Here is a 144,179-nt window from a genome sequence, read left to right as displayed (position 1 = left end):
ACAGGTCATCTCGATTATACATTTTTCAGGGACCATCTGACTTGATGCCACCAGTAAGGCTTCTTTGACGATATATGTTTTATCATTATTTGTCAGTTTGACATGATATAAGATCCTGTTACAGATTTTACTTAACAATTGTGAAATTACTTGGTTCTGGAGTTTATTGTTTCATTTATTTTCAGTTACCTAATCTTGAGCATTTACAATTCTCCTCCTTGAATTAGAGTTCTGCATTTCCTCCTTTTCTTCTATGTATAAATGACTCAATTATATATGTGTGTGTGTGTTTTTAGTTATTTGGCAGTTGAATATGATATAATTTCCTGTTACAGATTTTACTTGTCAATTGTGAAATTACTTGGCTCTGGAGTTTATTTTTCATTTATTTTCAAGTACCCCATTTTGAGAATTTGCAAACTGCCCTCCTTATATTAGAGTTCTACATTCATTCCTTTTCTTCTAAGTATTAATCACTCGGTCGTGTGTGTGTGTGTGAGAGAGAGAGAGAGATCAATGGCACCATACTTTTTCCACAAATTGTGACACAGTTCTACTGTTTTAAGCTAGTTGACCAAGGCATATTTTGCAAATAAGATGGAATTTAACATACATAATTAATGCACCTGAAAAATTTTATATATTACACGCATTCTCAACCATTGGAAGTATCTTGATCTCATGGTCTACAACTTGTGTTATAATTTACATAAAGGATGTGATATCATTGATCCTAGACCATATACAGAGAAAGAATTTGATCATTAGATGTTTTGAGCTGTTCTATCAACATTGTATAGATCTTCTTGTGATCCTTTAGATGGATCTTAACTTTTGTGGATAGAATATGTTGGTGTTACTTTTGGCTGAGGTTACTGATAAATTTCTGTGTTTGTGATCTCATAATAATAATAAATTAAAAAAAAAATTCATGCTTAAACTTGCATGTATTTTGATTGCTATATTGTATTACCTGGTTTTCTGTTGTAGGAAAAGGACTTGAAAATAATTAGAGAATCTAAGATCCGACAAGAGTTGTTAGATCAAGAGAATTCACTTCAACGAGCAAGAGTGGATGCATCTCTTGCTGATGGTATTTCATGGGGCATGGGAGAAGATGCTGTTGAAGAAGCTGAGGTTTTTCTTTAATTTAATATAATTTTGGATGAGAATGCTTATCCATACATTCTAATAAATTTCAAATCTAAGTTTCCTGAAAAGTTTTAGACTGACTACAAATTCTAGTCTGAAGTTCAGAAACTTTTACATCGATTGCCCCTTATATTCTGTATATTACTGATTCACAGTTTGGATTCTTTTGATGTGAAATACAGAATGTGCTTTTATTGTCAGTCTTTCCTACTCATTTACCTTTGCATTTCCAGGATGATATTGATGAAGTAACTTGGCAAACTTATAAAGGACAGCTTACAGAGAAGCAGGAAAAAACCCGTGAGAAAGTAACAAAGAGGATTGGAAAGGCAAGTGATTATATCTTTATTATACTTCCTTTCTAGCAATAAAATGTCTAAAACAACTTCTGGCTGTAACTTTGGTGGCGTTGTTTCGATTTTTTTCCTTAAACATCAATGTTTTAGCCATTGTTCTTTTTTAAGTGAAGACTTGGATTGCCACACATTTAACTTTATCCTTTCCTCTAATATTTCTGTTATGCAAAGTGCTCAATTAGCAGCTGGTTACTTGAAATTAACCAGGACAATTGAGAGCTTCAATTGAAAAAGAAAAGAAAGTGGGGGAGTGGGGGGTTGCCAAGGTTGCATTTGATGAAGGTTTAAACCTCTAAATAAGGAGGGTATGGTACTCTTAATTTGAGTGATGGATAAGAGTTAAGAAACACTATAAAGATAAAAAAGCAAGTGAGAAGTAGGAAAGTTGTTCCTCATAGCCGGATCTTTCAAGAAACTACAATTCATAATACAATCTAAGTAGTGAGGAAGTAGTTGTTTGAACAATTTAAGACTTTTTAATTCCTAGGGGAATTTGGAGGTGTTTTTGCTTGCAATTTGGTTTTCTGCAAAATTAACTAGTGCTTGATATATTTCTTCTCATTCTTCTTTCTTTGCTTAACTTTCATTTCTGTCATGTTTTTCTCCTTGATAGTATTTATCATTATTGTGGTCCTATTATAAGGAAGAACATATATAGTTTTGAGCATTCCTCACATTTGTACAGAAATCCCACCCATGTTGTTGTGTTGCATGACTACCTTTTTGATAATAGTTGTATTCTACTGTTGAGTGATACAAACGATTATAGTTCAGTTTATTGTTGGGTTGCCAGTTGCCACTATCATTATAAGCTGGAAATGGCAGCATGGTTTTTCTCCTGTTATGCAATGCATACCAACCATGCCATATTTTATTGTGATTTGCAGTATCCGTTAGTTAGGATTTTATAATAGCTTTTGTTAATTAATCAAACTTATATCAGTACTTCATCAACAGCATAGTGAAATGCGGCTTAATAGCCATTAAACTTTGAACTTGTGGTTTTCTTGTGTTTTCTATTTCGGATTATTGCTCCTGCTTGTTTGCTTATGCACTGCATTTTTAACTACAGATAGCTCATATGAAGAGAGAAATAGATCAAATTCGTGCTAAAGATATTGCTCAAGGTGGGTTAACACAGGGCCAACAAACTCAGATTGCTAGGAATGAACAAAGAATAACACAGGTGGGGGTCTTTGTAAATGAATTGTTATCTGGCCCCAGTCATATTAAAAGTCTGGTTGTTTTTGGGGCCAGTTCTCTTTTTTTTTTTTTTTTTTCCTTTTTTCCTCTCTCCTATCTTCTTTCTTTTTTTCCTTTTGACATGAAAGTTTTTATAGCTCATGGAAGAACTTGAAAACTTGGAAGAGACATTAAACGATAGTATACGTGAAAGTATTGGTGCGCGATCTGGAAAGATATCTCGTGGCAAGAAAATGGGAGATGCAGAAGATGATGAAGAGTATTTGAGGTAATTTTTTATCAGAATTTTTTTCTCTTTGAGTGGCAAATTTCAATGATTTTAGCATGAATGAAAATGCGTACTGTGACTGCATCTCCTCACAAATTTCAATGAAAATGCATAGTGTGCTTAGTTATTAAATGAGAGGCTGAATTTTGGCTTTCTTAAAGTTGTGAAAGGATATAACTATGCTATTTCTTAGAGAGATCATGATTATTTGTGCTGAAGTAATACCACTCATTTTTTAATGCTTGTCATTGCCCAGTGATGATGATGATGAATTCTATGACCGGACAAAGAAGCGGGCGCCCATTCGGAAATCTGGTGAAAACCAATCAGTTGAAACTGCTGATACTCTTCTTGACAAGAGAGATGCAATCATGAAAGAAATGGAAGACAAGAAAGTGTTGCTTGAGAAAGAGAAGAACAAAATGGCATCAGAAACTTCAGTAGAAACTGAATCTGGAGATGCACTTGATGCCTTCATGTCTGGACTTTCATCTCAGCTAGGTGGGAATTTTACACCTGATAAAACCTCTAGACATATGGTTATGCTTGATTTTTAATAATTCATATATAAAATTTCATTCAGCATCTTGAATTTTTTGTCCCTTTATGGTTGCATAAGTTGTCTGTGCCTGTTATTATTTGAACACAATTGTTCTTGGGTAAGCGGATATGGCAGTAAGGGTATGTAGTATAATGAGATGTAATGTTATCATATAAGGTACCTTTCTTTTTGTAATTTGTTTATTCAAATATGCAGACTATAGTATTGGTAAGTTATCTATAATCATATAAAAGTGTGTCATGAGTTACCCACACTAATGATCCAAATTTCAAATTCTTTAATTTGCACCTGGTTGTCACCTCCTGTTCATAGACTAAATGCCAACTGTTGGTAATCCATTTTATGTTTTCATTTCAGTTTCTTTATGGATGGTGTATTTTTTTTCCCTTTTCAGTTTATGCTCAGCTAATTCTTTGTAAAAGAAACTTACTATATTGTTGCTGATTTTCCATATTTTGCCATCAGTGCTTGATGAAACAGTACAACTTCAGAAGGAAATATCAACTCTACAATCCGAACTGGATAGGATCTTCTACTTGTTGAAAATTGCTGATCCGGCTGGAGAAGCTGCTAAAAGAAGAGATTCAAAAGCACAGGAGCCAAAACCCCTCAAATCCGAACTGCCAGTTACTTCTGTCAAGAAGAAAGCTCCGGAGGAACCCAAGGAAAGTAGATCAGGAGAATCAGTAAATGTCTCCATGCAGAAAGAGACAACTCCAGTCACTCCTGTGGAATCAAACAAGAAGCTTGAAGTTGACAAGGTTGTCAGTGATACAAATGAGGAGAAAACTGGTGCTTATACTATTGCAAAGCCTCAATGGCTTGGGGCTATAGAGGACATGGAAACACAGGAAGCCCCAAAGGAAGAGGCTACTTTAAATATTGAAGAGCCTGATCAATTTGTAGGCTACAAGGACAGACAAAAAATGCTGAGCAAATCAGATGATGCTTTGCTGAAGGTGGACTCTAGGATTGAGTCCACTACCTCTGGTCTGATTCTAAGGAAAAAGCTCCCAGTTGAGCAGCCTGAAGGTATTGAAAATAAAGCTCTTGATCAGTCAACGACTTCTTCTGTTGGAACTGAACTGAAGGCTGAGGATGCTGTGGCACTTCTATTGAAACATAAAAGAGGGTATCATGGAGAAGATGATGAGGGAAATTACGAGAGTGGAGAAATGCCGGGTGAGAATCAACCGAGAAAAGATAAGAAAAAGCCTAAACGAGTGCTTGGGCCTGAGAAGCCTGCATTTCTCAATAGCAGTTCAGACTATGAATCATGGGTGCCTCCTGAAGGTAAATTCCTTCATTTCTGTATTTCATGTCTATATCAGCAAAATTGATTATTTGTTATTTTCTCATGATTTTATGATTTTCATGTTCATCATATAGGACAATCCGGAGATGGACGAACTGCACTTAATGAGCGATATGGGTACTGAATTGAGATGCTTGTAGTGCATGACTTCCGGTTTAATAAATTTCACTGAAGGGGCACCAAAAAACTTTACCGTGAGACAGTTGAGTCTAGGTCTATAAGATGCAACAACTGAAATTAAGTTGAAGAGGTATCATTAGTAATTTTTTGCTTCTAGGTGATACTCTGAAGATTATGCCATTAATGTCATTGATCAAGTTGAATTAGTAAAAATTTTGAGATCATGTATATTTTATTTTCTGTAACCCAAAATTGACTGATAGTTATGGGAAGTAATTGTAAAAAGCTTATGTACAAAACTTAGGTTCTACATTAAGGCAACTTGAGCCTAACAGTGTATGCTCAACCACGGATTGTAATTTTTTCTGTCGGTTTGGTAGGTTCTCTTCAATATTAAAGTGCACTAATGGTTCAGACAAGTTGTATATTTTATTTTTAGCTTCATTCTGTCTATGTATGCCAATGTTTTGTACTAGAAAACAACTTTTTAAGTAGTAGATGAAAATCTTTATGATGATCAGATGTTACTAAGTTTGGATTGGAGGTCAAGGATGAACAGTTAAATGGGTTGAGTCGTATATTATGTGATACCATGTTGATAACCATTTAGGGGCTCAGTTTCAGTCCAGTTAGGAGGTATCGTAATTGAACCCAAGCTGCAGCAATATCAGCTGAGTGCAAAAGAGAGAGTTGGGAATGGGAGAAGGCTAAAAATTTGTGCATCACACAATAGAATATGCATGTCTGATCTTAATATTTCTTTCTTATTCATTTGTATGGCATGATCATTGGGACTTGGATGAATTGAGTTACAATTGTAAATAACAATATCATTACAGATTGCAATCAAACTGCATTTTTTACGGCAGCAATTTTTTCCTAACAGCCTGCAGCAGCATTTAACAGAGCAATCATCATCCCACACTCGCAACCGTCTACGTCCCCCAAGTGAATCTGTAAAATCAACTGTGAAGACCCTTCAAGTAACATAAAATTTCAACTCTGAGCTTTTGATCAGAAGACTCATTCAATGTATCAGCTCTACACTTCTACCACAACTGAATGCATGAATGCGCTCTATAGGGGCATCACAAGATCTGAGTTTAGGACCAAGCGAAGCTATACATACCATATGGTGATCCTGTTGATGCTTTTCTCCATATATATACAGGCGTGTGCTGCAAGTCTCCAAGAATTGTCATGTTTTCTGACACAGACAAGTTTCCTTCACCATGCCGAATCACATGCTACATGTCAGTCATAAAATTGATCTTCTGAAGCATGGCCTTGCTTGCATATCAGGAAAAGGGAGGCTCTTATAAGAAGTCAATTGAAGAAATAAGGAGACTCTAAAACTTCACGTAGATCAAAATCTCCCCTCGCAGGTAAATGGGGAAAAGACAATGTTGGGAACGATTGTTGAAAGCTCTCCAATAACTGTGCACAAAACAAACAACAATTTACATCACCACTCTATTAGAAGATAGAATACAATATCCATATTCCTTCTGTTCCTTTTTTCTTTTATTTATTTATTTATTTTTTTTGGGGTTGTTTACAAGGTTATTGATATTACCATATCTTATATCACATCTACTTTGCTTTGAAACAATGATTAATCAAAGAAATGTAGGTAATGTTGGGTTATCAAAAGCCATAATGTAAATGCATAAGTATTCTATCTTTTACCATTTTAAAAAAAAAAAAAAAAGACCAGCTGGAAGTGCAGATGCATCACTTTAGAGTTGATTACATCGACAAACTAGAAGAAAAGTTTGGATATATCCCTATCTAAATTAAAACTGGTTTATGATAATATCTGATAATGGAAAAATTTTCTGTTTATATTATTCATGAACATTTAGACATGACAATACTTACATTCTCTAGTATCGGTTTTTCATAAAGTTCAACAAACTTTTCTCGAAGAATCCTGTTCATTTCATCAACATCACATGCATGTGTCCAATATGAGTCATGAACCCCTGTAATCATATACAAGTACACAATAATAAGAAATATTGAATTTAAGTAGCTAAACGGCAGAAAATACAATGAAAAGCACCTGCAAAATTTAAGCCTGCATTTCTGCAGGCATCGGCAGTCATCATCATATGAGAACCATCTAGGGAGTGGACAAAATTTGGAGGGAAAGCCGTCCTTTGTCGCTTGACCATGACCTATAGAAGAAAAAGAACCACATTGTTTGAGATTCGGCTAAAATATTAAATGAATCCTAGTAACTGATGAATCAAATTACACTATAGAATAGCATGCTTCTCATTGGTAATGCTAAGATCCAAGAATAGAACAGCTCGTTGCAGAAGCATGTTATCAGAGAATTTCCCAATTAGATGTGCTAGGCATGGAAGACGGACACCACTAAACAATATCTAGAAAGCAAAATAAACAATTCTAACAAAAAAAGAAAGCAAAACAAAATTTGTTTCATGGTTACTGAAAATAAAACAGACAACAAAGGCACATACCTGATCAGTTTCACGTTGTAGAGTTAAAATCTGAAGGGAAGTTTTGACCTGAATCAAATTTATAAATAAGGTAATTGACTGAACATGTTTTTAAAGTCTTCACAAAGCTGATTAGAATATTGCTGATAGTATCTAATACTTACTAGATGCCTTCCTAATTTCCGGTAAGGCTGCACAACAGGAAGGCCAAGTGGAGTTGTCCACCTTACTGGCTCATTTTCAGATGCAATAACCTGTAACAATTAAAGATGTGTAATCTGATAGACTTCTCAAGGTCTATACTAAAGGAAGGAAAGGAGCACACGAAGGTGAAAACTGTGTGACGAGTAAAACGGTTATAGAAGGCCACGTGGCAGCAAGAGAGGAGAGGAGAGAGTAGAATGATTTGGCAGCCATAATAGGAGCAGGGAAAAGTGCTGAAGAGGGAGGGAAAAAAGGAGAATTCTGGGTAGCTTAGGCTAGGGAGGTTACCAGAACCTCAGATGGTCAGTTTTATTTACCTGAGAAATGGAACTGTGGAGAGAGCTCTTATTGTAGTTGAGTGAGGTTTACTATTGTTTCCAGCTTGAAAAGATATTGAATTGTTAGTGTGTGACATTGGTTGTGAATTGGTTTTGTTTGCTGCTGTGTTTGGAGAATTTTGCAGGTTTATCAGTGGGATTCTATCAAAGTAGTATCAGAGCAAGGCTTAAAATAGGTTATAGTTGGAACAAGGATGGAATCACAAGTAAAGAAGGCTGGGAAGGATTTATCGGAAGAGACTCCGTTGAGCTGTTGATATTATTTGTTGAGGATGTTAAATCACACTAGGTGAAAGAGGCTCACACGAAAGCGATGGAAGTAGATGGTACAACTCAAGTGGCTGAAACTTATCTGCACAGGTAGTCGTTTAAGGCGATCAATCTCTAACTAAATTAGAAGTCTAGGCTAGGAGTCTGGTGAAGACAATGAAGGGAAGTGTATTGGGTAAGAGTTAACAACAATTTTAGTGTCATCAATCGAGAAACAAGGGACAATCAGCAGGGAGTTAGTGGTCATGTTGGATGAATTTAAGGGACAGTTTAAGGCACCAACCAAGCTTCCAACCAAGAAAGCGCAAGATAATACAATTAGATTAGTTGAGGGAGCTCAATCTCCAAACATACAACCCTACCAATACCTCCATTTTCAAAATACAGAGGTGGAGGGGATTGTTGGAGAAATTTTGTGGCAGGGATCATTAAGCCTAGCATAAGTCCCTTTCTTAACCCTATCTTATCAGTAAGGAAAAAGGATGGTTGATGAAGGTTTTGCGTAGATTATCAGGTATTGAATATGCTGAGCATACCAAATGAGTTTCCAATTTCACATTTCTTTTCAAACTAGACCCTCAAATTTGGTTATCACCAAATCCAGATGCAAGATAAAGATATAAAGAAAACAACATTTTGGATGCATGAAGACCATTTTGAGTTCTTAGTGATATGGTTTGACCTGTCAAATACACTAAACACTTTTCAATCCTTGATGAATGAAATTTTCTTTCACCAATTACAGAAATTCATTCTAGTGTTCTCCAATGATATATTTGTATACAACAAGGATTGGGATTCTGTTAGGATTGAGACTCATTTAGAGCAATTGAGAATGATGCAAAGCATATTAAGGGATAACCATCTATTCATCAACAGTATTATTTTGGTCAAAATCAATTAGAATATAGGGCATGTCATCTCAGTTGAGGGTGTGGCAGCCGATTCAACCAAAGCAAAGAGTACGGCCAAGTAGTTTTGTTTGAGAAATATTAAAAAAAATTGAGGGGATTCTTGGAGCTTACCAAATACTACCGAGGGTTTGTAAAAGGATATGGGAAGGTCTTTGAACCTTTAACTCATTTGCTGAAGAAAGATGCTTTTAGTGGTCAAAAGAAACACATAAAGCATTCATTGCCTTAAGTGAGCTTTATTATTATTGGCACCCATTTTGGCTTTACTTGATTTTACCAAGACTTTTATGCCAGAAATGGACGCTCTGGGGACTAGTTTAGGGGTTGTCCTCATGCAAGATGGCCGCCCTATCGCTTATTTCAACCATGCGCTTTTGGACAGAGCCCGTATTAAATCAGTTTATGAATATGAGTTAATGGCTATTGTCCTCATGGTTCAGAAGTGGCACCATTATTTGATTGGAAAACATTTCATTATCTGCATGAATCAAAAAAGCTTACATTTTTTAATGGAGCAAAGGGTTGGGGGCTAATCAACAAAACTAGGTTTATGAAACTTTTGGGATTCGATTTTGAGAAAATCAACTAGGGCGTTAAAATAAGGTAGCTGACACCTTGTCTTAGCAACCAATTGAGTCGAGTGAACTCTTGTCATTATCAAAGGTGAGGGTAAAAGGTATTGAGGCCATCAAAGGTGAAATTACTAAGGATAAGTGCTTGAAGAAAATTACCAATGACTTATCATTGGATCCCACCAATCATCCAGGGTATATGCTAAAACATGACACTTTATAAAAGAATTTAGTCTTAATTCCTCAATTTTTGTTTGAATTCCATAGTTCTCCCCCCATAAAAAGATTCTAACAATTTTATTTTGGGGAGGACCGAAGAGTTCTGTAAGGGATTTTGTGCTTGGGAGTGAAGTTTGTCAATGCACACAAAGGTGAAAATTGTGTGCAGGTTAAAACAGTTATAGAAGGCCATGTGGCAATAAGAGATGAGAAGTAGAGTGATTTCGCAACTATAATTTGAGCTGGGAAAAATTGTGAAAGGGGAGGAAAAAAAGAGAGTTTTAGGTATCTTAAGGCAAGATGGCTAGAGTTTTGTTTAAATGAGAAATGGAAGTGTGTGAAGAGAGGTGTAATTGTAATTGAGTGAGGTTTACTGTTATTTCCAGCTTGAAGAATGAGACTTAGTTTCTTCTTGAATCGTTTGTGTTTTGTGACATTGGTTGTGGATTGGTTCTGTTTGATGCTATGTTTGGAGAATTTTGTCAGTTTACCAGTGGGATTTTAACATAATCATAGTGACTACTTAGCATATTTTAGACAAGTGTGATATAAACATTAAAAAGAAAAAAGACAAACCTTAGCACATTCACCAAGCCAGTTCATGATACCACGTGCAGCCTCAAACATCTCTCCTAAAGCAGTTAAAGTTACCTGTTCAAGGAGAAAAATGCAATCTTGCCATTAAAGATAAAATCCTTACAAGAACAGACACTCATGGGATTTCCAAGAGCAAGCAATTGAAATTTGAGGAATGAAAGGAAAGTAGAACAGAATGAGTACTTGTCTTACCTTTGCAGCATAACAAGAAGCACCAAAAGCCTGTGTTTCATCTGCAATTGCACCTCGTTCTTTCAGCCTTTTCTTGATTTGATCACGAGCACCAATGTAAGTCACACCATATACTGATGTCATCACTGTTTGCTTTACTAGTTTCCTATCCACCTAGATGATTTCCAGCCATCAAAATCAATTATCATTGACAAGACAAAATCACAAACCAAAACAGGCAAATGCATTTGCTATGGCTTATCCATAGTTCAAAAGAGTGTTTTAATATAAATTTCCTTTTTTTTCTTTCTTCTTTTCAGTTCTTACTATGTTGTTTCATTATGAACAAAAGAAGTTTACAGGTGCCGACATAACTTGTTTAACATTCAAGGCAAACTTTTCCGATAAGCCTCTTTTGGATAACCGATACTATACAGAAATTTAACTTTATACTTTCTTTAAATAATAATTTACATATAATTAAAGAAACCACATCAAATGGACTGTAAATGGCAGTGTACACTCCCAAATAACCAATTCTCTCATGAATTAGTGCATATAGTCTACCATGTATCTACCAAATAATATACACGGTTATCAACTAGTTTAATTTCATCTAAATTCTATATCCATTTGATGATACCATTCTAATTTGAAAAAAAAAAAAAAAGATAGCTTAAAACCTGGCTAACTAAGATCTTTGCATGCAAAGCATCAGGAAATATTGCAGGATCCTTTTGGGCATCTCTCCGCACAATATCCAATACCCTGCAAAGCAAATATGACCTCTTATCATTATATAGCTCCTGACAGACTTAATCAATAATTTAACAGGTATTGCTGTACCATAAATATTAGATATAAGATGAAAATATCTTTACAGATATTAAGCAGAATCTACAATTAAACAAAAATAACAGTAATTAAGCGCAGATGTCAGTTTAAAATGTTAGACTTATCAGGCATATACAATTAATTGTCAGTTTTTCTGGTTTTCAAGAACTTGATATCAAATTGCAACACCTGCTATTATAATAAGATCTTGTGTAACAAAGATATATAATGTCAAACAAGTTCATGGCCAGACTTCTCCCTACTTTAACTCTACAGGTGTTCAGAATAAACTAATGAAGAGTTAGCATCACACTATGGTCATCAAAAACTAAGTATGGGAGCATGCTCATTGCAGCTACTAGTTCTACATTTTTCCCAATTTTTTTCCAGAATGAAAAGCTTCCTCTATTCTGTCAGGAAATGGTATGAAATTCCAGAGTTCAGGACCTCCTTTATCAAATTAAAAGTTAACTTCTGTCACTAAAACTATATTCTTTATATTTTCAAATTTCAGATAAACCTATACGTATAGATTGTTTCAACAAAAGCACAGTTATTTATGGTTACATATTTTCTTCCTTCTTGAAAGACAGTGGCACTGGGAGAAGCAATTTAAATACTCATTTGAATCTCACTATTTCAACAAAATAAAGAAAGCAGTGACCTGAAGGATTCCTTTTTCATAAAGAGAAAAACAGCCTACCTAGCGGCTATTCCTGAGTAAACATCCGCAGGCTTCTCTCCTGCAACCAGGTTGACAGCGGCTGCTCCCAACTGAAAAGAGAATTTCCAATCAGAAAATAGTATGTAGATAAAAACTTTAATTCTAACTTCCAAATGCAGAAAAACCACAACCTTGTCTCTTCCAAGTGCAGCATAATGCTGTAAACCATTGCAAGAACCATCCTAGAGAAAACAAGGAGGGAAAAAACATTTCAGCTCTACAACCATAATAATATACCAGATTCCAACCAGAGGGTGACCAAAAATACAGATAGAGATGAGGTACTGAATCACTGATATCATAAAGGAAAAAGCAACAGAACAGATGATTAATTTGATAGTCACCAATAAAAATCCATAACATTCACATGAAAAACCCTATATATAACACAATTCCAGGGACATAATGAAATGGATACCTGATGAACAGGAATATGTGATATAAATGTCTCTGTGGAAGAGCTTCTTAAAGCTTCAGCAAGATTCATGCAAACAGCCAAGCACTGAAAAGGATCTTCTGCCTTTAACCACCAACGTTTTCCTTCCAGTGGTCTGTCTGCAGAATCAAATATATCATCCAAGTGGTTCTCAGTAAAAGCCAATCGACCTTCATGAGATAATTTGTCCACACCATTAGCATAAAGATTAGCTAGGTGTATCTTCAACCAGCGTAAGCCAGACTTGCCAAGAGGACGTCCCTCTGCAAACTCCAAAATACCTCGACACAGATCTGAACCAAGATGATTTAAGTATGGATGCATGGGGTATGCACGCCCTCGAAAATCAAGATTGTGTGGGTAATAAAAACCTTCCTCATCTTTCATTCTCCGTGCTACCTGTTCCCCAGTTGTAAAAAGTTCCCATAAATCCTAGGAGGAAATGTTTTTGAATATTTTACCATAGATCAAGGGACATGATCTTACTGAAAGTTTAAGTTCCGTGTCACATCGCTGAGAATGTCTCTCCCTGTTCTCTTTCTTCACATTTCTGACCTTCCACTTCCATTTCCTAAGCAGTGCTTCATCTTCAGTATCTGGCTCCTCTGGTAAAGGAATCTGCCAAGCGGAAGTTAGCAGCTATGAATCAATCAAACTGGATCTCATAGAAGATACTGAACAGGAAAAATTGAAAAGTCAAGAAGACAAAGGATAAAACTAACAGAGTTAACTCACATCATTACGATCCACCAAATCAGCAAGACGGCCTCCACCACTCCATACTCTATCTACAATACTAAGGACCTTCTTATTTATCCTCCATTTGGTATTTCCGAGCGTATTTAAGGCCTGAACAGATTATTTAGACAAATGATTAAGATTAAGCATTCTTTTAAAGCAGAGGGACTCCCATAGCTAAGTATAGTAGATTTTTCAGATCAAAGAGAAAAAATATAAATTCAATCATACAGGAATTCTAAATATTTTTCAAACCTCAAAAACTGGTTCTAGTTGTTTCCTGGGGGCCCTTTTAACCGCCTCACGTTGTTGTCGAACTCCATGTACTCGCATGACATAGGATGGCAAAAACAAGTGTGCTCCTTTGTCATAACTGCAAAGAACATTAATATAGGGTAGCAAATAAAGGGTTGACCATGCAAGCTTTTAAAATTAGCCTGACAAGCTGTTTATAAATATATCTAAAAGGCATGGTGAACCTTTGAAAGCCATGGTTGACCCCAATTATGAAGATCAATACTGGATTTCCAAGTTATTCAGTTTCTGTCACTGTATTATTAATTTATGTCTGGCCATTAGAAGTAAGATTCAGTGTCAATTGAACAAGCCTTTAGGTTTATTTAAGGAGAATTAGTCTCAAAGCTTGGTAAAGTTTAATAAAGTCTACACGAAATGCAAAATGTTCCATGGTAAGATAAGAGAAAAGTTAGCAAAACTAGCAACGTGAATTTAAGCTTCCATACCCTGTCCATTTGACTGGAGGCACCAGCATTGGCATATAAGGTATCACCATATATCTTGCCTGTTGAAGAAACAACATTTATAGTTCCTCATGCATGAAAAACTGAATGCAAAGAGAAATATTTGAAGACAAGCAACTCCAATATCTCCAAAATAATGAACTACAATAATGCAAGGATTCACTCACAGTTTTCTCCAGCCCTTTGAAAACTAGAGGGTCACATTCAATAACACCATATCTTCTGCTAGTGGCCCTGTTCAAAGGAAAGCCAAAAACACTGGTTTGAGGTGATTAACAAGAAAAATATATCTGTCAAAGTGACAGTGAGGAATGACTACTCACTTGTTTTCTTTTACCACAGTTCTTACTGTATGCACAAATGCAGGTCGAATATCAGGTGGGATATCAGCTAACTGATTAACTGGAGGCTGTATATAAGCTGTTTGCATCAGCAATTCAATCAGGCGGCTTCCAACCTGGAAAATACAAGACCAAACACCACATATTTAAAAAAAAGAAATAATCATATAGAACACAAACTCATACTAGACATTGTAAGAGAGCATGGAGACCTTAGCCTTCACATCAAGAGCCCATGGTTTAAAATCATCTTGTTCCTTCACTATCTGCCTCACTGCAGGAAGCTTTTGTTTCTTAATCAAATCTGTGACCTTTTTTCTCAACTTCTCCTGTTCTGTAATAGCAGCGTCAGATTCTTCTCCTGCAGCTTTACTATTTTTATTACCTTTTTTCCTTTTTGTTTTATCCAAAAACTTATGAATTCTAACCTGAACCATCAAGGAAATAATGCTGCATCAGCACTCGGTTTAAAAGAAAAAGAGGAGGTGGATGGCATGACGTTGCACTGCGTAGGCTCACAATGGCATGCCCAAAATACAATGCATTACATTGACACCCGGCTAGGAAATATTAACTTTCACCAGGTAACATTCATGCCTATGTTTACATTGGCCTACTAAAAATCATATGCTTAATCATACTCAAAACAAATGTAACAAAGCATTCAAGTCTAGATTGTCAGTTATTGAATATAACACTGAATCTCACCCACCTCCTGCTCAATGGCATCACCAATCATGCAAGCAGCCTGCACAACCCGAGCTTGTCCACGTTCACCTCCAGTCATCAAAACCCCTATTAACTTATGCATTGTAATAACCGCCATCATATCAGCTGGCAACTGAACAAAATATGGTGCATATGCTGCCCTATTTTTCCCTATTCTAAAATGCTCTTGCTCCATAACAATAGCATCCCTCATAGGTTCAAACCATCCCAGAAAAAGTGACTTCATATATGGCAAATTTGGTGCAAGTTTTTGCTCACACATATCCCTCAAAAGCTCCTTATATTCTTTGGCTGCTTGTTCCCACGCCTCAGTTTCAATTTTCACTTGCCTTCGCTTAAGCTTTTGATACTTTGTAGACCCCATTCCTTTCTCAAATTTTTTACTTTGAGTGTTCACTCCCTCTTTATGCTCTTCCTTCTTCATTTCTTGCAACAACTCCTGAATTTCGTCAACAACTGACACATCTTCTTCAATGTCAGTTGAAGAAACAGCCTCAGCTACACTGGTATACCCTCTTAAACACAATACATTACCCCAATTATCATTTTTAAAAAATCCAAGACATGGCCTACCCGAATAATCCTCATTACTAAGAATCTCACCAATTGGACGAGAACCCAGTCCATGAGTTCCGCCAGAAACCAACTGCAAGCATCCAAATTTGCACTTTTCACGAAAATTTGAGTCTTGAGAAAACCCCAGAAAGCTGTAAGGACGTGAAAAGGGCTTTTTACAATTAAGGGGAGAAGATCTCAAAATTACTCGTCTAGCTACGTTTCTCAACATAACTGGGGAAATACTTTCCGGGCTTTGAAAAAGAAGCTCCGGTTTGTTGCTTTGACAAAGACTCAAGATATGGGCAGAGAATACGGAGGTTTTGGTATTGGACATCAATTGATAAGTAAAAATTGCTCAACGAAAATGAATGATGGAATGTAAGTTGAAAACGAATAATTTGGAGATGAAATGAAATGGCTTTGTAATGGAAATGAATTCATAGAGCAGAAGAGGAAGTAGCCGCCTTAAAGTTAGAACCCTGCTTAAACCTCGTGGTTTTTATGCGTATCCTTCTATCCATCATCCGTTGTTCGGAATTGTCCTTATGTGTTTAAAAAGAAATGAAAAATTATAGGGGCTCATAAATTTTCCATTCTTTCTGGGCTCAAATATTTTCATTGGCATGATAGGTTTCTCATTTCTCAAACCAATATTTTATTTATATATTTAAAAAATTAGGGAGAAGGACTATTTCCCACCCAACTTTTGATGCATTCTCAACTTGCCACCAACGGCAGATGAAAATCCAGTTTTCCCACCCGTGAGCTGTTAAAATGGATGATTTCTGTTTGCATAAGGGTAAAATGTCTATTTTACCCTTGTTAGATGAAATGACAAAAATACCCCTCAATTTAATTTCTCAAAATTAATGTGAGAGTTTTACCATTCACCCCCCTTAGGTTTTAGAAACTAACATTTTCATCCCACGGCAGATAACAAAATACCCCTCAACTTTAAAAACTAACATTTTCACCCCAAACCTAGGGTTTCCATATTTTTCAAAATACAGCCGCCCCCCCATAACTTTCAAAACTAGCATTTCACCCCCATTCTCCAACTTCAACTCCGGACGTCTTCTCCGGCGTCGTCACCGGCCTCCTCCTTCTCCTGGTGCGACGGCGGTGGTGTGACGAAGAGATCTTCCTCTCCTCATCGCACGGTGCGACGAAGAGACGGAGATCCCTTCGTCGCACGATGCGACGAAGAGACGGAGATGGGGGACGTCGATCTGGAAGAACAAACCAAGAGACGGAGACGGAGATCTGGAAGAACAGACGAAGCGTCGTCGTCGTCGAAGCGTCCCTCGTCGAAGCGTCGTCGTTTGTAGTCGTCGTCGAAGCGTCGTCCTTCGTCGTCCTTTGTAGTCGGAGATGGGAGATCGGTCAAATGCGTCGGCCGGAGAAGGAAGCAAACCCCAAGGGTGCAATCTAAACTTTTCAAACTTTGAGGATGGGTTAGTTATTAGTTTTTAAAACCTGGAGGGGGGAAACGGTAAAATTTAAAAATTTTAATGTTTTAAATAGCAAATGACGATTTTGCCCCTGTCCCTAACTGAAAAATTGGACGGCAGTTTGGTCATGGGTGGGAAAACTGGATTTTCATCTGCCGTTGGTGGCAAGTTGAGAACGCATCAAAAGTTGGGTGGGAAATAGTCCTTCTCCCTTTAAATTATATAAAAAATAATAATAGTATAGTTTTATTATTTCACAAAATGGTGTTAAAATCTAAATGTAAATAATAATAATAATAATAATAATGCACCATCTTTATACATTATTTTATGTTGAAAATAAAATTATCGATATTATCTTATGGGTAATTAATTTTCTTTAAAATAAATTATATGTATATATTTTGAGTACATAAAATAGATATATAGATGATGTATTATCATATGATTAAATAATTTTAAATTAAAAATAAAATAATATCTAATTATATGATAATATATCATCTGTATACATATTATATGTGTTTAAAATATATAAATGTGACATCGCTCTTACCTTAAAATAAAATTAATTATTTTAGTTTTATTTTTTTAAATTGTGTAATTTGAATCTCTTTTTTTTAATATACAATTTTAACCACAAAAAAATCACAAATTACAAAAATTGTGTTTCTATGTGTCGGCAGCTTATCCCTTTTTTTTCCTTTTTATCTATCTATCCATCATACATGTAATATTCTCGTCCGACTATTTTCAATGATTTTGGTTTCGAATCTTCGATTTCCTTCATATTTTTAGTCATAATTATCTCTAAAATAACTTTACAAGTTAGTGATCGTATTGTTTTATCCGCATTTTTGTTTATTGAATTTTACAATTTGATATTTATGTTTTCGGGCTTACAAATTATTCATAGTAGAAGGAAAATGTTTATTTGTTAGTTTAGTTCGTGATTTGAGCATCTCTATCGAATTTCATCATTGGCAACTACAAAAGTTGGAGTTAGGTTTGAATTCTCCATTGGCATAGGGTTTAAAATTTCATTTTTTGTCAAGTAAATTGGTGTATTTTCAATTTAAAATGGTTAATATGCGTTGAAAGATTATTACTGATGAATTTCTAATTAAGTATTTAAATGATATACTGTTATAAAATAAAATGATAAGTAATACTATATATACATATTTTAAATACATTAATCGGTACATACTTATATGTGTCATTTCGTAATTGATTATTATTTCATCTTTAATTCAAAATCATTCAATTATATGATAATATATATCAAATATATACTTATTTATGTATTCAAAATAAGTACACATAATTTTATTATAAAATAATTTTAAATTAAAGATAAAATAATATCTAATTATCTAATAAAATATTATTTAAATATTTAATTAAGTATTTAAAACTAAATGCTTGTAACAATGCTTATAATAAAACTAAAAATCAAGTAACATCTTGGAGGATTAATTTTGGTTTAGCGGGGTGGAGAATGACCGGGCAAGGAGGATCGCGGTGAGACGATGAGGATGAAGGGTTATTGATTGATAGGTTTTGTTAATTAGGAAGGGTAATATGGTAATTGTAGAAGCTAAACAATGTCATAACTCAATTTTCTGTTAACGAAGTTAGATTTTGGATGAAAAAATTGTGCCGGTTGGAAAATGGCCAAGCATATCAAGGAGTATTACCTGAAACCAATTACTTTTCTTCTGGTTTCTTTCCATATGGAATGCAAAGCGAAGTCTCAATCAAATGCATTGGAAAGATGTGATCCCTCTTCAACTTCAGAAAATGGTACCATTCCAAAAATATACTGCTTCCTCCATAGAACAATTTAATAGGCAATGACATTTTTGCAAACATTTGACATAATTTAACCACAGATTACTAAAATTAGTTGAGTATTAGAACTTTCAGATAGAAGATTTGGATTCAAGTCTCTTTCATGCTTGTAAAACCCTGAAAAAATTGCATACCAAAAAGAAAAAAACCCTAATTTGACGACGAGGGCAAAACTTTCTTCATAAATCAGCATGATGATCAAAAGTTTCTGAAGCAAGAAAGTAACAGTGAATAAATGTGACAATACTCCCTCAAGATGGTTGTCAGAGAACTCAAAGTCCTTTGAAATATGTTGATTTCAGTTATTTGAATCATACAAACAAGGCTTCTGCAACACTCAGATATTTACATACAGCTATAATCATTGCTGAAATTCTAACTTCAAGTCTATTACAGAGTGAGTACAAGCCAAAGTAATCAGAGACCTACTGCAAAATATTGCTTTCTGGTTCCCTATCCTATGCCGGCATTTGGGCAGGAATTTTTTCTTACTACGCTAAATTGTCACTTCTTTTGGAACTATTACTGGCAGAAAAACTCAACGTTAAGGATTTGGGCGTGGCCAAATAAAATTAAACAATGAGTGGGCAAGCGAGTCAGCAGGATTTATTAGCTTGGAAAGACAACAAAGAGAGATACATAATATGCTTGATCAAATTAATTTCCTATTTTCACTCTGAAAATGCACATAAGAACCAATAAGGCATTTTTCATTTCACTTTGACAACCACAAAGACCAACCAAATAAATAAAACGTGAAGCAAATTACAACTTCAGTTTGTGGACTGACCTTTCCTCTTTCTAGACACTTGTTGCTGTAGGCTTAAAACAATCAATATTGCATAGTCTTACCGATCTCATCATGTCTCCTAACCTGCCAAAATAATTCAGTTCCAACAGTCAAGAAACCATGTTGTTGTAAGAATCTGTACCAGTCCATGGTGGCACAAATGCTTAAAGGAGCAGGAAAAAAACTAAGCAAAACAGCCAGTTAGATTATCTGACCGGTCAATGCTGTTCCTGGCTTTCTCTGGCAGTTCTGTCCCATTAACAGTTTTCTCAGGGCGATCCACACTCTTTCTTGATTTCTCTCTCCGATCAATACTGGTTCTTGATTTCTCTCTATGGTCAATGCTTACTCGTGGTCTTTCTCCTTGGTCAATACATGGTCCGTATTTCTCTCTCTGATCTAGACTTGGTATGAATGTATCTCTAAAATCTGTGCTCTTCCTGGGATTTCCAGACTGATCCATAATAAGCCCAGATCCACTTCTGAAATGTGTTTTCTCAATCACTGATATGAACTTCTTGAGATGCTTGATATATTGGGGGTAAAGCTCCAAATCACAATGATTCCCTCCTTTAATCCATAATGGCTCATACTTCTCTTTACAGAGATCCCAAAGCTGCTTACCATGGGACCAATCAACAACATCATCAGCAGTTCCCTGCAAGGAGCATGCAAAGTCAGAGAGCAGCACACATTGGTGAATGAGGCTGTTTCTTAATCTACAAAAGTTATGATGCGAAATTTGTGTGAGACTAATTTCACTCCATAGAGAATAACAAGCCTACTATTTAACAATAGCCTAAATGATAAAGTTACGCAGAGTTATATTTAGAGGGCATGCCCATTTAAGCCCTGCCAAAAGCTTTAATGCAAATCAAACATGCGAGAGATTGATAACAAGTGTTCATATGCAAATACGAGTTCAAAACACCGAAGTGTGTCATACATCTCATTGTGCATGGGCTCAAATAAATCTAAGCATACCTCAAATTCAGATGAACAAAGCAAAATTCCTTAATAAGATATCAAAAGGATGATATACTGAAGGCACTATAGGTAAACAGGTCTTGGCAGGCCTGCAATCAAACCAGGCCAAGTATTATTGAGTTCGAGCTTGGCTCAATTGGGTTTAAGAAAGGCTTGAGCTTGAGATAGGAACTGTTGAATTGAGCTAGACTCAAGAAATTATAGTTAGACCCCATAACATACATATTTATCAAGTATCCTAGTATTTACAGTCTGGTGTTACGTTGTATATACGAACTTTACAAGCTGACGAGGCCAAATGAAAATTGTCATACTATGCTATAAAAGTTTAACAAGGAAGGGGTAAATGTAAGCTTCAAGGTGTAAGTACAAGATTTTAACACTTTTAAGGGTTTATTAATATTATATTATAGCCAAGCTGCAAGCTCGAATTGAGCCTCTTGCGAGCGATTTAGCTTGTTTGTAGCCCTAGGTCTAAGTACCCTCATGAAAAAGCAGGGAACCAAAACTAAAATTAGAACTGCAATCTATACAGACAAGTTCCTAATTGAAACCTATCTTGTAGGCTCCGGTTTCAGGCATTGTTCAATTTAACGACTCATCTTTGCTGAAAAATTGTCTTTGAAGTTGTCTTGTAATTTCTCATCACTCATCCCTGCTGAAAATTTTACAAATAAATTTCGTAAACACTTTTTCACAAACCTACAAAACTCTCCATCTAACAACACGGAAAAACCCACTGAAAATTTTTAATCTCTATTGAATTTTAACAACTAAAATTCATTTGCAAATTTTTTTCACAAACCCACTCGCCACAACATCCAGCAAACCCACTACAAATTTTGGATCTCTTCTAATCAACACATTCCACAATAATATGATCCTCTCCAGCATTAAATCAAAAACCTTCTTCGCTTCTGCTAAATCACCAACGTTCACATAGCAGACAACCATTGCAATCCATGAAACAACAATTCTGTTAGTCACTTCGTCAAACACCTTGTGTGCACACTCAATCTCCTTACAATTACCATACAAGTCAATCAAACTAGTACACACAAAAACATTATCACAAAACCTAATCACAGCCCCATGAATCCCAGTTCCACTTAAAATAAGTTAATTTGAATACGCCTTAATTACAATACAAATGGAAACGTATGTTCATCAGGTACTCAACTCCCTATTCATACAAATAAAAAACTTCAAAACGTTAAAAAATCAATTTGTTCTTAGATGAGATGAAGTGAAAGAAAGAAAAAGGTATAAGAAACGAAATTGATTTTATGCCACAGCGGAATTCAACCTCGACAATGGCATTTTTGTGGTCTTTTATATGTTGTAACAAAACAATGTTGTCTTGTTCTTCAACAAAACAACGTCGTTCTGTTGCAAAATTAAAAAAAAAAAAACTAGTTTAGGTACCCAACCTTTGGTTCAAGTCTTATTTTGAGTCAGATCCAATTTTGTAAGAGGTGGACCGTGGAAGCATAACAAGCCATTTCCACAAAAATTTGAATTGAAATCTACCCGAAGAAGGCCAACTTTGGGTAAGAACTGAAACTGAAAATCGAATACTCAATGGTTTTGGTTTTGATTCGGGTATTTTGCCCTAGAAGGCACCCCCTTAAAATTGATAGACGGTTGTTTAATAATAGAACATAACTACATAAGATGATTAAACTAGTTAGATTTGGTGATTAGCCTTAATTCTTCGTCAAGTTTATCTAGTCAAGCCTATTCAGATAAGTTAAACAGAATTTCAGAACAAGACTCAGTTGCCAGTAAAACATTTGACAATACGATAGTTGCAATTGAACCTAGTCAAGTATTGCTTGGCTCCAACTCAGTTCAATTAGGCTTATATAAAACTCAAGCTTGGCGAGATCAAGAGTTGCAGATTCAAACAATTGATAGAAATGGTAACTCTAGCTAAGCTTGAAAAATTACAAATAAGCCTATAACTTATATATTTATCAATTATTCCTCATATTCAAAGTTAATGAGTATAATTTTAGGGATGTAAGTATAAGATTTTAAATTTTTAGGTATTAATTGATATTATATTCAAGTCAAGCCATGAGCCAACAAGCTCACCAAGGTAGCAACAGCTAGCTCAAGCTCAACTCGACAATAATCGAGTCAAGCCTGACTCATTTGCAGCCCTCAACTGGTTTGCAGCCCTAGACTATACAAAAAGTGATCTACAGGATACACTAGCTTAAAAATGAATATGGTTCCCATCTAGAATATACCTCCAAATAACTTACCATGTGTGTGTGTATGCATATATATATATCCAGATAAAAATATGAAATCTTCCTCTCCATTTGCCCAAAAAATTGCCATCATATGAACAAGGTAAATCCTATTACTTTAAACCATCACTTAATAGTGAAGAAATACTCACATGAATGACTAGGACTGGACAATTCACAAAAGGTATTTTGTCAACATTCTGCAGCATAAACAATATGATAACTAAAATGAGTTATTTCCAGATAATCAAAAGACCTCAAAGTTCTGAAAGAGTGCATCATACAGAGGAAAAACACCTTATAAATATCAAACCAGTAGGTTCTCTTCACTGGATACATAACACGAAGACCAGACATGATTGGACTGTGTAGAATTACAGCCCTCAATCTCTGTAGTCGAGTTGCCAAATCTAGAGTCGGTCCACTCCCAACTGATTGCCCATATAAGATAACCTCTTCCTCCTTCACCCCATATTTCTCTTCAAGACATCTATACACTGCTTCTATGTCATGATAAGTATTTTGCTCACTTGGCTGTTCAGAGCATAGATTAACAACCCAATAGTCAAATCGAATCCAGTACTTCAGTTAGTTATTAAAAAGACTCTAGTAAACAAGAAAGAAGAAGTTAGTGAATACGTAAGATCGCGTGAACACTAAAGCAAGCTAAATGAAAAAATAAAAAGGCCCAAAATTTAAATCTCTCCGATTTTCTCATAGTTTATGAGCAACCAAACATAACAAAAATCCAAAAGCAATACCTTCCCACTTGATTGGCCATACCCAGAATAATCGTATCTGCAGAAACCACCACAAATTCAACGAATATAAACAAACGCAACCCCAAAAATTAACATAAAATACATTTAAGAAGAAGTATACTGACCCCATCAAGTTGACTCGTAGATGGACACTGAGTTCATAAAACAACTCGTACATTTGACCCAGATCAGCAGCGTTACCGTGCGAGTACAACAAAGTCAACTGCGCCGCAGGGTTCTTAATATAAACCGCCACCACCTGATTCCCTCTCTTCGTGTCCAGCTTCAAAACGTCGACGTTTTCCCTCAACACCACCCCCGACATCCCCAGCTTCCCCGTCACCCCGTCCCCCTCTCTCGTAACCACCTCGTACGACGGCGGACTTGGCGGAAAGAAAGCGAACTTCGCCGCCACCGAAGACGTCACGCCCCCCATTTAAAAACAAAAAACTACAAAGCTCAAACCTTAATTCTCACTCCGAAACTATTCGGTCAATAAATACTCAAATCCAGGACCAAAGAACAGCAAAATGTGAACAGAGTTGGAGTTCGGGAGAGTTTAGATGGCGAGAAAGTAAAGGAAAAGCGGAGGAAAAGCCGGAGAAGAAGAGGAAGAGAGCACGTGTAACATATAATTAAAGTGATTGATCAAGGCGATGGTGATGGTTCCGGTCAAGGGGCACGGGGTATGGGTATGGGTGACACGTGTCCTTGTAGGGCAAAGTATGTGTTTACTTAATTATTTTATTTGTTTGATTTTTTCTTCATTTGGAAAAAATTTAAAAACTGTTGATTCAGATTTGAAAATTGTTCTGTCGTGATGAACACTAATTTAAATATTTATCACCCACTTAAAATTTTACATTATAATTATAGATAAAATTTTACAATTTTTTTATTGAAAATTTAAAAAGTTTATTTTCTATTTTAAGATTTTTTTTTTTTCTAAGTAATCATTTTTTTTATAACAAATTCAAGAAGGTTATTGATCGGCCTTCCCCTTATCTCTCTCCTTAGTGGTTTTCACAAACCACCCAAAATTCAATGAAAATGTCGAATAATATCATACAAATCAATGTGATGATACATAGATTTGTGCATCATTCGATCGCCTATACATCAATCAAATAATGCACAAACAAGTGTATGACACACAAATGAGTGTATTATGTATAAATTAATATATAAACATGATTTAATATATAAAATGGTTGATAATTAATATCCCAATAAAAGAAAATAAATTATAATTGTATAAATAAGGTAATTTTTACTTTATGTAGTGTATTACAGTAAAGGGTAATATTAAATGTATTTATTTTATATACATAAATATGTATATATTGATATGTGTCATTATATAATTGACATTACTTTATCTTTAATTTAAAATTATCTAATCATATGATAATACATATAAGTATATATATATTTATATATGTAAAATAAGTATATATAATTTTGTTGTATTATGAATTTGTTATTACCCATTATTATATTTTGACTATGCAAATATTATTTTTATAGTAAAGTTTGATTGTAAGATTCCATATTATAATTAATGATTAAAATACAATAAGATAAGTTCTGGGAAAAATATAAAACATTCAGAGAGTCAATAATTGATTAAAAAATAGCAAAGATTTGCATCCATTTGCCTATTCATGCCTTGATGTAGTGTTTAATAATGTCAATTTGCTTGTCATTATAATATAATTATAATTCAAAATTTCAAACGAAAGCTAATTGATTTGAGCATTTTATATGACCACTTTCTAATTTATAATTGGCCAAATACTGCTTGCCACCCAAGGTTTAGTGGAAATTCAAATTCCCACAATTAACTTTAAAAAACTCAAATATTCACTCATGTATTAAAATATACTATTAGAGTTGAAGATAAAAATGTCATTTAACAAAAATATTTAAAAAAACTAAAAATTTATCATATTTCTTCGTAGGTTTAAAAATATAATAATTTTTTTCATCTAAGGTTTGAAAAGTGACTAAATCTCTTATAGGATTTTTTTTCTCTTCTCTACCCATCTCCATTTCAATTGACAAATGACCCTTATCACCCATCTCTCCTTCTCGACCATCTCTCCTGGTGTCAAAATTTTGTTGTCAGTCATCATGACAATTTGCCTGGAGATGAATTGTCGTCGTCTAGACGAAGATGAAGGGTTGATCAACAAATTGTCCAGATGAAGACGATTCGTTTGGATGAATCGTTCATTGTCATGACAACAAGTGATGAAATAGAGTTGGATCAAGTCAAACCAAGTTCAAGCTTGTCGAGCTTCCTTTAGGGGTTGTTTGGTTAAAAAGAATAAATTATTCTTTTGATAATATATCTTTTATTATTGATATTACGTTATTTGATTTGTAAGTAATAAAATATTATGGTAATCTTCTATTAATAGTGATGATGTAACAGATAATATATGAGGTAATCTTCTTATCAAATTTACCTTAGATAATAAAATATTACTAAGATGATATTGAATTTGTTATAATTCTTTGCTTGTTTACTAATTTTTTAAGATTAAAATGTCCTCATTTTAAATTAATATAATAAGTAACATGAATAATATTTTAGAATAATGTATTAAGGACATTTAAGTAAAATATATTTTGGTATTTTTTTATTATATCCAACCAAACACAGTAATAATTTATACTTGGTAATCTTCTAAATAATATATCTTTTTAATAATATTTCATTGTTAGTAATAAAATATTATTCGAACTAAACACTCTTTTAGAGCTTTTGAGTTTGATTTGCTTGAGATGGAGTTCGAGTTCAGTTATATTGTCGAACAAAAACAAACTTTAAGTCGATGCAATATTAGAACCAAGAAAAAAATGACTAAAGTAACACCATTTTTACATGTATCAATAAAATCGATGTCATTTTAGTTGATTCACATCTAGTTTTTTCAAACGCACGAGTTTAGTGAATTGAACACTCCTTAAACTAGAGTTTGACCTTAAAAATATTAAAATTTCAAACTCAAGCTCAAGCGTATTTTCAAGTTTAAATAAATTGATTCGAATCTAACCATACTCTAAAAGTTTCTAAAATAACAAAAATCCATTTATATTGTTAAAATTTTGTAAATATTAGCAAAATTTTCCTTCTGTGCCTATTTTCTTAGGTTTTATCTGAAAATATTTATTTCCCTGCATTTAATCATTTATTATTTATGTAATTTAACATTATATTATAAATTAATGGTATTTAATAGGCCAAAGGACTTATTCTCACCTAAGGTATAGTAAAATTTTAAAGTTTCACTACTTCAACTTTCAAAAACTCGAACATTCATCTATGAGTTAAAATCTATTAAAAATTTCAATTAGAGTTGAAGATAAAATTGTCATTTAATAATAAATTTTGAAAAATAAAAGTTTATATTATTTTATCCCCTTGATTTAGAAAAATAACAATTTCCCCCAAAAATTAAATTTTAAGAAGTGACATTTTCCCCTTTACCTAGGGTTTCAAATTTCGCCAGTGAATTTCTGATAAATGATAGTCAATCGCTCTCCCTCCAAGCGATATCTCTCCCTCCGACACTTTCTCTTTGATCAATGATGTTTGAATTCGATTAAATCCAAATAAAATATAGACAAAGAGTCAAAACTTTTTATTAATTAATTTCAAAATCACTTGATAGCACGCACTAAATGTGTATTCAAAGTGGGTATACTTAATTTTATTGCTACACATAATTTCATTATTTACATATGAACAGATTGATTAATGGAAGGATGAAAATTTGTCCAAAATCAAAATCAAAATGAAAAGTAGTCTACAAGCTGGCCTGCCAAAAGGGTGATGGTCTCATGGGCTGGGGTCATTAGGGAGGAGAAACAGGAAGCACCATTTCTCATAATTGAAAATTGAGTGTTTCAATTCATTTGACATTTAGTGAGTGATTCAAGCAAATTTTATTCACAAAATAGGCTCCACCTATTAATCACTCACTAATCACTTCAACAAAATGCATTTATACTTATCTTTCTTTTCATATTTTTTGCTTTCATGGGCCATGCTTCTGTTTTTGTGCCCAACATTGCCATATTTTTGTAAAGTTTGCTGTTGTATGGTAGTTCTCTTCCTGAGAATCCATTAATCAATGGAAAAAGACAGTTTGAGTTGAGGTTTGCTTATCGACATAGAATGTCTTTGACTAGTTTGGCACTTGCTCCATATTATCAATTGATTAATAATGTTCTACCTTATTACAATTGATCGTGATCTTATTTTTAATGTAATCAATTGAAAAGTTAACGTTTGAGTAATAGTATCAATATTTTATAATACGATATATGAGAAAATAATACATATCATAAAGTATATCAAATTAGTATGTTATAATAGTTATATCATACGATACAATATATATCATACGAAACAGTACATATTATTGATATAACTCGATACAACTTAAAAAAAAATGATAGTGTATTATGATTTTATATGAGAATTTTTAATTTTTAAAATTTATTTTTTTATTAATATTTTAATATTTTATTTTTTAAAAGATATATCTTACGATATGATATACGATACATGATGTGATATGTGATTCAATTATCATGGTTTGCGTATAAAATTCAATTTTGTAATTGATTAAATTGTAACTATTTGTCCACTTGAACATAGAGTTAATGTCAATTTGGTAACTTTTGTTGTGTTAAAATTCATAGATATTTCATATATACTTCTCAAACTGACTGGAAAATCATTCAATTTAATGTAAATATGTTTCTACTATCTTCGATCTCAACTACATTCATAACTTAACAACCCAAACAAGCAACAATCAAATTCAAACCCAAACTCCGACTCTCTAACTGGGCACTAAAACCTTTGATTAATGATTTTGTGTTTTCAATGTAAGTGCTAAGGAGAAATAGGGATCGATAGAGTTGAGTGTTCAAAATTTTTTTTTGAAAGTTTAAGGGCTAAGTAAAAAATGTATTTAATCAAATTAGTTAGTTATGTTAGTCAGAGTAATGTTAGATGCACAAAGAATAGGGCTGGACTCGAGCCGATCAGCTCAAGCTCGAGCTCGGCTCGGTTCGAGCCCGAAATGAGCCGGGCTCTGCTTGGCTCGATCGAGCTCGAGCTGGCTTGGGTTGGCTCGGTAGATTTTTTTTAAAAATTTTTTATACAAAACGATGTCGTTTTGATCTATATATATATACAAAATGATGTCGTTTTGATATGAAAAATGAGTCGAGCCGAGCCGAACTCGAGCCGGCCACAAAAAAACCGAGCCGAGCCCGAGCTGGCTGCGAGCCGAGCTCGACTCAGCTCAAATCCAGCCTTAACAAAGAATAATGTATAATCATGTGATTGAATAATTTAAAATTAAAAATAAAATAATATTTAATCATACAAATGAATAAATGAGGTTTCCACTTAACTTTATAAAAACAAATTAATAGGCTATTTCTTAAGTAATTGTTATTCAGATGTTCATTCACCATTATAGACTTGGAAAGTTGTGTATTGGCTTTGTGACATTATTTTAGAGTCCAATTGATGTGAGCTATCAATAAGTGAAGATAAGTATGGCCTATTTTCGGGATATTAGTTAAAAAACTTTTTTTTATTATATAAATATAATCACTTTTTAATTTGATTTCGCCTTTAAAAGAAGAATATTTTGAGATTTAGAGTTGGCTAGATGGACTAGCCAGATGGATTGGCCAATCGACCAAACATTGGCCAGCTAATTTTTAAAAACAAATTGGTTGATTGAGTGTTTGACCGGTTGACCAACCACCTGAGTAATTAATTTTTTAAAAATAAATTGGTTGGACAGATGTTTAGTTGGTCGACGAACTACCTAACCAATCTCTTGAGTAACATTTTTACCATTAAAGTCGTATAAAAATAGGTTATTTTCATCTCATTTTATCTTATATCTCAGTCTTAATTAAGTGAATGAGTAAGTTTTATGTTTTAACTAAATGAATTTATGTTTTGCTTGATAAGTTTTGATTAGATAAGTATAAAGCTTAAAAGTATTTTAAATATTTTATATTTTAGAATATAAATGTATAATTAAAAAAAAAGTGACTATATATAGCAAAAAATTATTTTAATTAATATCTCCCTATTTTCTCTATTTTTGGATAATAATAATAACAAAGTCCACTTGGGCAATTATGATTATGCATATTTATGAAATCAAGTTGTCTTGAATAAGCCAATAGCATGTAATCTTTGCCCATTATTCTAAATCAATAAACCTATGGTAATCCAATTTTAAATATTTAATTAGGTATATAAATAATGTATCAATAAATAATCATATAATTTTTAATTAAAAATAAAATATTATAAAATCATAAAATAATATATCATCTAATTAACTAATTGAATACTAAAAGTTAAGAACATTATAAAATCCATTTTTTTTGTTATTCCGATTATTTGTAGATATTAGAACTTTCAATGAGAAAATCTAGGTTTAAGTTTCTGTCATATTTATAAAATTTTAACTTATCTTTTATAAAAGTTTACCTGTCCAACTAATGTGAGTTGTTCCTAATTAAAAAATGTATATATTCGCAATAGGTATGTTGCAATAGGTTCATAAAACTCAAAATGCTGGTAAGACATGATACATGCTGAATGTCACATAACATCTTTTCACCTTATCCAAGGTGGGGTAACATCCATAAATCATAGGGGACTCTCCAGATATGGGTGTAGGACATGATACATGCTAAATGTTATGCAATCGAAATTCTTCTTTGACTAAACTTAAGGGTATTACTCTTAACAATGACCAACAATTAGTGAACAAACATTGTTTCAGCCTACAACTCACATGATGAGACTAAGTAGGACACATTTTCTTTTAGAAGTCACAAAATAAGAAATAGCGATCAAATCTACTACACTCACTCCCCTCAATTTCGACAATTGTAAAATAGAGTATAATTACCCTTCTACTATATAAAGACCATGACGATGCTTATCAAACAATTAACTATTGTATTATCTTAAACAATTGCGTATGTAATCCTAACTTCCAATAATATAAATTATCGGATGGAAAAATGAAGGAGGAAGAACCATATAACTAGACTAAGACACACAATCTCTGTTGTTTTTAGTTTTATTGCTCTATATTCGCTTAGTACTTAATAATAATGTCATCGTGGATAGAAATTATTGAACATTCTTATCAAACCATGTTATAAAATAATTGATAATTTTTTTTAATTATATCCTCTCATATTCTTATACTTTACTCATATCTGATATACTTCTCATTGGTAAAATTTTCACACCAATGATTTTATTTTTTTATTTTTTAATATTTATATCACATAATAGTAGATATCAAAATCTTATCGAATCCGAAAAATTGCATCAACACTATGTAGATTAAAAAAATTAATTAATCTAGACATGACGTGGAATCATTTTGCTTTTGGTGTTTTTGTTAACGTTAAAATTCAAAATTGAAATTGTCATAGCTGCCGGGGAGTCCGTAGGGCCTCTGCCCCGGTCCACCATACACAAGTATTGAAAGAACACGAAAAGGTCCAAAATTGTAATTAAAGATTTCAACAGCCACGACGCTCTCTGATTTAGTAGACCCCAGTTATCATACACAAACGCCATTTAGTGGACCCCAATTACCTCTCTCTCTTTCTTCAATATGTTCTGTTCGTTACCTCCCCATCAATCTTCGCCGTCCATTTAATCCAAATATTCACCCATCATTTTTTTTGAAAAATTATTATTAATATTTTATAATATTTAATATATATTATATAATGAGTAATACTATGTGTATCCACTTTGGGTACATAAATATATACATACTCATATATATCATCATATGATTGATTATTGTTTTATTCTTAATTCAAAATCATCCAATCATATAATGACACATATAAATGTGTACATATTTATATACCCAAAGTGGGTACACATAGTTTTATTGATTATATAATATAATACAAATTAAAAATATACATAATTCAGTTTAAATTATAAAATCTAACTAAATTATTAAAAAATGAAAGGATGATTTGGTCTATTTTGTTAAATAGTTTGGTTTAGATTAAAATATTCTAATTGTTTTTTCAGTTTCAATTATAGTTTACCCAATTTTTAAATCAAACCAAAATGTAAATTATATATTTTTTAAAAAATATATATATAACTATATTTGAAATCATTTTTTAATAAATAATTAGGTAAAAAAACTTGTTTTTCATATTTTTTTATCATTTTTTACATGTATATTATACATACATATATTTTATATGTTTATATTATATTTTAAAAAAATCATAATTTTATTAAATAATATATATTTATAAGTGAATATTTTTAATCGGTTTAAACTATAATAAAAACCAAACCAAATCAAATCATATTTTTTTTGTTTGATTTAAAAAAACTTTCAAACTATATCAAATTAGATCGTACAAATCCCTAAAAACGATTATTATTTTAAGGCCAAAGGACTATTTTCCACCCAAACTATGCTGAATTCTCAAAGTTCCTCTTGTTAATTTTGAAAATTTCATTTACCCACTCATGGTTGTTTAAATCTGTTAGTTTTTAAATTTTTAGAAGGAAAAATGACATTAAATTTTTAGGGGTTAGAGTTCCGTTAAATTTAACTGGCTATAGATGGGTAAATGATATTTTTAAAGTTAACAGAGAGAACTTTGAGAATTTAACATAATTTAGGTGGGAAATAGTCCTTTGGCCTTATTTTAAGGTGTGTAACTATAACTTTACGATACGATAAACAAATTTTAAAATTTTAAACAATATTTTTGATTTTTCTAAGATCATGACATCATAAATAGAGATTTTTATTTTATTATTATTAATATTTAAAAAAATATCATATGATATAATATAATATATAATACACCATATATGAGATAAAAATGAAGATTTTGATGCATAATCTAATAAACGAAAATTTAAAATATATATTTTAGATAAGATATTTAAAAATAGAAAAACAGCAAATTAGAAAATTATTATCCATCAAATTGATTTTCACCGTACAAAAAGAAGGGATTCTTTTTATTATGTCTTAATAATTGGTGATAATAATAATAAAAAAATAAAATAAATAAATCATAATCAAAACCTACTTCCAAGACTAATCAAAATGAACCAATGATGCGTTGATCCCTTTTTGATGAGGTGGCATGCATTGATTGGACAAGGGGCAACAACAATTATTAGACCACTAAGGTTTGTGAAATGAACAAAGGATCCACAAGTTTTCATTCACATGTTAATTAAATTTTAATAATTAGATAAAAATGGAGGAAACTAAAATTTCGTTATTTTTATCATGTAGTTATATTTTATCCTTACAATAATCATAAATCATTTTTCATATAGAATAAAATTATATATATATATATATATATATATATATATTATATATAATTTAAATATACAAATAATATATTATCATATTATTAATTGTTATTTATTTTTAATTTAAACTATCTAATCATATAATAAAATATTATTTATGTATCCAAATTGTTTATTAAAAATATATACATATAATATTATCTTTTGCTTGAATATAATAAAACTATATATATATAACATTGCTCTTTCATATAAGGGTGTAAATATTTCATTGTGAAATCTGTGGGTGTCCATGTTAGTTTGGTAAACCTCAGGGGTGCACAGGGAAATCTCAAATTTTGTGGTTGCAATAATTTCTTTTAAATTATTTTACCAAATAAAGACAAAGAAAAAGAAAAAGGGAAAAATGTTAAGAGAAACTTTGGAGGTTAGGTTCTTCGCTAATTTCAAAGTCTCGTTTCTATTTTTTTAATTCCTTTTTACCTTCTCGTGAGCTCTGTGAAGCATTTCATCACAAAAGCCAAATCGAGGAAGAATCTTTTGGAATGCGAAGGTAATCCATAATCTAAAACCATAAGAGCTTGAACCTTTATGATGTTGACGCATTGATTTCTGTTTTTCTTTTTATCCGTTGATGGAGTCGTTTTACATTTACGAGATTGTAATTTGGGGATCTGATGGGTATTTGACGTGAAATTTAACGCTGGTTATGTTTGAGTTTTAGCGCTTTGGTTTGTGGGTTTTGTTGTTTGGTGCATGGGATCGACATTGTATTAGCATTCTTACAGGATGTTTTATTAAAATCAGCATTTTAATTTGAAGGTTTGGGTAACTTAGGAGTTAAGGTTGTAGAGTTGGGTTTAGTTAAGAATAAGAACTGTTATTGGAGAGATTTAGGTTTTTGAGGATTGTTTAGTATGGATGGTGTTGGACAAGTTTCTGAATCTGGGTCTGGACTATCTAGTCCACAAGAGAGGTGTCCTAAGCAAGGGTCACCTATTAGGGGTGGTGGGTCAAGGAATACGAGTCCTTTGGGTCGTGTAGGGTCTAGAAATACTAGCCCTTCTAGGCAAAAGGTGATTAAGACTAAACCTCGTGGTTTAGATGAGGAGACAGCTGCTACGTTTGGCAAAGTGGTTCAACCAGATGTTCAAATGGAAGACAACATCTGGTCACTGTTACCAGAAGACTTGTTAAATGAGATTTTGGCTAGGGTTCCTCCGTTTATGATCTTTCGGCTTCGTACTGTTTGTAAGCGCTGGAATTCAATTCTTCAGGATAGTAGTTTTCTTAAATTCCATTCACAGGTGCCATCTCATGGGCCTTGTCTTCTTACATTTTGGAAGAACGCACAGACAACACAATGCTCTGTTTTTAGCTTGCCACTGAAAACATGGTATAGGATTCCATTTGCTTTTTTGCCTCAGTGGGCATTCTGGTTGGTTGGTTCTTCAGGTGGCCTAGTTTGTTTTTCTGGGCTTGATGGGTTAACTTTCAGAACATTAATCTGTAATCCGCTAACCCAAACTTGGAGGACATTGCCAAGTATGCATTATAATCAGCAAAGACAGTTAATTATGGTTGTCGATCGCATCGACCGGTCGTTCAAAGTGATTGCCACTAGTGATATATATGGTGATAAGTCATTGCCTACTGAAGTGTATGATTCAAAACTTGACAGGTGGTCTGCCCACCAGATAATGCCTGCAGTTAACCTTTGCTCCTCAAAGATGGCGTATTGTGACTCTCGGTTATACTTGGAATCTCTTTCACCACTTGGGCTGATGATGTATCGGCTAGACACAGGTTACTGGGAACACATTCCTGCTAAGTTCCCACGGTCTTTGTTGGATGGCTATCTGGTTGCTGGCACACAGAAGCGCTTGTTTTTAGTTGGAAGGATTGGTCTTTATAGTACTCTCCAGAGTATGAGAATTTGGGAATTGGATCATGCGAAAATTATGTGGGTGGAAATAAGCAGGATGCCGCTGAAGTACTTTCAAGCTTTACTAAGGCTATCGGCTGAGAGATTTGAGTGCTTTGGACAGGATAATTTGATTTGCTTCACATCTTGGAACCAGGGGAAGGGCCTTCTCTATGATGTGGATAAGAAGATATGGTCTTGGATTGCTGGGTGTGCTCTTCAGTCATACAACAGCCAGGTCTGTTTTTATGAGCCCAGATTTGATGCTTCCCCTGGCTGACAAGGAAATTTTAACGGGATGGCTTCCATTTTATGTGCTACAGAGACTTATGGGGGAATTATCTTCATTTCTTATCCCTTATTTTACTAAAGCCATCTTTTGACCTGTATACAAATTTTTATGAGGATCTCTATGCTTATAAGCTGAGTTATTATTCAAATTTAGCCGGTTTTGCATGCTGCAGCCCATGGGAGCAGTTTTTGTTTATAAAAAAAAATATGATTTCATGTGTATCAGGGCTCTGTATATTGGGCACTGTTGTACTTGATAACTTGAATAGTGATGGGATTCAAAAAGGATGTACACCATAGCAGGTGATGTTTGGGGAACAAGTGTGGAAAAAAATTTTCTTAATTTTTTACACCTTTTGCAAGTTGCATACATTAAACTATAATAACTTCTTTATCTGTTAGCTATCTTCTCGGTTTGTGTGGCATTCATCCTTGTTTGACTTTGTTGTTTGAGTTGTTGTAGTGTGTTTTCTGTGTCAAATAATCCATTAGTTTTTGTATGCGTTTAGAACTTTTTGCGGCATTTCTAATGAAACTGTTAACTTGCACAACGGTTTGTATTGCACAAATATTGCAGTTCTCACTGTCTGCTCCTATGGTAATCAGGTAAAAGAAATTTACTTTATAGCCAGTGCCTTACAAAATAGTCTGTTGTGGATATGGTTGAATTACCAGCAGAGTATTTTGACTTTAGCTTCTATTGTTGTTTGTCTTGGAAACAGTACTTTAGGTTGAATCAACCTTTCTCTTTTTGATTGCTTTTGTCTCTCAACTAGCTTGATAGTATCCGCTCTACAACTAGGATAGATGTATTGTTCTGTCTCTTTTTGCTAATAAATGAGGATATTGTCTCTTGAACATGCCATTTACTTCATAATTAGACTGACACCAAGCATCTTACTTGAGCAAGACTTTGAGATGTTCTCCAAATTAATTTTGTGAAGCCTTAAACAAGATAGAATGGTTAAGCCATATAATAATACCAGTTCTCAGTGGCACCATTCACATGAAAATTAGATTAACAATTGCATTGGAGTTTTCTTCTTTTTTTCTCTTTTTCCTCTCTATAGTTGTGCCAGGTGATCTATGCTTATAGGATAGCATTTGGTTGCTGACTTGCCATGGCAACTCCTAGCTACAATTGCATTGACAGCTTGGGTTGGATGGAAAGGATCCCAGAAGATGTATTGATTTCTGTTAGCACATGGTTGCTGCTGGGGAAGGCAGGTAAGATTCCCTCCATATCTCCCATTGCCACAACAAGCTCTGTTTGGCACCACAAACCCTGAAAATCAGTGCTTATCACAGTTTAGATAAAGAGCCTTTCATTTGGAGATCTAAAAAGGTTGATTGAGTGCTTGGACAATCTAGGTGATAGCTGTTACCATGGTGTTTCTATGTGGCTGTTATAGTATCCGAACTAGTAATCAAGCCCCAGAAGATAATTAGAAGCTGCATTGCTTTTTCTAGTTTTGAACGAGTTATATATTATGACTGGATGGTTAATGCATTGCTTCAAGATGGGGTATTCTGATCAATCTTATAACTATTGTAGTAATATACAGAGTGGTACTCATACGACAGAAAATTCTTTGATTAAGGAATGTTCTATGGGGGATTGTGGTGGTTACCATATCTAGAAGGACTGGTGACCATGTCATAGATGAGATCATAGGTGTTGTGATAAATGAAGAAAGAGCCTGGGAGACTGGCATTGAGAGTGTTGATGAGCTGAATGAGACGGCTGTTGAACATGGCAGCCAAGTCATTGACCTTCTTTATGCAGCTGTTTTTGCCATTTGCTGTGGATAACTGATTGGGTATGCACCCTAGTGGTCCAACTCCAACTACAGCCATTTTTCTTGCACCTAACCTGTACAATGTCTGCAATACAAAGGCACCATAGATTTAAATGCTTAGATCTGAGCAGTGCTTTTCTTTTTTACTGGTTCATGTTTATGTTCCTTTTGAACAGTCTAGAATTTAAATTTGAAATATAGGATTTTCCTTTAGTAATTTGTTAATTCTTACATTTCACTAGTTTTGTCATGGTTTATATGCTTGCTCATTGCATTTCATTGTGATTTTGGACACAAGTTTTCTGACATTTCCTTATCCTAGTTTTTGAGTCCTACACAGTATGCAGTTTATGTTATCATGTGATTGGGTGATTTTGAATTATAGATAAACTAACACTCAATCATATGATGATACATCATTTGTGTACTTAAAAGTGTGTATACAGAGTATTGATCTGAAAAAAAAAAACAATGGAAAGAGAGATGGTTGAGAGAATAATAAAGTCATTGTAAACAAATGTGAATCAGCATAATTCTCTTCCCATCTCTCTTTCACATGCAGGTTTTGCCAAGGTGAGTAATGGGGTTTGGGACAATCTAATGCAATTTAACTAGATGAGAATCACTTAGCAGTCAAATTCAGGCCATTCATTTCAAGGAACCCTATCTAGGTTACTTCTAATGATTTTTAGGCACTCTTTGCTTTGCTGTCCATCCATATTTTTCCTTTAGGGCTCTGTAATGTTCATTTACACAATAGTAATCAATATTATTCACCTTGAGAAAGTGCATATATTGGGATCTGGTGGAGTTGGATAGCACATGCTGTTTTCAGTAAGAGCATACAGGTTGGGAGGTTTGTTTTCAACATCAGTATAGATCCTAATTCTTTCATAAATTTGTGATTTGTTAAGTTATTTCCTTTCAGCTACCTACTTAATTTACTGACTTGTATATAAATATATGATATCAGAGAAAAAGCACATGCAAATATGAACATATACACTAGATGTTTATGGTAACATGGCATACCGATAATTGAATTGAGAAGATATTGATTAGGAGATCTGCAAAACCTTCTCCACTGTAAAATTTGCTGCTGGGGTAGCTGTTTGGCTGGAGATAATTGTTGATATAGTCATTGCTGCCTATACTAATAAGGAATACTGATTTGGCAATGTACCGGTTCAGCTCATCAGGATTTTTGAAAAATGATTGTAGGTCCAGGCTGATAGTGCCCTCAAATTGCAAAATCTGTTCATTAAAGGTTGTCCTTGCTCCCTGAAAGTAAGTGAAATCAAATGTTGGCTTTAAAATCCTGCTGGATTTTTGTTCTGAAGGTAGTAGAATATGGCTCTATTCCGCTATTCTCCTAAGTCCACTAGTGTTAGTTTTCTACAAGTGAATATAAGAAACTTACGTAAGTTTGCCCAGTTTCATCTAGAATGCCAGCTGCAGCAGATGCATAGTTGAGTCCATTCAAGATCTTTCTTCCTTTTGACATTGGAGACAGATAAGGTGGAATCAATGGCAAACCAAGGTGTCGAGCTTCAAATCGTGTAAGAAAAGGGGAAGAATATAATGAGCTTCTGGTTAAAGAGCTAAAATCATTTTTACTAAGTAATCACAACTCCTTAAAGATCAATAATATATATTTAGAGTACTTATATAATCAGCAGCTGTTAGACCATTGCAGAAGCGGCCGGTTGGATGGCCGAAATCTATCCCATAAGGGAAATAGTTTGCTCTTGCCATTGTTGGTATGTAATTGTTGTTTCCACAGTCCATCAACGAGTCACCAAAGATGAATAAGGCTGGTGTTAGAGGATTAGTACTTGGTCGGCCATGAACATGCCCAGCAAGCTCCAAAACCCCAATGCAAAAAATGATTGCAGCAACACTCATATTATGTTTCTCCATAACTTTGTTTACATGCACAACAACCTCTGTCCGTTATCTCTTATAGCGTAGAGAGCCTGAGCACAAGTATCAATGCTTGAATAACTTCATGGCCAAACTGGGTTGTTACCTGTTACTCTCAGTTTTTAATCTGTGTTTACTTTAGGCTGTCAAAAAACTTGTGCTTTTACTACTTTAGTGTATATCTTTTTTAATTTTTTGCCATGCTTTCCTTTGAATCTCAAATACGGTTTTCAAAAGGTGTTGTTTGTGGGATTGTGCACAGCCTTGTTCCTGCAGTAGAGTCTGGAGATAGCAAAGTTTAGGCTTCTAGTAAGGCGTTGGCATATTAATGGTGATGGGAAGTGACAATTGCGCTTGACTTTCACGGGATGGGTGAATGGGCGGGCAATGCAATATGGACCTAACCAATGTTAGGCAAAGCTGTAGCCTCCTCCTTGCAACTATTTTTTATCACGGAAACTTTATTTCAATCAAACTGTTTCAATGAAATTGAAACAATCGTACTAAATAAGTGAAACTTTAACTTCATTAATTAGTCTCAAATACATTACACATGTCAAAAGTTAGATTTTGACGTTGCTGATAAATCTCAAACCCATACCCTCTCATTTGGGGATTCACATCCTTGCTACTCAAGTTATTTTTAGGCTTCTCCTTGCAATTTGAAGGTCAACCAATTGGCCAAATCTGTACACTTTTCTTGATTGTTCCAGAGTGATTACTCGCTACTAAGACGAGCAATTTTAATTGTATAATTGACTATCTCAGGGACATACGCAGTGAAATTTTTTATTACACTTACACAATGGTTTCATTTCAAAGAAATGCATGCCTATCTTAGCCATATCTAACTACAGTTGGATTTGATTAGACCAATATTAAATTTAAACAAGATCTAGTTTAAGATCGATTCGAATTTAAACATGTCAGTTTAAAATTGACGAATTATGACACAAACTTGGCTAAAAAACAATTTTATTTTAATTTTGATATAGACAACTAAAACTTGAATATTCAATTCAGTGTGAACTCGATTTATATATTGAAAACGAATTCAATCTTCGGTTTGAACTCAACTCATTTAATCTAAACTTAAATTCAAACTCAAGCAACTCGAACCGAATCTAATCCTATAACTAACTATAAATGAACATGTGCATATTATGTCTCAGTGCAATCTAATATGACAGTCGCTCATTGGTTGGAACTGTGTTATGACAATTAAGGAATAACATAAGAAGAACATAAAATATTAAAAAAATTATTTAAGTTTTAACAAATTATATGAAATCTTCTATATAGTTAATCTTTATAATAATTATGTAAAAAAATATAAGGATGTGATTTGTAATAAAGAAAGAAAAATATATAATAAGCTAAAAATTCTCGTCACATATAAAAAATTAAGAAAATTATATATACCCAATTTTGAATATCTAGATAAATAGTGAGTAATGTTTTTAAAACTAAATTTATGGTTAAATTAATTATCTCATTAGTTTGCAGTTTGACCAGTTCAACTGAAAAATCAATTGGTTCAATCTATTGCTAAATTATTATGTATTTCTTAAATAGTATCAAATATTTACTACACTTTGAAACATAAAACATATGAAACATATAAAATATAATTTCAAATATGTTAATTAAATAATTGACACTCTATTACACAGATAAAGAAAAAAACTTATTATAAATTTTATCATTAATTCAATTAATATATTAAAAAATGTAATTCTTTTAAGTTTTAATAAAATAAAAATTACGTAGTACTATATAAACCAGATTTTGTTGATTTTAAATAGTTTTTTCGGTTCAACAAGTTAATTGAGTTTGATTGAATTTCAAGCAAATTAATATTTATATATAGACCGGATGAAATTATAGACTAATTCATAGTTTAACAGGTTGAACCAATCAATCTGATTTGGTCTGTTTTTACAAACACTGATAGTGAGATAATATATTATTGTGTAATTGAATGATTTTTAATTAAGAAAAAAATATTTAATTATATAATGATTCATTATCTATATATTCAATTGAGTTTTTAAAATTATACACAAATAACATTATTCTAAACACAGAGCTTAAATGTGATAGTGTAAAAGGAATCTCTTCTTGGGCACTCCAATATTTTTTTTTCTTGGCAACAACACTAATATTCTCAATAGAGCAAGATTACTAAACTATATATTATTATTATTATTATTCATGAAACAAATATATAGTATAGTATACATGTGACAATGTCCTTAAAGAGAGAACATATTTGGCACATCAAACTCCAACGAGCCCCTTTTCAAGAGCACAAAAAGATTGGTATAGAAATTAATCATGTTTGTAATCGTAATTAGTAGTGGATTAAGATTGCTAACTAGTAATTAATATTGATGACACATGGCGTTGGCAAATGGAGCCATATTTATGTCCATGTGTCAAAATCTCCTTTGTGATACTCTTCCTGAAGAGCCTATCTTGTGACAAATGGCTTCGTAATTCCATGCATTGAAGTGAGGAATGAGTACTTTGAGATTTTATACTTCAAGAAAAAGGTTACTTTGTTTGATTAAGTTTTGTTGACAATGCTTGATAGATATTTATGAAACCTATCTCCAGGATGTCCTTTAAATGAAGAATATATATATATATATATATATATATATATATATATATATATATATATATATATATATGTATGTATATATGTATGTATGTATGTATGTATGTATATATGTATGTATGTATGTATGTATGTATGTAGAGACACATACACACACACATTGAATGAAATAAATATTAATATTGAATCTTAAAGAATGCCATAAATATGTAAAACAATATAATATGTTATAACGTTTCGGCTAATGTGGGATTATTTTAGGCCAATAGACTTATTCTCACTTAAGGTTTACTGTATTTCCATATTTCTTATCCTTAAAATTTTAAAAACCTAAATATCCATCAATTATCTAATTTCTGTTAAAATTTTCAATTAGATGTAAAGGTAAAATCATTATTTTAATAATAATATTAAAATTATATAATTTATTATATTTTTTTCCCAAGTTTTAAAAACTAACAATTTCATTTTTACTTAAAGTTTTTCAGTTTTAAAAAATCACATTCTCCTAAACCTAAGGTTTTTTCTCTTTACTTCTTCGACCCTTATCTTTGTCTTCGGTGATATCCTCTTTCTATCTTAAACTGTTGTCATCTCTCTCTATTATTTCGAGATCTTTGTCTAGACTCGTCGTCATTCAGATGAAGAGTTTTGAGGTCTTATATCGAGTTAGCTCATTTGAGAGGAGCTGAGTTCAAATTGAGTTTTAAACTTTGTTCGATACAAAAATGACATCGTTTTAATGCATATTGATCAAAACTATGTTTTAGTTAATTTGTATCGAATTTTACAATCTCACCTGCTTTACGAGTTGAACATCCTAAAACTTGAGTTCAACTTAAAAAATATTAAACTCACAGGTTTGAGCTTGAGCTCACTTGAGTCAAACTCGTTTCGGACTTGTTTGAGCTGAGCTAGAGGTGGAGCTCGAATAAATTCAATTCGAATTCAACCGTATACGAAGTAGGTGAATTTTAGGAGATGGCTGAATCAAGTATTTTTATAACTTTAAACTAATTTAATTTAGTATTCTATAACTTGCATATACATTTGCAAATTAAATAAAATTATGTTTTGTTCATTAAATTTATATTACATAATACACACAATTTATATTATATACTTTTGATAATATTTCTTCATGACACAAAGTATACGAAAAGAATAATCACAACATTCTAAGTTATAAAGACTTCTTCGATCCTGAGTTGAAAGTAAATTAAATATATAAATCAATCGGTCAACTATTTCACACACAGTCTTCATTGAATAAGGCATAACATTTTTTTTAAAATTTTTGTAGTTATTTAATTGTAGTTTGTTGTAAAAAAGCAGGAATAAGGTTGAAAAATTGCTCAAGTTTCGAATAGAAAAGTTAAAAATGTTTGTCACTTTTACATATTTGGTCAAAATTTACAACTCAGATGTTAAAAAATAAATTTCAGGTCAGGTTTACCACTGTAAATTAATAAAATTACTGTTAAAATAATATTAGTATTATTGATAATGGTGCCCGAATGTGATGTCGAACCGAAAGAGATGACAAGAAAGAAAGCAAGTTGGAGGGCACGCCCTCGTGCTCTAAAACCCTAATTTAGGAATTCTATGCATAATCACTTGCCTCCCATGTTACATTTCTCTTAGTTTCATGCTCATGCTCTTCTTTGGGAAGTATGCTTTCCCATTTTACCACCGCCTCCTCAAACCTTTAACAATATCTTCTATATTTCCTTGAATAGGAATGTATTCGAATTAAGTTAGTTCTAATTTGTTTATTAGTTTATTTCAAATGAGTTTGAAATGAGTTTGATTTTGATGAATTCTAGTGTAATGATTTTTATTATTGAACTTGAGTTTGAGTTTGAAAAATGTTTGATTGACTCAACTCGTGAGTTTGGAAAAAATTCAGTTTGAATCAATTAAAATGTTGTTGCATGTGTTGACTATCAAAAAGATATTGTTTTGGACAATTTTTGGCTTAGCTATAGGACTACTTTTTAGCTTGGGTTCATACTATAGACAAACTCGAACCGAATTAAAGTTTGATTCCTATCAAACAGAACCAAACTCAAACTAGCTTGGAAGGAGCTTGTCGAGCTCGAGTCTGGGCTTGAACTCAACCTTTTCAAATCAAGACAAACTCAAGCTTTTATTCCTTAAAATCATTATTTTGAGACAATATAATGAAATGGTCGTTAAAAATTTGCTCTAAAATTGAGCACTAAGTGAGGGTGGAAAAAATTAAAATTCTTTCTTAAAATTATCATTTCAAGGCAAAATTATATTCGTTCTTGAATATTTCATATCTAAAATTAAATTTGGTTTATGTTTAATCCCAAGTATAACTTAATTACACTACAATCACCTTCTAAGACAAACACAAAAACAATACTATATGTACTTATTTTGAGGATACAAATAAATACACACTTATATATGTCATCACACGATTGAGTATTATTTTATACATAATTCAAAATCACACAATCATAGATGATACACATCAAATGTGTATCCATTTGTGTATTTAAAGTAGGTATGCATAATTTTATTGCAAACACAAATATTATATGAGTAGTGTTGTATACGTAACTTTATGTACAAACAATGACATATCACTATGTGATTAGATAGTTTTAAATTCGAGATAAAATGACACTCAATCGTAAAATAACACATCATTATAAAATTATACATATACTTTTACTGATATAATATATTCTCTTCGGTATGCACAAGCATATATATATATATATATATATATATATATATATTTTTTTTTTTTTTAAATTTTGGGAATGAATAGTTTCCCCTTCTTATCAAGCATATTTTTGGGAATGAATATTTTCTCCCTCTTATCAACTTCAATATTCAAATTAAGAACACCCCATTCGTTGATAAGCAGGAAAATTCCACGAAATTTTGCCTCGACCCTAAAGGGAATCCAAGGAAATTCCGAATCCATATGGTTATATTTTAACATTCTTTTATTGCTTCTGAAATTTTTGGACCGATGAACCCGAATCTCTGACTAAGACCTTTGCGAGGATTGACCTATTTTCTAAATAATAATTCACCTGCTAAGCCGCTGTATTCAATTATATTAAAGAAATTAAGTCAGATTATGCTCAATTAAATAGCTTAATTAAGACCTTAAAGCATGAGTGTCATGAAAGCATAAGTTAGACTTTGACTGTATATAGGAATTTGCTATAAATTAATTGAGTTTTACGGAAAATTAATTATTTTTCTAATGCCAAAGAGCTATGAACCGGATAGACATGCCAAGGCTACTCCAGCTGGTTGGTATAGAGCTAAAAATTCATTAGAAAAAGAGTTATATAAAACTATGTATAAAACTATGGACAAATTTTTAAGTATATAATTGATAAACAGATGATGTGTTATTATGTGATTGAGTATTATTTTATCTTTAATTTATACTCATGTCTAATTATACAGTAACATATTATGTGAATCTAATTATATATTCAAAAGTATATGTAAATAGCATTTTTTTTATGGAAAAGCTGCTCCATTTTGCACTATTGTCGTTGTAGTACTGGACTAATAAATTTCTTCATTTTCTGATACGCATTGACACTGAAAACCCTATATTAATGTTCACTCATTAAAATGATTTAAGTGTAATTAGGCTTGTTTAGTTAGGTTTGTTAAGTGTGATTAGACTATTCATTCTTGATCAAATCATTGAAGAGTTTAATTTTGATATAATAGGTTTCGAATCCATATTCTCATACTTGGGTACCTCTTAATATGTCGCTGGTGGGTTAGATTTCCCTTACTTTTTATCACTCAAACTATCTTTAAGAGTCATTTAGTTAGTGAAATGCATGACAAAAGATATAAATATTTTATCTCCGATCCAAACACACCTTGAGACTGTATATCTTTAGTGAAACCACAATCAAATGGAGGAACACTGTTTTCATTAATTTCTTATTAGATCAATACAATTAATTAAGTAATTAATTAATTTAAAATATTGATATAGTTCTGCCAACAGTAAGGAGCAGTAATATTTTATGTAAGTATCTAGGTGTAGGAACCCTAGCTAGCTTTGAACTCTCTATAAAACCCACTCTAGCGGTTTCAAGGTCCCTCTCTTTTTATGCTGCTGAACAGCAGATCATACACTCAGAGAAAATCAAGAATCAAATTCAAATGATGCACTTAAGTTTTCTAAGCATAATTCTAGGGCTTCTCCTGTTTATGCCTTTCGCACTTGCTCATCAAGGTATAGCTAATTACATATTGCTTGATTTCTTCACCAATAGGTTGTTGAAGGTTATCTTTATCTTTGTTTCAGATGACAAAACTGCTAGAAAAGGGCTAATTTCAGCAAGTAATCAAGGCTTTATTGTTTCTTCTCGAGAGGTATGAGCTATTTTGTTGCTGGTTTAACACAACCATTTGATCTTTTTTAACCTTAGTTTATATAGATAAGTTTGTATAATTCATTTGTACATGTAGTATTATTCTTGATGTGAAAGATTTTTTAAGATGACATCAAGAGGCAAACATGTTCATGCAGGAACTTGTTCATATTGCAAACATTAACATGAGAAAACTGAGGCTGCTAGGAAGGAAAATGGCTGAATCTGGGAAAGAGTTTGGAAAGTACGATAATCAGGAAAGGAAGAACTCAGAGCTGTCAGGTGCTACAACTCGTTCTGATGGAAAATGTGACTTTGAAGGGAGGAGAGATTTTTGTGTGGGACGAAAATTTGAGGATAAAAGTAGTAGTAGTTCTACTGGTTTTGTAGCTTTCAATTCTGATTATCATGGACCTAAACAACACCCTCCTAAACACAACTGAGGCAAAAGCAATGATCTTTTTGTCTCCCTCATGAAATAATACTAAATGTATAAATAAATTGTATAAATTTATCTATAGAAATTGAGATAATTGCTTCTGATCGAATGATTTTGAAGTAAGAGAAAAAGTAAATAATCACATCATCCAATTACAAGTTGTCATCTCACTTTATATAGATAAAATTTATACAATTTATTGATACACATGGTTTTATTCATTTCCATATATATAGCTAGCAATAGTTAGGAATATTTATGCAAAATATTGTGGTTGTATATGATTCCTGCACTGCTTATAAAATGATTATTTTTGAATGCTCATATACTTGGTGCAATATTCTTATATACTTTCACATCTTTTTCTTAGTTGATAAATGCCAAATTTTTGATGTGGGATGTGTACAAATTCATTTCAAACAACAGTTCATTATAGATTATTGTTGGTTTAACGCAGGAAAGAGCCATGAAGCAGCTTCAAAGAAGTCTCTTGAAAGAACTCACCGGCAAGCTGATGATCAGGTTCTCTCTCTCTCTCTCTTTTTCAAACACACCAAGAACGATTTTGATAATTTGACCAAGAGGTTCAGCTTGAAGAATCTTTTTGTTATAATATGTTCTCATACCAGAAAACCATCAAAATGTTGGAGTCGACGACATTGAAAGCTGAGCCAACTGCTGTAAAACCTGAACAACCTCAAGATTCCACGAAATTGCCCAGCTTGAAGGGCTCGCCGAGGTCTGACAATGGAGTCTCTCAAGAACTTGACAATGCCGATGATCAGACAATTGACTCACAAAGACTTCTCGTGGCTACCAAAGAGATTGTTAACCTGATGAACAAGGATTATCGGGGAATGCCTCGTCGCAAGCCCCCCATTAACAACCATGAGCCTCAGCATTGAGTAATTTTTTGCTCACAGTTTTGTCCCTCACAGGAAGTCCATGAAGAAGTCCCTTAATCTAGATAGGATAAGCAACTTTGTTTTTGTTTTGTTTAATTTTTTTTGGTTGTTGGGTCATAAAGGGATGCATAGGAATTATGTTGTTTGCCTTTGTAACAAGACAGTTAGGATTAGTAGAATTAATATGTAAATCAGTGTGCCTTAGTATAATCAAATATAATCTCAAATTAATAGTATAATTTTAATAACATTTTGATATGCATAGCCATGACAATATGAATTTGTATACCAAGATGTTGATATATCAATAAAATTATGACTCTTAAGTGTTAACAAATTTGGTGAATTATTAGAATTTTTAAGGAAAAGATCTCAGTTTGAATTTTTACCACGTTGGTGTAAATCAATAAGCTCTAAGGTTTATTTATCTAGTAATTATTGGTATTCTTCCTTTTCTACTACAGGATCTTATTGAGTAATCTTACACTTTCAATTCAATTCTTAAGGTAACTTTCTAGTTTTCACCATAATTTCTTAGTCTCTATCAATAAGTCAATAATATACTTTTTTAAGAGATATAAATCCCCTGTTTGATTTGCACCATTTCTATTTCAAGAAAGTGTGTTGAAGGTTTTTGCCAAATCTGTGACTTCAAATTTTGTCTTCAAGTATTTCAAATTCCTAATCTCTTAAGCATCATCTGCTATTATGTTAATGTAATCCATATATGTAACATTTTTGGTCCAATAACTCAACCCACTGTCAAGATATTGCCCATTTTGGACATACAATCCATCATAGTTTTGCTTTTACATTTTACAACTCAAAACGCATCTTAACAGTTTAAGGAGCTCACAAACTATTTAACCAGTCAAATTCTTTCATCACTAACTGATGTGGGATACATGAACAAAATACAGATAAACCCAACATCTCTCCCGTGCTTTGTCGATGTGGGATTTGTCTAAAGGTATCACATACACCCCCCTTTATGGGACTCATCGTCCTCGCTGAGGTTTGCCCTACCATTGTTCAAGAGGACACGAAGAGCCGCTCTGATACCATTTGTAACATCCTTGGTCTAATAATCCAGCCCACTATCAAGATATTGTCCACTTTAAACACACAGTCCATCATGGTTTTGCTTTTGGGCTTTGTAACCTAAAATGCGTCTTAACATTTTAAGGTGCTCACAAACTATTTAATCAGTTAAATTCTCCCATCATTAACCGATGTGAGATATATGAACAGAGTATAGACAAATCCAACATCTCTCCCGTGCTTTGTCGATGTGGGATTTGCCTAAGTGTATTACATAAAACTATAATAAAACATATGACTTCAAAAGACTTCAAAAATCTCTTAAATAAAGCCAAGTCTTGAATACAAAGTTTTTCAACCACAAAACATTAGAAAAAAAAAAAAAAAAACTTTCAAAACAAAACATACAATCAAATAGTACTAAACTAATTTATTTTTTTTTCTTTTAGCTAATCTTCCCAACTAACTTGTAACATCCTTGGTCCAATAATCCGGTCTACTGTCAAGATATTGTCCACTTTGAACACACAGTCTATCATGCTTTTACTTTTTGGCTTTGCAACCTGAAACACGTCTTAACAGTTTAAGGAACTTACAGGCTATTTAACCAGTCAAATTCTCCCATCACTAACAGATGTGGGATACATGGACAGAGTATAGACAAACCTAGCATCTTTCTCGTACGTTGTCGATGTGAGATTTGCCTAAGGGTATCACATATACCCCCCTTTACGGGACTCAACGTCCTCATTGAGGTTTGTCCCACCATCATTCAAGAGGACACGCGGAGCCGCTTTGATACTATTTGTAACATTCTTAGTCTAATAACCCGACCCACTGTCAAGATATTGTCCATTTTGGACATACAGTCCATCATAGTTTACTTTTGGGCTTTACAATCCAAAATGTGTCTTAACAGTTTAAGGAGCTCATAGACTATTTAACCAGTCAAATTCTCCCACCACTAACCGATGTGGAATACATGGACAGAGTACAGGCAAACTCAATATTTCACCCGTGCTTTGTCGATGTGGGATAACCCTAAATTAACAAAAATTTTGAAAAAAAATTTAAATATCCAAATTAGATAAAAAACTTCTTATTTCCATTTTCTTTTACCCTCACCCCTTCCTCCCTCTTTTCCTATAGATAAGAATATCATTGTTATAAAATTGTATATCAAAGGGTAAATTATAATTTTAAATGTATTGGGGTCTTTTTGAATATTTCAAAGGGTTATTGAAGATTCAAAAAAAGTTTGAGGATCTTTTAGAATTTTTTGAAATATTAGTCCACCTCTAATAGTTTTTAAAATAATAGTTACACCCACAAAGAATTGATCGTAATACAACAAATTATGAGTGTAAATGTCATATTACACCTATTAGGTTTTATAATAATTCTAAAATGTATAAAAGTTTGAAAAAAATTCAGAGATTAATTTTTTAGTTGTAAAAATTTTTTAAGGGTTAAATTATCATATTTTAAATATCTGGGTATGATAGAAAATGGTTTTTTAAAATTAATGGATAGTAAATTACTATTTTGTCCTTACATCAACAAAGTTTGATTTTGGGTGGTAAAATGTTATTTTGCGCCAATAAGGGTTGAAAGGGCGTTTTCAGGCCAAACCTTGGGTGGGCCAATGTGATTTACACTCAAACAAATTATCTGTTCAATTCAGACCTAAAACTTGTTTTTTCAGGTGAAAGAAATTATTCCAGCTATAGTACTAATTCTGTACAGAGAAAGCGAACCTGAAGCTGCCGAGAAAGTGAGTCTACGAGGAGCTGAGCGAAGAGTTGGGGAGCGAAACGTTGGCGTGTATTGACAGAGGTTTCAAGGTAATTATTTAAGTAGTCGTTGCTGCCAATGCAGATTGTGATTACAGACTTTGATAAATAAGCTGAAAGCTTTTCTGAGCTCTTGAAATGGCTCGGTAGCTCTGATTTCACAGTCTTTTCGAACAAATTTACCTGTTCTTCCAGATGCAAGCATTTTCCCTGCAGATAAGAAAATGAAATATTGAAGAATTTAACTGCATAACTATACAAACGCACACACGTGTGTGTGTGTGTCTGTCTATATATATATATATATATATATATATGTGTGTGTGTGTGTGTGTGTATGTATGTATGTATGTATGTATTAGACTCTTACATATTGACTTCCAGTTTCTGGGAGGATGCCGCAGCCGCCAGAGGCATAATTCAGTCCCGTAACTGGTATAGAGCTTTGAACGCTCAGATATGGCGGAGAATACGGCAGCCTGAGAAATTCAGCTGAAAAAGGAAATAAACATAAGACAAATTAGCATGCATGCAACACAACTATTCTAGGAAAGATGAAGAAATCAAGTTACATTAATGAGTATAATAAATTTCATATCTACATATACCTACAAAATCCGCGACTGTTTTGCCATCAGTGAATCTCCCTGTATTACCCCAGGGAAAATTGGCTCCATATGGTAAATAATTTGCCCTAGCAATGGTCGGCAAGTGATTGTTGTTGCCACTGTCAAGCAGAGAGTCTCCGAATACATAGAGCGCCGGTGCAAGCGGTGGCTGCACGGCTGCCGTGCTGCCAATCAAGGGGGAAAAATAATGGAAGAAAATGAACAAAAAAGTGAAGGCCGCCATTACGAATAGGAATTTTCTGATCACCTTTCAATAATGGGGGTCTTATGAACACATGTTTAAGTAGCAAATATACATAAAATGGGTGGGAAAGAGAAGTAGATACATGTGTGTATGTAGATATAAATACACACAACAGAAAAGTAACGTAAAAGATTGATTGTTTGTTTGTTTTTGCGAAAGAAAGTGTCATAAATGAAGGGGGATTTCACATGGGAGGTCATAGGGAATGGAGGAAATTGGAGAAGGTGGAGGAGTAATGGGCGCATGTATTATTTAATGCATGATAAGGTTTATTATATGATAAGGTTTGTTAAGCAAATTGGCCTGAAAACAGCAGTTGGCAGTGACAATCAATTATAATGAGTTAGCTTGAGCAAAGTGAAGCTGGTCAGTAGGGAAAGCAGAGAAAGGAGAATGCTGCATTGGTTTGTGGAAAACATTTGCAGCAAAAGGCCGAAAAGACTTATTCCTGTTTTAGGTTAAAAAACTACTTAAAGTTTGAAAAATTACCTTTCCCTTTAGGAATTTTTTCTCTTCCTCTAGCGACCATCTCTATTATGGCCACCAATTAGTCTTCCTACCATCTTCCTCTCTGATGGTTTCCTAGTGTGAAAGTCACCCAAAATTCAGTCAAAATGGTCGAACAACATCGCATAAAATTTTGTGACGTTGCATTGATTTGGGTATCATCGTCCAACCATTTCAATCAGATTTTGGGTGGTTTTTATGTCGAAAAATCATTGAGGAGGGAGTGAGGGTGCCAGTAGTGGGGTTAACGACAAGTTATAGTGAATCACCAGGAAGAATGGTTATTGAAAAGAGAGAAAACGTTTTTTAGAGTGTAAGTGTAATGTTTTGAACTTTTAGAGGGGCAACATTAACCTTAAAATATGAAAACTCTACATGGTGGGGGTGAAAAAATAACTTTTTAAAACTAAGTTAGAGAGAAATGATTAGTTTTTAAAATTAAGGTGGGACAAAAAGATAAATATTTTTATTTAAATAAAATCAATAAATAATGTTTTTACTGTTAATATTAACTGCAAAAATTTATTAGACAGATAGGTATTTAGATTTTTAAAATTTTATAAGTGGAAGATGAGAGTACATTAAACCTTGGGTGGGAATAAATCTTTTGGCCGTAACAAAATAATACTGCTTAACTAATTCATTGATTATACACACTCTACATGTTTCCAAATCGAGAAAATTTGGTTGCATCTTCTTCATTCTTGGTTTTCAAGTTTTCATCTGAAAAGGTGGTGTGTTGTCCGGCCACCGCTAAGTTTCATTCCTCTCTTGCTGGTAAAATATGTTGGCACAATTTCATTTTTTTTAGGCAAGACTACCGGCTAATGGATTTGTTTCAAATCTAGCTAATTCAAGCTTGAAAGCTAACTTAGTACCGTTTGACTTGATCTAAATTTGAACTATCCTTAATTTTGATTCAACAAACTCGAATTGAACTTGAACCGAGTTATTTTTCATTCGAGTCAAACTCAAATCAAAGAATGTCCAAACACAGATTGGTTCGTATGCACCCCTTCTTGTACACATGCCACTAGCCTTCGTATTTGTTCAGTATATTCTTCTCCATTCATGATTCATCTTGACTATAATATTTTTCTTTCGACAAAATCAGCATTTCATTACAATTAATCAGTTTCTAAGGAGATCGAGTTCACACATGTATACTCTCTCTCTAACACGAAAAACAGTGGGATTCTATTAAGTTTTGTACATAGTGCCATCTTTTTTGCAGCAATATACTTAGGTCTATCCTCAGCAAACCAGAAAATTTGCAGGAAAGTTGACGGGCACATTATAAAGAATCCATAATTTGTCATGAAGCAATGGTTTATGTAATCAGTTTTGAGTATTTAATAAGGGTTTAAATAATATTTTATTATATAATTAAATATTATTTTATTTATAATTTAAAATTACTCACTTACATGTATAATAATATATTATTTGAATACCTATTTAAGTATTCAAAATTGGATGTATATTGTGCCTTCAAAGACTCCCCACCAAATCAAGTCACATGCAATTTCATAGACATAATATAAACGCAACAATAAAACCATGTGCACAACCAATAATATATCACAATGTGATTAAATATTATGTTATCTTTAATTTTAAACTATCCGATCACATATGGATATGTCATTGGTTGTGCACATAGTATTAATCTAAGAGCAATTTAATGTTTATAGGAAAAATATTTATTATAGGAGAAGTTTTAATTTTTTTTTAAAAATGCGAGGATATAGTTATCAATATCCTATTATACATAATATATATTCTATGATACGATATGATATAAATAAAAAATAATACATATCATAAGGTATATCAAATTAATATGATGCAGTGGATGTATCGTATGATATAATATATATTACTAATACAAATCGATACATTTTTTAGAGAAAATGATTATATAATTGTGGTGTGTATGAGATATTTTATATTGTTAACGGTGTTTGTAATATTTTTTAAAATAATGATATATCAATTATAATTTTTTATTATTTTATTTTTTTAAAAATGTATTATACAATATGATACGATATTTAATATATAATAAAAAAATTAGATTTTTAATATAAAGTATGGTGGGCAATTTGATTATTATAATTGAAAATCTTTCAAGGGTTCATCGTAATGTTCAGTTTTAATGTCTTTACAAAAATTCCAAAACTTAGAATTTTCTATACTGTTCAAAGTAAGAAAACAAAATGTAAGACATCAATGACCGAGACAATATGTAATAAATAAAAAATAAAGTAAAATATGAATGAACATTTGATATTTTCATGGCAACTGTATGCTCTTTCTAGTCTTATTTCTTCTAAAATTTACAATACAATAAAGGCTTCAGCCGGCAATTTTGGCCATGATTTTGTATTCAATTGTTATTTGCTTAATAACCAAAATTTGCAATATAATATGGGGCAAATGATAGTTTTTTTAATAAAATTATACGTAGAAATTTTTAATATATAATTTAGATATATAGATAATATATTATTTGTATATTCAAATTATCTAATTATATAATAATATATTATTTATATATTTAAATTATTTATTAAAAATATATACACATAGAATTCGGCAATTTTTTTTTAATTCTTAACCAAAAGAGGAGAAAATGTGTTTGTTATATTTTTGTGGACATCTAAAAGGGAAGATATGATATTCTAACTCATTCAACACGAGCTTTTACATTAAATAATTCAATAAAACTATGTGTATCCACTTTGGGTACATAAATGTGTACATATTTATATGTATCATCATGTGATTGAATGATTTTGAATTAAGAATAAAACAATAACCAATTATATGATGACATATATGAGTGTGTATACATTTGTGTACCTAAAGTAGGTACACATAGTATTACTCTAAATAATTTGCTCAAATATAAGCATCAGCAAACCCAAAAATAAAATTTAAAAGAATTACAATTAAATAAAAGTAAAATATAAGAGAGTTTATAAAAAAATTAAAAAATTTAAAGGGAGCCAAATAAAAATTTAAATATTATATTTGAAAATATTTTTAATATTAAGGAAAGTCAGTTAAAAATTTTAAAATAGTTAGATAAAAATTTAATGGTTATATTTAAAAATTTTTTAAGTTAAAGAGATCCATAACCTTACCTGGGCCATCTTTGAATATGATATAATAATTTTCTCTAACTAAGACAATTATCACTATAACACTTTTTCATATCTTGAATGTATAAATTATATCTTTTTACTTAAAACTTAACTCTATAACGAAAAGAATCTTAATTTAGTATCAAGAAGTTAAATTGTTAAATTATACTAATTATTTTTCCCTTTTCAAAATCATTGTTTCACCTTAAATTAACAAAAATTTTAAAAATTCCTTTAAGTTACCAACTCTCATAAACATTTATGTGTTTTATGATGTTATAAACATTGTCCAAAATCGTGTAGTTCTTAGATTCAACCCAATTACTCTTTCAAGAGCTAAAAAACTTCAAATAACACTTAAATTGCTACTGGGAGAAAACATGACTCGTGAAGATAAGTTAAAAGTTTGATATTGATATGTCGTCAAAAAATATTTGAATTTATACTCTTTTATATATAAAGTATTTTTTTTGCTACTTAAACTATCCATTGCGGGTTTTTTTGTTGTTGTTTTAGAGTCCTAAATAAATTCTGTTTTTTTGTTTTTGGAATCTTAATTAAGTTAGGTTTATTTTTTTTGAAGTGTTGTTCATATTAGAATATAACTTGTTTTTTTATAGGTTTTTTTTCTTCCTAATTAGTTGAGTAAAGTATGGTCAATTAATAGGAATCCTTATGTAATTAAGGAATATACAAATAATAGGAATTCTTGCTATAAAATGAATCTAGTATGCTACTTTTTAACACTGAATTTTATTTAATGAGTTGGAAAACTATTTTGAGTATTGTGTGTAATTCTTATCTAAATAATTTATTTGTTTGGTAAATTACATATTACTATTCATTCTTTTGTCTTAAAGTGTGGCAAGTGAAAACTAAAATCTTCTTGTTTGTGGTGAATTTCTCATCAAACAATGGGCTACTAGTCTTTCTAATTTGTTGTTATTTGATTCAAGTCATAAAACAACCTCCAAACCCTAAGAAGTCGACTTAAATCCTATACAGTGTTTGATTCTTTAGTATATCGAACATATCCTAAATCGTGTTTGATTCTTTAGCACATCAATGACATTATTTTTCCCAATACCCTTATCAAACAATGGCCTAAGTATCTTGGGCAACCCCTTAAACCCTAAATCCCCTACCAATATTCTCTTAACCTAACAAGTCATTCCACATTCTTTCTCTCTCGCACCCTTTTGAACTCTCTTACAAGCCCTTTTGTCACACCAAAGTAATAACCATGAGGTTTTCTTGGCCCTACACCCATTATCCTCTTTCAATTTAACTAAGAGTGCTCATGTGATGAGTTGTTTCGTTCAACTGTCGATGGAGACAAGGTCATTGAACACCTCTTCCATGACATGTCTTATCCCCTCCATTGACTCAATTTAGCTAAGCCTTATGGCCTTGAATAGGGCCCAACAACGCCAGTGATTGCATCCTTTTCTTGGGGGCTTATGTCAATTGCCCCTTCCATACCAACTTCAGGATACTTAAACTCGAAAAAGTTGGTGGCAGCAAAGGTTTCCAACATTATTGTAGGGGGTTGAAATGTAAATTTTTAAAATTGTAAAAGAGGTCAAACATCACCCTTAAAATGTTATGGTAGCATATATAAAAAAGATTATTTTTAATTTTTTTTTAAATTTGGATTTTGAAATAATTATTTTATCTTTATAATATATATATTTTTATAAGGTAAAAAATGTTTGCAGGCATCTAAGGAAACTTTGGACGGAACTCCTTTTATAGTTCTGGTAAATTTTTCAATGAAAAAGAAAACTGAAGCGGCGGATACCACTCCAAGTAAGCAGAAGACAAAAAGATTGAAACTTTACATTGCCTGCTGCTCGCTTTTAGGACTGCCAAGTGCACTACTGTCTTCTCTGTTGTCCCTCATTAACAACTATCGGGTATCTTTACTTCTTTTATCTTAGCCTCCTACTAAGACTCCTTCCTGTTTTTTCCGCTTGAACATCAAACTCATAGTAGTTGTAAAGTCGATTGCATGTATTATGTTTCCGCATCAACCAGAGTCAGAGCCACTTAAGTCAGTTGTCCCCTCTGAGTCATCCTTCTTCATCATCACTTTCTGGGTTATGCTGTTTTCAGGGTAACCTTCGTTCTTGTTGCTGGTTATTGTGTTTGCCATGTTTTTGGTGATTATTGATTAGAGTCTGAAGTCCTTGTGGCTTTATGATATTGGCAATATGATGAGTAATTTAGTTTCTGTGTACATCAAGATTATATAATATATAGCCTTTGTACTATAGGAGAGAGATCAACAGAAGTCTTCTTATTTGGACTTCAATTTTCCCATTGCTTCTATGTATGCCTAAAATAACAACATTCTATTAATTTTTCCCATTGGTTTCCATGAATGCAGAAAATAACAGCATTCTACAATCTCTTCCTGTAAATTCTGTAAGCCAAGTTGTGGTTTTAGACTGCCAAAAAAATGGGCGCTTTTTTGCACTTTTGAGAACAATGGAACAAAATTAAAGCAAAAGGCAATTGGAAGAAGTTTTGCTTGCACCCTTAATTTTTATTTTCCCCGAATCTTCGCAGCCATTGCTTCTCCCGAAAGAGATGTTCTTGATGGAAATCTTTTGACATTTTGTGACTGGCATTATAGCACTAATGCATTTATTCTTTTGTGATTGAGCATTGGCATGTGGTCTTAGCAAAGCAAATATATTATAGATGAATTACTTATATTTCATATTTCAATTTTAATGTCTTTTGTTCTTGAAATAGGGTTTTGAGTTTTATGGAAACTTTGTGGTGATATTTGAAAAAGGAAGCCTGCATCGGTCTTTCCTGCAAGATGTTTTCATTGCCTGAGGTTCATAAGAGACAAAACAATGGTTCATAAAGTTTTTTTGGTCATTATCAGCATCTGTGTGGGTTCGGCCTTTGGCATTTTGATAGCTGTTCTAGCGTTTTTTGGCATGAGATGGTACAAGAAGCATGCTCAATTTTTGTGTTGTACAAATGAACAAGTTGTTGCCACTCATCCTATACGCACAGATAGCTTGGGTACAAGCACTGATTTTAGTGATTCACTTTCAAGTTCCATAGCTGTTAAGGGTTCACGATACTGTCAGAAAAGCTCTCAGCCTTCTCGGCAGAGTCATCACAGCAATGACCACTTTCTTTCTGCATCAGGCATACCTAGATATTCTTACAAGTAAGGAAAATTCAAATCCGAAGAGAATTTCGATAATCTATATAGTATATCCAAGTTATATAAACATGATTGTATATTGTTGTATTTTTAAATATCTCATCGTGAGGCTAAAGAATTTAAGGGTAATAGGAGTTTTAAGGGGGCTAAGCTAGTATCATTTTAAATCAAATTTGAGTTTTAATTTCCATGCATAAGAAAAGGTCACTAATTAAAATTTCAGGGATATTCAGAAAGCTACACAAAATTTCACTACTATACTAGGACAAGGATCTTTTGGCCAAGTATATAAAGCTTCAATGCCCACAGGAGGAGTAGCAGCTGTAAAGGTGCTCGCTTCTAATTCAAATCAGGGAGAGAAAGAATTCCAAACAGAGGTAAAGGTGTCATTAGAAAAGATTATTCTAGAGGGAAGTTTTGTTTTCCCCCAAATTATGTACATCCTAAGAGAAAAGATGCCCATTAGTATATTACATGACATGTATTAACAATGCATGCCTCTTCATCTTGTCTCAGCTATCTAGTATTTCTACTTCTCAAATCAATCGTTTTATAAACCTGTTAACTGGAATACCAAACATTATGAATTACCATTTTGAATTTGGACATAGTACATCCCAGAGGACCAATGAATGTAAGTTGCAAATTATAAGCTCAAAAAATTTGCTAATTATGTTCTTTACGTGATTGAAACTAGTATTAATTTGTTTATATATTTATTTTTGAGTCCCTACTGCTTTTCAATTATATTCTCGGGTATTTTTGCAGGTGTGTCTGTTGGGAAGGTTGCATCATAGGAATCTTGTGAATTTGATTGGATATTGTGTAGATAAGGGACAACACATGCTAATTTACGAGTTTATGAGTAATGGGAGCTTGGAAAACCATATATACGGTAAGCTTATCTGTTCCTTCACTGACTGCTTACTATGAAATTATCGAATATATGTGACAAGAACACTTTCATATGAGAGGTGTCGAATGGTATGCTTATGTTACCAATCATTTTTCATCCTCGAAATAGGTTAACAATAAAGTAGTTTTGTGTGGATAGTACTGTCATTTAGAGTAAACTTCCCATTCAAAGGAGTAACCATTGAAAATCCAGCAATTGCTCAGTACTGGTATTTGAAGATTTGGTGCCCAAAAGATTTGCAATCAAGAAAATTGAATGAGCAATAGGTTTTTTCCAGTTTAATATCATTCTAACCAAATTTATCAATGATCACTGATGACGTTGGAAACCTTATGAAAGCACCTGGAAATGCAAAGGGTGAAAACATCAATTATTTATCTGATTGGTAGTTGTGCTATTGATTGGTAGTTGTGCTATTGCATGGCTTGCATAGACTATTACCGATGGTTATGGTTCATAAAGAGCTTTGGTTTTGTAGTTCTTCATATTTTTCGTGCAAAACTGCATCTGGATGTTATGTATATTTGGATACTAGTGCTCAGATTTACCTTGATTTATGTAACTCAATATTACATGACATGAAGTGGCACTTAGAGTAATTATTTTTGAAATTTGTGTTAATAATCATACTGCTGTACTGGGATTAGGTGAAGACATGGTTCTGAGTTGGGAAGACAGGTTTCAAATTGTTCTTGATATATCACATGGAATCGAGTATCTTCATGAAGGGGTATGTTTATGATATTAATAAAATTGTATCTAGTTTTAAATACCAAATTGGAAACCTAAAAAATGTATTATCATGTGATTGTGTAATTTTTAATTAAGGATAAAATAACGTTCAATCACACTATAACACATCATCTGGTTACTTAAAAAATTGAGTGCACATAGCATTGCTCTTATGATATATCTAATGTGTGCTCGACAAAAAAAAATCTAAATATTCATCTGACATTCTTGAAACAGGCAGTTCCTCCTGTTATACATCGAGATTTAAAGTCCGCTAATATATTGTTAGATCACTCTATGAGGGCTAAGGTGAGCTAGCACATGAAAGCAACCTTTTGATACATCAAAGATCAACTGCAAATTTTAGGGTCTTTGGTTGTGCCACTCTATGTGTACTTGACTCGATTGAAAGTTTTGCTTGCTTCTTAATTCAGTATAACCATTTTGTTTGTGTGCTTTACATTCTTAATTCCTATGATAGGTTGCAGATTTTGGGTTGTCGAAGGAAGAGGTCTTCGATGGCCGAAACTCAGGTCTAAAAGGAACATATGGATACATAGACCCAGCTTACATTTCTACAAACAAGTCCACAATGAAGAGTGACATCTACAGTTTTGGTATTATCATCTTTGAGCTCATAACAGCCATACATCCACACCAAAACTTAATGGAATATGTTAATCTTGTAAGTCTTTTTTATCGAGGAACTCCGTATCAACTTTCCAACCTAAAGCCTTTATAAATAGCCATTTTGTTTGTTTGTTTTGAAGGCTTGTATGAGTCCAAATGGTGTGGATGAAATTCTCGATAAGCAACTGGTTGGAGCATGCGATATCGAAGAAGTAAGGGCACTAGCTAGGCTTGCTCTTAAGTGCTTGCACATAACACCTAGAAAAAGACCTTCGATAGGAGAAGTTACACAAGCTATACTAAAGATTAAACAACGGATGCTTGCTAAAGAAGATACTATTTCTTTTGTCGATAGAGATTCTTCATCTCCACGAGTCATAAGCTGTGTAGAAGATAAACAAATCGAGATGAGCAAGTTGGCTGAAACAAAGGAGAGGTATGAAGAGGTGTGATTGAGTTTGAGGTTTTCCGTATCATTTTGATTTAGGGTTTAAGTTTTGACCATTAGCCTTCCTTGGTGGCATTTAAATGTGAAAAATCCATACAAACTGTAGTTAGTTACAGAGAAGAGCTCACAGTCATTCTGCCCATATTTTATTGCTTGAATCCCACAAAAGTAATGGTAAATTTTTACATTTTTTAGTAACCAAATAGGTATACAGATGATGTGTTATCATGTAACTAGATATTACTTTATCTTTAATTCAAAATCATCTAATTATATGATGATACCTCATCTTTATATCTAATTGTGTACTTAAAAATGTCTACACATAGTTTTATTGATCTCACAATAGCATTTAAAGTTCATTCTGGAAAATCAAAAATTGCATAAATAAGCCAAATAATTGCCCAGATAAAATGCCGTTTCAAACATAAATGACATTCCCAAGGCTAATAAATTTAACACATACATAAGTTCACATTGTTTGCATTTCTTATCAGGTAAGATTTAATACACATATATCTTACTTGTCCTAGCATTCTTATTTTTATTATATTCAACCTTCCAACCAAAATTCTTTATAATAAGAAAAAGTCATGAAAAGGAAGACGCACCATATTGTAAACAGAGTTCCTCCATCTGCAGTTGATGAGTGGATCTGTCAGCTTCTGAAAACATGTACCAAGAGTAACTCCACATCGGCAATATAAATCATCGTCTTCAGAATAACAAGCACATTTCTGGTTTGCACATCCCCAAATCTTCAAATTTTAGTATTTCAATTACTATGATAGTTGGTATGAATTCCTCAAAAGCGGCATGAAGTTCCACACCTCTGTTTCTGCCTCTGTCCTGCCTTTCCTAGTTTATGATTATAAAGAGCAGCATGCAGCAACTTCTCGAAATTATCAAGGTACTGCACCCAGTCCTCTTCATTCATATCAGCTAGCTTCACAAAACTTGTGCTTCCAGGCAGCTGCTTGTTCACGCTCCTGATTCCAGATGACATTCCGGCCAAATAGCCACTTTTCTGCATTTTACTTTCGTGTCGCCAACTCTTTTCCCCAATGCTGATGTTTTTCATTGACATGGACAACTTTGAAAAAGATGGAGCCCAACACCTCGTAGGGCTAAAATTTTCATCTAGCCTCAAAGGTATCACATTCTTCTCACTCTGTCTCCTCCGAACTATCCTCTAGACTGAAAAGAGAATTGCAACCATTTACGCTTCTAGACGCAGAATATAAAGTCAAATCAAACCCAAGTTCCTCACAGTCAATTTCAAACTGAAATTCTTCACCATCTCCTGCTTTCACATCATCACAAAGTGTATTCCTCTCTTCTAACAGTCTCCTCGCCTCAATGCATATAAGCTCAAACTCACTTGGCTCCTCCTCATGACCCCAAAACTCCCTACTCATCATCTTACCAATTTCAGAAGGACAGAGACCAAAAGCTGCTGCTTCCTTGAGGAAAGTTGTGCAAAGAACCAAGACCCTGAGACAAGCCTCTCGAATAATGGGAAGCTCCATTCTAAGCATCTCAGAATCCCAAAACGGGTCAAGATGCTCTATATAACAAGCTCATCATCTGAGAAACGAATTGATGCTTGTGATCAATGAATCCATTTAAAGTAGGGGTCCTCCGAGTTCTCAGGCAGGCACAGGCCATGATCATTCGGTACAAGTTCCACTTGACTAAAACCCCCACACTTCCTGACCAAAAGGTTTCCACCATGTCTATCTGTGTTCAGAATCCGAATATCTAAAATTCCAATCCTATGAACAGCAGAAACTGGAAAACTTGAAGTCCCATAATCACTGGCATCAAAATCAACCCAGTACAATACAATCCACTTCCATAATTCTAACATTGGATCAGATATGCTAATAAGTACACCAATTTGACACTGCTACATTGGAAGAACCACCTGATGAAACGAATGGTCAGAATTAAAACGAGAAGCAAAAATAATCACACAATACTAACAGAATTTAATGAGCTTTCATAATGTCTTTTTAGGGTGAAAAAGAAAAGTCTCTATTTATACAAACTGCACACAACCTTCAAAAATCTACTGGTCTTCTGCTAAGGGAAGGTAAGGCAGAAAGTTCAATAAACACTTGATTGTTAAAGTCCAAGATAATTACTTACTGAGAATTTATTGCTGCTTTGTGAGATAATAACAATTAACCATGTAAATTCTACTAAATCAATGAAAACGAGAACTACAATTGGAAAATTTTAAAACAAGCAATCACAGGCTTGGATCTTAAGATTTAACTTGAGTACGTTTTCTCTTGAGAACTGTTAATAAACTACTAGTTGTCAGAAACCCAGAATATTTCAGTAACATTTTCTAATCCACTTGATATATCCTGAAACTTCAAGTTTAGATAGAAAGATAAAATGAAAGAGCCCCAAATTCAAGAACCTGCATTCATTCTAAACAAAATAATTTCTTTCTGGTAAAAGATTCAGACGTGAATATAAAAGCATATAAATATATTATTGCTCAACCATCACAAACATAAACAAGCCAAATACCTAGGGGAGAAAGGGAAATACTTGGCCAATTGTTTCTATTCAAACTTGCCTTTCTTTTAGTGCAAGCACTCAGAGGTGTCAGCTAGCCAAGCTAGTAGAGTCACTTGACAATTGAACTATGGGCTCAGACGTATATCTCGTCTCCATCAGGGATTGATAGTGCAGCCTAACCATTGAATCAAAGAAACAAAAATAAAAAAGATAATCAAGCAAATTTTCTGATCCACAGACAAACCATCCTTACATAACAATTTTGGATGGCCCCATGTGATCTAATAGACAGAAAACAATTGCATAAACAAGCTATCTAGAATAATCTTTTTTGTCAAGTCAAATAAGTTTAAGAATTCAACCAAGAAATCAATTTTATCCAAAACAAAAATTTTAATTCTATGATGTTCAAATTTTGCATAAAGCTTAAAGGGAAAAAGAATTACCCTAACCTCTTAAAAAAATTTAAAAGAATAAATGACTATCCGGTCAAATAATTTACAGATGAAAATTCACATAATATTTCATTGGAAAAATAATTCAAATAAAAATTGTTCTTATTATGTAAAGCAGGAGTTGTTCTCTTCTATTTTTGGCGTTTAAGATAGTTGTGGAAATCTATTAATAACAGGATTAAGTTTTTTATTTGATTTATAGGTAAATAGCAATATGATTCTTTAGCTAACGGCTTGTTTTTTCATAACCTATCATCAATATAATTTCAGAAACTTTCTTAGGGAAATCATTTTGTTCTGCCCAATTCTTCTCGTAGATTAGCAAAACCAGTCAAGGGGTCACACATTTATTTACTATAACTTAAAGTCATCAGCTAACCAACATTATTTAGCTCCATTTTTTAATTTGACACAGCAAAATAAAAATTTAGCCAAAAGCTTGAAGTGAACAGTAAATAGCTCTGGTAAGTATACGAGAATAACTACCTGATCCACTCAAGGTTTCTAAATACACGAGAATAATCTCAAAGAATTTCTGAAATTTGATAGATCAATTATGAAAACAACACACTTAAATAAATGATAAAAGATTTTTATTACTATTTTATTAGTGAATCAAATAAAAGAAGAATCTTGACCATAACAGAAAGTAAAAATTATAATCTGAAACGGAAAATATAAACAAGCAAATAAATGCGACCTGAAAGAACCAGTCTGACTCAAATTTATCCTGATTCAATAATCTAAAGCACAAAAAAGTAAAAACCTTGAGATTTTTTCTGCGGTTATGATCTAAGTAGAATCATCACAGTTACTCAAACTGGATTTAAGAAAAACAAGATCAGTTACAGAAGTTCCCGCGTGAAATGTCCGTGATTCGATGGTACGATAGGTATTTCAATGGAATTTCTCAGGAAGCAAACAGAAAGTAAGTTCAATCGGAAACTCGATTTTCGAAAAAACATACCAGAGATTGGCAGCGTTAGGACAAGGGCAGCCGCGACAAACGGTGTCCAGCTGAAGGGGATGAGATGTACGGTCGATTCAGTGTGGAAAACTAGATCGACGGCTGTAATTCACTGAGTCCTTCTCACTCCCGCTTGTGGGCGAAATTCTAACTCTTTTCAAGGAAGGGAAATGGAGGGGTTTAATGGACAAATTCGAATAAATTATATTTAAATATATAACAATGTTATGTGTATATATTTTTTGTACACAATTTATGTATATAATGATGTGTCATAATATAATTAGGTGATTTTAAAATATGTGTCATCATATGATAAATAAATATCTAATCACATGATAACATCTCATCTGTATATATAAATTGTGTACGAAAAATAGGTACACATAATTTTATTGTTAAATATATTGTGGTAGCAGTGACACTCTCTGCATGGAGATTCGGCCACGTAAAGGAAAAAGGCCCACACGTGTTAAGTCGGATACTCAAATTCCAACTTTAGGACATTTGAATAAGAGAAATTGAAATTTTCAAGGGAGCGTTTGATTTAAGTAATGTTTTATTATTAAAATAGAAAGATTTTTTTAAAGATAGATTATTTAGAAAATTATTGAGTATAAATGATTACTATGTTTAATAAAATTTGATAGGTATAAATAATTATTGTGTTTGGTTAAAGGTAATAAAAAATTACTAGTAAATTGTTTTACTTAAATGTCTTTCAATATAATTATTTTTAAATATTTTTTATATTATTTGTCATATTAATTAAAAATAAATTTATTTTTGACCAAAAAAAATAATAAATAATAATATAATTATAATAAAATCAAAATTACCTTGGTATACCTAAGGTAAAGGTGATAATCAAATTACCACCTATATTACCTGTCACATCAGCATTGGTAATAGAAGATTATTGTAATTTTTTATTATTGATAAACCAAACAAGAGAATAAAAGATAGAGTATTCATTGGAAGTTGAATTCCAAAAACAAATAAAAATTAATTATAAATATATAGATAAAGCTTCTCAGAATGTCCTGTCTTTCCTAGTGTATGATTATAAAGAGTAGGATGCAGCAACTTCTCGAAATTATCAAGATACTGCACCTAGTCCTCTTCATTCATATCAGCTAGCTTCACAAAACTTGTGCTTCCAGGCAACTGCTCATTCATGCTCCTGATTCCATATGACATTCCGACTAAATTTCATAGCTTCCTTAACAATATTCTCTCCTAATCCAACATGTTTTTCATTGATAAGTAGTATTTCCTCTACATCATTCTCACCACCCCATATCTTCTCACAATACTCTAATATTTTGTTTGCATGACAACAACTATTACCTTTAACCAAATTGCTTTCATATTCTTTCTTCATCAACCCTAATTTGTTGTCACTTCGTCATTACTAAATTCACCTATTAATTATTGTGTTTCCTTTAAGAAAACAAAAAAATCTCTCTCTTGGATGACTGAGTCAACTCCTCTCTCATGCCAAAATTTGATTGCAATTTTTAAAATTGCAATTTCTTCATCTTCACTCCAAATTCTCTCAAATGATTCTTCCTCGGAGGGCTTCTGTGATTTTGCCTTATCACATTCGTTTTCACTGTTATAACTATCTTCTATCACCAAATTCTTCAAAGCTTTTTCATCATCTTCCGATGAATAATTTTGCTTTTGCATGTTGTTTGTTGTCATTCTTGATAGTTGGTAACTAGCTAGTAAGGATTAAAGTGTGTGATTGATATATTTATATATAGGCAAGGCTACACATATATAGAGATAATTTTTATTTCTCGAAAAGAAAAGAATAAACTGTTTCACTTCTCCAAATTAATTAGGGAAGTGAAATAGTTGGAAAATTCATTCATTCATTCATTTAATTTATAGACATAGATCAACTCATTATAATTAAAGTATTCATTGGAAGTTGAATTCCAAAAACAAATAAAAATTAATTATAAATATATAGACAAAACTTCTCAGAATGTCTTGCCTTTCCTAGTTTATGATTATAAAGAGCAGGATGCAACAACTTCTCGAAATTATCAAGGTACTGTGCCTAGTCCTCTTCATTCATATCAGCTAGCTTCACAAAACTTGTGCTTCCAGGCAACTGCTCGTTCATGCTCCTGATTCCATATGATATTTCGACCAAATTTCATGGCTTTCTTAGCAATATTCTCTCCTAATCCAATATGTTTTTTATTGATAAGAAATATTTCCTCTACATTATTCTCACCACCCTATATCTTCTCACAATACTCTAATATTTTGTTTGCATGACAACAACTCTTACGTTTAACCAAATTGCTTTCATATTCTTTCTTCATCAACCCTAATTTGTTGTCACTTCGTCTTTACTAAATTTACCTATCAATTGTTATGTTTCTTTTAAGAAAACAAAAAAATCTCTCTCTTGGATGAAAGGGTCAACTCTTCTCTCATGCCCAAATTTGATTGTAATTTTTAAAATTACAATTTCTTCATCTTCACTCCAAATTTTCTCAAATGATTCTTCCTCGGAGGGCTTCTATGATTTTGCCTTATCACATTGGTTTTCATTGTTATAACTATCTTCTATCACCAAATTCTTCAAAGCTTTTTCATCATCTTTCGATGAATAATTTTGTTTCTGCATGCTGTTTGTTGTCATTCTTGATAGTTGATAACTAGTTAGTAAGAATTAAAGTGTGTGATTGATATATTTATATATAGACAAGGCTACACATATATAGAGATAATTTTTATTTCTCGAAAAGAAAAAAATAAACTGTTTCACTTCTCCAAATTAATTAGGGAAGTGAAATAGTTGGAAAATTCATTCATTCATTTAATTTATAGACATAGATCAACTCATTATAATTAAAGTATTCATTGGAAGTTGAATTCCAAAAACAAATAAAAATTAATTATAAATATATAGACAAAACTTCTCAGAATGTCCTGCCTTTCCTAGTGTATGATTATAAAGAGTAGGATGCAGCAACTTCTCGAAATTATCAAGATACTGCACCTAGTCCTCTTCATTCATATCAGCTAGCTTCACAAAACTTGTGCTTCCAGGCAACTGCTCATTCATGCTCCTGATTCCATATGACATTCCGACCAAATTTCATAACTTCCTTAACAATATTCTCTCCTAATCCAACATGTTTTTCATTGATAAGTAGTATTTCCTCTACATCATTCTCACCACCCCATATCTTCTCACAATACTCTAATATTTTGTTTGCATGACAACAACTATTACCTTTAACCAAATTGCTTTCATATTCTTTCTTCATCAACCTTAATTTGTTGTCACTTCGTCTTTACTAAATTCACCTATCAATTGTTGTGTTTCCTTTAAGAAAACAAAAAAATCTCTCCCTTGGATGACAGGGTCAACTCCTCTCTCATGCCAAAGTTTGATTGTAATTTTTAAAATTGCAATTTCTTCATCTTCACTCCAAATTCTCTCAAATGATTCTTCCTCAGAGGGCTTCTGTGATTTTGCCTTATCATATTCGTTTTCACTGTTATAACTATCTTCTATCACCAAGTTCTTTAAAGCTTTTTCATCATCTTTCGATGAATAATTTTGCTTCTGCATGCTATTTGTTGTCATTCTTGATAGTTGATAACTAACTAGTAAGAATTAAAGTGTGTGATTGATATATTTATATATAGACAAGGCTACACATATATAGAGATAATTTTTATTTCTCGAAAAGAAAAGAATAAACTGTTTCACTTCTCCAAATTAATAAGGGAAGTGAAGTGGTTGGAAAATTCATTCATTCATTTATTTAATTTATAGACATTGATCAACTCATTATAATTAAAGTATTCATTGGAAGTTGAATTCCAAAAACAAATAAAAATTAATTATAAATATATAGACAAAACTTCTCAAAATGTCCTGCCTTTTCTAGTTTATGATTTAAAGAGCAGGATGCAGCAACTTCTCGAAATTATCAAGGTACTGCACCCAGTCCTCTTCATTCATATCAGCTAGCTTCACAAAACTTATGTTTCTAGGCAGCTGCTTGTTCATGCTCCTGATTTCATATGACATTCCGACCAAATTTCATGGCTTCCTTAACAATATTCTTTCCTAATCCAACATGTTTTTCATTGATAAGTAATATTTCCTCTACGTCGTTCTCACCACCCCATATCTTCTCACAATACTCTAATATTTTGTTTGCATGACAACAACTGTTACCTTTAACCAAATTGCTTTTATATTCTTTCTTCATCAACCTTAATTTGTTGTCATTTGTTGTCATTTCGTCTTCACTAAATTCACCTATCAATTGTTATGTTTCCTTTAAGAAAACAAAAAAATCTTTCTCTTGGATGACAGGGTCAACTCCTCTCTCATGCCAGAATTTGATTGCAATTTTTAAAATTGCAATTTCTTCATCTTCACTCCAAATTCTCTCAAATGATTCTTCCTCGAAGGGCTTTTGTGATTTTGCCTTATCACATTCGTTTTCACTATTATAACTATCTGCTATCACCAATTTCTTTAAAGCTTTTTTATCATCTTCCGATGAATAATTTTGCTTCTGCATGCTGTTTGTTGTCATTCTTGATAGTTGATAACTAGCTAGTAAGAATTAAAGTGTGTGATTGATATATTTATATATAGACAAGTCTACACATATGTAGAGATAATTTTTATTTCTCAAAAAGAAAAGAATAAACTGTTTCACTTCTCCAAATTAATTAAGGAAGTGAAATCGTTGGAAAATTCATTCATTCATTCATTTAATTTATAGACATAAATCAACTCATTATAATTAAAGTATTCATTGGAAGTTGAATTCCAAAAACAAATAAAAATTAATTATAAATATATGGACAAAACTTCTCAGAATGTCCTGCGTTTCCTAGTTTATGATTATAAAGAGCAGGATGCAACAACTTCTCAAAATTATCAAGGTATTACACCTAGTCCTCTTCATTCATGTCAGTTAGCTTCACAAAACTTGTGCTTTCAGGCACCTGCTCGTTCACACTCCTGATTCCATATGACATTCCGACCAAATAGCCATTTTTCTGTATTTTACCTTTGTGTCACCAACTCTTTTCCCCAATGCTGATGTTTTTCATTGACATGGACAACTTTGAAAAAGATGGAGCCTAGCACCTCGTTGGGCTAAAATTTTCATCTAGCCTTAAAGGTATCACATTCTTCTCACTTTCTATCTCATCTAAACTATCCTCTAGACTAAAAAGAGAATTGCAACCATTTATTCTTCTAGACGCAGGATATAGAGTCAAATCAAACCCAAGTTCCTCACAGTCAATTTCAAACTGAAATTCTTCACCATCTCCTACTTTCACATCATCACAAAGTGTATTCCTTTCTTCTAACAGTCTTCTTGCCTTAATGCATATAAGCTCAAACTCACTTGGCTCCTCCTCATGGCCCCCCAAAACTCCCTACTCATCATCTTACCAATTTTAGAAACACAAAGACCAAAAAATGCTGCTTCCTTGAGGATAGTTGTGCAAAGAACCAAGACCCTAAGGCAAGCCTCTCGAATAATGGCAAGCTCCATTCTAAGCATCTTAGAATCCCAAAATGGGTCAGGATGCTCTATATAATCAAACTCATCATCCGAGAAAGGAATTGATGCTTGTGGTCAATGAATCCATTCAAAGTAGGGGTCCTTCAAGTTCTCAAGCAGACACAAGCCATTTGACTAAAACCCTCACACTTCTTGACCAAAAGGTTTCTACCATGTCTATCTGTGTTCATAATCTAGATATCTAAAATTCCAATCTTATGAACAACAAAAACTAGAAAACTTGAAGTCTCATAATCACTGGCATCAAAATCAACCCAGTACAATACAATCTACTTCCATAATTCAAGCATTGGATCATATATGCTAATAAGTACACCAATTTGTGACACTGCTACATTGGAAGAACCACCTGATGAAACGAATGGTCAGAATTAAAATGAGAAGCAAAAATAATCACACAATACTAACATAATTGAATGAGATTTATAATTCCTTTTTTGGGTGAAAAAGAAAAGTCTTATAAACTTGTAGAGGACTAGAGAGAGGGAGAATTTTCTGTATTGATGCACTTTTTAATGGTTTACATGGGTTCCCTTTATAAGAGAGAATACAAGAACAAAATATGGAAACTAAAAAAAAAAACTAGCTGGTCTAACTAATTACATAGTTGACTAATCAATCTATTTACAGAAAAAATCACAGCTAATGAAACTCCTATTATTCGGTGCTATCATTATCGAAACTTTCATTTTTTTTTAACACTCCCCTTCAAGCTGGTTTAAAGATATCCTTCATAGCCATCTTGCCAATAATTCTATCAAACTGTCCTATAAGAAATCCCTTTGTGAATACATTTGCAACTTGTTCGGTAATAGGAATGTACGACATGCAGATCACGTCGCTTTCAAGTTTTTCCTTGATGAAGTGTTTGTCAACCTCTACATGCTTTGTTCTGTCATGAAGTACTGGATCGTGAGCTATTGAAATAACAACTTTATTGTCATAGTATAATTTCATGGGTAATGAACTAGAGATCTTCAAATCTTCCAATAGTTTTTTATCCATAACTCATCACAAATTCCATGAGCAACTGATCTAAACTCGACCTCTACACTACTTCTTGCTACTACATTCTATTTCTTACTTCGCTAAGTAACAAGGTTGCCCCCAACAAACGTGCAGTAGCGAGAAGTTGATTGTCTATCAATAACACTACCAGCCTAATCTGTATTAGTATAGGCTTCAACCTGCAAATGTCCACAATTTTTGAATAGTAAACCTCTTCCAAGGGTTTCCTTTAGATATCTAAGAATTCTACAGACTGTATCAAAGTGTTCTTGTCCAGGTGAATGCATGAACTGGCTAACCACGCTAATTGTAAATACAATATCTGGACGTGTATGTTACAAGTATATCAGTCTTCCAACAAGCCTCTGATATTGTTCTTTCTTCAAGACTTTTTTAGAAGGTTGTAGCTTGAGGTTAGGCTCAATGGGTGTCTTGGTTGGTTTACATCCTAGTAGACCTGTTTCATCAAGTAAATCGAGAACATATTTACATTGATTCACAAATATACCTTTTTGGATATAGCAAATTCCATTCCAAGAAAGTACTTCAAAGCACCCAAATCCTTGATTTCAAAGTCAATTGCAAGTCTCTTTTTTAGTCTCTCTAATTCTTCATTGTCATCACTTGTCAGGACTATATCATCCACATAGACAATTAAAATTACAACTTTGTCTTCACTACTATGTTTATAAAACATATTGTGGTCAGCCTGACTCTGACAATAGCCACAAGTCTTCACAACTCTCCCAAATCTCTCAAACCAAGCTCTAGGGGATTGTTTGAGACCATATAACGACTTTTTTAGTTTAAAAACTTTGTTTTGTCCCAATTCTCTCTCAAATCTAGGTGGTAGACTCATAAAGACCTCCTTCTCAAGATCTCCATTTAGAAAGACATTTTTAACATCTAACTAATGTAATGACCAGTTGAAATTCATAACCAAAGATAACAAGATTCTCATAGAGTTTATCTTGGCTACAAGAGCAAAGGTTTCCTGATAATCAATCCCATACATCTGAGTGAACCCTTTTGCAGCTAGTCTAGCCTTGTATCTTTTTATGCTACCATTAACTTTGCATTTCACTGTAAAGACCCATTTGCAGCCAACTGTTCTCTTCTCTTTAGGTAAATCAACTATCTCCCAAGTACCACTTCGTTTAGGAGCATTCATATCTTCCATCACTGCTAATTTCCAATTCAGATCATCTAGAGCTTCCTGAATGTTTCTTGGAACAAATAAGTGTGAGATTTTTGAAGTAAATGCCTTATGAGAAAGGTATTTGGCAATGAGATATCTAGGATTTTTGATACAAGTTCGGGTTCCTTTCTTAATGGCTATAGGAATATCATGGTTTGATGATTCTTTGCTATGGATAGTAATAGGAACTGAAGATGAATTAGGATCAGACTTACCTGTGATATTTGGAGGTCCGATTCCCAAAGGTTGAGATTGATCATTTCCAGGAGGAATAGGTTGACTTTGACTCCTTTCATGAAGTCTTTTCCAAGTATAAACCATAAGCTCAAGATTTTGTTGTAGTGATTCTCCCCCTGTTTCAGATAGAGTAATGTTTAACACTATATGACCATGATTCCCTTTATTATTTTTATTGATTTTATCACTTTGTTCTTGACTTTGAATCTCGGGTTCAAATTGTTCCTGATTTTGAGTTTTGGGAAAAATAGTAGAAGGAGATGAATGTGGTGAAGTAGTCAAAATCATATTTGGTGAAGGAGAAAGGGATAAATCCCAAAAATTTTCTTCCATCGCCTCATTCTCCCCCTGAAGATAATTTTTGTGAAAGTAGGGTTTATTTTCAAAGAAAGAGACATCCATACTCACATAAATTTTCTTTGTTTGGGGATTATAGCATTTATATCCTTTTTTATTAGATGCATACCCTATGAAAACACATTTTTCAACTCGAGGATCAAGTTTAGACCTAGTATTATTAGGTATATGGACAAAAGCAATGCAACCAAACACCTTTAATGGCAAATCCGAGTACATTCTTGACACGGGAAATTTTTTTTTGAAACACTCTAATGGTGTGTTAAATTTTAAAACTTTAATAGGTATCGTGTTAATAAAAAAAGATGTTGTTAAAACAACTTCCCCCCAAAGATACTTTGAAACATTCATTGACAACATTATAACATGAGCTACTTCAAGTAAATGTTTATTTTTTCTTTTAGTAATCCCATTTTATTGAGGGGTATCCACACAAGTAGACTAATGATATATACCCTTTTCTTTAAAAAAACTTCCCAAAATTCCTTTAAAATACTCGATTCCATTATCAGTGTGAAGAATACTAATTTTTGTTTGAAATTGTGTTTCAACCATTGTGTAAAAATCTTTAAAAAGTTTTTCAACCTCAAACTTTTCATTCATCAGATAAACCCAATATAAACGGGTATGATCATCTATAAAGGTAACAAACCATTTTTTTCTAGAGATAGTAGTAATTCTTGAAGGTTCCCAAACATCACTATGTATTAAATAAAATGGTTTTGAATAAGTATAAGGTTTTGGTAAATAAGTAGTACGATGACTCTTGGATAAGCAACAACTTTCACAATAAAATGATGAATAATCCAGACTCTTAAATAAAATAGGAAACAAATGTTTAAGATATGGAAAGCTAGGATGTCCTAGTCTTAAATGCCAAAGCATTCTTTGTTCATAAACAGAATTAGAACTAACACTACTAAAGCTCTGAGCTTTTTTATTACTAGAGAAGTCATCATCAAAGTAGTAAAGTCCATCTATCATCTTAGCACTACCAATCTTCTTCCTCGAGTTCTAGTCCTAAAATTCACAGTAGGAATCACAAAAAATAACACAAAAATTAGATTCTTTGGCTAGTTTACTCACAGACAAAAGATTACAAGCTAGTTTGGGAACATGAAGAACAAATTTAAGATCTATATTCTGAGATAATTTAATCAAACCTTTCCCTGTAATAGGTGACAAACTCCCATCTGCAATTTTAATTTTTTCAAGGCTAGAACATGGTGAATAAGTGCTAAAAAGATTGGAAAGGCTAGTCACATGATTAGAGGCTCCAGAATCGATGATCCATGGAGCAAGATTTGAACAATAAAGGGCATTAAAAACACTGCATGTTTGTGCAATAGAAACACTATGAATACCATATGAGATATTAGATTTTAGTAGCTTCAGAAGGTGATCCATCTGCTCCTTGCTGAAGGGACTTGTTCCAGTTTCATTGATAGTAGGAATTGCATGACTATTTTTATCACCAGACTTGCTACTCTTTTAGTTTACTGTTTTTCCATGAATTTTCTAGCAAGTATCTCGAGTATGGCACGATTTATTGTAGTAGTTGCACCAGACCTGTGGCTTTTCTTCAGTTTTGCGCTAAAAATTGATCGCTTTATTAGCAGTAGCCTTAGCAACAAGGGCAGAACCCTTAATAGGCACGTTAGTAATCTTTTTTCCTAATATTACATGTTTGCGGCTCTCTTCTCTTCGAACCTTATCAAACACCTCACCAATTGGAAGAAGTGGAGTCTTGCCAATGATCCGTCCTCGTACCTCATCAAATTCCACGTTGAGTCCAACAATGAATTTGTAAATGCGATGAGTCTCCACGATTCGTTTGTTGTGATTGGTATTTCAGTGGATTTCCATTCATAATTGTTGAACAGATCCAAGTCTTGCCATAAACGCTTCAATGAGTTGAAATACTTGGTGATCGAGTCTTCCCCATGTCGAATCTCACCAAGCTTTATAGTCAATTCATAAATCTGAGACTGATTTCCCAAATCTGAGTACATCTTATTCACATTGTCCCAAAGTTCTTTGGTTGTGGAGTAGCACATATAGTTAGAGCTAATGTCCTCGTCCATTGAATTCACAAACCAAGTCATCACCATAAAATTTTTTACGTCCCAGGTTGCATATGTTGGATCTTCTAGTGCTGGTTCTTTCTTGTCTCCTATCAGGTACCCTATATTTCCTCGCCTTCTGATGTACATCCGAATGGACTAGGACCACCGTAAATAATTATCACCATTAAGACGAATAATGGTGATTTGAACAGAGTGAGAATCGGTGTTAGAGCTTTGAGTTGCAAGGTTGGTTTGGTGGGTTGTAAGAGACGAAGTTAACTTAGAGGAAACCTTGACATGGCTAATCAGCTAGAGGAAAAAACTTGCAGAAAAGAAGGCTAGGGTTTTTAGGGTGGTTCTGATACCATATAAGCTTGTAAATGACTAAAAAGAGGGAGAATTTTCTGTATTAATGCACTTTTTAATGGTTTACATGGGTTCCCTTTATAAGAGAGAATACAAGAACAAAATCTGGAAACTAAAAAAAAAACTAGCTAGCCTAACTAATTACAAAGTTGACTAATCAATCTATTTACAGAAAAAATCACAGCTAATAATACTCCTATTATTCAATGCTATTATTATCGAAACTTTCCTTTTTTTTAACAAGTCTCTATTTATACAAACTGCACACAACCTTCAAAAATCTATTGGTCTTCTGCTAAGGGAAGGTAAGGCAGAAAGTTCAATAAACACTTGATTGTAAAAGTCCAAGATAATTACTTACTGAGATTTATTGCTGCTTTGTGAGATAATAACAATTAACCATGTAAATTCTACTAAATCAATGAAAACGAGAACTACAATTGGAAAATTTTAAAAGAAGCAATCACAAGCTTGGATCTTAAGATTTAACTTGAGTATGTTTTCTCTTGAGAACTGTTAATAAACTACTAGTTGTCAGCAAACCCAGAATATTTCAGTAACATTTTCTAATCCACTTGATATATCCTGAAATTTCAAGTTTAGATAGAAAAATAAAATGAAAGAGCCCCAAATTCAAGAACCTGCATTCATTCTAAACAAAATAATTTCTTTCTAGTAAAAAATTCAGATGTGAATATAAAAGCATATAAATATATTATTGCTCAACCATCACAAACATAAACAAGCCAAATACCTAGAGGAGAAAGGGAAATACTTGGCCAATTGTTTCTATTCAAACTTGCCTTTCTTTTAGTACAAGCACTCAGAGTTGTCAACTAGCCATGCTAGTAGAGTCACTTGACAATTGAACTATGGGCTCAGAAGTATATCTCGTCTCCATCAGGGATTGAGAGTGCAGCCCAACCATTGAATCAAATAAACAAAAATTAAAAAGATAATCAAGCAAATTTTCTGATCCACAGACAAACCATCATTACATAACAATTTTGGATGGCCCCATGTGATCTACTAGACAGAAAACAATTGCATAAACAAGCTATCTAGAATAATCTTTTTTGTAACGTCAAATAAGTTTAAGAATTCAACCAAGAAATCAATTTTATCCAAAACAAAAATTTTAATTCTATGATGTTCAAATTTTGCATAAAGCTTAAAGGGAAAAAGAATAACCCTAACCTCTTAAAAAAATTTAAGAATAAATGACTATCCGGTCAAATAATTTACAAATGAAAATTCACATAATATGTCATCGAAAAAATAATTCAAATAAAAATCATTCTTATTATGTAAAGCAGGAGTTGTTCTCTTCTATTTTTTGCGTTTAAGATAGTTGTGGAAATCTATTAATAACTGGATTAATCTCGCATATATACATCATATAAATCATGTGTATCTATATCAAATCTGAACATAATGTCTCAGGTCAAAGGATTACTTTATGTATTAGTACGATTTTACTATAAGTCATTAACTACTATTTAATGATTTGGTGACTTATCGCTATTGGTCATGTTCGAAAAATGATTTTCTAATTGTTAATCTATATTAATATTATAATGACATGATCATCATCGTCACCTGCACTAATTAAATGATCAAATAATCTAAGAGAGAGGTGAATTAGACAATCTAAAACAATATTTACAAAATTAAAGAATTACACTAATTTATTCGAATTAATGAATGTTGTCTATTTTTAATGTAATTTATGAGAATGATAAAAATATTTCAAATAATCAATACCATTAAAATAACATAACACAAAATATAAGTTTAAGGGAAGAGAAAATCAAACACGCAATATATAGTGGTTTGGCATAACTCAATGTACATTCACTCCTCCAAGCTATCTCTCTTAGAGTATTCCACTAATCCTTGGTTGATAAAAACTCAACCAAGCTTTTATTCGCAACAAAATAACTTTCAATGTGCTATTAACCTTTACAAATACTAGAACTTAATTTCTCTCACTAAAAACTTTTTTAATCTCTTCAAGAGTGAACCTTACTCTTCATAGTGTAAATTTTAGTATGAATTTGAAATATAATCTCTCTCAAAGAGTGTATATAAAAGTTTAAACTTAATACAACCTAATGCAACTAAAATTACAAAGTGTATGAGTAAGAGTTTTGAATAGAGAAGAGAATTTGCAAGTGAATAACTCAAAACTAATTTGCTTTCAAATATATTAAAGTTCTTGGTGGCAAAAGTCCTTTTCAAATAAATTTGATCGGGTTTATATAGGAGAAAATAAGTAAAGTTATCGTTATACACAAAAACTAGTTATTTTTATTTTTCAGAAAATGCAAAATTTGATTAACCAAATGTAATTTGATCAACCGGATGTGATATAACACTTTCATGACATCTACGTGGCACTAGCCGTTAGAAAATTTTTCATAAAATTTGATCGATCATATTAAATTCGGTCAATTAAATTTATAAAAGTCAAAATGCATGGTTTCTGGATAATTAGAAAGTTGCCATCAAAGAATTCAATTGGTCAAATTCGGTCAACCAAATTTTATTACATTTTACTCCCTAAATTTTTGAAAACTTGCAAGTTGGCCTCTAAACCTTTGAAAAGTGACAATTTAACATATATTTGAAAATTCTTTCAAAACCAACTTTAAGATATGAAAATGTAGTTCACAAAACTTTATCATTTTAAAAGAGTTAATAAACTTTGATAAAAAATTGGCTTAACCCAATAAGTTTGAAAAATAACATTTTAACCCAAAATGTGAAATATATGAGAATAAGTTTTTAAGTGATCTATCGGATACAAATAAATATTTTAATCAAAACGAATACTTCAAGATTATGCATATATTTACCTAAACTTGAGTTTTTCTTTAAATTTTTAAGAATTCTTCATTTGAGTCTTATCTTTCATCTTTATCTTGAAACTCCTTCAAATGCATTAGTTAAATTCTTGCAATCTAAACTCACACTCAAATAAAGTCATTAGTTAATATGTTTAGGGATATATTAGTTTGTTATCATCAAAATAAAAGTATAAAGACTCATTAAGTCAACATTAATATCATCTCATGACATTCAATAAAAGTATTCAATATGTCTATTATATGATATAATTGCCCAAGTTATGTCATGTTTGTAGGGAATAATTCGATGACTTAGTTTGTATATTAGGTAAGTCATCTAGACAATTTGTATATTTCCTTTATATCATTGCAAAATAAAGGAAACAATGTATGTATATGAACCAAAAAAAGTACTTCTTTTATTAATAATTCACATAAATGTACATACAAGATTAAATTGTCCCCAGAATCGACAATATGAATGGTTCTTAAGACATACACTAACAATTCCCCTCCCCCTTCAAAGTTTAAAAAATGATAATTTCTCCGCAGGGTTTTTTCCGTTTCTCTTCGACGATGATCTGTTGTCTCCAAATGATCCGACTATCAGTTGTCCTCCCTCCTGCCTTATTTCTCTCTTAGTCTCTCTCCTTTCTTTCTTTGGCCACTGTCAAATTTCGTTTGAAAATCCAAACGAAAATTGTCTAGATTTCTAGGCCAAATTCGACAGTTTATGGCCAGAGAGGAAAGAGAGAGAGATTGAGAGGGAGGATGACCAAAAACCAAAGACGATAGTTTGTTGCCAGAGAGAAGAGGAAAAAACCTTAGAGGGGAAATTGCCACTTTTCAAACTTTGGGTGGAGGGGAAATTGCAAGATTTTTAAACCTGGAGAAAAAAATGTGATAAAACTTTAATTTTTTAAATTTTTTAGTAAATAACAATTTTTCCCCTAATCTTAATTGATATTTTTAATAGAAATTGACTTATATGTGGGTGTTTGGGCTTTTGAAAGTTGGAGGGTAAAACTTTGTGATTTCACTATACCTTAGGTGAGAACAAGTCTTATGGCCCCTTATTGATAAGTTACAAACTTTTCATGGGAATATGCTAACTTTATTAATTGTCACCAACTTGTCCCTACTTCTACTTTGAGTAATTTATGATCACATGGTTTTGCCAACCAAATTACAAATGACTTTATGAGCCAAACCCCATTTGCATCTGGTGTGGCTAATATTGAGTGGCAAGGTCTACTTTTCAGCCAATTATAAAGGTACATTCACTACCTTTTATCACAATTTATTTTTCTCATTCATTTCATTCCGCATGTGATCCAAACAACTCATAAAATTCCCCATCATCTTCTCAGATTTTTCCTTCTCTCAAAACCCCACCATTTTGACCACAAACTATGCATTCAAAATTGGAACAATGTTTTTGCAATTTTTTTCATAATCCAAAGAGAGTAAATAACCATTTCCCACCTAAGGATTGGTGTCTCTCATTGAATTTTTCAACCATAAATTTTCACCATAAACACAACTCTATTAAAAAAACAAATGACTGAAAGACATAAACAATGTTTTCCCTAAAAAACAATAGTTGGAGTTAGATTCATTTGATGTTTCTCGAAAGTAATTAAGCTAAAATTGTACTAGAGATCACACCTCTATGGATAAAATTTTAAAGTGCAACCTCACTATTTATCACTTTGGCTAGATTTTGACTACCTAAACTCATCTTTTTGGGTGTAATTCGACTAAATGGCATTTTTCTTATCGGATTTCAACTATCAAATTCGAACAATTTGTCAATGATTATCATTAGGGACATAATGTTAGAAGCTTTAAATAAATAAGGGTAGTATAATTAATTATTTTCTAACACTGCCTCAAAGCTTTTACATGATCAAATTTAGTTTCAGTGAGAATTTGCAAAACAATTTCGAACAAAATTATCTGAACTGTTTTGCAGACTGCAGTCTTAAACGGGAGTGGAATTCCCCAAATAGTGCATAAAATAAAAGTTCCAAACTTCTCCAAGAGGAAACATTAAAGCTTAGCTTTGCTGATGTTGAGTCAGTGTGTGGTCAAGAATACCTTAGCCAATTAGGGAAGCCGTACGTGCAATGTCTAATCAGTTATAATTATGCAAAGCCCTTTTGTTAGTTGCCACGTTAAGCAGCAACAAAACAAGAAGCTAACTTTTTTATAGTCTTTAGAACCTAGCCCCACCCTCCAAAAGGGGGGCTGGTTAGATCTGGCTAACTTTAATTAGATATCAAGAACTTCTGTAGCATGTCTGAGCTCTGCACACTGGTCCGGACTTACTGCATTTCCAAGACATATTCTTCCTCAGTTTTCTCAGTGATTCTTGACTTCTAATTCTGTATTTTTCTGCTGCTTCTTAAAACTTGGTTAAGATTTGAGAGACCGAGTGAATAAGAGATAAAAGGGGAAGGGAAGATGAAGTTTAAGTCTAAGATGAAATGGGTTGGTTTAGTTGGGTTGATTTTATCAGTCCTTTCTCTTTTGGTGCATATTTTGCTTGCTAGATTCACTGAAGTTGGCATTTCTGAGTTCCAATCATCAATCACAATCTTTTCTTGGAGACCCATCTTTGAACATGCTGACTTCCCGAAAACTGTATGTAATGTCAATGTTTTTGCTGTACTATACGTTTCAGTCTTCCATGGTCATTGATAATGTTCAAAGTTTGAATTTGTTTACAACTGTGTCAGAAAGTGTCGCCCTTTCTTTTTTTCTTAGGTTTGTGTGTATGCCTTAATGGTGTGGTAACTGTGGGTGAGATTCTTAACTTGCCAAATTTTCAGTATTTGTTTGTAAGTTGAGTGTTTGGGGGCATTATTTGGATCCATTTGATTATTGTGAGAGACAACTGAGATTTTCAAAATATGTTTGCTTGTGAATTATTTTGGATCCATCTTCTGGTTGCTTCATAATCTTGAAAATTCTAGTAGCGTAAGAGTATACCCTCTGTGTTTTTGTTCATTTTTTGTAATTATCTTGAAGTGTCTTCTCTATGAGCTGTGTGAATTGTTGCTTTTATGGCTTCTTATGGTTGTTCTATCAATGGTTTGTGCAGAGTCCATTGTATAGAAGACTATGGGGTCCAGTAAGGCGGCTAGAATCTTTACATCCAGATGCAAGTCCTAGAGGATACTATGCTGGTAAGCTCTTACTCATATCTCGCTACCATAAACTTCTGTTGTTAAACTGAATGACCTTACATATGGCTCATTGCAAATTACAGTAATCCACCTTTAAAGGCTACGTTTTCCTTTTCCTTGGTGAATGATATGTGACATCAGAGCCCTATGAAAGGGAGATAATTGCTGAAATAGATTCTAGAACAATCGTAGATTTTATGAATCCTTGTGAGCACATTAGTTATTTGGCTAAGAGATACGAGAATTAAAAGAGTAGTGACTTGATTGTTTATTTTCATTGGCATTATTCTCTGTTCCTGGAAATTCATCTTGGTCAAGTAGTTGTGAAAGGGGCTTGTGATTTTTTTCTCCCCAAGTTTGCTATATTTTTAACTGAAATTGGGAGATAGTCAAAATTAAGGACACTGTTGGTTATAGGATTTGCCTAAACTGGAAATGGATTAAATACTATGTTCTTTTTGGCTTGTTGCGAGATATTGCTTTTTATTTATTATGCTTAGGGAATGCAATGAGAAGCCTCATGGGGATGAAGGATTCAAGGTGCCAAACGCAAATTATGGCTGGCTCTATCTATAAGTTTACCAGACTGCTCTGTAATGCTCCCATTTGTGCTTTAACCCCTTCACCTTGATTTTCAACAGCAGTGCAGTCTGTGATTCTTTATCATTTCAGGCTTATTTGGTGCCTCTTGGTTTGCGCTAGTTTGGCATCAATAATTGTGGATTTCCCTATACAGTTATAAACAAATAAATAACCAAAAAAAGAAAAGAAAATGGATGTTTTTCATTAGCTTGTTTGTATTATGATTTTCAAGTTTAATATATCACCTATTCTAGCACCTATCACAGACTGGCTTTTGATATTTCTCTTTTTAAAACCTTGTGTTGTGTCGATTTACTCAACTGAAGGATGAAGAGAAAAAATTTCCTATATTCAGATACTTTTTAAACTATGTATTATTATTTCCTAGGTAAGTATTTGTCTTGTTCCTAACTAAAGCATGCCTATAACAGATCCCAGTTCACGAACAAATGGATTTATCTTTGTCAGGATACAAGGCGGTTTCCATGAGATCAGGAACGCTGTAAGGATACTATGTTCGAATTGATTATTAGATATTGCAGTTGTATATATTATTTAGTCGAAATCGTAATTTTGTTTTCCCTAAATCTTTTAGATACCTGATGTTGTGGTGATTTCTCGGCTTCTAAATGCTACTTTAGTCATTCCTGAAATCCAGTCAACCACAAGTAGCAAGGGAATCAGGTTGCCCTACTTTTTATATGACTAGTGCGATTTCTCTTTTAAATCAAAATTTGTTTCAATAGGTATATATTCTGTGCCAATTAATTTGATCATTAGTTTAATATAGTTCACAGTTCAAGAGTTTTGCTTATCTCTTCAATGAGGAACAATTTATGGCGGCGTTAGCTAAAGAAATTAACATTGTAAAAACCCTTCCAAAAAATCTTAAAGAGGCTAGGAGAAAGAAGGAGATCCCAGTGTTTAGAGTGCCGTACTCAACTTCTCCATATTATTATCTGCACCTTGTTCTTCCAGTATTAAACAAGCATTCAGTAGTTGAACTAGTTGTTTCTGATGGTGGATGCTTGCAGGTAGTAGCTGTAGACCTTTTACTTTTGGTGACGTGAGTTTGAAGTTTCTTTTTTATTCTAGTTATAGTTCTTATTAAAATTTGGTTCATCAAAATGTGATGAATAGTCTGTGTTTGAATTATAACTAAATTCAGGCCATTCTCCCTCCACATCTTGAAGAGTTTCAGAGGCTCAGATGTAGGGTTGCATTCCATGCACTTCGGTTTCGACAAGAGGTTCAGGAGCTTGCAACTAAAGTTCTACAAAGGTTGATAGCTATCCATCATTGCAAGCATAAGGTTTAGAAAATTATTATTACCTTATTTCTAATTGGTATTAGTTTCAGGTTACGGGCTCCTGGACGGCCTTTTATAGCCTTTGATCCTGGGATGACTAGAGATGCTTTAGCATATCATGGTTGTGCAGAACTGTTCCAGGTACTTGCTTCAAAGCCTGGAAGGCGTAGTTTGTGATTTGATATGTTAAACGTTTCATTGGTAAGCTTACCCAGCATCTGATATGTTTCTTGTACTTTGGAGCTCTTCCTAAGGATGTCCACACTGAACTGATTCAGCACAAACGATCTTGGATGATAAAACGAAAGATTGTCAGGGGGAAACTATCAGTGAATTCTATGGAATTACGCCTGAATGGTTCATGTCCATTGATGCCAGAAGAGGTAAGTATATGTAATTGTGGATTGGTTATTAACTTATTAACTAAACGGTCGATATAAATTTTGAAAGCCTATGAATATATATACTAGTTCGAGAAACTGGGTTACTGATAGGTTCTCTGGTGTTTATACAGGTTGGTATTCTTCTTCGTGCATATGGATACTCATGGGACACGATAATATATGTCTCTGGTGGAGAAGTTTTTGGTGGCCAAAGGACATTAATTCCTCTTCATGCAATGTTTCAAAATGTTGTGGATAGGACTTCCCTTAGTACAGGTTGGGAGTTCAGTAGGATTTATGGCCGCGAGGCTAATCTTGTAGACCCAAAGACTCCTCCGCCTCCTGTTGAAGAAGAAGTGAAGCATGAAGCTTGGAAGACTGTTGGTCCACGTCCTCGTCCTCTTCCGCCCCCTCCAGCCCACCCTAAATCATACAACATTGAGGGTTGGTGGGGTTGGGTGGCCGAGAGTGATGATGAGCCTGAAAGTACAGTTATTGAGTTGAGAACTAATGCCCATAAATTACTATGGGAAGCAATTGACTATTTTATTTGTGTTGAAGCTGATGTTTTCATCCCCGGTTTTGATCGAGATGGAAAGGGGCATCCAAATTTTGCGAGTTTGGTGATGGGGCACAGGCTTTATCAGTTTGCTTCTTCAAAAACATACAGGCCAGACAGGTAATAACATAATTCGTAAGCGTTTGCTTTATCAGTTTGATCGAATTTTCATTTGTTTTCCTATTTTCTGCTTCTGTCAATTCAGGAGAGAAATTGCCAAGCTATTGGAAGAAACCCGCAACCACTTATATGAAGCAAACCATACCTGGCTAACATCAATACGCAGATATCTAAGAAGATCTTTGCTCGATGGACTAGCAGAGGCATCGACAAAATCAAAGCCATTATCTTTTCTCTCTCATCCGGTCCCTGAATGTACTTGCCTAAGATATGATCCATCTGAAACATCTCATAACACTTCTAGCGCCACAGCTGACTCACAACTTCGTGTTGCTCTTGGAGTTGTAAATCATTGCCCTGCTTGGATGGACGGTGAAACAATCTCAAGGCCGAAAGACAAGGAAAACGAAGAGGATCTAGATGAGGACGATTCCTTGACCTCTGGTTTATTTTTCCGGCATAGTGGTGAAAATCATGAAAGTGGAGGAGAAATGACCAAAGAAGAAGCTCCAATGGATGACCCAGAAGAAGAGGGTGGCGATTAAATATGAAAGTTCGCCTCTTCAGATACCATTGGTGCACTTTTACCATGTAAGCAATCATGTATACTAGTTGCGAGTCTCATTTCCTCACTTAGAGAGCTGCTGAAGAAAATTCTCGGCTTCCATTTTGAGAAGGAAACCAGCCCTGGTATGAAGGACTTCCACAACTGTATTGCATCATGTAGTTGAATTCAGGTCCGCTTTCAGAAGACAATATGCCCCGTAGTTAATGCCATAGACAGTTTTGATGTAGCTTAGGATAATTCTCAATGGAAGACCAACTTTTATTTACCCCTTTTAGAAAAATATTTGCCCGTCTTTCGAGGTATTTCAAAGCTTGGAATCGATCTAACATGGTCAAAGATAGAACCAGATGATTTGCTAATGTAGTTAAATGCATTAAATTATCGATAAAATTATAGATATTTATTTTAAGTATATAAATATATATATATATTTATATGTTATCATATAATTAAGTGATTTTAAATTAAAAACAAAATATCATTTAATTATATAAGAATAAGTGTAAATATATGTATATATATAAACTCAAAATAAGTATGTATAGTATTATTCTTTAATTATTATAATTTTTATTTTAAAATATCTATAAAATTATATATATATATATTTTGAGTATATAATTAAATATATAAATAATATATTATTATATAATTTAATAATTTTAAATTAAAAATAAAGTTTTCCGTCTTTCAATGTGAGTCTTTTCCGTTTTGATTGGCGAAAGTTACTTGCTTAGAGTCAAGCAAGGAGTGAAAATGATGGGATTCATCAAAAGCCTAGGTTATTGGCTTGTTTTCCAAGCAACTGCTGAGAAAAAGACTGGAATTTCAGCAGTCAAACCACGTGTTTGTGACTTTGTTCTTCTTTCATTATATCCAAGAAAACCTCTTTTATTTAAATGGCAGGCCATAACCAGCTTGATCATTAAGAAAGAAAAAAGAAAGACCCTCCAAGATCTTCAGAGTATTTGTGCTTCCAAGATGAGCAGAGGTATTGAAATGGCTTGGTACACTCTTTTCAGAAAGCTTCTGTCTTGGTTTTTAGACTCAGACTCGGATGCTGAATCGTCAAACAATACGGCATCATCTTCCACCACACCAGAGGCATCCATGGCAGCTGCAGCCAAGCATTTTTCGGCTGCTCATAAAGTAAAACTCTAGCCACCCCAGCCGGTTTGATTTGTCAATGAAAAACTGGCGTAGACTTTCAATTTTGTGTTATTTTTGATTTGTAATATATATTATAGTTTTGTATTTTTATATATATATATATATATATATTTTTAATTAATGTATAAAATATTATTTTAAATAAACATAGTAAAGAGATTATATTTATGCAGATAAAATTCAAATAAAAAATATGTATAAAATAAAACAATAAAATTATATATACCTATTTTAAAAATATAAATAGATATATATTTAATATACGTTATTATATAATTTAATAATTTTAAATACTTAAATATTTATATATTTAAAATAGATAGGTATAATATTATTTAATTTAAAAATATTTTTAAAATTCTTAAATTAACTATAAATAAATAAAATATTGGGTTATTAATTAAAAGATCTATTTTGAATGGGTTAAACAAAAATAATTGCAACTTTTTTAACTAATGTAATTATTAAATTTGGATTTGACAAAATTATCCTCCATGTATAAATTTAATTTTTAGCCATCTTTTTTATTTTAAAAAATTCATCCCAATAACTGTTTTTTTTTTAAATAACTAATTAACCATTGAATTAAATAAATTAAAATTTTTATCTTAATATATTATTAAAAAGCTTAAACCCAAATTTTTTATTTTGAAAACCCAAGTCTTTACCACTCAAACCATTCCTAAGAGCATCTCAATAATTTCTTCCGACCAAAATATAATCACATTCAATATATCATCATATGCCATAATCGATTTGATATAACTTATAAGAGGTATACATAATTCAATTTAAATTATAAAAATAGATTGAACCATTTAAAAATTATTATTTGGTTTATAAAATGGTTTGATTTTTATTGATAAATTTTTGAAAAAAATTTTAATTTGAATTGTGATTTGAGTAATTTTCAAACAAACTAAATCATAAATTGTATTTTTTTTTAAATACATATATATAATTATATTTAATATATTTTTAATAAGTAATTAAATGTATAATTTATTTTTTATATTTATTTTGTCATTTTATTATATATATATATTTTTTATATTTATTTTAAATATTTATATTATATTCTTAAAAACTATAACTCATTTAATTTTATTAAATAATATATATTTAAAAAATATATTAAACAGTAATTTTAATTTATTTTAAAAAATTTTTTAAAGTTTAGTTCGAAAATATTTTTAAAATATATTAAACCGAAATGTAGATATTCCTACAATATAAAGCAGTGTCTACATGTACAAGGTAATAGTTTGTCATTTATTGTCAGCAAATCAACCTTAACGATAACCCACCATGCGTAGGTTAGAGCCCACCAAGTCGAAATCAAAATTATTCGTCACAATAAATGAATGAATGAATGAGGCTTTTTCTCAATCACGCTCTCTCTCTCCTCCTCTTCAGTCCCCTCCACTCTCTTAACAATTATAAAAAAATAATTCTCATTTTCTCCCTCGTGTTCAATTCGCTCCACCTCCTCTCTCTATTACGACGCCGTTTCACTCCGGACGATCGGAGTCGTTATATATAACGTAAAGTAACAACCCCGGAATGGTGAAATCTTCCAAGACTCACCTGGAAGAAGACGAAGAAGCCAACGTCTATGACGGCTTCCCCCGCAGAAACACTACCTCCTCTGCCTACAAAGGTTTGTATTTGTACATGTGCATACGTGTGTGAATATGCGTATTTGTGTTATGCGTACTGTGACGTGGAATTTTTGTTTTGTTTTATTTTTTGTGTTTATATAGGTGAAGAAATGAAGGTAGAGGCGAAGAGCAGTGAACGGAAGACCAACGAGCATCGGTCGAAGCATTCGGAGACCGAGCAGCGAAGGAGAAGCAAAATTAACGAGAGGTGAGCTTAATTTAATGAGCTTTTTGTTTTCATGATTTGTGATTTTAGTTTAATGTTAGTTTGTTATGAGGAAGAATGAAATTTGAAATGCGAATTATATAAAGTAAAGAATGTTTGCTGAGTTTAATTGATAAAATTAAGGTTTTTTGGGTTTTGGTTTTGGCTGTAAGTTTGTTAAGCATTTTCTCGTTGAAGAATAATGGTAATGAAATTGAAGGCTGGCGAATAATAGCTATTCTTAAAATTTCAATTTTTACCGTTAGTTTTCCGCAATATTGAATTTTACTTAATGATTTCACTGAATTCTTGCTTCTTGAATGTGTAATTTAACAGTTTATTTTTTTAAATTTTATTATACAGAACAGACTAGCATGGTTATGTTTCTGAACATTGTCTTTTGTTTTTAGGATATGAAGGAAACAGTCACAGTCCTTTCTTGAGAAGCCAGAATTTAATTGTTGCTTTTCTGTTGATGCCGATTGACTGACTAAATTGTTGTTTTAATATTAAGTTAAATGTTTTGAAAAATACGGATCATTTTGTAGCTGAAACTTGCTGTTTTAAATGGATGGCAGTGATATGCAAGACTGCCAATAACTTTGATAGGTTTATCAATGTGTAATATGTTATCTGGGGTCATGTCAGTGCATTATAATTCCATGCATTAGCATTTTTTAGTTCTGAAATCAATCATTTGCTTTTTACTGGCTTTTGGTGCAAGAATTTTTGTCTCTGTGCTTATTATAAACTTTTATGCTGCTTTCATAAAGCACTCTGATTTCTCTATGAAGTTAATACTTGACAGTTATTCTTCTTCACTTGAGGAAAAACTTATATGGTTGTGTGGCAGATTTCAGATATTGAGAGGTCTCATACCTCAAAATGATCAGAAAAGAGATAAAGCTTCATTTCTTTTAGAGGTACGCTTGATAATAGTTTTGTTTACTTACCAAACATTTGAAGGATGTTCTGATCATTGTCATTCAAGTTCTGAATTTCTTTGTGATGATTGAAGAAGTTTTATATTAATATGCAGGTTATAGATTACATTCAGTTTTTACAAGACAAGTTAAATATGTATGAGGGATCATATCAAGAGCCAACCAAACTGATGCCATGGGTAGACTTTTAATTCTTGAATAGTGTGTCTGTCAGTGGCTACATGTGATCATGTAGGCAATCTTATTGCTTTTCTAATCTATATTTTAAGCATGCTTACTTTTGCATTTCGTGTATTTGATTCTGTGTCAATGCTTGTGTTTATCCATAGATTTGCTTTTTCTGTTTTGATAGTTTTCTGGCCATGATTTTCACATGTATACTTGTTTGTGTGATGGTGAAACATGTTGATTTTTCTTGGTGTTTGTTCTAGAGTAAATTTGCTTATGGAATTTATGTGTTTGAACAGAGAAACCAGAATGGCCTGGCAGAAAGTTATATGGAACATTCTCAAGTTTTAAAGAATGGGTCTAGTCATGAGAACAGTGTTGTTACTCCTGTAATGCTAACAAATGCACAGAACTCAATGGAATCTGATATGGGCACAGATGCAGTATACAAAGCTACTGATCTTGCCCCTGGGTCAGCTTCTCCAATGGTTCCCCTTAATAATGTACATGCCCAGCCGAACGTGTATACTCTTGTGGGGAGGGGCAGCATGCCTACCCAGTCATTACAGGAATCTATTTCAGATGCTGAGAACATGGGTTACCAGCACCAATCACAATTCTGGCAGGCAGAGCATGTGCAACTGACTGTGCTATTCTAAACAGTTCACTGAATGAACAGGACCTTTCAATTGAAAGTGGGTCATCTAGCATTTCAAGTGCTTTCTCTCAAGGGTGAGAACTGCAGTTCCATAATGTATTTGGGTGGCTAAGAATGGCAAATCTGGTTTTTTATTATGTTTTTCTCTTGGTAAAATTTCATATAGATGGCCATCTTTATTAGAAATCCTGTGTGATCAGTAAATTTTCTGAGGTAGGAAGGCCTTATCTGAGACTTTTGCATAAAACAGGGTATTGAATACTCTGACCCAGGCACTGCAATCATCGGGTGTGGACTTGTTGCAAGCCAACATCTCAGTGCAAATTGATGTTGGAAAACGAGTAATCAGTGGACAAACTGCCATGGCAGTCAGTTCAAAGGTTCATTTTCTAATCTTCAACTGAACCATATAAAAGTTCATGCTCCTTTAGGCTTTTTAAGCCTTCTCTTAGTGCTACTACTGAGATGTTTGTTCTTTTGATTCATATGTTTTCAAATGACTAACATTTTTCTGGGCTACAACTTTTACAAAAAACAAATTTTCTTTAATTTTTTTTTTATATATTGTTCATCTAGGATCATGATAAACAATATCAAGACAATCTTGTAATGACACAAACTGGAGTTCAGAGCTTTGATGAGAATTCTGATCGTGTTCACAAGAGGCTCAGAACAGAATAAAAAAGGTTTGTTGATCTGGTCAAACTATGTTGCATGCATCATCATTTTGTCCCATCTTCAGTAGTTTGGTTCATTTTTTCCCTGGCCGTGGGTGAATAACTCAGTGAGGACCAATTGTACATGCTTCTCTTTGGTTTGCTGGATTTCATTGATTCTCCTGGATAAAATCATATCATATGTATTCATTTATTATACTAGTTATATCACATAGAGGCTTCAATATGTATAATGAGAAAGCTGCTTCCATCATTTCGTATTTGTGTCATCCATTTCCTATGTGAAACTTTCTGCCATTGTTTCCGGTTCTGTTGCAAATTTTCGTATGATGTTTTTGTCTCTATAAGATTTCAAGATTTTGTATTATTTTGATTCTGTGCATTTTTCAGGCGCTGCCAAACATGTTTATCTTATACATCATGTTTCATGCTTTAACCCAACACAAATATGAGCAATACAACATGCACATACTTTTGTATAGATAATTGAGTTTATAAATGATGTGTTATCATGTAATTGTGAGTTACTTTATTCTTAATTCAAAATTACATAATCTTATAATGATTTATTATCGTTGTATTCAATTGTCTAACAATATAGGAAGTAGTAGGTGAAACAAAGGAAACAAGAACGCATTTTCTTATGTTTATAAAAATGTAAAGTTGGGTTTGATACAGATACAAGGCCAAACGATTATTTTCCACAACAAATTACATGAAATGAATATTTTTCTATCTATTAAGTTTGAAAATATTATTTTTTTACTTGTCTATTAAATTTGTTAAAGTTTTTTATAAAGCTGATGGAAAAATAAAATTGTTTTGTATCTTTACTAAAATCTATTAACTTCTTAAAAAATTTCTAAAATTTGTATGTGCATAATTTCATGTTCCCATTGCCATTACTCATTGTCAACTCAATATGAATTTGTTAACTCTCACTCAGGCGAGCCTGCGCATGTTGCAAATGGGAGGCATGACTTGGTTGGGATTGCTTGTTGGGTGGTCAGTGCGCGAGGGGGCTTGGTAGACGCTAGCTCAGTGTTGATGAGCGACCAACACAAGTGGGAAAAGCTACAAAATTGGTTGCTGTCAATCAAAATGATGCTTGGGGTCGACGAATCTGACATGGAATGGGCAGGAGTAGATATGGGTTGTGATGCAAGGGTGATGACAACAAAATCAGAGGAAGAAGGAATGAAATGGTAAGGTAAAAATATAATTTGTTTTATAATTAAAAGTGTAAATGATATTAATCTATTATATATTATATAAATAAAAATACATTGTGAGAAATAGACAAGAAAATAGACTTTTTATGAATGTTCTGGTGGGAAATAATCTTGAGGCCAAAAAATATGACAGGGAACTCTAGAATGTAGAATGTTTTTTTGTTTTTGGTAACTGGGAAATCCTGTTTGGATTGGTTAGGTAGATAAATTTTGTTGTACAATAATCTCATTCATAATCACTGTATTTGATAAATTAGGGTTTTACAAGTTGTGGTAGGTGTTTAAACTCATTTTTTTTTTTTAAATTTTATTATTTTATCAATTTCATTAACTCTAGGTCAATGATCACCACCTCAGGGCATTTTCTGCCTTTTGTTAGTTTTCATTGGGCTTTTGAAAAAATTTATATATTTTTTTTAAGCACTTGTGGGGTTGATAGAGTGCTGCGAAAGATATGTTTGAGTGACGCACTAGCAGTAATGCAATATGGAAAATTGGGTAGCAGCGGCACCACCAATTCAACATAATGTCTTTAATGGAGGCTTGACTTGTTGCATCATTCACAAACATAGTTTTCTTGGATCAATTAAATGCCCTTATTGGATCTGTCACCCACCATTTTTAACGAACCCAATTGCTTCTTTTATCTTATTTGACTCTCTCTCTCTCTCTCTCGTTCCACCAAGGCCATTCTTGGGATCTTGAATCGTTTATTGAAATTAAATGTTGTCATTGAGTGCATTCAGGGTAATCATTGCAACACCATACCCTCAGACTAAGAGCAATAAAACAAGAACGTTTACTCATTTAAGGATAGATTGAGTTGAAAAAAAAAAAAAAAAAAAAAAAAAGGTGGGATGGCAAAGTATGAGATCACTAGATTAAATGTTTCTATTCACGTATTAAAATTATATTTTTGACTTATTTATTTTGATAATCATGGGTTTAATTATTAAATCAGAAATTTTATTTATTTGATCTGATTCAATTTTAAAAAAATAATTTGAATCAAATAAAGTTTTTTTATTAAAAAAATTTTAAATAGAAATCAATAAAATTATGTATATTTACTTTAAATATATATATATATATATTTATATATTTATCATATAATATAAAGTAATATTTAATTATGTGATGATACATGTAAGTCTGTATTTATTTATATATTCAAAATGAATATGTATAATATTATTTAATAAAAATTATGATCAAAGACTACTGATTGGACCAAAATATCAAGAAAAATATATATATAGGAAAGCCAAACCTCGGGGGTGAAATTGTCATTCGCCTCAACAGGCTTAGACAAGAATGGTATTATATGTTGACAGCTAGAACTGATCAGCTGGCCCCAAACGCATTGAAGACAAAGATCAAGTAGAGAATTTTATGTTGATACAAATATTTATGTTTCCCCATGTGAATAGATGCTGTCTATAGGAAGAAGAATGAGTAAGTAGCAAAAATTAAGCTTAAATTGCTTAGACAGAGATCACATGTCAAACTTCTTTTTCTTTTTCTTTCTGAAAGTATAAAAAAGACAAAAAGTTTTCCCTTTACAGAGCAGATGATCACTTGTGGATTTTTGGCCTTTTCACTCTACATGAATCTGCTGGTTTGATGTATAAATTATTGTAAAGGCTTCATCCTAAGTCCTCTTAAAACTTAATTTCCAGAAAAGAATAAGGCCACTGTGTTTGATAAATTATGTATAGAATGAGGCAACCATCTCATTGGCATGACCAAATTCATGTGTTCCTTAATGGTTCATCTAATAACTGCAAACATTCATGCGGATTCGAATAGAAATAGTCTTCTTCCTTCGGTTTATCTGGCATGACAAGGCGTCGCTTTGGGTTGCCCATCAGATCAGCATGAACTTCCTTTACAATTGAGGAGAATTCATCCCAGCTCAATGAGCCACTGTTGTATCTGTCAATTAAATCCACCAGAAGCCTTCTGTCTAGTAAAATTGTCTTTTTGAACCCCAAGAACCTGAAAAAGTATTAAAAGAAACAAAGCCTTATGTTAAAGTTGTAACATTTTAAATGCTAACTGACTATGACAAATGAGGAAGAAGTACAGGCGAATCTGAATTTCGCCCTCTTTGTTACCTGCGATGGCCTTCGACAACTTTCGCCATGTTTCCATCATATGTAGGAACAAATATATCACTCTCTAGGGATACAAGGTAATCTAGAGCTGCCATTTGTGAGGAATGGTTTTGGAAGAACTTCAAATCTGAGGGTTCAAGCAAAGTCTCTTTTCTAACCTGTTCCATCAAACCAGAAAAATTAACATATATCAGAAATCTTATTTTCATGAAAACTTTATAAGAAAGTTGATTTTGCATTTTTCAACTGACCAAATTAGGAAAAGCCTCTGCCAAAGTTGCCATCCTTCTTCCTCCACCATATATTTCCCCAGCAGCAATATAAATTTGAACATTAGGATCAATGCCTATTGCTCTTAACACTAGACCTGTTTCTTCTGGTGTCAAAGGGCACAAGCCTTCTTTCCTTTTCAAGTCAGAGTTTATGACTTTTTCCTTCCACCATGGATAAGCATACCTAAACCCAGATGTTATTTTCACACCATTATTAAAAAGCTAAGTGGGTTCAATTGTATATTTCAAAGTATGCATAAATGATTATTACCTCATTCTAGTTAGTTCTTCAACCTCCTCACTAGTGCAGCCATGAGTGCAACCAGAAAAAGCTAACATGTCCATTTCATACCTGAGATGAAGCACCAGAAATGGCCCCTTTTCCCTCAAAATCCTCACAACCCTTCTTCCCAATTCCTCTATCTGAGAAGTGAATCTCAGAGCATTGAAATTTACTCTGCACCGCAACTGCTGAATCTCAATTGGTAGTCCATTGTTAGCAAGCCTTGCATCAGTTTTGTTTAAATGTACAACCTTGTACTTCTGCAGCAGGGGAAGAATCTGTTTGCAATGTCACAGTACTAAAATTAACACAAATTTTTGAAAAAGAAGGCTAAATCCAGCTTTATATTTATGGAAAAGGAACCTGATTATGGTAGTAAGAAATATCAGACCAACTAACAGGTGGCAATGAGTAAAACATTCCCAGTTCAACTCTTGTTTTAAGCCTTGGTGGTAATTCTTTCAGAATTCGAACTTCATCTCTCAAGGAATTAATGAAATGATCAACATCAAAAATGTCTTGGAACTCACTGTTGGGGGAGAATCAATTAGAGAAATTGAGATTCTTGTATTGAATATGTCAAATTGAGAAAGTAGAAAGCGATGAACAAACCTTGGATCATTCCAAAATGAAGTTTTATCAAGCTCTGGGACAATAAGAGTGACATCTAAGTATCTGGCAATAGCCACCATGTCACAAATCTGCAGTGCAGACATTAAACAATTGGTTTCAGTAGCATAAAACAAGAGAGAAAAGGACAGAAATTCAATCAAATTCAATATCAACTCACAGCTGCTCGCATTTGATTGAGTCCTCCATTGCAAGAAACCATCAAATAGCCATTATTCTTATAAACCCCTGTAAAAGAACAGTTCATAGATTTTTAGAATAGCCCAGTTTTAGGATTCTCAACTTTTCATTAAAAGAGAAAGACCCCATATTCATTAATAAAGGTAAAGTTAAAAAAAAGGAGAATTTTAAGAGAAAGATTGAATTTGATGAAGAGATTGTAAAGAACAGAAGACAATCTTGAACTTACTCTTTGGTGGAAGAACAACTTTGGAGGGAAGAGAAGACAATTCCACAGACAAAGGCAATTCAGAATGAGAGAAACAAGAAGGCCAACCCTTCAACAATCTTGGCCCCCACATCTCCCCCAGTGTCATCAACTGAACAACACAAGTCCAAAGCAAAACAGTGGTGATCGCTCTAATCATCCACAGCTTAATCCGAGACTTGGAAGCCATTTCACTTGCAGAACTCTTTATCTTCTCACCCTTATTATTTTCACCCAGAAAGTACTTAAACCCCATTATCTTCCAGTGCTTCTTCCTGTACTCACACTTCTTATTACTCTTCTCCACTTTACACATCCCCTCCTGTCCACTTCCTTAATCTGCTACCTTAATAACAAGCCTTGAATTTAGTGAATCCTCTTCTTGATCTTTAAATCTCAAGTACATACATGTACTTTAGATTACGATGATGCAAGATTCAGAGAGTCTTGATTATTGCAATAACACAAAAAGGAAATAAATAGTATCTCCACACAAAAGACAAGGAGATTCCACAAGAGAAGTTAATTAAGACAATAACTAAGCACTCCTTGAAACTCTAAATGTCCCTCGATTTTCACATAAACTGCATTAAATAATCATAAATCCGGCTTCATACTCTCCACTTCACCTACATTAACACCCCTCAAACTAAAATCTAAAAACCAAACCATGAACCAGTCTCTTTTCACCCTTTCAACAGCCATCTTCAGGCATTATGTTTAAGATGGGTTGGTTCTTGATTCTCCAGGGATACTTTCCAACCAGATCCAGTTGTAAAACTGATTGGAAGAAGGACAAGAAGATAAGAGATATGAAGAAGAAGAATAGACTTAAACGTTATTACAAACAACTGAATGTGAAGGAAACGAAGTTAAGAAGAGAAAGCCACCAATTAAGGCGCAAGTACAGCCATTTTACTATATAGAGTTTTGTTACGTAAAAAAGGTTAAAAACTGTGACTAAAACGGTGACGTTTGCAGTTAATTTCTCTCATTTTTACTTAATTGAGTTTTTGACCTTCCACAAATGGATATATGAGTCATTTGAGTAGGTGAGGATATTGAAAGCTTTGTTTTTTAATTTTTAATTGTTATGAATGGTAATTATTTTAATTACCCACAGTTACGAAACATTAATTACTATTTTAACCCGTAATTAGTTATTTCAACAAAATTATATATACATATTTTTAGTATATAATTCATATACACAGATAATATATCATTATATAATTAAATAATTTTAAATTAAAAATAAATTTACACCCAATTACATAATAACGTATTATCTGTATACCTAAATTATGTATAAAATATATATATACATAAAATCACTCTAATTATTTATGTGATTAAAGTAAAAAACCTCTAGGCATTGTTGATATAGAACATACATTAAAATAAGAAATAAAACTCTATGTACATATTTTTGGTATATAATTTAAGTATATAATTAAATATTTTTAAATTAAAAATAAAATAATATTTAATTAAATAATAATATACTATCTATATATATAAATTATATATTAAAAATAAATATACATAATTTTCCGGTTAAATGAGTGATGTTTTGTGTCTAGGAACTCTTATATTCTTGTTTTCTCAAGATCAAACAAAATAATTTGCCAGCCCATTTGTGGGGCCTAACCCGATTTATATATATATATATACATATAAAAGAAATACATTGGTATGTTTTAACTAGTAATGACAAATATTGCTTTAAATTAATAAGTAACTAGCCAAAAAAGGGTCTTAGAAGAGATCACAAATTGGCTAATAATTTTAAGGGATTAATGTCTAATTAAATTTCCTTTGGGTCAAAAGAAATAGATGAGTTAATTATTAATTACTAATACAAGTAAATGACATTTTTCCCACCCAATGTTTGAGACAATGATTTGGTACCCTTCAAGTGCTTGAATTTTAAATTTCACTCAAAATATAATTAACAAAATAAAGTTGGTTACAATGTAACAAAAAACTATTATTGATAATGAAACCTGGCAAACAAACAAACAAGGATTGATTGAGTTGAAAAGATATGGATTCAAAATTAATACATCTAAATGAGTAATGAATATGCCAACTCGAATTCGATCTTGTGGGTGTTGATGGACTAATGGATACCCACCTAGTAGCTATCTTCCTTTGAGTAGAATTTTTCTTTTTTAACTGAAGAAACCTTACTTGAGTCAAATCGTCTTTATGAGCTTCTCGGAGCTTTGCCTCCAACATCACTTATTCTACCTTGTTTCTCTTCGATGCAAAATTTATTTCTTCTTTAATCGATTCATAAGATAGATGTCTTCTATGAAATATAAAAAAGAATTTTTAAGAAAATTTCCTGTAAATCAAAGTCGTTGAACAGTCAAGTAAGAAGGTCAAATAGCAAAGACAAATCATCAAAACACAATCCACTAACATCCGATCTAGAAAATCAATCCAATGCACCTCCCAACACCTCCGCTTCAAATAGAAAGATAGTCTACCAAATCAAAGTAACATGCCTACACTACCAATTTCAGTTGTTGGCTTCTCGTCTTTGTTGCGACTATTAACAATCCAACGTTTGCTACTTTTTATTTGATTTGAAGTGTTGTGTCGAAATGTGGGGGTGGTAGGTTTTAAGAGGTGACATGCCCACATCGCAAAACGTTGAATTGTTAATAGTCACAACAAAGATGAGAAGCCACCGACTGAAACTGGCAGTGTGGGCATGTCACTTTGATCTTATAGACCATCTTTTTGTTTGGAATAGAGGTGTCGGGTGGTTGAGAGGTGTATTGGACAAGCCAATTTTAGTCAGTGGTTTCTCGTCTTTGGTTTGAATAATATTTTATTACTAAAAATAGAAAATTATCACAAAAATAGATTACCTAAAATATTACTGGGTATAAATTATTATTATGTTTGATAAAAATTAGTAAAAATTGATAAATATAAAATAATTATTGTATTTAGTTGGAGGTAATAAAATAATATTAATATATTATTTTACTTAAATGTTTTATATATAATTATTTTAAAATATTTTTATGTTACTTATTACATTAATTAAAATAAAAACATTCTTGACCTAAAGATAGAATTACCAAAATCTTTTATTATTTATAAGGTAATCTAAATAATAAAATATATATTATCAAAATAATTTTTATTTACTTTCAACCAAACCCCCCTATACGGTTTTTTTAATTTTTATTAATTTAGAATTATGTAATAATTTTGAAAAGTTAAATAATTAAGGATAATGTGGGAATTTCACATCTTAACACACTTTTAATTATCTTTCTCATGAACAGAGTTTGAGTTAGGGTGGAAAAGTATTTTAGACCAAAATTGGGTGAAAAAATTGTAATTTACTCTATGTTAAATAATCTTAATGCATTGACCTTAGAAAATGTTGTAAAAATAATACTAAAATTTTAAAAATTACAATTACCCATAGCTACACTAGAACCACCCTAAAAAAAAAAAAAAAATCATAAACGGATTGAAAAACTTATAATTTATATCCAATTTTTTTCAAGTATCTATGAATAATCTGTTCGTTTGTCAAGTCTATCAACAATCTTACTAGAATTAACTTTCTCCCATTAAGATACGATTTCAATGAGATTTTCTAATTTAACCATTTAAAATGGTAAAAACTTGTATTTTCCTTTTCTAAACATTGAGTGGGAAATGTTAGATCACTATTACTAACATTAATGTTAGTAGATCCAATGTCATGTAGATTTTGATTTATAGAAGGGTCAAGTCATGTAGTTATACAAAATAAATATGTAGATTATGTAGTTCCACATTTTGATTTGACAATTCACATAATGTATGATCTTACTTCTTTATCATCTAATAACTTTTATTATTGTATGAGAAAACATAAATAAAATAAGGTTTAAAGATTTATTCGCACCAAAGATTTATTCCATTTTCAAATTTTTACTCGCTAAGTTTTAAAAATATAAATATTCATCCGTTATTCAATTTTTATTAAAATTTATTATTAGTTATAAGAGTAAAAATGTTATTTAATAAATATAATAAAAAATTAAAAATTTTTCTTAGTTTTCCCTTTAGTTAACAAAACAGTAATAATTTCTTTTTACCTAAAGTTTGAAAAGTTATCTTTTCTCCCTTAGTTTTTTTTTCTTCTTCTCCATTCCGACTGATAGTTGGCCCTTCCCACCCATCTTCTTATTCCGCTCGAGAGATGCCATCGAGGGCTAAAGAAGCAAATGAAGACGAATTGTTTTGATTCAACGAAGAGACAAAAATGATTTGTTTTCGTTTCTTCAAGCGGACAAAGACGATTTGTCTTCGTCTGCTTCTTTGACTGACAGGGAGAAGCTTAGGAGACAATGGATCTAGACAAACGTGACAAATCTTTGACGAACTGCTTCAATTTATCATGTTTGTGTTCGTGGTAATGTCTTCGTTCAAGAGGCAAAAGGGAGTGTTCATAGATAGAAGGTCAGTTGAAGAACGATTGCCAAAGAAGGATAAAAAAGAATGAAACCCTGGAGCAAAATGTAATTTTTCAAACTTTTGAATAGAAAAAATTGTTAGTTTTTTAAATTAAAGAGATAAATAAAATAAAATTATAATTTTTTTTAATATTATTAATTAAATAACATTTTTCTCTTTGTAGCTAATAACAAATTTTAACAAAAGTTTAATAACGAGTAAGTATTTGAGTTTTTCAAACTTAGCAGGTGAGATTTTGGGAATAGATCACACCTTGGGCGTGAATAGGTCTTTTGGCCATAAAAATAATTACATATTTATAATATGAGTCATAAAATTTAGAATGAATATAAAATTGTATTATTTATAATAATATTATAATTAATAACATCAATAATTGGGTAGTTAAGATTAATTATGATCCCTCCTCCTTCTATTAAAAAAAAATTAAAAAAATGCATTATGGCCCAATAAATGATATATTAGAGATTAATATTATTAATAATTTTAAATCATTTTATATCAAATTTAGTCATTTAAGTGTTGTGGTTACAATGTCTTTTTTTTATAAATAAATATTAAGAGAGCTACTAATATTGACAAGGTAGCTGAAATTGGTATAAAGATTAGTGCCAAAAATTAAATAATATTTTAGGTAGTATATGATGTGTCCATGAAATTAAGTATACACTAAAAATGAAATTATTTCCACTAACATGAGGATAAGGATTAGAATTAAAATTAGCAAATAATTATCTAATGCTAATTATTGTTTAGGCTTGACTAATAAGTTACTAATGACATTTGATTGTGATGGATTAATCTTAGTGGGTTTCATGTAGAGAAGGTTGTTGTACATTTCATCACAAATTGAAAGTTTCTTGCACAACAATAATTGTATATTTTTGTCTATTCAGAAAATAGTTTGTGTTGGTGAGATTTTCGGAAACCATTGATGTATATAATTTAGAGTCTTATATAATATAGGTTACGATAGTGATAATAAGGATTGAACAATTAATATTGATGTCCACTATACTGGAAAATAAATGAATGCGGTGAAGGTTGGATATGAGTAGTTTTTAATGTGGTTTGATTTGTTGTTTAGGAGCTTATGTTTATAGTTATAGTTTAATGACTTTGGGAAAATGCACTGACGAAATATGAGAGAAATTACAAAAGGTATATTTTGAAAAGTACTCGATTTTAGCTTAAGAGTGTTATTTATTTTTACGAGAGATTCCTCATCTAACTTAGGATGATGAGAGTCGTTGATTTCTTTTTTAAATAATTCTTTATACTTATAGGATGAAAGAAACAAATTACATTCCCAAGAGATAGTTAGAGTGGCAAAAGAATATATTTTATACATAAAAAGACACGAGTTTGAGTCTCCTTTCACGATATATTAAAATCAAACTCTTAATTTTATATAGTATAGTGGCTATGAGATCAGCCAATGGATCTGAAATTTGATATGCTTGACGTGGTTAATTTTAATTCAATGATTGTAGAATCGGTCATTAGTACAAATTTTATAATAAATAAATGAAATTTCAATAAGATTTTTTTTTTTATTTTTCTATTACCCACCTTATCCCACTTGTATTTTCCACCATAATTTTCAAATTATGCTTGCACGTTTCTATAATCAATAAAGAGGAACCAGATACTTGTAAAATACAATATAAAATTCCCTATCTCAAACGACGTATGATTTTAAAGTTTAAACGGTAATCCCATATCAAATCATTAAATAATATGATCATTAATGTCACATAAAATTGACATTCCTTCATAATACAAAGTTATAGGGAAAAACAAAAATCTTAAATAATGGTATTTACTTAAACAATATACATAATTTTAGACTTTAAAAATTAGCAAAATATTAAAATTTTTAAAAATAAAAATTTGGGTTTGAGCCTCTGTCATGTTTATAAAACCTTAATTTATCTGGTATAGTAATTATAAATTTAATCATTATATCCCAAATTTATCTGTTTAACAAATATAAGTGCAGTTGTATATTATTAAAAAAAATATAATTTTATATAAAAATTGATATATTATTATACAATTAGATAATTTAAAATTAAAAATAAAATAATATTAATTATATAATAATATATTATTATTTATATATAGTTTTGTATGGAAAATCTTAATCAACTATTCATGTAGGGTGGACAAGGGAAATTGGCAAGTTTATTTCTAATAAAAAAACGAGGGAGATGTGACAATAATAGGGACCGGCTTACACTTCAATTTTGGCACGACTTGAGGGAGTACAGCGCACAAAAAAGTGAGTGGTGTCAGAGGCTTTAACGTTATGCCAAAAATTAAAAACAATTAAATAAATTAAATAAAAGATTTAAAATTAAAAATATATAATAATAAATCAGCCCGTAAAATTTTACAGACTAACCCAATCCGCAAGACTTGTAAATTGATAGCGCATGGCATGACATAATGAGTTACATTAGATTCAACCTACAATATTAACTAGGGTTAGATTTAAACTAAACTCGTTTGAGTTCGATTCGAATAATTGTAAAACGAGTCAATTTTAAATGAGTTCAAACTATTTGTCAAACTTATAAATTATAAATTTTGATACAAAACGATTTTGTTTTGATCAATATGTATTAAAATGATATCATTTTAATAATAAATTAGTTAAAATTTGAACTCAAACTGAACTTTCTGACATAAAATCTATATATTTCGAAGTTTTAATAAAACGAATAATATTTTTTATATATATTAATAATAAGTATAAATGTAAATATTATATTAATAATAATTACAAATATAAACATTTCCGTGTTATTAAGTAATTATTAAATATAATTTTAATTTTTTAAAAATAATTAATTAATTATATATATTGGTTTTTGTAGTATGAATTATTGTAATATAATATTATTTTATTGTGATAAAAGTGTTTATTAATAGGCTAAGCAGAGCCTGCTGTGATGGGAAAACGATATTTAATAATTGAGACAAAGCGCCCGTGATTTTATTATTATTATTATTTCGATATTCATCTAAATCAGGCAAAAGTTTCAGCAACCTGTGAAAAGCCTGTCGGTTGCTCAAATTAAACAATGAATCTGAATATAAAGAATCTAACTCACATTTTTTTTTTTTTTTAATACTTGATTATCATCAAGATAGGGCCAAAAGGACTATTTTTCACCCAAATTATGTTGAATTCTAAATATTTCTCCCGTTAACTTTGAAAATACCATTTACCGATCTATAGGCCGTTAAACTTAATTGAGTTTGTTGATCATATCATTTTTCTCCTCAAATCCTAAAAACTAACACTTTCCCCTCAACCCAAGTTTTTAAAAATTGTATTTTTCCCCTAGGGTTTCCAAACTTCAAATCCAAATTTTTTGATGACCATCGGTGATCTCCAAGCACCTACTCTTCCTCTCCGACAACCCCTCTTTCTGACCGTGCTTCGTCTGACGCTCATAGGCGTTGTTGTCGATGAAAACGACGCATCTTCGTCGAGATAAAGATAATTTGTCTTTATCTTTGACGAAGACAAATCGTCTTTGTTTAAAGACAAAGACGACGTCTTCGTCGACGATTCTTCGTTGACGAACGAAGACTATTTGTCTTTGTCAAAGACAAAGATGATTCATCTCGACGAAGACGATGCGATGCCTAGGATCGTTGAAAGACGCACGATCGAAAAGAGGAGACGTTGGGGAGGAAGAGACATCTCCTGGAGATCGTTGGTCGTTGTCAAAAAATTCAATAGAAATTTGGAAACCCTAGGGGGGGAATGCAATTTTTAAAAACTTGGGATGGGGGAAAGTGATAGTTTGTAGGGTTTGGGCGATTAAATTTAAGTTTATTTTTAATATTACAGATAAAATAACAATTTTGCCCTTGAATCCGTCAACCTAACTTTTTTTTAACAACCCATGGGTAGGTAAATGGGTTTTCCAAAATTAACGGGTAGGAATTTGCAAGAAATGCATATCTTGGGTGGGAAATAGCCGTCTGGCCTCAAGATAACTTATCCAGTATATATAAAACATAAATAATATTATATGCATAATTTTATAAATAAATAACGACATATTATTATATGATTAAATAATAATAATAAAATAATATGTAAATATATGATGATATATTGTTATTAATGTATAAAATTATACATAAAAATTATTTACATAATTTTATTGATAAAATATTATTATATTTGATAAAAATTGATAAATATAAATAATTATTTTGGTAATGTAATAAAAGATTACTAAGATGCTATTTTATTTAAATGTTTTTAAGTATAATTATTATTAAATAATCATTGTTCGTAAAAATATGAATTATTCACGTTTAATTCAAGTGCCTGTTTAATTTACATTTTAAACATATCATTCCAAATTTTTGGACTTAAAATGTAACAGACATGTATTTTATACGTTTCTCATATTAGACATGTATTTTTACCTTTTTTTTATGTTTTTTGTTTTTTATGAATTTTTTAAAGTACAAAAAAGTCTTTTGTATTTTTAATTAATTACCATAATATCGTAATTATATAGAATGAAAAATCAATTTTTTGTCATTTAAATCCCTAATCTCTCATAATAATTTTTTGTAATAATTAAATCTTGATTATATATTATGTTATCTAAAACCTGTATATGCACGTTTCATATATGAATTTTATGAGCATTTTTTTATAAACGTGTTTTTCAGCATTTATTGTATTATACCCATATAATTTTGTTCCTATTCCTATATTTACTAAGTAAATAATCTTCAAATTACTTGATATATTAATTAAAAATGAGAGTATTTTTATCTTAAAATTAATAAGATAATAATAAAATCAAGATAATCTTTATATTCTTTTAATATCTGAGGTAAAATTAATAATCAGATTATATTTTATATGATTTATCATCTCACCATTAGTAATAACAAATTATTAAAATATTTTATTACTTATCAACTAAATAAAATAAAATAAAAAATAAATTATTAGAGTAATTTTTTAAAGCTTTGAACCAACCCGCTGTCAATCTTTTTCTCTTAGATTTTGAAATGTCCATTATTATCCCCATTGTTTTTAGTTTAGGTGGGCAATTTTAGTCCACTCACTTTACATACATAACATTATAAAGACTGAAAACCTAACCTAAAATTAGGCCTCTATTTGATTCCATCGAGTATAAATAAGACTTAATTTAAGATTAATTTGAATTTAAAAAAATTAATTTAAGACTATGTCTTAAACTCGATTAGAAAACAATTAAATTTTAAATTTTATTTGGGTTGATTCAAACTTGATTGATTGAATCTAAGCTTAAAGAACCTGAATCGAATCCAACCTTGCTAACATTATGAAGTAAATTGGTGAAACATTGGGCGTTTTTAGAATTAAAGGGGGTGTTAAATTGGGGGCCAAAATTTATTGAGCCTTTGCACTAAAAGTTAATGAACGGCTTTTTGGGGTGCCAAAACAGAATTGGGAAGTGGGGTGAGAAGTGAGAGTCGCTTTCCCTTCTTGGACAAAGAAAAATATTATATATATTTATTTTGGGTATATAATTATACATATTTATATATATTATTATATAATTAAATATTATTTTATTTTAATTTAAAATTATTTAATTATATAATAATATATATATTTATTTATATCCTTAAAATAAAAACAGTTAATTTTATTGTTCAAGCAAGGTCCTTAAAAGGTTAAATTGCTGCAGAATCGTGGTAATAATCCTAATAATATCCAATCATGGAAACATTCCTTTTACTATACGCCAAATTCTTTCGTGGGCTTTATGTGTAATGGCATCCTAAGTTTTTAATAAACTTATTTTGAATATATAAATAAATAAATATAAAATATATATTTTATATATATTATTATATAATTAAATAATTTTAAATTAAAAATAAAATAATAATTAATTAAATGATGATATGTTTAAATATATATTTATTTATATATTTAAAATAGATATATATTATATTATATTATATTATTCCTTTATTTTTTAATGAAAAAGGTTTAAGTTAGAAGATTAAAATCTTATGCTAAAGAGTTAAAAGGGGTTTAGATGCTTATGGTTTATAGCATAGTTTTAAAAATCGGTCCGACCAACTAGTCAGGCCATCGACCCTTAGAGAAAAATGAAAACACTTTGTTAAAAAATCATTTTTAGAGTTAAATATAATTAGATTGAGTAAAAATTAGAGTTTGACCTTAAATGTTGACACAGGTTTCATTGTTTAATTAATAGCGAATATGCTATCAAATTAAATTTATTTTTATATTAAAATAATTTAAATTATATATTTAATAATAATTATTTAAAATTACCAATTCAACCATCGATCAAATGATTTGACTATTGGTGAGGGTAACTTACCATTGTATCAATATTCGATCCGAATATGAAAAATATGGTATGAGTGTCTTGAATGTCATTCAAATGGTGCAAATTAAGGTGGATGGGCTAATAAGTTGAAGCCACAGGGCTCTGTTGCAGGATAGAAAGGGAAACTTCAGGACAGCCATAGCTGTCGTCTTTAATTCTGAATCAAATTCTCTCAGCTACCGAGGTGAATTAACTTCATCCCAAAAACAATTCAAGCTTGGACTCACTTCAGGAATTAATGAAAGCACTGTCACCTCTCATTTTCTGCCATTCGTACCCTAAGTCTTGACAATATTAATTAATAAAAAGGTACAAACTTGTGTTAAGTTCCCGGTGGACTACGGCGAATGCATGTGCAGTTCTAGCTTAACTCATTTTTGTTGAGCGAGTATGAGTGGATTTGATCTAAGTTGTGTGAATTCATATTAATGTTTGATTTAAATAAGTTATATTTGAGTAAGGTTAGATAGTGTTAGATTTAAATCAAATTAAATTAAACTTAAAAGTTGATTCAACTCAATTTAATTCAGTTAGTTTGAATTCGTTTATTTTGATTATGAATCAAGTTTGAGTTAAGAAGATTAAATCGTGAACTAGATAGATAATTCGATGAAGAAAATCGTTGGTGGTCTTAGACGGTCACGTCGTCTCTGTTTGAGACCTCCGACGGTTGTTTTCGTTAGAGGAAATAACCTACGTCAATGGTTGGGAAGTGATCGATATGGAGAGTTAAGTCAGGAGGGAGAGTTAATGCCATCGGAGACGGCCATCTCCGGTGACTCTGACCATGATTTGCAAACCCTAAGAAAGAAATTTTGATTTTCAAACTTCTGGTTGGGGGGGGGAGGGAATTGTGAGTTTTCAAGCTGAGGGGGGTCAAAGTAATCTAACTTTAATTTTTTTTGTTAAAAGACGGTTTTATCCTTAATCTTAACTGATATTTTTAACATATGGGTAAGATTTTGGGTTTTTTAAACCTCATTTGTGTGTCTTTACGATAGCACTTAAACTTGGATGGGACATAGTCATTTGGCCTTTTTCTGAATGTGAAACTCCTATTTTTAATGCCTCTTGATCCTGGGAAACTCGATGTCTCTTAAAGTTGTTTCTATAATTGTAACTGAAATTATTCTATAGTAAAAAAAATTTAAGTTCTTCCTATTAAGATTTAACATAAGCCTTTATTGTTGAATTATATTCATGGACTATTATGGAATTCGTGGTTAACTAAATATATTTGTTGACACATTGTTGCCATCGTTCATGTTCTTGGCAATCCAGATGAAGATGTTGAACCTTGTATTTTACTGTAACTGGAATCTATAACAAGTCTTATTCTTGAGAAGAAGCTCTTAAAGAAGGTTGACTTCTTGGAATGGAAAATAGAAGGTGGGCACAGAGAAGCCCAGGTCATGTGACCACATCACCAGCCCAGATGGTTACAAGAAGTAATGATTTCCACTGCTTCTAGTTGTTGCTTTAACTGGCCGCCACTTTCTTGTGCTCCTCACCCACCATCCACCGCCTTTAGAAGGACCGCTCCGAGAAGTAATCCACTTAGATAAGGGAAATTAATTAAAATAAACAGTCAGTTTCTCGAGTAAATCTTTTTCAATAAAAATTTTTAGTTTTTATCTTTTTGAGCAAATCATATTTTTTATTCTAAAAATACCTCTCATCTTATATCTCAACGTTTACAGTGGATTTCATAGCAACTTTCGTGAATTAATTTCTTATATTTTAGAAGATACGTATTAAACTTAATTTTTTTGTAATGAATATGATTAATTTTTTATATAATAATTGATTCTTACATACAATTACAAAATAATAGATATACGAGTATTTTCTAGACAGATGCAAAAATATGCGAAATGGTGCATGAAAGGGTGCGGTTGCGGGTGCGGGTGCGTAGAAAGTTGCGGCAACATTGAAGGGGTGTGTAAAACGATGCGGGTGTGTGGAAGGTGTGACACATTTGAAAGGATGCAGGTGTGTAGGAGGGTGCGACAATTTAGAAAGGGTGCGTAAAGGGGTGCGAGTGCGTGGAATATAAAAAATATTTATTATATTATATTATATATATATATATAAGAATAAATTATTATATAAAAAATTAATCTATTTTTCATCTGTAAATATTATTAATTATAGAAAAATTAAGTTTAATACGTATCATCTGAAATATAAGAGATTAGTGTTGTGAAAACTACTGTAAAAACTGAGAAATTAAAAAAAGGGGTATTTTTGAAACGAAAAATATGATTTGTTTAAAAAGATAAAAACTAAGAATTCGTGCCAAAAAATGTTTACGCGATACACTGACTACTTATTTTAATTAGTTTCCCCTTAGATCATGACTTCATGGGATGCTGAAACAAATAAAGAACTAGTCTCATTAAGACGGCTATGCAACTGACAACTATATGTTTACAAGTTTTTGTTGCATAAATGTCTTCAAAATACATGCTCTTTCTTTATTTCTATTAGAACTATAGTTTTCTTACTATTCCTTCATTTCAACAAGATAGTTTTTCATATTTTTTTCAAAGTACTAGGAATAAGATGTTTTAAGTAGTTATAATCTGTCTATACAGCCAAATACCTTTACATGGTTTGAGAAAAATAAATATCACACGCATATACGATATTAAATGCACATAAATTATTCTCAAACTAGAAAAAGATAATTGATAGTATAGATAAACAGTGACTGCTTAAACCATTATATACCAAATGCCTTGAGAAAAATATAAGAAACCATCTTGTTTATGATAAAGAACAGTACGAAAGCTATAGTACTAAGCACAAATTCCACTGGTTATAGAAACCAAAAAAGAGTTTGTTTATAAAGATTTACATGCATTAGAAACTGTCTTTATAAACATATAGCTTTCAACTGCATATTGGTCTTAATAAAACTAGCTCTTTATCATGTTTCCATATACAGGAGATCCTCATTTCACAGTAGTACTGAAATTAGCTTCACTCCTATTTCAATTCTCAGTAGGTTTACAAAAATTAAAGTTCAAATTCTATCAACTTACCATGCCTCAAGACCTGAAATCAACAATTGTATATTCAACCCCCAGAGTCTGCTATCTAGTTGTAATAGCGCCATGATAGTCGAATTGTATATTGTGTATCGAGTATCATATCGTATGATACAATTTTTACAAAATAAAATAATTAAATAATTAAAAAAACATAACTAACAGGTCATCATTTTGAAAAATATCACAAACACCTTTAAAAATTTAAAATTTCTCATATGTACTCCAACTATATCATCATTTTCTCTTTACTGATACGTTCACTAAAAAATATATATTGTATCGTACAATACGTTCACTGTATTGTATTACAATATATTTCATGATACATATCGTTTTCTATCTGCATCATATTATACCGTATGATACTAATAACTATGAATAATACATCATCTGGTAGAGACAAGAATGTACATGCCAAGCATACAATATGTAAGAAGTAGGGAAATTAACCTTATTGGTTTAGGCCAAATGTTGGCCATTGGAATAAAATTTATTCAACCAATACTGCCTCACAAGGGATAGTTGCCCTGCAAACAAGAGCGAAATCATTTGTATAAAAGCATCCATTTACCCAAAGCAGGGAAAGAGAGAAAGGTACATGTTGTGTACATAATATGCAATTGTGCATGATGGTGACAATTTTAAATGAACATAAGCTGAAGCCCAAAAAGAAACATAAAGTTCAAGTTTGAACATTACCACGATGACACATTGATATCAAAGTGTTTTCCTGTGCATAATGGCTGATTCACATATAGAAATCAAATAAGCAAAATACCTATATGTATCTATTTAATGACAAATTAAGTAATTTCATAAATTTTGAATGCTTTTCACAAATATGAATGTTGAAAGGCGATTCAGTCATAGAACCTGGAAGTTGCATCCCACTTTTCCCAAACTTAAACTTCGCTCACAACAAATGCAATGCCTTCCATATTGAACAATATTTCTATCCCATTTTGAAAGAAGCTACATACTGCCTTAAATGGCTCACATCCTGTTTCTTATTAAAAAAAAAAGAGAAAGCGATTCAGATAAGCCAAAATTTTCTTCAACCACATGAAAGGCATTATGAACAGACGAGATATAACATCTAACCAACTAAATTTCTTTCACCTCTTGATGTTGATCAGGCACAATCAATTTTGAATTAAGTGTAGCCCAAACAGAAAAAATCTATTTATTCCATACATGTAGCTTTGTATCCAGAATTACACAAATTGCACATCGTATGCACGGACAATATACATAACTTAATACACAAATAGGTTTAACTTAGGCTAAGGTTTAGTAGTCATGGCCTGGCAGTAAAAAATAATAATAATAAACTTGGGCTTATCATGTTTCACAACAGGACACTACTAAACCTTTGCCAAAAGCCAAAAGCCAAAAGCCAAAAAGCCAAAGACTTGGGCGAATATATAGCCAAAAACACTAAGGCTCCAGAGGCAAACTATACTAAGCCAAAAGGCAAAGAAAAGACAATTGTAAGTCAAAAGGCAAACCATCTATTGTACAATGACTAAATGCGATCTACAAGCTAATTTTGTAAAAGGAATTTCATAATGGTAAAACTTTTACAAGGTCACCAAATTTCAATGTAATAAATTCCGTATAAAAGTTTAGCCATGTGTACTTAAAAACTTGCGATCAAAACAAACAATTACAAACGCAGGAAACAAGTCTAGCAATTCAAGGAGTCAATTACCATAATTGAAAAGTCATAATAAATTTGTGCTCATTTCCAAAATATCAATGCAAACTACTACAGGCCTATACAAAAACTAGAGATTTGCATTTCCCAATATTATAGTATTTCCTTCCGTTTTCATCATTATCATTGTATTAAAACTTTTCTTATTTTAGTTTCAAATTTTAATTTTCAAACACATGCTCTGTATATTTGTTTGATGATCTTCTTCTTATTATTTTCTCCATTAGAAAACATTATATCCACAATATGCCATGATAATAACTTTCAAGCATTCACCACATAAGATGAAACAAATTAATAATTTAAATGAAGAAATGAGATTTTTTTTAACTTAAAATTTTAACTTAAAAGAAAGTAAGAGATTGTCTATCAAAGATTTTAATAGATTAAACTTATTAATGAATATGTAATAATTTTGAAAAGCATTACTATGATCTCCTTTCATGGCAATATAGAAAATATCAAGTTTTTTCACCTATGGTAAATAACAAGTTGTTAGCTTTGCAATTGGATGGAGGAAGGCAACTGCACGTAAAGATTACTGACAAGATATACACAGATAGGGCATCATATACATGCACACAATAATATAAATTAATACACAAACATCTTAACTAAAGCTGAAGTTCAACAATTATGTCAATTTCATGCATCACAACAAGATCATAACCATTAAATTTTGATGTAAGGGAAAGCTAAGCAAGACCTGGACCAAGATAAAGCCAAAAATGAGGGAGACCATGTCCAAACTCCAAACTCCGGCATTGCTATATATATTTTTTTAAGATAACCCAAAAGCAAACAGACAAGTTTCATTTAAGGCAAGACACTTAATTAACTTTCAACGTGTAGCTACAATTAAGAAATTTCCATTCTACAATGACTTGTATGTTATCTATTAGCTAATTTGGTAAAAGCAATTCCAAAATGGTAAACTTTTATTTGGAGCATCACGAAAACAAAAAGTTTAGAAACTTGGATCCTATATAACTCTCACACTTTTGGAAATACAAAAATAAGATCAAAAAGCCATTTACCACCACATAATAAAATCAAAATACACTCATGCCTATTTTCAACCACGCACATTAGTACATACCTCTTCATTCATCTCATACTTTTACCGTATTTATTTTCCTTGTCAACTCTTCGAATAAGATCATTCAAAGTTATTATCCATGAATGACGTTGACATGTCAAGTTCTAACAGCTTATATCAACAAGATATATAGAATGAACATATACAGTTTCAGAAACTTAAAAAATACATATCTTTTTTCCAAATTTCTAAGAAAGAAAATTCTATCTTAACTTATCTGCCATTCATAAATGCACACGTAACCATCAAAGATCCATATGTTAAAAAAAAAGGAATGATAAAACATAATCTCACCACAAGTTCGGCAGCAGTTAGTAAAAAAAAACTCATGAGCATAATACGTGGCCTGCAAATGATATATTTGCTGCCTAGTCCTACTTCATGTCTTATTTTCCAGATCCTTACCAAAAAACCTAATGCAAAATGATCACTTGTTTCCCCACAATTTCTTGCTAACAAGAAACATCACCCCATTTTATTGTTTCTATTTTTTCTCATTTCAAGAACAATAAAAATGAAACTAATACTGACAAATTTCTAAAAGATCACTGAACAAGCGATCAATCAAAGAAACCAAATCAGCTAAAACTTATCACACAAACAGATATTGTTTTCACAAAAATATTAACTAGATATGAAAAACATTTAAACACATACCACAATATAATTTGCTATTTTCTTTTCTAAGTACTGTTGCATGATTCAATATAGAGGAACCTTTTCAAAAAAGGGCAGGGTGAAATTAAGTAATATTAAATGTCTCTGAAACTATTAGTATCACGAAATTGACTTGTATACTTACATTATTGTAAAACTCTTTAAGGTTTGCCTTCACCGTTGACCTTGGAGAAGTATTGTAAAATAATCATATAACTGATTTTTTTTTCTTTTGAAGGATACTACCTTAGTGCAATTATTTATTTGTTTTTATATTTTATTTATTTGTTATATGATTAACCCTGAAGTATGACGAGGATGGTTGATGTTGTCTCCAATTTCAGAAGTACCAATTGCTTATAAAAATTTCTATGACTCCTCTTGATCCAACCCACTTGATGAGAAAATTTGAGAATTTTGAAGAATTGAGGATAAGTTATAGAGTTTGATCTTGAGCTCTTCATTGTCCAATTGCCTTGAGAAGGACAACTCCAAAAAGCAATCTACCAAGTAGGAATTTTAAGGACTTCATGGGATATAGAATAGATAAAGAGCTAATCTTATCATGATCGATATGCAACTGGAAACTACATGTTTATTGAATGGTTTATGATGCATATAAAGTCTTCGCACTACAAGTTCTTTTTTTTTCTTTTGGTTTCTTTTAGATCTATAGTTTTTTTGGACAGAATGATTTCTTGCACCTTTCTCAAGACATTTCAGTTGTATGGTCAAATACCTTTAAAGAAATATGGAGAAAAAATATATTTCACACAATTTCCTGTACAAAACTCACCAACATATATACAACTAGTATTAGCCTATAATTAGAAAATATATCTCCTAACTTAATTAGAGAATCAATCTCCTACCTAGAATAGGAAACTTATAAATAATTAAAATCCCTAAACTTTAGGAAATAAAAACATAACAAAACTATACTTTAGGAAATAACATATTTCAACAGATTTCAACACCCCTCTTCAAGCTAGGCAGTAAATGTTAAGTATGCCAAGTTTGGAACACATATTTTCAAACTGAGATCTAGGTAACGCCTTGGTGAAGATGTCTGCTATTTGAAAATTGGTAGGAATATAGTTCAACTTGATAACTTCCATTTCAATCTTCTCCTTGATGAAGTGCCGATCTATCTCCACATGTTTTGTTCGATCATGATAAACTGGATTTTTGGCTATGTATAGTTGCTTGATTATCACATAACAACTCTATAGGCATAACATTGGGAACCTTTAATTCTTCCAACAACCTTTGTAGCCATATTCCTTCACAAATTCCTTGAGCTAAAGCTCTGAATTCAGCTTCTGCATTGCTGCGAGAAACTACTGATTGTTTCTTGCTACGCCAGGTTACTAGATTACCCTAAACAAAAGAACAATACCCAGAAGTAGACCTTCTATCAAGAGGTGATCCAGCCCAATCTGCATCTGTGTAAATGCTTACTTGCCTACATGCAGTTTTCTTAAACCAAATGCCTCGACCTGGGGTCATTTTAAGATACCTGAGTATCCTGTACACAGCTCCCATATGTTCCTCATTTGGGCTGTTCATGAATTGGCTTACTGTACTAACAACAAAGCCAATATCAGGCCTTGTATGAGAGAGATAGATAAGTTTCCCAACTAACCTTTGATACCTTCCTTTGTCCACAGGAGGACTTCCCTCTAGTAATCCCAACTTTGTTGACGAATCCATGGGAGTTTCAGTTGGTTTACAGTCAGCTATTCCAGTTTCCTTAAGCAAATCTAGGACATATTTGTGTTGATTAATGCAAATGCCCTTCTTGGATCTTGCTACCTCCATACCTAGAAAATACTTTAGACAACCAAGATCCTTGATTTCAAATTGTTTGCCCAAGAATATCTTCAACTTCTGAATTTCATCTTCACTATTGCCTGTGATGATGATATTGTCTATATAAACTATAAGAACGGTAATAAAGCCATTTGAAGTATGATTTACAAACAAAGTATGATCTGTTTGACACTGAAGATAGCCAAACCCTTTCACAGACTTCGTAAACCTTTCAAACTAGGCTCTTGGTGACTGCTTTAGCCCATACAAGGATTTCTTTAGTCTGCAAATTTTGTTCCTAAACTCTGCTTCTAAACCAGGTGGACTGTCCATGTATACCTTCTCCAACAAATCACCATTTAAGAATGCGTTTTTCACATCCATCTGATGTAGTTGCCAATCTAGATTCACTGCAATTGACAAAAGAACCCTGACTGTATTCAGCTTTGCAACTGGAGCAAACGTCTCTTCATAGTCTATTCCATACAATTGTGTGAAACCCTTTGCTACAAGTCTTGCCTTATAGCGTTCAACACTTCCATCTGCTTTATGTTTTACTACGAAGACCCATTTGCATCCTATTGTCCTTTTTCCTTCAGGTAGTACTATTAATTCCCATGTTTGATTTTTCTGTAATGCCATGAGTTCTTCTTGAACAGCTTGTCTCCACTCAGGTATGCTCAAAGCCTCTTGAATAGTTGCTGGAACAGCAATATTAGAGATATTCAAAGCAAATAATTTGTAATTAGGTGACAAACCTTCATATGACACATATTTGCTAAGAGGATACAATGGTCTCTCTCTACATTTTCTTATAGGTCTTCTTTGAGCAATTGGCAACTCATTTTCTGGCTGAACATACTCACTATCACTAGTTAGAATTTTTTCACTCTGATTGTCACACTCTTTTGTCTCAAAGGAAGGTTAATTTGAGGTAGAAAATGGAGTATTTGAGTGAACTTGGACATCTGATCCTGGTGAGAAATCATGAACCTGCTGAGTAACATTTGGATTAAATACAACTCTATCATGCTTTGGCTGCCTTGAATACACACAAGTTGGCTTTTGGGATAGTGTTTTAGGTGACGTGTTTGATGAATTTTCCTGGATAGATTCTATTTCTTGGGGCAGTGCGTTGAACTGATCAGTACCATCATCAAGGTTTATGAATTCTGTGACTTCTTGGGAATATACAGGACTAGAACAATATTTTGGAGTTAGAGAAGGACTATTGAATGGGCTATGAACTGGTTGAGTTGAATTATGACCTGGTGCTCTGTTATTAGAACTGGAAACTGGTGCAAAATCATTAAGAAACTGTAATTCACTTACCTCTTCCTCTTTGCTGAAAGTGGGTTGATTCTCAAAGAAAGTAACATCTATAGAGATAAAAAATTTCTTAGATGCTGGGTGATAACACTTGTAACCTTTCTGATTTGGGGAATAACCAATAAACACACATTTAAAGGACCTAGGATCTAATTTACTATGATAAGGGGAATTATCATGCACAAACACTGTACACCCAAAGACTTTAAGAGGAATATTTGACAATATATGACTATAGGGATATGCAGTAAGCAAAATTTGAATAGGTGTGTGAAAGTGTAATACTCTAGATTAAATGGAATATTTGACAATATATGACTATAGGGTTGCCTATTGATTAGATGGACTATCGTAAGGACAACATCCCCCCAAAACTTTTTAGGAACATGCATACTGAATAATAGTGATCTTGCAACTTCTAAAAGATGTCTATTTTTCCTCTCAGCCACACCATTTTGTTGTGGGGTATAAACACATGAAGTTTGGTGTATAATTCCCTCATTAAGACAGTAATCTACTAGAGATTTATTGACAAATTCTTTTCCATTATCAGTTCTTAAGATTTGCACCTCAGTTTGGAATTGTGTTTTAATCATGGAATTGAAATTTTTGAAGATATTGGCCACTTCTGATTTTTCTTTCATAAGAAATACCTAAGTAACTCGAGTATGATCATCAATGAATGAAATGAACCATTTAGCACCAGTCACAGTAGGAATTCTAGATGGGCCCCAAACATCACTATGAATAAGAGCAAAAGGCTTGGAAACATGGTAAATGCTAGAAGATAGAGACGCACGAGTATGTTTAGATATCTCACAAATTTCACAAGAAAATTCACTAGGACTTTTATTAACAAATAAATCAGGAAAAAGTTTCTCTAAGTACAAAAAGTTTGGGTGGCCTAACCTGTAATGCCATAACATCACAGTACTTTCTTTATTTGAACTAGTCCTAGAGTGACTTTGAGTAACTACTTGTTTGGTGGAATGACATTGTGAATGGAAGGCAGATTCCACTTTTAGAATGTATAAACCAGATCGTAATTCAGCAGTTCCAATCATCCTCTTCGAGATCAAGTCTTGAAAAATACAATAGGTAGGGTAAAATGTAGTGAGACAATTTTTGTCATAGGTAAGTTTGGAAACAGATAGCAAATTACAGTCTAAGTTTGGAACAAATAAAACTGATTGTAAGGTTAAAATTTTTGAGAGAATAACAGTACCATGACTTACCACCTTTGAGAATGTTCCATCTGCTACCTTAACATTAAAATTACCTTTGCATGGCTCAAATGTATTGAACACGTTAGGATCTCCTGTCATATGGTCAGTTGCCCCCGAATCTATAATCCAAGAACCTGGTTTTTCATTTTTAACACTCAAGGCACTGGAAAATGTACCTGACTGTACCATAGAACCAATCCCAACAGGTGTTGATAAAGAGTGACCAAATAATTTTTGCAACTGCTCAATCTGTTCCTTGCTGAATAGATTTCCGTCACTGTCACTAGTATTATTTCCACATGTAGAATATCCTTTCTTGGTCTGATTACGTGGCTTCCAATCTGCTGGCCTTCCATGAATTTCCCAGTAGGTTTCCTTGTAATGGCCTAGACGACGGCAATGATTGCACCATGGTCGGCCTTTTCTGGTTTTACCATCAACAGGATTGTTTGAATTACCTCTGGCTACAAGTGCTGATGTGTCTCCACTAGTTGGAATTGACTCAGACCTGAGCATTACCTTCTTTCGACTTTCTTCTCTACGCACTTCAGAAACCACCTCTCAAATGGAGGGCAGTGGCTTAACACTCAATATTCTGCCATGAACCTTATCCATGTTATCATTCAAGCCGATAAGAAATTTAAAGATCCTCATTTCTTCCAGGTATAATTTGAAAACAGCTCCATCATCATTACACTTCCAGTTTAACTTGTTGAACATGTCTACTTGCTGCCAAAGGTGTGACAATTTATTGAAATACTCTATCACCGTTAGATCACCTTGCTTCACTTCATGTAAAACTCCTTCAATTCTAAACCTCTCCGAAATATTATCCTTATTTGAGTAGGTTTCCTTCACAGCTTCCCAAACTTCATATGCCGTTTCATACAATAAGAAATTTTCTCCAACCTCTGGTGTCATGGAATTTATGAGCCAAGACATCACCTTGCTGTTATCAGCCTCCCAAATCTTGTACCCCTTGTCTTTCTTCTCTGGAATCTCCACATCTCCTGTGATAAAATCAGCTTTACCTTTCCCTTTAATGTAAAGCATAACAGATTGTGACCAGGGCAAATAACATCTCCTGTGGTTTGTGATGATTTGAGAACTTTGAGATGGATCGACGGTACTTCCTCCAGAGGATGAACCTTCAGAATTGACATTCAAAGCAATTCTAAATTTTGACATGTCTGAACCTGATGTATTGCCAGAGATGTAGTTTTTATCGGAGGAAGTAACAGAGATAAGTATTGCTAGAAAAAACAATGATGAATATAGCCGGCATTGGCTCTGATACCATAAAGAAATATGGAGAAAAAATTTATTTCACACAATTTCCTGTACAAAACTCACCAACATATATACAACTAGTATTAGCCTATAATTAGAAAATATATCTCCTAACTTAATTAGAGAATCAATCTCCTACCTAGAATAGGAAACTTATAAATAATTAAAATCCCTAAACTTTAGGAAATAAAAACATAACAAAACTATACTTTAGGAAATAACATATTTCAACAGATTTCAACAACCTTTTCCTAGTTTGAGAATAATGTATGTGCATATGATGTTGTGTGTGCATGTGATGTGGATTATTCTCAAATCATGTGATGTCAACTATAACTGCTTAAACTATCTTCCAAAAGCCTTGAAAAAGATAAAAAGATAAAAGAAACCATTTTGTCTAAAAGGAAGGAAAAGTAAGAAAACTATAGACACAAAAAAAGAGCTTGTATTACGAAGAATTACATGAATCATAAACTGTCTTATAAATATATCGCTTCTAGTTGCATATCAATTTTAATAAAACTAACTCTTTATCAGTTTCTATATCCCATGAAGTCCTGAAAATTCCTTCTAGGTGTATTACTTCTTAAAGTTGTCTTTCTTGAGGAAGTCAGACAACGAAAAACTAAGGATCAAACTCTATATCTTAGCCATAATTCTTTAAAACCCTTAAAATTCTCAAATTTCCTCTTCAAGTGGGTTGGATCAATAGGAGGCGTAGAAATCTTTGTATGCAATTGATATTTCTGGAATTGGAGACAAGATAAACTATTATTGTCATACTCCAAGTTTAATCATATAACAGATTGATAAAATATAAAAACAAATAGATAATTGTACTAAGATATTAACCTTTTGAAGAAAAATAATCAATTTGTGGGCATATTTTTCAAATGTAACGGTGAAGACGATACCTCAATTAGTTTTACAAAAATATATTTATAGAAGTCTATTTCATGATATTAATAGTTTCAGAAACATTTGACATCACTTAATTCCACCATGTTATTTTCTGAAAATGTTATTATATATTAAGTCAAGTAGCTTTACACAAATTATAATATGGTATGTGTTTTAAACATTTTTCATATCTAGTTAACATTTTTATCAGCAAATAGTACGAAAGCTATCTAATAGCCTTGAGAAAGATACAAGAAACCGTTATGTCTAAGATAAAGTATAGCTATAATTACAAATTCCATTATTTATAGAAACAAAAATGAGCTTGTTTTATAAAGACTTACATGCATTAGAAACCGTCTCTATAAACATATAGCTTCCAATTGCATGTCAATCTTAATAAGACTAGCTCTTTATAAGTTTCCATAAACAGGAGATCATTTTTTTACTGTAGGACTGAAAATAGACATATTTCAATTCTCAATATGTCCACCAAAAAAAAAAAAGGGGATCATATTATTTAAGGATTTAGGTTCAAATTCTATCAACTTACTATACATCAAGATCTGAAATTAGCAATTGCAATTTCTACCCACAGAGTCTATCTGGTCCTAATCACACATCATTTGGCAGAAACAAGAACTAACTTGTCAAACATATAATATGTAAGAAATAGAGAAACTAACTTGTCATTTGACAATTCTATTATTTTCACAAAAATATTAATTAGATATGAAAAACATTTCAACACATACTGTAGTATAATTTGTTTTTTTCTTCCCTAAGTGATGTTGTTTGACTCAATATATAATAACCTTTTCAGAAAATGACATAATAGAATTAAGTAATATCAAATGTTTTTGAAACTACTAATAAAACGAAATAGACTTGTATACTGACATTACTATAAAACTCATTGAGATTTTGCCTTCATGGTTGACTTTGAAAAATATGCCAACAAATTGATTATTTTATTCTTTTGAAGGTTAATATTTTAGTGCAATCATCTATTTGTTTTTATGTTTTATTGAATTGTTATATCATTAAATTTGAAGTATGATGATGATGGTTGATCTTGACTCTAATTTCTCTAATTCTAGAAGCATCAATTGCACATAAAGATTTCTACCACTCCTTTTGATCCAATCCACTAGAAGAGAAATTTGAGAATTTTAAGGATTTTGAAGAACTGTGCAAGAGATGTAGAGTTTGATCTTGAACTCTTCACCATCTAACCGCCTCGAGAAGGATCACACAAAAAAGCAATCTACCTAGAAGAAATTTTTAGGACTTCATGAGATATAAAATAGATAAAGAGCTAATCTGATCAAGATTGGTATGCAACTGGAAACTACATGTTTATTGAATGGTTTATGAAGCATATAAAGTCTTGGCAGTACAAGCTCTTTTTGCTGTTTCTTTTAGATCTATAGTTTTCTTACTAATTGTTTTCTTGGATAAAATGATTTCTCGTATCTTTCTCTCAAGACGCAAAAAAAAGAGCTTGCATTACGAAGACTTACATGAATCATAAACCGTCTTATAAATATATATCGCTTAATAAAACCGTCTTATAAATCGTTTTATTTGTACGGTCAAGGTCAACTCAGTTGTATATCAGTCTTAATAAAATTAACTCTTTATAAGTTTCTATATCCCATAAAGTCCTGAAAATTCCTTCTAGGTGAATTCTTTCTTGAAGTTGTCTTTCCTGGGAAAGCTAAACAACAAAAAGTTCGGGATCAAACTCTAGTCAGATCTTATCCACAATTCTTCGAAACTCTTAAAAATTCTCAAATTTCCTCTCCAAGTGAGTTGGATCAAGAGGAGGCGTAGAAATCTTTATGTGCAATTGATATTTATGGAATTGGAGACAAGATCAACCATCATCGTCATACTCCTAGTTTAATCATATAACAGTTTGATAAATATAAAAACAAATAGATAATTGTACTAAAATATTAATCTTCTGAAGCAAAATAACAAATTTGTGGGCATACTTTTCAAATGTAACAGTGAAGGCGAAACCTCAATTAGCTTTATAGAATGTAATTATAGAAGTCTATTTTGTGATACTAATAGTTTCAGAGACATTTGAGATCACCCCCCACCATATCATTTTTTGAAAATGTTTACTATATATTGAGTCAAATAGCTTCACATATACTATAGTATGTGTTTCTAGTATAGTATAGTCCATAAATAGAGAAACTAACTTCGTCATTTGGTAGATCTATTGTTTTCACAAAAATACTAACTAAATATGAAAAACATTTAAACACATACTATAGTATAATTTGTTTTTTCTTCTCTAAGAGATGTTGTTTGACTCAATATATAATAATCTATTTAGAAAATGACATAATAAAATTAAATGATGTCAAATATCTTTGAAACTATTAGTAGAATGAAATAAACTTGTGCATTAACATTACTGTAAAGTTCATTGAGATTTTGCATTCATAGTTAACTTTGAAAAAGTATGCTTACAAATTGATTATTTTATTCTTTTGAAAGTTAATATTTTAGTGCAATTATTTATTTGTTTTTATGTTTTATTGATTTATTATATGATTAAACTTAGAGTATGACGATAATGGTTGAGTTTGTCTTTAATTCTAGAAGTATCAATTACACATAAAAATTCTTATGATTCCTTTTGATTTAACCCACTTGAAGAGAAAATTTGAGAATTTTAAGAGTTTTGAAGAACTGTAAATGAAATATAGAGTTTGATTTTGGGCTCTTCATTGTTTAATTGCCTCAAGAAGGCAACTCTAAGAAGCTATCCACCTAAAAGAAATTTTTCGGATATCATGGGATATAGAAACTGTTGATTAGGCATAACCAATTTCGAATCCAGTGTAGTCCAAACAGAAACGATCCATTTATTCTATAAATTTAGCTTTGTTTCCAAAATTACACAAATTGTACATTATATGCAAATACAATACACACAAGTTAATACCCAAATAGTTTTAACTTAGGCTAAGGTTTAGTAGTCATGGCCTTGCAGTAAAACATAACAATAATAATAACCTTGGTTTTATTATGTTTCACAACGGGACAATGAGAAATAAACCTCAGCCTAAAGCTAGAGGTTTGGGCGAATAAATAGCCCAAATCATTAAGGCTCCAGAGGCTGATATAATATATTCTCTCTTTCCAACCATTTTTGATATACTATGCCAAAAGGCAAAAAAGACAATTGCAAGTTAAGTTGAGGTAACTAAGATGCCCTTCTAACAAAAATTTGTTTTTAGGCAAACCACCTATTGTACAATGACTAAATGTGATCTATAAGCTAATTTTGTCAAAGCAATTTCATATGGGTAAAATCTTTTACAGGAACACCAAATTTCAACACAATAAATTTCGTATAAAAGTTTAGCCACATGTACAAAAAACTTGGGATCATAACAAACAATTATAAAAGCAGGAGACAAGTCTAGAAAAATACAGAGTCAATTACTATATCTGAAAGGTCATAATAAATTTGTGCTCATTTCCAAAAATATCCATGCAAACTACTACATGCCTATACAAAAAATGAAGATTCATATTTTTCAATATTATAGTATTTCATCATTATCATTGTATTAGAACTTTTCTTATTTTAGTTTCAAATTTTAATATTTGAAAAAATGCTCTACATTTTTGTTTGATGAGCTTTGTATTATTACTTTCTTCTTTAGTAAACATGTTGTCCACAATATGCCATGATAACTGTGAAACATTCAACTCATAAGACGAAACAAATTAGCAATTTAAATGAAAAAACAAAATTTTTTTAATTTAAGAATTTCAGTTAGATTGTATATCAAAGATTTTATTAGGTTAAACTTATCAATAAATATGTATTAATTTAGAAAAGCATTATTACACTCTCCTTTTATGGCAGTATATGGCAAACCAAGTTTTTCCACCTAATGTAAACAACAAGTTGTTAGTTTTTAATTGGATGGAAGAAAGCAATTGCATGTAAAGATAAATGACAAGAAATTCTCAAATAAGGAATCATAAACACGCACATAATTACATAAATTAATAGACAAATAGCTTAACAAAATTCAAATTTTTATAGTTAAGTCAATGGCATGCATCACAACATGATCATAACTATTAAATTTTGATGTAAGGAAACACAAAGAGAAACTATGTCCAAGAAAAAGCCAAAAATGAGGGAGACCTTGTCCAAACTCTGGTGTTGCTATTTTATTTTATTTTATTTTTTTGAAGATAACCCAAAAGCAAGCAAACAAGTTTCATTTAAGGCAAGATACTTATATGCCCTTTCAACATGTAGTTATACTTCAAAAATTTCCATTGCACGATGACATAAATGTTATCCATTAGCAAATTTGGTAAAAGCAATTCAATAGCAGTAAACTATTATCTGGAGCACCACGAATCCACAAAATCTAAATTTCAAACAAAAGTTTAGCTACGACACCTATTAGAAACTTGAATCCTATATAACTCTTACACACTTCAAAATCAAAATACACTCATGCCTGTTTTTAGCCATGCACGTTACTACGTACCTGTTCATTCATCTCAAACTTTCCTGAACTTATTTTCCCTATCGCCTTTTCTGATAAGATCATTCCATGTCATTATCCGTGAATGATGCTAACATTTCAAGTTCTAACAGCAGATATCTCTTAAACCCTGATGTTTTAAATTCAAAGAGGAACAATAAGATATATAGAATGAACAAATACAATTTCTGCAACTTAAAAATTTTTATACCAAGCCAACAAAATAAATATCCTTTTTTTCCAAATTTTTATGAAAGAAAATTCTCTATTAACTTATCTGCCTTAATATAATCCATTTGCATATGCACAAGTAAGCATCAATGGTGCAAATATAACAAAACAAATGAATGCTAAAACATACTCCCGCCACGAGTCCGGCAGCTGTTAGTCCAACAAACTCGTAGCATAATATGTGGCCTGCGAATGGTATATTCCCTGCCTAGCCCCACTTAATGTTTTATTTCCTAGATCCTTACCAAAAAAAACCCAAGGTGTAAACTTTGCAAAATGATCGTTTGTTTCCCCACAGTTTCTTGCTAACAGGAACACATCTCCACGTTTTATTGTTTCTACCTTTTCCCATTTCAAGAACAATCTAAATTAATATTAAAAATGAAACTAACACCCACAAATTTCCAAAAGATCACAGAACAAGGAATATATAAAAAACACCAAATAAGCTAAAACTTATCACACAAGCAGATATTGATTCTGGTAATCTAAAATGACAAACCACAAAAGAAAAACAACAATCGGATGCTAGGATCACGGAACAGATCAAATCGTGAGAATGAAAACAACCCTAGAAAAAAAAGACGAATATGTTGAAATTATATTAGAAACACAAGTAGACCAGAAATCTATATAAACTAAACTTGTTAAGAGAAATCCAACCTTCAGAATAGTGTAATTTCTGTCATTCCCCGTCGTCTTTAGATCTGAGAATCTGAGTTTACCGATTGCAATTTGCATTTTGAGGTATATAAAGCCACAAGTATTACTGAAACCCAATAGAAAAGAAGCCACCAGTTTCACTTACATTGCGGCTCTCCCGATATTTTCTTTTAATTATTATTATTGTTGTTTATTTTTCAAAGAACTACAACGGCCATTTTTCAAACTTCTAACGGCACTATTGATAATACCCTTTTCTTTAAAAATCTATTTTAGATTAAAAAAAATTATACAACAAATTATATATTTTTTTATGAGGATGATTTTATATAATTACAGTCGACATTTGATCAATGCTAGGGTCCAATAATGACCAATTCAAGATCAGTTTGAATTCAAAAAATAATCTTGAGATCAATAAGTTAAGGTACGATTACTTTGATAAAATATTCTTACACTCACAAATAAGGTTAGATTCGAACTGACAAACAAATCCAAAACAACTCAACTCAAAAGAACTTAGGTTTGAGTCTGAAATTCAATATTTTTGAACTCAAATTTTAGAGTTTTCAGTTTGTTAAGCTCATAAACTTAAAAATTTTGCTATAAAATAATATCGTTTTGACCAATATGCATTAAAACGATATCATTTTAATAATAAACTAAGCTAAAAGCTCAATTCAAACTCGAGCTCAACTATTTTGAAGTAAGTGGAGCTCAAGCTCCTTGGAAACAAGTTCAACGAACCTAAGCAATAGCTCGGTTGATTGCAAATCAAGCCGACCTTGAGTTCAGTTCAACTCAAATCAAACTCTACTCACAAGTAATTACAAAAAAAGTTTCCTCATTTCCATAATTCAAAAGGGTTTCTAGGGTATAAGGTAATTGATCGACAAAAGATATTTTTCTTGTGTTCTTAGACAATCAATAATTTATTAGCATTGCATTTATCATTTCTTTTAAGATATGAATTTTTCGCTCGTTAACTCTATTTGATTTATGTGAATAAGGTGCTATGATTTTGTGTATAATTCTGAGTTGTGCACATAAATCATGAAATGGTATTCATATTCACCAACTCGATTGCTTTGTAGCACCTTAATCTTGACTTTGAATTTTATTCCTACGATGAACAAATTTATCATGACTTTGTCATTGCTTCTTAACAAATAAATATAACAATAATACGAGTTAATAACGACAAAAATAACAAAATACTTACTATCCCCCCTCATTTGTATAAACTCTAAGTCATAAATATCATTGTATGCTAAATCAAAAGGATTTATGTTTTTTTCACTATTATTAAATGATGACCCGAAAAGTGGGTATATGATTTAAGTTGATTAATTTATACAATTAATTTAATTTATTTTATTATTATTTTTAGGTTTTACAATACGAACATTGATTTTAAACAATCAATCACTCACATAACACTTTACAATAGACGATCTATTTTTTGGCAAAACTAGTTTATTTAACTCAAAAACCATGCGAAACCCATGAAGTTAACCATCAAAATAAATTTTTACATATGACAATTGATTAATGATTGTACATAAATCATTAATAGGTTCTATCACGGAAATGTTATCTCTCGTGTTTTTATTAAATAATTTTTTCATAAGATGTTTGTGGTTAATATTTGTTACAAATGTTTCATCTTAAGCTATTGCTACCTTCTCCAATCTCAGGCTCTAATACTAGTTATTATGAGATTAAATTAGAGGTTAGCAAATTCTAAATCCTTATTAATGTGAAAATAAAGCGAACTCTTTCTAGTGACTCTCACTCCCTAATTTCACCACAAAGAAGAAGAAAAATTAAAGAGTCTTTTGCAAGCCTCACACATTGGCTCTTTCTAGTGACTCTCACTCTCTAATTCCAACATTTTCTTCTATTGTATTTCATTCTCTTACTCTATGATTTAACATTTGTTTATAGGTCATATACGAGATATTATTTCTAAAAGGCTCATAACTCATATCCTAATAGAACTCGTATTTTAATTTCTGATACAAATTCTATTCTTTTTCTTAATCACACATCTTAAAGATAAAACAAAATTTTACATAGAAATATATTAAGAAAACTCAAGGTTTAATGGAGAAGTAGAGTTGTCAATTGGGGTGGACAAGCTCGAGGCCCAATTGTTCCACCCAAATATATTGGTTTGGATCGAGCAAAATTTGTTCTTCGGATAGATCCAAACGAAAAAATCATCCACTAAGTTATCAAGCTCTAGCTTGAACAAAGATTATTTAAGCCTGAGACAAGACTCGAAAAGTGTAGTTTTATTAATTTATATTAGTGTTATATTCATGTAGTATTTGTTAATTTATTTGATATGTGAAAAAGAATATATTTGAAATGAGTATAAATGTTATGTTTAACTAAAATTTTGTTTTTTTAATTTTCTAAGTTGAACTTTTTTTTATGTTTTCTTTTTAAGATGGTTAGTTTATTTGTTGGGCATTTATTACAAAAGTTATTTAAGTGAGGTTAGAATTAATTTAGGTCAAGATTGAACAAGTACAAGGCTCAATTAATAGAAATGTACAAGGAAAACTCATAAATGGAAAAGTAAGTTGGCTTGAAATTGGCTCTATAATCCAACCATCTTTTACATGTGGGAATGGCCAAGAGGTGACATGTCATTGATAAAAGACAAAGCATAATGTTATATGAACCTACATTTAGGTATCAATCGAGTATCTAAATAATATATTATCATACGATTAAATATTATTTTATTTTTAATTTAAAATTATTTAATTATATAATAACATATCATTAATGTAACTAATTGATACTCAAAATTGGGTGTTGATAGTCTGACTGAAATATAAAACACTAATTTGAAGTACGAGTAATGTTATGTGCATAAACAAGACATGTTATCATGTGATTGAAAAATTAAAAATTAAAAATAAAATAATATCTTATTACATGATAATACATCGTTATTTATGCACAAAATTGTGCATATAGTTTTATTATTTGAAGCATATATATAAACTGTAGCCATCAGCAGCTTTATGAAAGGTAACCATGCATATTTAGATTACATCAACAATAAAAATTCACAAAGGCCTGTTTCTTGGCTAGAAACAAAGCTTTATTCTAAGTACAATAATTTGTTTTGTCCTTATTTTTTATTGACTAAAGGCACATTACATAGCTCCAAAAACCATTATGCCCCTTACACTGACTAGCTCATTACTCCCATACTTATATCATCATTCACCGGAAAAGGGGAAATTATACATGGATGGATTAATAGATATAGAAATCGGTCAAGGTGAAGAAAAAGCTGGAGGAAATCTTCGGATGCGAGGCGGCGGCGAAGGCAGGAATGGAAACTGAGGAAATGGAAATGAAAGTGGCGATGGTGGAGTTAGTCCTGGAAATGGTGGAAATGGATTAAATAGAGAAGGAGGGCCTAGATGGTTTGGAGGTGAAAGTGTAGGTAGCTGAAATGGATTCGTTGGAAGAACTGGAGGTAGCACAAATGGGTTTGGTGGCAATGGAAGGAAAAAATCAGGGTGATCTACTTCCTTTTGTTGCGATTCTGATAGTTGAGTTTGAGTTATCTTGGTAAGTTCTTCAGGGTTTTTTTCTGTAGTTTTTTTCCCTGGTAACGGTGGAAGGTATGGAAGTACTGGAAGAGGTGGAAGAGGAGGAAGTCCTGGCAATGGTGGTAGTCTTGGCAGAAAAGGAAGTGGAGGAAGAATGTTTGGGTCTAATTGAGGAAGACCAGGAGTACTTGGGTCTTGAATTGGAGGTGGAAATGCTAAATCTTCATTTATTGGAGGCAATGAATCTTTCTTGGTGTTGATTTTTTCTGCATTTTCCAGGCTTGGTTTCTGGTTGCATAGATTTGGTTGTTTTAGAGGTTTGAAGGAGAAAAATCCTGCTGAGAATATGTGAGTTCCCTGGGTTCTTGCCTTCAGCCTGAGTGAAGATGAAGTTGCTGACGAGGCCATAGCACAATAAGGCTCACTGCTACTGATCAATTTCACTGAGCATCTCTTGATCCTCCTGACATGTTTGCCAACTGAAAATGGCAGATGAACCTTGAATTCTCCATGCTTATCTGTCTTCACTTCCTGTCGAAAACTCGGTTTCGACGTCTCATCTTTGCATTCCACAGCAACAGACGCACCTGCGCAAAAAACCCCATTAAATTTTCATCCAGAAGAACAAAACAAAAACCCCAGTTACCATGAAAAATTTAGAACAAAATTTGTAGAGTTGAACCTGAAATGAAGTGACTAGGCTTAGAGAAATCCTCCTGGAAACAGGTGTCACAGTACACAGTACCAACAACAACAGCAGACTGAAGCGTCTCGTTATCTCTAGCCTCTAGGCTCCAAATGGTGAAACTGAGAAAGAATATTATGTAAAACCAGGACACGATTTTCAGGCCCCTCATGTTCTCTCAAAACTCACCTCTAGTCACTTGAATGGGAGGGCCTTTTTCATACACTAGAACAAAAAATGCTGCAGAATTTGTATTTTGATCAAGGAACATCTGAAAAATGAAGTTATTTCAAGTTGTATTTATAGAGGAGAAGGCAGATTAACGGTCTTAAAGTTATTCATGCAAAAACCAGTCAACTGTAAATTAAGTAGGAGCCGTGAATACACAGGTTTACTCCTAAACAGCTCAAAAGGAAGAAAAGGAAGCTGGGAATTGCTGGTTTGGTTACATTTATTGAGTTTGTACCATTGTTGCTGTAAATTAGCAATGAAAATGGTTGGTTCCCTGTTGGTTCACGAGAACATGTAGAGGTGCCACACAAATGTCATGTGCCCAAACTCCACCACCTACTAAAGGAATATCACTTTTGAATATCTAATTAAATATTAAAATAATATATAATAATATAAGTAAAAGTTATTTATTTTAAATTTATAATTACTCAATCATATGATGACATATTATCTAAATATCCAATTAAATACTCAAAACTAGATATACACATCTCAATAAATTTCACAATGTGTTTGTTTCCTCAGTTTTGTCACAACTTACTATTAAGTAAAACCTCATAAACTATAACATCAAAGTTTATAACTCACAGACAAGATGTAGTGAAGATTCCCAAATGTAGATGTCTTGGTTTCAACTAAATTTCTTGTTGATCATGTGCATTGGAAGATAAAATTTGGGAATTTAAAAATATTTCCAGAAATACCCATTTGTTGAAACCCTTTGTTCTTTTCTTCTTTTCTCATCTCCTTGTTTCCTTATTTATTGTAAAACAACATATTTGAATCTTTTAAGTTTGAAAAACTTATTTTTGTTACTCGTTTGTCAAAGTCAAGTGTTAGTTTTAATAGTTGAATAGTCTATAAACAATATTGTGAGAGTGCAAATATTATTTTTAAAACTTATTAGAGGCAGATGAATATTTTTCTACAATCTTGATTTAGAAATTATCATATTTATCTCATATATTTTGAAAATATATTATAGTTCTAATAGTTTGTAATATGACATTTACACCTAATTTGTTATATTCTATTCAATTCTTTAGGGTTGTAATATCATTTCTAAAACTATTAAAGTGCATATTATTATTATTTTGAAATTTTAAAGACACCCCAAAATTCCAGAGACCTGAGAAAATAATATTCTTGAAATGTGAAAACCTGAAGAAATTATGATCCAAAAGGGCAGTTGAAAAAATAGGCTTCGTTCCTTGGAAAGCTCCTTGTTAATGAAGAGATGGATAATATATTATGGAGGTGAAGCTTGGAAAGGCTCAGGAATTTGGAGGTGAGTCAAAGTGGGGTGGCTCCTTGGGACAGTTTGGCTCATAAACATATTTCAGGCTTGGCAATGTTGGTGACTTGAAGAACAATTTAACCCCTGAAATGAAAGACCGAATTGACGAAATTACAAGCATAAAAACTTGAAGAATCTGATCTGGTTTTCAGAAGTTCATGAACCCAGAAGGCGATACAAACAAATGAAATTTACTGTACATATAAACAAAACAGAATCTAAGCACAAACAGAAATAGCTTTACAAAATCTTTAATTCAACTCTCAAAAGCGGGGTATCAAATGATGCATCCATGGCGGATGCCTGCTTCCTCAATTGTGTACTGCTTCATTGTCAGTATTTTTCATATGCACAAGAAAGTGGTAAAAGTGTATAGGAAAAAGAATTCCAGAAATATTTTGCACTGTTTAATGGACAAAGATACTGCTCTATAAAAGCTCCTTATCATAAAATGCAAGAAGTTGCTTCACATGATTATGCCAAGCAGCAACATTTTGCCCATCAACTGTAACCCAGTCAACAACTGTAGATGCCGGTTGCTCCCACCACTCATCAAGCTGCATTATATAATCATAAATAAATGACTTCTCTAGAAACTAGAATAACGAACAAAAAAAAGAAAGTAAATTTAAGTTAGAATGAGAATTTTAGCATTGCTGCTTGTTTTTTTCTCAAATGGTTTGAGAATCACATATTCTGTAATCATATTTTTTAATTCAGATGTGGTTGTCTTGTCACTCACCAATCCCCTGACGTATTTACAATCATCCAAGCTTTTTTGAGCGTTCAAAACAGCAGTCTTAAGTTCAGGCAACCATTTCTCTATGACAATTTTCCCTTGCTCATCAGCCAAGTTCAAACAGTAATTAGTTGTCCTGCAATGTGTAATAAACATGAATAATGCAAATTTTGAACTCAAGAAAGAAGACCAAAACAGATAACAGAAGCAATTAGAATGTGAACATAGTGCCAACACCTAAATGAAAATGCGCATTGGACGAAGTCTGCATGGCACTAAGTTATTGACAATATCATAAACAATAAATTCTCAGTCCTTGCATAAACACATGACCTAAAAACCAGGATAAAATTGATAGGCAATCTCCAGAATTACCTTTCATATTCTTGTTGAGTTCGGTCAGCGTGATTTAACAAGGAATGACCACTTTCAACAAGATCCTGCCTTATATGAACCAAGTTGACTGCCTTTGCCAAATCCTCCAACACACAAGCCTCAGAACCACGAAGTTTCAAACAAAATTCTAGAGACACTAACACTGATGCTAAGCCCGCATCTGAACCCTCCAAACCTGTGATTACAAAGTTAACCAAATGACAGAAAACATAAGAAAAGAAACAAAAAAGTGCACATACACACCATAAGAACGTTTCTACTCCAGAAAATTTCTAAGCAAACAATGAAACAAGCTCTAAACCGGTTATCTAAAGTAATACACTGAAAAATATCATTGTTGGTTGAACTAGACTTAATTTGCGTTGCAAAATCAAATTTCAATTTGTCGTCCATTTACCCTGAACCCTAAATCACCTGATATAAACCTATTCAAATGACAATTTCTTCCATCCATTGACTCTTAAGGTTTGATTTGTTTGACATATGAATGTTTCAATAAGCAGCTATCACATGCACCAAACACCCAGCCATGACTCTGAGGACATGCTGCTACTCAGCAATGTAGCTTAACAAAAACTCACCAGCAGGATATTGAAGGGAGGCAGAGACACGACATATGGATGGAATTGCTGATGGGTCCTGAGAACCTGCTCTTGCAGTCAATAAAGCAGCCTTCTTTTCTGCAGCAGCAACAGCTTCAGGTCCTGTAGATCCATTCGCACCAATAGCTTCGAGAAGTGCCTGATATAAAATTAAAAAGAAATTCTGAGTGCAACCAAGAGATGCATATATAATCTCCAGAAATTTAATATTAGAAACTACAATATGTAATCAGCTGATATTATACGGCAATTGTCTTGCAAACCTGTGGAGTTGATGGAAGCATGTACAGACTATTATCTGGACTTCGACAGAAGGCAGAGACTTCTTTGTCAATAAAATCTTTGGCACTATTTGAAATGTCAATAACAACTGTGCATGCAGGAATGATAGTGCTTGATGCATACTCCCTTGCAGCTACTGGCTGCTGATTCCAGAATGCAGCAGCATCCTGTAAGGCATATGGAATCATGATAAGAATCATTATAATAGTGTCATACTATCATACGAGTCACTGAGTTATATCTGTTAAGTGAAAACAGATCAATCACCAATTGTTCCGTCATAAGTGCCACAAAATAATTGTATACGAGTTTTATGAGATATTATCCTATTGATAGATGCTCACCATATTAGCCCTGAGTAGAGCGGTATATATGGTTTCAAGTTCAGATCTGCGAGAATCAAACTCTTCAATCTTCTTCCATTTTTTTCTCAAGGAATCCTCAGCTTCTTTCCTCTCTGCACATAATTTATTTAAGCGCTGAATTTCAGACATCAAAGTATTCAGGCCTGCCCTCAATCTTGCAGCTTCTCTCTCCTTTGCCCAAACATCCAACTGAAAATAGAAAAAGAATACAAATTCACTATTAACTCAATATATTTCACCTCATCTGCCAAAATAAACATTATTTCCTGATTGACATAAAACATATTTAAACATATAGCACAGCTGTCCAAATCCCATATGGTCACAATATATAATGTAGTAGCTTAAGTATCAACACAACTGCCTGTATGACAGTACCTGCCAATATTTGGCCAACACTTTGCAACAGAGAAAAAAATGATGCAACAAAAAGGAGCAACTAGCTTGACAGAAATTTCGACAAAACTTTCTGAATATGCTTTGTCAAAGATTCATAATGTTAGAATGAACTAATTAACAACAAAATCATGTGTTATAGGTCAAATTAGTAAAAAAGCGGCAATTTGCACACACAATATTTTGCTTAACTGGTTAGAAAGTCTAATACTTGTGCCAGTAGATCCATAAATTATACCCTTAATGAAAAATATTTGGCTTAATGAGATACAAAAAAGTTGAGGATGAACATTCAGTCCTGCAAATAACTGATCATTAATGTTAACAGAAGCCAAAGTACAAGTGTCATAGTGTCAGATAAATTGGATTCATCACTTTTGAGACTAAAAGTTCACATGGCACTCCAAGGAGAGAAAACTTTGGCTGTCATTAATACAAAACCTGCAGAACAGAATCATAACCATGATTGAACAGTCAAAAAATAAAAAGGAAGGATGAAAATCTAAACAAAAATCCCACATCAGCAATATCTTAACCAGGTTATTTATGGCTAACAACCACAACATCAAAGAATTACCTCAAATTGCCTAAGACTGCCTACATTCTGTGATGTGCCTCCAGCAAGGGCCTGTGATGAAATTACATCCCCACTTCCATGTAAACGTTTTATAAGCTTTTGACACAAGTCCCTAGCTTCCGCAGCTTTGTTGAGTGCATCTTCTGTGGCCAAAAATTGCTGAACATGCGCTTTCTGAAAAAAAATCATTTATACTAGATATCAATTTATCAACCCCATAAAAGATTAAAGGTGACAAATATTCACTAAGCATAAGGTCAAAAGAAGGTAAACTCAAAATACCCACTCAAACAGGTATTAATTCCAGTTAAGCAGAACCCCCTGAACCACACTGGCAGTTATAAGGGACTGAGACTGTAAGGGGTGAACATGAACTTCAATAATACTGGAAAAATGATAAGAAGAGGAAGGTACAACTCCAAGGTCCACACTTAATCAACTAAAAGCGCAGATGCCATACAAAAGTAATTTTAGAAGAGAGTAAGACCTGTCTCTCAAGAAGCTGGTTTTGAGTTCCTCTAGAAGATGCATCCACTCCTACCTTCCCACTACCATAAAGTTGATAGTTCAGTGGTGAACTCGCATCTGGAGAAGAAACATCCATCACTGTGTTGTTTTCATACTTGTACCTAAGAAAGAAGTTAAGAACTCTCAATTTAACAAAAGAACTATGAAACATAACCAAAATATACTTGTAAAAATAAATGAAAGCGAAATGACATCTTTCTTTCTAGAGCAGTTTGAACTGATGGAATAAACACCAAAAGAAAAATATGTATCCCAGACAAGTTGAAGAAAAAGAGTGATACTTGAAAGAAGTATAGATAAGCAGTTACATCAAGTATCGCCATTGACCTTACTAATAACTGGACCAGTAATATTTCACCTTTACATTCACAGAAAATTATCTCTACCACTATAGCAGATGGGGTGTTTTTTCAATTTCTGAATTATACAACACCACTTACGTCAACAAAGAATATATTCTAGTCTACGAAAAGATTGTAAAACAATGCACAGTAAAGAACATGATAAGGTCAAGTTAAGAAGATAATGCAAGCTCCAATAAAAAGACATGGTATGAATGTGATGTAAGGCAATTGAAATAAAAATTAAAAAAAAAAGGTTGATAAAATAGTAATAAAAGTAAGCAATAAAGTGAGAAAGAGAAGGAGAATGAGACGATACCTTAAAGTTTCTGCATCAGCGCTAACATCAATCTTCTCAGTTTCTCGAGAAATCATAGTCTTTAGCCGTAAAGCATATGCTGTGATTGCCTGAAGCAATTGGGGAGGACTCTTCAGGCAATTCAAAATAACGGTTCTAACCTCATCAGGTATTTCACCCTCAAACTCCAAGCCCAGCTTTGCAGCTTCTACTTGCGGATTTGAATGAATACCAGTTCCTTCATATCCTGGAAATGACAAGCCTATTTTTTCAATCATATGTGCTGCAAGAGATTCACATGCCTTCCGGATATTTCTTTCCCAAGTTGTTTCAATAAGAATGACATCATCTGCAGATTTTGAGCCCTTAACAGTTGAATAAACAGGTTCCTTCTCACTGTTTCCGATGAAGCTGTTAACCACTTCAACAGACGAGTCAACATTTGTCCTTTGAGCATCCCTCGCTTGATTAACATATTGACGAAGGCGTTTATGATACTCTGCAAATATTTTTGCGGCTTCATCACACTGTTGATCATAAGCTTCCAGCATTACCTGCTTGTGTCTGCACTACCAGAAGGCATAAATCAGCTGGGCTACAAAACCTATCCAATATTAAGAATCTAACAGAACTAGAACAGCAATTAATTACCTATATCAACCAGCTCATTTCACCAAGGACTTAGAGATATCAAAATGTCATACTACAAAAATTTTGTATTCTCTTTAACATATCATATAGAAGAAATATCAATTCATTTCAAAACCAAATCAAAATAAAACACCAATCGAAACAACAGTCAAATTCACATACAAACCTGTAATTTGCACGTTCATCAAGCATCCGTTTGCGCTCAGCCTCCTCCCTTGAAATCTCCAACATTCTAGCCCTCAATTCCTTCCTTTGTCTCCTTACAATGTTCCTCAGCCTCTCAACATCCTTGGCCGCCAACTCTCTTTCATTCAAAGCTGCCTCTCTACTCTCGTTTGCGCTCCCACTCTCTCTCTCCACAACAACCTTCTCCTTCCTCCTTCCTCCTCTACTTTTCCCCTCTTCTTTCCCCAAATTCACCGAATTGCCACTCTCACCATCACTACCACTTCCATGTACCGTAATGTTCTTCCTAATATTCTCCACCGTTTTCTCCGATTTCACTCTCTTCGTCAAAAAACTCCAAATCGGTATCATATTCCCTCGAAAAACCTTGCGAATGGCATCCACAGACGGGGCGTTTGATTTGCTCGTCGAGCTGTTATGTCCAAGAGGCCTATAACCCATTTCCTTCTGAAGCCACTCTACAATGGCCTCCGGTTGAACCGTCGACGAGCTCTGCATTCTGGAGAGAAAGGAACAAACAAGTGCGATCCTAATTCTAAAATGTAAGCATGGGTAGACAGAAAGAAGATGATGAAATTGAGAGCGAGACAAAGCAGATCCGACAAAATGGGCCGGTGAGCCGAAGGAAGAAGAAGAACAACAACACGACGTCGTAACAATGAATTGAAAAAACACAGGTCCCACTTTCTTGCTGTTACAGCAAGAATTATTTAATAAATTCACCCATCAGTATAGAAATATAAATTACAAACCACTGTAGGAAAAACCCACAACACCAAACCATAAATACTTTCCTCTTCTTGCTCAGTCTCGTCGGATGAATGGCCGCCGACTCACCCACTACGCACCAACCACTTCGCTGCCATGCCAACATTCCCATCATTACAAATCAAAAGACAATTTAAACCATAACATGACAAAATAAAGACTTAATATCACCAATCAAAGCATCATTTTTTCTTCCTTCCAATTTTGCATTTACTTCACCTGTACTTAATCACGTAGATCATGTAGAAGAATTATAAGACTAGCATTTTTTTCTTTATAATCAAATTATGTTCATCATAAACACTATTATCATTTATTATTTTGTTTTCTAAATTCCGAATTGTGAAATTGCCTAAATAGAGTCATACACAAGTCCAAATTTTCATACTCAATTCCTGGGCATAAAAATAGAATTTTTATATTTTTAACTGTATTGTAACGTAATATGCAATATAAAAAGTCACACTTTGTATTTAATATTAATAATAATTAATATTAATAATAAAAATCAAGTTGGGTTGATTCCTGTTCCATCACCCACCACTATAGAGAAAAGAAAGAAAAAAGGAAGACTCAAAATCAAAGAACAAAACAAAAAAGGGGGACTTCAATTCTGCGCATTCGTAGCTTTTCTCGCCGACGACTTTTAAACCGCAAAATATAATTACAGAAATTTTCCATATATCTATCAATCGTAGGTTCTCCGTCTCTATCTCTGTCTCTGTCTTTGTCTTTGCCCCAGTTTTTATTTCACCACCAATTACCCATTTCGTTTATCTTTCCTCGTATTTCTTTACTCTCTCTCAAATGGGTATGTTTTATTTAGCTGCTTTGTGTGAATTTTTGGGGTTTTTACCTCTTTTTTTTTTTTTGTCAGAAAGGGAAAAAATCGATGGATTGGGTTTTTACAGATGATGTTTTAGGGATTATTGAAGTTGGATTTTTGTGTTCTTGTTTAGCAATTCTGTTATTGGAGAATGAATGCAACTGAAAAATCCACGTTTAATGGATGGATCAATTACTTGTTGGCTATTGAATTTTTTGTTCCTCACCTGCAAAGGAAAGACTCCTTTTTCTCCAATTTTGAAGAACTTTTTGAAAGGAGAAAATTTGTCATTTTCAAGTTGAAAGATGGGAATTTTGTTCAAAACAATGCTTATTTTGTTATAAATTTCTTTTAATCGCAATTAATTTATCTTTTCCGTCACTTGTTTTTCGGAAAATTCAAAATGCATGTGGCATAGAAAAATCAATTTTGTTATTTGATGAATGGAAAATTTGAATGCTGATGTAGAAACATAAGTTTTGATAACTTCATTGATGATTAATTTGTGCTCTTTGCTGGATGGACATGTTAAGTTTATGAATTTGCTCCAGGCTTGTGTTTGTTGGATGATTCTCTTTCTCTAATTTTAGTTTAATATAATGTTCTTATGTTTTACAGGTGAATAAATATAGCCAGGAAATCTGTATCCAGATAACTAATCTAATTCGGCATTTGTTAGTAAAACAGGGAGGGGTACTGGTTCGCGGAGGCAGTGAGACTTCTGCGAACTTAGCATCCTCTCTCGTTGTATCCTTATTATTGTATGCCTATTGAGCGTATGCTTAGTGTGAATGAGCTCTGGGTGAAATCAAATAATTGCTGTAGTGGGTTGAAAGGAAGAGATTGAAGTTTACTGTAATGGGTTCTGTTTGTTGCTGTTTGAGTGTTGAGGATTTGGAGGACTATCTGAATCCAAACAGTTCTGTGAATAGGAATTGCATATGTCTTAGCTGCTTTGTCCAGAATTTTGTACATGTGGTATGTCTTTTGCTTCTTGTTACTAAACCTTGCTTTCTGCTTTAGATTTAATTTTGTTACCGTATTTTTCTTGACCTCACAGACTTGGCCTATTATGTAAACTGTCAGTACTTAGTATTTTCTGTGTGTGAACATCTTTGTGGCTGTCAGTGAATACTTTTCCAATAATTGTTCTTGATCTATCACATTCTAGTTCACAAAGAAGATGACATAATGTTAGTTCTCTGTATGAGAGCCGTGGCTTGTTTGAATCTACTATTATGCTTTCGTTCATGGAAATCTATATAGAATGTATGAGGGAGATAATGATGAAGATAATGTATGTGAGACCATGGGAAACAAAAGGTGTTCTGAAATTGCCTTTTTACCTTGTTCTTTTATGATGTTGCTGTTGATTGAATTGGTATGATAAAAATGAGTTTGTTTCTGCAGTATTGAATAGGAGCTTGTGTCCTTACCTTAGCAAATTGGTCTTTGCGCCCACGAAGATTAGGTTGGGATGGGGATACTTGTGCATCTAGAATTTAGGTTAGCAATGTTTCAAGAAACTTACTCTGGGTTTTGGAATGAATGGAGGCCTATCTTTTACTTGTTAGTGATCAGATTGGTGAGCAATTCACAATGGACTATTTGCATCAAGAAAGTTGTATTTATTGGGGGAAAAAGTTTGTTTTGGTGATAAGAAGGTTTGCTTTAGTAGATTTTACATATTTTGAATATTGATCAGGAAAGTATATCTTGTGTTCCTTGTGATGACTTTTCTATAATTTTTTTTCCTTTCTTCTAATTATTTTCGTATTGTTTTTAGTATACCTCATTATTCCGACAAGGAGAGGGGCATTCTGTACCTTCAACCATACAGGGGGCAGCATCAATAACTTCTACTGCTTCACTTGACAACTCTCTCTCTGAAATGTACCGTTCTCCTCCAAGGCCCATGCCTTATGATGCTGATCCCAGATATTTCCGCTTGCAGCGTGATGGTCTGGTGTCAAGACGTGAGAAGGGTTCAAGCCAATTCCATGAGGAGTCAGAACCTTTAAGAAGTGATAATGATGCAGATTCAGAGTCATTAAGCATTGGAGACAAGTGGAATGATACCACTTGTGAAGATGGATCAAAAGAACTCCATTCTAAATCATCACTTAAGCTTTCATCAACAAAAGAGACACCTGGAATTGGCTATTTTTATTATCCATCAGAAGAGGAGGATGTCTGTCCAACATGCCTCGAAGGTAAATTTTTTTAAAGCAATTCTATACTTGTTTTCTCCCCTTGGAACCTATTTTTCCTTATTCATGGGTTGTTTCTTGACATGTTGCAAGGCTAGATTGGACTCTGTATTCTTGTTTGTGATTTCTTGATTTTGAGTTGTTTCAAAATTTCATCTAGTTCTATTGTAGGATCTGTCATTGGTTGAACATGTTATTTTATAATTCTTCTTACACTCTTACCTGGGTGCTTGATGCACTGTGTATGCTTAATACACAAAATATGGACACTTTTAGGTACTTAAGAATATTTTGATTGCTTGTTATGGACAATATAATATTATGCTAGAAAAATTTTCACCGAGGAAGCTAATGCTGTGCCTAGCAGTGTTAGTTTAATTTAACAACCAAAAAACATAGACGTGGTGGGGGCTATTGTATTTTATGAATCCCATAATTTTCAAGCCACATTGATCTGGAAGATGGTATTGCTTTCTTAATAGATCAGTGAATGTTTCAAACTTACACTGTGCATTAATGTAATTTGATTGAAGATTCTTTCTATATTTTTTTCTGTCCTGGTTCTATCCTTTTAGTTAAATCTGTATGATCCCCAGAAGAAGCAAACTTTTTCTGAGACTAACATGGATTAAAACAATAACCATCATTTGTTCAGTGAGTTGTAAGCCAATCTGGGAGTTAAGCGTTGAATTTGTGGTGTGGTGATGCTTGTTTTATTATTATTTTTTCAATGGGACTCTTGTTTTTGTTATAAGAATTATGATATAGTAAAATGTATTTCTAATGAATTAGAGGTTTTAGTTTGTTGATGTTAACTTATTCATACCAATTATATGCAGAATATACACCAGAGAACCCCAAGATAGTGACAAAATGTTCTCACCATTTTCACCTTGGTTGTATTTATGAGTGGATGGAGAGAAGTAAATACTGCCCAGTCTGTGGCAAGGTAACCTGTTTTACTTTCGTGTCATGTCTGGGTTTGGTTGTTAAATTCATTGTAGGGATTTTTTTGTTTCGATATTTTGAGATTTGGATGCATGATCTGCATATTGCCCAAAAAGTTTAGTGACATTCTTCTCTCTATTACCAAAGGTTTTTGTTTCCTGATAGGAGAAAAGACTGGATTAGGTCGCTTATTATATCAGATTACATAACTGTGAATTGCATGCTTTTGTCTTGCTTGAAATGCTTTATTATTTGTGAAAATAGCAGCATCCCTTTCCACGCTTTATGTGAAAATGCTGCCTCAAAGTGGGAACTTATAACATAAATTAAATCAACTGGCATTCGTTTTCCTTTATGCAAGTGAAACATTGACAAAAGATAATTGGCTATTTTCTTATTGCTAATTATTTTCTCATGAAGTAAAGTTGATTGTTCTTCTAATTTCTTTGTCAAGTGTGGTATTTTACAGTGAAATGATATTATTAAAGGAATTTTAGGCTAAGTATCTGTAATACACTGCCAAATAATTGTTTGAGCCATGCTGATGTTGAAGCTGACAGTTGTGATTTTGTTCATTCATAGGTTTTATGGTACCGTTAGAAGAAAATTGGAAATAGTACTGCGTATGAGATGCATGTAGATATGCTTTTTCTTTTGTGACACGATGAAAACAAGTTCTATCATCTTAATTTGATTCATTCTTGCTCATGCCCAAGTAGTGCAAAGGTGGTGCCTTTGGATTTGCATGAAAAATCTAATTTAATTTAGTATAAAGCCCTAGGGTGCCTTAAGAAGTTAAAAATAGCTCAAGGATTCATTTGCATGTTCTCGCTTTTGGTTTTTATGAACTCAAGTTAGGGTGGTTGGCCCGAACAATAGGCTTGCTCAATGCCTTTGTCTTTAAACCCCCAGGCCCAATCAAGTGCTTTGTCAGTGGTGAATACTGAATACTGTAATGAACATTGCATGCATGTTTGAAGAGTGAGTGAAAGTTGTATTTCAAAAGCTCTTTTGATTAGAAGGAAAGTGGGAGTGTCTATACATATTTTGTATCTTTTTCTTTGATCGTTTTGACTTAACATTCTTTTGGATTGCTTCTATAGGTGATGGCATTCGATGAAACGACTTGATCCTCTCTTAAGGTTATGTCGTGGATGGAACTAGCAACGACTGGAGAAATAATGAAAACCAAAATAGATGTGTAAAGCCCTTTGTGAATACCTCATTTAACGTGTTTGTCATCTACTGTAAATACCGTAAATATTAAAAGAAACTTGTTCTTTATATCAAGTTGTCACAAAATTATTCTCTTCAAAATGTTTTGTTGAAGTTTTATTTTCATGGTTGCTGGAAATTGGCTATTGATGCCCTTTTATAAAAATAACATTACACATGCAATGGAAGATAGGTGTGATTGAATGAAGATAACAAATTACTTGAGCTGTAGTGTATTTTCTTTTTATCTGTCACTTTACTTCTGTTCTTCAGTTATTGGTTGTGGCACATTCATAGATGATGCAATTCATTTGGTTTTGAGCCTCCATTCCGCAAATCTCTTGGTGTTAAACAACCAAACACAAAGAATTTGTTTATCAGATATTAAATGAGGCGACTTAGTATTGGTTTATGGCACACTATATGTAAGTTTTATCATGAATCATGCAATAATAAAGAACGCATGTGCATGATCTTGAGCCGCAAAGTGCCATTTTCTAATTACACTTTTTTCCTTTATCAGTACCTAAACAGAGGCACTATTTGAACTGTGATTGTAACACCAATAAATCTCACATGGCCAAATGACTATTTTCTACCAAGGTTTAATACAAAGACAAATGCATATATGTGAAGTTTCAAAAACTTAAACATTCAATGATAAATCAATTGCTGTTAAATTTTCTGTTAGAATTAGGATAAAATCGTTATTTTATCTATAATATTAAAAAATATATAGTTTTATTTTATTTTCTCCTCAGCTGTTAAAAACTCGTATTTCACCTTTCAACCTCAACTTTGAAAAATAATTTTTTCCTCCTCAAATTCTTAGGGTTTTGTTACGAACTTCGACAATGGTGATGGTAGCAGCCAATCAATTACAGTGTCAACTGACCTTCTATGCATCTCTCTTTATTGCTGCTAACAACACCAGACGAAGGTTGATGAAGCCCAAAGACAGAGGCTTCATCGAATCAGCTTTGAATGATGAAAATCTATTGTGTTCGTGGCTAGAGAATTGGTCTTCGTCGATGGTCGTTCAGATATGAAACTAAATTGATAGAAAACACGATGGATTCTCGTTGTTTAGAGTCAATTCGATAAAGCCTTTTCATCTACAGGTCTTTGTCAATAGTGGCAGTAGTAGAGGGAGAAGCATAGAAGACCAGTCAACACCAAAACTGATTGGCCGCCATTGTAGTTGCCATTGCAGTTTGTAACAAACCTTAGGGATTTGAGAAGGGGGAAGTTACCCTTTAAAGTTGAAGCTAGGGGGTGAAATGTGAGTTTTCAAAACTTAGGAAGGGAGGAATGAAATTAAATTATATATTTTTGAATATTATTAGCAAAATGACAATTTTACTTTTAGCTTTAACAAAAAAATTTAGCAGCAATTAGTCCATTGGTAAGGGTACATTTGTTTTTGTATTAAAAGTTGGGTGAAAAATAGTCTTTTGACCATCTTACATAGTTAAAATACAAGAGAGATATTGATATATATATATGAACATTCTATATCGCCTCAATGAATTCTATCAGGGAAGGTCTTAAAGGGAGGGAGAGGGGTTGATTGTAACACCACTAGGTGAATCTTATATTAAAAAAACATGAGAGATATATTGAACATGCATAAATATCTCATATCGTTTGAGGAAGGCTAGTCAAATAATTTGTGAGTCTATCAAAGTAGAGGAAAGTAAATATGACAACACTAGACAAATCTTATATCAGTAAAATATGATAATGAGTATATATAAGTACCCTACATCTTTTGAAAAAAACTAGTTAAATAGTTTATAACATTTTCGAAGTGGCTAGTATTCATTCATTGGGTGTGAGCAGCCCTTACAAGCAGCTGAGCCACATTCTTATGTTATCAGGCACTAAGACAGATTTAGCTATCTTATGTCAAAGTTCCA

General features: G+C 32.4%; 12 protein-coding genes and 1 pseudogene across 17 annotated transcripts in view; 6 read left to right on the top strand and 7 right to left on the bottom strand.

The window, feature by feature from the left end:
- LOC123197726 (kanadaptin-like) overlaps positions 1 to 5,395 on the top strand; it is an 8,850-nt gene extending 3,455 nt beyond the window's left edge. The window contains exons 5-12 of the mRNA XM_044612072.1: positions 5 to 53; positions 991 to 1,137; positions 1,386 to 1,481; positions 2,581 to 2,694; positions 2,849 to 2,979; positions 3,236 to 3,480; positions 4,007 to 4,834; positions 4,931 to 5,395. Of these exons, the coding sequence (XP_044468007.1) occupies positions 5 to 53; positions 991 to 1,137; positions 1,386 to 1,481; positions 2,581 to 2,694; positions 2,849 to 2,979; positions 3,236 to 3,480; positions 4,007 to 4,834; positions 4,931 to 4,980 (1,660 nt within the window). The 3' untranslated portion in view covers positions 4,981 to 5,395. The remainder of the gene's footprint in view (positions 1 to 4; positions 54 to 990; positions 1,138 to 1,385; positions 1,482 to 2,580; positions 2,695 to 2,848; positions 2,980 to 3,235; positions 3,481 to 4,006; positions 4,835 to 4,930) is intronic.
- Positions 5,396 to 5,721: 326 nt separating this feature from the next.
- Positions 5,722 to 16,441, bottom strand: LOC123197725 (DNA-directed RNA polymerase 2, chloroplastic/mitochondrial-like). 2 transcript variants are annotated; one of them, XR_006497911.1, is made up of 20 exons: positions 15,276 to 16,441; positions 14,776 to 14,991; positions 14,546 to 14,679; positions 14,390 to 14,456; positions 14,205 to 14,263; positions 13,717 to 13,834; positions 13,459 to 13,572; positions 13,210 to 13,341; positions 12,706 to 13,122; positions 12,419 to 12,469; positions 12,267 to 12,337; positions 11,413 to 11,497; positions 10,751 to 10,903; positions 10,538 to 10,612; positions 7,609 to 7,698; positions 7,466 to 7,513; positions 7,042 to 7,156; positions 6,858 to 6,961; positions 6,106 to 6,413; positions 5,722 to 5,930 (listed from the first exon to the last, which is right to left on the bottom strand). XR_006497911.1 is itself a non-coding variant. In XM_044612070.1 (19 exons), exons 1-19 carry the CDS (start codon positions 16,182 to 16,184, stop codon positions 6,303 to 6,305), a joined length of 3,069 nt encoding a protein of 1,022 aa, XP_044468005.1. In that variant the 5' UTR covers positions 16,185 to 16,441; the 3' UTR covers positions 5,722 to 6,302. The 2 variants fall into 2 exon arrangements, 1 of the variants encoding a protein (XP_044468005.1); XM_044612070.1 differs by having other exon boundaries at positions 5,722 to 6,413.
- A 2,971-nt stretch (positions 16,442 to 19,412) lies between these two features.
- LOC123197403 (alpha/beta hydrolase domain-containing protein 17C-like) lies at positions 19,413 to 24,559 on the bottom strand. 2 transcript variants are annotated; one of them, XM_044611698.1, is made up of 6 exons: positions 24,077 to 24,557; positions 23,952 to 23,988; positions 23,488 to 23,724; positions 23,343 to 23,390; positions 20,161 to 20,603; positions 19,413 to 20,029 (listed from the first exon to the last, which is right to left on the bottom strand). In XM_044611698.1, exons 1-6 carry the CDS (start codon positions 24,385 to 24,387, stop codon positions 19,957 to 19,959), a joined length of 1,149 nt encoding a protein of 382 aa, XP_044467633.1. In that variant the 5' UTR covers positions 24,388 to 24,557; the 3' UTR covers positions 19,413 to 19,956. The 2 variants fall into 2 exon arrangements, with proteins under 2 accessions (XP_044467633.1, XP_044467634.1); XM_044611699.1 differs by lacking the exon at positions 23,343 to 23,390 and having other exon boundaries at positions 24,077 to 24,559.
- Positions 24,560 to 33,749: 9,190 nt separating this feature from the next.
- On the top strand, positions 33,750 to 35,913 carry LOC123198245 (F-box/kelch-repeat protein At5g15710-like). Its single transcript, XM_044612914.1, has one exon. It carries the CDS (start codon positions 34,266 to 34,268, stop codon positions 35,550 to 35,552), a length of 1,287 nt encoding a protein of 428 aa, XP_044468849.1. The 5' UTR covers positions 33,750 to 34,265; the 3' UTR covers positions 35,553 to 35,913.
- A 358-nt stretch (positions 35,914 to 36,271) lies between these two features.
- Positions 36,272 to 39,277, bottom strand: LOC123198246 (GDSL esterase/lipase 7-like). The gene is made up of 5 exons (XM_044612915.1): positions 39,027 to 39,277; positions 38,783 to 38,910; positions 38,395 to 38,643; positions 37,195 to 37,447; positions 36,272 to 36,848 (listed from the first exon to the last, which is right to left on the bottom strand). Exons 1-5 carry the CDS (start codon positions 39,265 to 39,267, stop codon positions 36,628 to 36,630), a joined length of 1,092 nt encoding a protein of 363 aa, XP_044468850.1. The 5' UTR covers positions 39,268 to 39,277; the 3' UTR covers positions 36,272 to 36,627.
- A 17,999-nt stretch (positions 39,278 to 57,276) lies between these two features.
- LOC123197148 (calcium/calmodulin-regulated receptor-like kinase 2) lies at positions 57,277 to 61,070 on the top strand. The gene is made up of 7 exons (XM_044611309.1): positions 57,277 to 58,205; positions 58,426 to 58,579; positions 58,971 to 59,097; positions 59,766 to 59,848; positions 60,088 to 60,159; positions 60,332 to 60,535; positions 60,621 to 61,070. The coding sequence occupies exons 1-7, from the start codon at positions 57,880 to 57,882 to the stop codon at positions 60,930 to 60,932; spliced, it is 1,278 nt and encodes a 425-aa protein (XP_044467244.1). The 5' UTR covers positions 57,277 to 57,879; the 3' UTR covers positions 60,933 to 61,070.
- Positions 61,071 to 61,286: 216 nt separating this feature from the next.
- Positions 61,287 to 65,056, bottom strand: LOC123197149 (annotated as a pseudogene).
- A 15,716-nt stretch (positions 65,057 to 80,772) lies between these two features.
- On the top strand, positions 80,773 to 85,537 carry LOC123197355 (O-fucosyltransferase 27-like). 2 transcript variants are annotated; one of them, XM_044611610.1, is made up of 10 exons: positions 80,773 to 81,206; positions 81,667 to 81,751; positions 82,765 to 82,835; positions 82,929 to 83,017; positions 83,124 to 83,367; positions 83,502 to 83,614; positions 83,687 to 83,783; positions 83,897 to 84,025; positions 84,157 to 84,704; positions 84,790 to 85,537. In XM_044611610.1, exons 1-10 carry the CDS (start codon positions 81,027 to 81,029, stop codon positions 85,247 to 85,249), a joined length of 2,016 nt encoding a protein of 671 aa, XP_044467545.1. In that variant the 5' UTR covers positions 80,773 to 81,026; the 3' UTR covers positions 85,250 to 85,537. The 2 variants fall into 2 exon arrangements, with proteins under 2 accessions (XP_044467545.1, XP_044467546.1); XM_044611611.1 differs by having other exon boundaries at positions 80,774 to 81,206; positions 83,693 to 83,783.
- Positions 85,538 to 87,738: 2,201 nt separating this feature from the next.
- LOC123197381 (transcription factor BIM3-like) lies at positions 87,739 to 91,942 on the top strand. Its single transcript, XM_044611649.1, is given in 9 exon segments — positions 87,739 to 88,102; positions 88,206 to 88,311; positions 89,162 to 89,231; positions 89,348 to 89,431; positions 89,720 to 90,050; positions 90,053 to 90,152; positions 90,329 to 90,458; positions 90,655 to 90,764; positions 91,702 to 91,942. Coding segments are annotated over 8 exon segments (1,023 nt in total). The 5' UTR covers positions 87,739 to 88,005; the 3' UTR covers positions 90,760 to 90,764; positions 91,702 to 91,942.
- Positions 91,943 to 93,487: 1,545 nt separating this feature from the next.
- LOC123197251 (rhamnogalacturonan I rhamnosyltransferase 1-like) lies at positions 93,488 to 96,589 on the bottom strand. Its single transcript, XM_044611455.1, has 8 exons — positions 95,699 to 96,589; positions 95,450 to 95,517; positions 95,272 to 95,360; positions 95,023 to 95,188; positions 94,648 to 94,937; positions 94,356 to 94,560; positions 94,105 to 94,262; positions 93,488 to 93,985 (listed from the first exon to the last, which is right to left on the bottom strand). The coding sequence occupies exons 1-8, from the start codon at positions 96,030 to 96,032 to the stop codon at positions 93,739 to 93,741; spliced, it is 1,557 nt and encodes a 518-aa protein (XP_044467390.1). The 5' UTR covers positions 96,033 to 96,589; the 3' UTR covers positions 93,488 to 93,738.
- Positions 96,590 to 128,173: 31,584 nt separating this feature from the next.
- On the bottom strand, positions 128,174 to 129,811 carry LOC123198169 (pollen-specific leucine-rich repeat extensin-like protein 1). Its single transcript, XM_044612807.1, has 2 exons — positions 129,399 to 129,811; positions 128,174 to 129,303 (listed from the first exon to the last, which is right to left on the bottom strand). Exons 1-2 carry the CDS (start codon positions 129,571 to 129,573, stop codon positions 128,435 to 128,437), a joined length of 1,044 nt encoding a protein of 347 aa, XP_044468742.1. The 5' UTR covers positions 129,574 to 129,811; the 3' UTR covers positions 128,174 to 128,434.
- A 1,211-nt stretch (positions 129,812 to 131,022) lies between these two features.
- On the bottom strand, positions 131,023 to 137,370 carry LOC123198166 (AUGMIN subunit 5-like). Of its 2 annotated transcripts, XM_044612800.1 has the most exons (11): positions 137,233 to 137,370; positions 136,274 to 137,152; positions 135,478 to 136,020; positions 134,777 to 134,918; positions 134,290 to 134,463; positions 133,296 to 133,505; positions 132,933 to 133,118; positions 132,649 to 132,808; positions 132,047 to 132,242; positions 131,675 to 131,807; positions 131,023 to 131,489 (listed from the first exon to the last, which is right to left on the bottom strand). In XM_044612800.1, the coding sequence occupies exons 2-11, from the start codon at positions 136,789 to 136,791 to the stop codon at positions 131,361 to 131,363; spliced, it is 2,391 nt and encodes a 796-aa protein (XP_044468735.1). In that variant the 5' UTR covers positions 136,792 to 137,152; positions 137,233 to 137,370; the 3' UTR covers positions 131,023 to 131,360. The 2 variants fall into 2 exon arrangements, with proteins under 2 accessions (XP_044468735.1, XP_044468736.1); XM_044612801.1 differs by lacking the exon at positions 137,233 to 137,370 and having other exon boundaries at positions 136,274 to 137,160.
- A 216-nt stretch (positions 137,371 to 137,586) lies between these two features.
- Positions 137,587 to 142,485, top strand: LOC123198168 (E3 ubiquitin-protein ligase At3g02290-like). Of its 2 annotated transcripts, none has more exons than XM_044612805.1 (5): positions 137,587 to 137,755; positions 138,506 to 138,865; positions 139,674 to 140,100; positions 140,937 to 141,046; positions 142,149 to 142,485. In XM_044612805.1, the coding sequence occupies exons 2-5, from the start codon at positions 138,746 to 138,748 to the stop codon at positions 142,173 to 142,175; spliced, it is 684 nt and encodes a 227-aa protein (XP_044468740.1). In that variant the 5' UTR covers positions 137,587 to 137,755; positions 138,506 to 138,745; the 3' UTR covers positions 142,176 to 142,485. The 2 variants fall into 2 exon arrangements, with proteins under 2 accessions (XP_044468740.1, XP_044468741.1); XM_044612806.1 differs by having other exon boundaries at positions 137,587 to 137,872.
- Positions 142,486 to 144,179: the final 1,694 nt, after the last annotated feature.

Source organism: Mangifera indica, chromosome 15 (assembly GCF_011075055.1).
Source record: "Mangifera indica cultivar Alphonso chromosome 15, CATAS_Mindica_2.1, whole genome shotgun sequence".
In the NCBI taxonomy this organism is placed as follows: Eukaryota; Viridiplantae; Streptophyta; class Magnoliopsida; order Sapindales; family Anacardiaceae; genus Mangifera; species Mangifera indica.
This window is presented reverse-complemented; position numbering and strand designations above follow the sequence as displayed.

Coding starts and splice junctions, on each gene's coding strand:
- LOC123197251 (XM_044611455.1), bottom strand. CDS start 96,032: ATGTGTAAAGTGGAGAAGAGTAATAAGAAGTGTGAGTACAGGAAGAAG. Junction 94,561..94,647: donor GAAGAACTAACTAGAATGAG/GTAATAATCATT, acceptor ATCTGGGTTTAG/GTATGCTTATCCATGGTGGA. Junction 94,263..94,355: donor CAGAGGCTTTTCCTAATTTG/GTCAGTTGAAAA, acceptor TTGATGGAACAG/GTTAGAAAAGAGACTTTGCT.
- LOC123198246 (XM_044612915.1), bottom strand. CDS start 39,267: ATGAGTGTTGCTGCAATCATTTTTTGCATTGGGGTTTTGGAGCTTGCT. Junction 38,911..39,026: donor AACAGCTGCTGATTATATAA/GTACTCTAAATA, acceptor CACGATTTGAAG/CTCGACACCTTGGTTTGCCA. Junction 38,644..38,782: donor ATGAAACTGGGCAAACTTAC/GTAAGTTTCTTA, acceptor ACTTACTTTCAG/GGAGCAAGGACAACCTTTAA.
- LOC123198245 (XM_044612914.1), top strand. CDS start 34,266: ATGGATGGTGTTGGACAAGTTTCTGAATCTGGGTCTGGACTATCTAGT.
- LOC123198168 (XM_044612805.1), top strand. CDS start 138,746: ATGGGTTCTGTTTGTTGCTGTTTGAGTGTTGAGGATTTGGAGGACTAT. Junction 140,101..140,936: donor CTGTCCAACATGCCTCGAAG/GTAAATTTTTTT, acceptor AATTATATGCAG/AATATACACCAGAGAACCCC. Junction 141,047..142,148: donor ACTGCCCAGTCTGTGGCAAG/GTAACCTGTTTT, acceptor TTGCTTCTATAG/GTGATGGCATTCGATGAAAC.
- LOC123197403 (XM_044611698.1), bottom strand. CDS start 24,387: ATGGGGGGCGTGACGTCTTCGGTGGCGGCGAAGTTCGCTTTCTTTCCG. Junction 23,989..24,076: donor CTACGAGTCAACTTGATGGG/GTCAGTATACTT, acceptor TGGTTTCTGCAG/ATACGATTATTCTGGGTATG. Junction 23,391..23,487: donor ACTGGTTTGATATTTATAAG/GTGTTTTTCCTC, acceptor TTTATGCTGCAG/AATGTTGACAAAATACCTTT.
- LOC123197725 (XM_044612070.1), bottom strand. CDS start 16,184: ATGTCCAATACCAAAACCTCCGTATTCTCTGCCCATATCTTGAGTCTT. Junction 12,470..12,705: donor CACATATTCCTGTTCATCAG/GTATCCATTTCA, acceptor TGTTTTCTCTAG/GATGGTTCTTGCAATGGTTT. Junction 12,338..12,418: donor CTGCACTTGGAAGAGACAAG/GTTGTGGTTTTT, acceptor TTCTCTTTTCAG/TTGGGAGCAGCCGCTGTCAA.
- LOC123197148 (XM_044611309.1), top strand. CDS start 57,880: ATGGTTCATAAAGTTTTTTTGGTCATTATCAGCATCTGTGTGGGTTCG. Junction 58,206..58,425: donor ATACCTAGATATTCTTACAA/GTAAGGAAAATT, acceptor TTAAAATTTCAG/GGATATTCAGAAAGCTACAC. Junction 60,536..60,620: donor TAATGGAATATGTTAATCTT/GTAAGTCTTTTT, acceptor TTTGTTTTGAAG/GCTTGTATGAGTCCAAATGG.
- LOC123197355 (XM_044611610.1), top strand. CDS start 81,027: ATGAAGTTTAAGTCTAAGATGAAATGGGTTGGTTTAGTTGGGTTGATT. Junction 82,836..82,928: donor TCCATGAGATCAGGAACGCT/GTAAGGATACTA, acceptor TAAATCTTTTAG/ATACCTGATGTTGTGGTGAT. Junction 83,018..83,123: donor ACAAGTAGCAAGGGAATCAG/GTTGCCCTACTT, acceptor AGTTTAATATAG/TTCACAGTTCAAGAGTTTTG.
- LOC123198166 (XM_044612800.1), bottom strand. CDS start 136,791: ATGCAGAGCTCGTCGACGGTTCAACCGGAGGCCATTGTAGAGTGGCTT. Junction 132,809..132,932: donor TGCTTCCATCAACTCCACAG/GTTTGCAAGACA, acceptor ATTTTATATCAG/GCACTTCTCGAAGCTATTGG. Junction 131,808..132,046: donor ACTCAACAAGAATATGAAAG/GTAATTCTGGAG, acceptor TACACATTGCAG/GACAACTAATTACTGTTTGA.
- LOC123198169 (XM_044612807.1), bottom strand. CDS start 129,573: ATGAGGGGCCTGAAAATCGTGTCCTGGTTTTACATAATATTCTTTCTC. Junction 129,304..129,398: donor GCCTAGTCACTTCATTTCAG/GTTCAACTCTAC, acceptor TTTTTTGCGCAG/GTGCGTCTGTTGCTGTGGAA.